Here is a 140,636-nt window from a genome sequence, read left to right as displayed (position 1 = left end):
CTGGCTTCAGTGCTTTGGCCTCCAGTGAAGAGCACATCATGGCAGAGGAAGTGCTCACTCCACAGCAACCAGGAAGCAAAAACAGGGACAACAGCCCAGACTCCCACAATCCCCTTCCAGGGCACACCCCCATGATCTAACGTCCCCCCACAAGGCCCCACCTCCGAGAGGTTCACGGCTGAGAGCAGGCCTTAACGCCTAGGCTCTGGGGGACGCTTCTCCCAGCCTCGCAGGACACGGAGTTGTGGTGGCCCTGAGGCAAGGCCGGCTTATCCCCTCGTTCAACCCCGTGAAGGTCGGCTCTTCCTGGGGCTCTTCCGCCCCTGACGGCACACACCCCAGGTGGTCGCTCTGCCACAGCCAACAGCCCTCGCCTGGGAGGCAGAGCTGTGCGCGTCCTGGCTTGGCTGGCCGAGGTCAGCTCTCCTGCCCGGGATCCTCTGCTTTCTGCAGCAGCCAGACTGGCAAACCAAGTGGAGATCCCACGGAGACCACCCGCCCTGCGGGTCCCTCAGGGCAGAGCTGACCCACCCCCAGGGAGGCAATCCCGTTGGCACTTCCCGTCTCGGCCCGGGTTGGGGGCAGCCCGAGAGGCTTCCCTCTGCTGCTCCTTGCCGGGCAGTCCTTACCTCGTAGGAGCCTGTGCCAGCCCTCACGTTTGTCTGTCCTCATCGTTACTTGGGAGGTGGACCGTGAGCCCAGGGAGGAGCAATTCGGGGGCCCGGGGGCCCACCGTGAGCTGTCGCCACCCAGGCTCTACCCTGCCCCAGCCCCTGTGCCTCTCTTCAGCAGGGCCACCCTGTGCTTTGGTCTTTGGCAGCCAGCGTCAGCTCCAACCCTGTTTAGCAGTCCTTCCAATGCCTGGAGAGTCCCCTCCCCACTGTGCACAGCCCCTGGGGAACGGCCATGGGTCTCCCTGGGGAAGGGACGGGAAGTCCTTTCTAGTTTCTCTGGCATGTGCCACGGGGTCCTTCTCCAAGGACGCGGCCTCAGATGACTCCTGGACTCTGCAGTCAGTGAGGCCGGTGGAAAACTGGCTGCAGCCCAGACAGGGCAAGGCCACGACTCCTGAATCAGGCGCCCCTTCTCGGCCTCCCGGTTGTCTGCAGCAGCTTCGTCTGTGGTCTGGGCTGAGAGGCCCTTGCTGGCCACACGTTCTCTACCTCTAGGCCTGCTGGGTTCTATGAGCCAGCGTCAGCTGGGGAAGCCACATCCCATGGGCCTTTGTCATAACCCACAGACCAGCCCCTTGGCCACCTCTCGGACCTTTCTGCCCACTCTGGTGATGGTATCCCTTCACCTTCTGAGGGCCAAGCTCTGACACCTCAGGTCTACAGTCCACCTACTCAGGAGGCTGAGGCAGGAGGATCCATTGAGCTCAGAAGTTTGAGGCTAGCTGGGCAAGGTAGCCAGACCCCATCTCAAACTGAATAAAACAGAATAAACACAGGCAGTTAAGTCTCAGTTCTGGAGGCTAGAAGTCCAAGATCAAGGCAGATTCAGTGTCTCCTGAGGGCCCACTGTCTGACTTACCGATGGTGCCTTCTCACTGGGTCCTCATGGGGTGGAAGGAACAAGAGGTGACCTTGGGGTCTCTTCTAAGGCCACTAACTGCATTCATAAGGATTCCACCTCAGGACCCAATCGTCTCTAAAGGCCCCATCCCTAAAGTCACCGCCTTGAGGGTTGGGATTTCGACATGTGGATTTAGGGGACGTGAGCCTTCCAGCCACAGCATCCGGTCTCTGGTTTCCGGGGCCCTTCATCTCCATCGCTATCAGTAATCCTGGTTCAAGGGGCATCTTTCTGCCGCGAGCCCTGGTCTACGGAGGAGACCGCCACGGACTGACGAGGCTGGAGCTCTTGCCACGTCGTTTCTCGTCTTTGGTCAATGGTGAGACTGCCAGGGCTTCCTGTGGAGTACTAGCAAGCGTCTGGTTGGCTTGGGGCTTCCCAGCACACCTAGGCCAGCAAGCCCACGTCCTGAGCACTAGAGGAAGAAGTTACTTCTGCCCTCTGCCGTGACAATCCTGTTCATGTAGGACAGGATTCTAAAAGTGCTTGATCAGGGACTGAGATGTGACATTGGACAAGGGGGAGTTTGTTGGTGGAACATTTGATTGCTAGTGCCAGACTCTCCTGTGGCCTCTGTCCCAGGGCTCTGATTGGCAGCTTATGACAACTAGGGCTTCTTGTGTATACTCCATATCCACTGCAGGAGTTCAAAGGCTCCTCCCCACCTTGGACCCAGGCTGGTGGACCAGGCACTGTCTTGAGGGTTGGAAGAGACCTTGCCACAGGGAAGAGCTCTCATTTGGACTCATAGCTCATTGCCTGCAACGGTCAAGGACTCACCCACAAGGGGTTCTGGGGGCTGCCCTTGCTTGACTGGCAGGCCATCTTCTTCAGGAGGTCGCTCAAGGGAATTCCTTAGGAAGAATCACTTCAGGGTTGGTTGGCTTCTCAGAGAAAGCCAGCAGTAGGCATGACTCCAATACAATACCACACAAAGATCTCCATGTTTAATCACGGTGTTTTCTCTAGATTTGGGGTCATTTACTTCATCAGTTTAGGAGATTCCCTTAGAGCTAGTTTTCTATGTCTTTTTTCCTTTTAATCACAGGATATGTTGAAATTTTTTCAACCTCACCCATTGAGATGATTTCGTCCTTTCTTTACTGGTTGTAAACATATTCACATCTTATTTCTTATTGTGTTCATTTTGGAAGTTATTTTTCTAGGAATATCTCTACTCCAAATTTTCTAATTCACTGGCATAAAGCTGTTGGTGGAATCCTCTTAAAACTGCCTCTGCAGTGTCTGTAGTGGTGGCTCCTTCTTTACTGACATTGGCTGTTTGCTCCTCTGGTCTTAGCACCCCCTTCCCCAGTGCAGGGGACCAAACCCAGGGCCTCATGTGCAAGCAAGCACTCTACCACCGAGCCGCATCCCAGCCCACTCTTTCTTCCCCTGGTGAGACTCACTAGAGTTTTGTCAATTCTGTTAGTATTTTCAAGGAATAACTTGTTTTGTTGATTTTCCTCTTATGTATTTGTTTTCTATTTTAATAATTTCTGATCTTGTTTCCTTCAATTCTGTGTTTATTTTTGTTCTAATTTCTTAAGCTAAATCCTTAATCATTAATTTTCAATCTCCCTTCTCTTCTAGTATACATATTTAAATTATGAATTTATCTTTAAGCATTATTTAACTAGTTCTCAACATTTTTATATGCAATATTCTTATTATCTTTCAGCTCAGAGTGTTTTTTTTAAATTTTTCATTGATGTTTCTCCCAACTTACGAGCTTCTAGAAGTAGTAAATTCCAAACATGAGAATTTTCTGTTTTTCTTTTGTTATTGTTTTCTAGCTTAATTGCAATATAGTCAGAGAACTTACACTGTGTGATTTTAGTCTTAGAAATGTGTTGAGAATTGCTTTATGGTGCATTTTGATGCATGTTTTAAATGCACTTGCAATGCACTGAGCGCCGTTCGTTGTCTGCTCTGGTGTTCCCTACGTGTTCCTTATGTCAAGTTTGTTGATTTTGTTAAAACTGTTTTGCATCCTTGTGGATATTTTTGTCTTGTGTTTCCTATGAGCTCACAAAAGCTGTGCATTTGTGCATGTCATGTATTAGATACGTACACATTTAGAATTATTTCTGGTGAATCAAAGTATTCCTTTTGTCTCTAATTAATGTATGCCTCTGGTGATCTTATGCCCCCTACTTCTCCAGTCCTTTCTTTGCCTCCGACTCTGAATCTCTGAGATTTCTCCAGGAATGCCAAGTCGGGGAATTGGTCCTAGTGGCTCCGGGTATCAGAGCAGCATCAGGGGCCGCAGGGATAGGGAGGTTGGAGGGGGAGAGGGAGGAGCCACCCTGAGGCTGCGGGGCTGTTTGCATTCTCGAGTTTATGAACCAGGCATCTATAACACGGGGATTCTCAGCAGTCATAATTTTAAGACTTGTGCCTCAAGTAAATCAGTATTTTAAATACTATGTGGTCGCTGCTTTTCTTTCCTAGTCTTTAAATCACCAATTTAAAACTAAGTTTGTCAGGTTTCCATCCCAGACAGGCTCCAGTTACCTTTATCTTGCTGTAGCAGATGGTTTCATTGCATTCACCTATCCTATTAAAACAGACAAAAACGTCTGGTAGTCGGATTTCATTACTGTAACATACCTGAGATCATCGACTTCTAAAGAGACAAGGTTCCTTGGGCTTGAGGTTTTGGAGGTTTCCGTCACAGCCAATCGGCCCTGAGTTTTGGAGGCCGTGATGGGGCGGCACAGCGTTGGGGGAGCCCCAGCAGACAAACCTGCTCACCTCATGGCCAGGAATGATGGAGAGGAAGAAACCAGGTCCCCTCTGAGGACACAGCACCAGTGACCTAAATTCTCCCCAAGGCCCCGCCTCCTGGAAGCTCCACCGCCTCCTAGGAGGACTAGGTGGGGCCCCAGCCTCCATCAGGTGGCCTCTCGGGTACATTCCAGCAGTGCCTTGCTGACCTTCCTGTCCCCACAACAGGACACACCGCCAGGAGGCAAAGGCTGACTGGAATCCCTGAGCGCTCGTCTCTCCCCTAGCGCAGCCTGGTCCTTGCGGCCACCGTGCCCAGTCGAGGTGGCTTTGCCTGCTTGACAGATGGAGGAAATGAGGCTCACAGCGGCTCACCCAGGGCTGCTGGCCCAAGCCCAGCACTGACCAAAGGGCTCTGGTGTTGTCCCGCCTCTGCATGGAGCTTCCTTCCTGCAGCTTACAGGAGTTGTCCAGTCGAGGTTGGTGAAAGCCACTCACGGGGCAATTTTTGGACACCCAAACTTTGTAGACTTTCCCTGCACCCCCCAAAACCCCAAAACTTCTCTAGGCTTTATAAGGGACACTGACATTGACATTTGTGACCCACTGTAGGTTTCAGCAGTTTTTTCCTGATTTTTTTTTTTTTTTTTTTTTTGGTGTCCAAACACAACTCTGCAAGGAGCCCAGGTGGGAGCCAGACAGAGCTGCACCTCAGCAGAGCCCATGTCGGAGGCTGGCCAGCACAAAATGCCACCAACCTCACTTGGGGGCCAGCCCAGTGGGCGTGACCCTTGGGGTCACTGGTGACTCTTGTCCAGTGGGAAGGCTCAGACCAGCCGTCCTTGGAAAAAGCCTGTCCCAATGCTGCCCCACTCCTATGGGTCCAGAACCTGAGACCTGAGGGACTTCAAATGAGGTGGACCTTAGACCTGGCCCCAGACAAATGTGTCAAATTTTTCTGTGACCTTTAGGAAGAATGTGGTTGGCCAGGCAGCTTCTGGTGGCTTCTGGGGGTGGAGTCTCCCTGGGCTGATGATGAGTCTCCACCTTCCACCGGAGCCAAGGGGAAGATACAGCATTCCCTGCTCCCTGGACACCTGGATGAGGCCTTGCAGCGCTTGGTCAGGTGACTAAAAGAGCAAGGTGACGAGAAGGCCATGCATGACTGTCACTGCACACGGCATCAGTCGGGGGAGGGGGCGCCCAAGGTAGCCATGACCTGACGAGCAGCAGCACTGGACAGACCCTGCCGTGACCCCACGACATGCTCCCAGCTCCTGGGGACCCGGGTCCACCCTCTCCTCAGCTGCTCGTGGAGTCTCCAAGCACTGGTATTCAGTAGGAGTTGGTTTCTGATGTTTTGAAACAAGAACCCAGGCCCACATCATGGGGACCCCCAAGTGCACACCTGACAGGTACTCCAGACTGACTCACAGGGCCAACACCCCAGCCATGGAGCAGGCGGGTCCCGCGTGTCCTCTGGGCCATACATGTGACTGCTCGTGAACAGAAGCCCCTGACGGCACGTGTCCCTCAGAGCCTGGTCGACCTGATGGGTGATTAGCTCTGCTTGCTCTGGTTTTCAAGGCGAGCAGTTCACACTTCAGGCAGTGACTCCCTTGGCTCACTCACTCCTATCACGATCACCCTTGAAGTTATTGCAGCTGCTCTCTCCACAGTGATCCCCCACCGAGTCACGGGGTGTGCATGAGCAAACCACCAGCAGGCTCGTGCACCCCCTGAGGCTTCCCAAACAGGAAGCTCGACTGACGCGTCCTGAGGACAAGCCCCAGCTGTCCCCAGGGCTGACAGGGCGCACATCCATTGTTCTCTTGGGGCCAAGCTCAGATGGGACCCGTTGTCACAGTGGTGCTGTGGTGGGAATGCCCATCACAAACATGACCACCAGAGCAGACACGCAGGACGGCTTCCATCTTTGCCACTGGAGTCTGCAGCTGGAGGTGAGCTGGGCCATGGCTCTTGGACTAATCCTCCATCCGAGTTGACCAAGGGCAGCTCCACACCTCCAGGGTACACGGCCAAGCCCTTTTTCTCTCTGGTACCTTCATGTCCTGCATGATGCCAATGCAAAATCTGATATTTATCCTTGCTTCAAAAAATCCATAGGCTCTGGCTCTGGCAGCGGAAAACAAGCAGAAAGAATAAATTTCAGGAATAAAGGCAAACTCCTGCTCCAAGGCACACCTGTTCTACCTGGAGGAGATGCAGCGTGAGCAGAAATCAAAGCCATCTCCCTTTGAATTAATATTCAAGTGAAAAGCAATTAAAAGCTAAAAATAGAAAACCACCCACCACTGACACACAAAGATGTCCAGGGATGCGGCAGCACCTGGCCCCATGCCCCGCACACGTGTTGGGCTTAAGCTCATCTGCCAGTGGTCAGCAATTCACCGGGCATGCCCTCCTGCTGCAGAGCAGGCCTTCCCACCCTGCACAGCGCGCCCTCCGGGGGCTGCCGGGAGCCAAGACAAGCCCACGCTCTGGGAGCCTCAGGCTGCGGGCTTGGTGGCAGCAGGGAGCTGTTTGGTCCCACCTAGCCGTAACCTGGGAGCACAGCATTCCTACCTGGCCGTCCCTTGAGTTCTGCATCTCCCACCCAGCCATTTAAGTCATGGCCACTTAGCCAGAAACCGAGCGTGGACTTCAGGGAGCAGAAGGACACTCCCATTCTTGTCCTGGTGCCTCTGGATTTTGATGCCCACCAGGTGGGCTGTGCCCTTCCCTGGCAGGGCCTGTGCATCTTGCCCTGTCCCAGTGCCGGCCGCTCAAGTCTCCATCCCTCACCCGGAGCTGGAGCTGCTAATCCTCAAGCCCGTGTCACACTAGATCGTGAGCTCCATGAGGGCCAGCCATGGCCATTCGGCCTGGATCTAAGTGCCCCGGATCTAAGCGCCCCCAGTGTCCAGCACTCATGACACTCAAGACAGTACTGCAGAGGGAAGAGGGCGTGAACAGGGGCTGTGGCCTGCCTGCCTGTCCTCATCCTTCCTGTATGGTTTAGACCTGAGGTGCCCCCAACAGCTCATGTGTGAGACCATGCAAGGAGGACATCACGAGAGCTGTGGCCTCGGTGCATTGATCCCCGATGGGGACTAACTGGGTGGTAGCTGTAGGCAGGTGGGTGGGGCTGGGGAGGTGGGTCACTAGGGGCGTGTCCTCGGGGTTTGTATTTTGTCCCTGGTGAGCAGAGCTCTCTCTGCTTGCTGAGGGCCTGTCCTGCGCTGCTTTCCTCCTCCACACCCTTCTGCCTTGATGCTCTGCCTCATCTCAGGCCAGAGCCACGGAGTTGGCCAACCATGCGTGAACCTCTGAAACCAGGAGCCAAAATAAAGTTTTCTGCTCCAATTGCTCTCAGCAGATCTCTTGGTCACAGAGACAGAAGAGCTGACTCGCAGACTCCCAAGGCACACGGCAGTCGGAGGGTGGAGAGGGTCCAGATTCAGCCGTTACCACGCGCCCGCTCTGTGGGAAGCGAAGACCTGGCCTCCTCCACTGTCTCCTTCCTGCCTGCCGACGACTGCTCTCAGTGCAGGATGGTCAGCTCCATGCTGCAAACGCCTCTGGTGTCTTCCTCCAGTCACCCTGCAGGGCAGGAGGGGTCCTTTAGCGTCCAGGGACACGTGCCTCTTGTTACAAGCCAGCGCCACCTTCAGACCCTGCTGGCTTCCTCGTCATCCCTAAAGCAAGCACATTGAATTCTCACTGTGTCCTGCATCACACTGGGTGCCCTGGAGACCACAGAGATGAGTAAGAGTGTCCCAGCCCTCCAGGAGTGGCCAGTCCCTGGGGGTCGGCGGTGTCGAGACTCTGCTGCCCCAGAGGGGATGAGCCCCTCCCTCAGCACTCTGAGTCACCCTCCCCCTCCCAGCCAAGGCCATCTGAGTCTCTTCCTGCCCAAGCCAGCTCCACATGTGGGGTCTTGCAAATGCGGCCTATTCTGTCCTGATGGAGCTTCTGACCTCAGTGGGGCAAGCCTTCCTCACTGATACGGTGGCTCTGCAACAGGGCGAGTCAGGGACGCTGGATAAAGAACTGATGTGGAAGAGGAGCCGGGAGAGCTGCCGAGGTGGGACCCACCCATTAGTGTTCTCCAGCCTTGTGACTCCCCTACCGCAACCACCATCCCTCCATGTGGGCGTCAGCAGCCCGGATGATCCTGAGGGAGTGGCAAAGAGAGCAGGGTCCCCTTGCTTGCTGAGGAGGCTGGGACCCCCATGGCAAGGAGGTGCCACTCAGCAGCAACCCCGCCTCAGCCACTAGATTCTTGGCACCCAGTTGAATTGTGGATTTGCAGCCATGAGGAGGTGCAGTGCAGCTTAAGGGCATGTACGGTCCTGGAGACGCAGCCCCTGCCCGCCCTGCAGAGCCCGCCTCCTCATCAAGGTGGGCCTGGCCTCAGCATTGGGGGGAGGGGTATACCAGGGATTGAACCCAGGGGTGCTTAACCACTGAGCCACGGCCTCAGCCCTGTTTAATACTGTATTTAGAGACAGGGTCTTGCTGAGTTGCTCAGGGCCTCGCTAAGTTGCTGGCAACAGCATTTTAAGGCTCCCTGGCAGATATCCGTGTCTGCCCAGGGTTAGAAACCATGTAAGAACCCATCTAAAAGGAGGGCATGAAGCCCTGAAAGGTGTCCTGGTCCTGATCTGGAGCACAGTCCTCAAACGATCTGTGCTCAAATTAAAATCTTGAGTTTTCTCTGAAATTCTTGAACTAATTTAGCTAAGAAAAAGCTATTTTTCCCCCAAACAATATTTAAAAAGTGACTGTTTTCTATACACTAAGTTATAAGGTGAAAGTGTGCATGACACAGTTGCCCGTGACCCCAGACCTGTGTGGAGGGAAGGTGCCCCCTCCTCTGCAGGTAGCTCCCGCGGTCGGGGAGTGGCAGGGGGCCTGCCACTCAGCCTGAGGAGCAGGTCTGGGCCTTGGCAGCACGAGGTCCACAGACCCTCTAGGAACCTGCTCCAGGGACCCATCCTCCCACGTCAACAAGCAGCACAGCCCAGGGCACAAAGCAAAGACGCTGACGTGGCTTCAGAACAGAGGCTTTCCAGGTGCAATGTCAGCTCTCCGTGGACTGAATCATGGCCCCAAGTTCACCCCCAAGTGGTGGCTGTGTATGAGAAAGGAAGTAGCTAAGGTTAAGTGAGGTCAAAAAAGTGGAGCCCCAGGCTGGTACAGTGCCGTTTATGAAGAGCTGGGGAACGCCCTCTGTCCCTCCCACCATCAGGGCGGCCACCATAGGCCAGGAAGGGCACCCTCTCCAGGAGCCGAATCGGCAGCACCTTCACCTTACAGTTCCAGACTTCAGAACAGTGAGACACGAATGCCGGCTGCTGAAGCCACCTAGGTGGCCCTGCCTGCACTGGTGGTCCCTGTCTCGGTCTCCCACTCTTCCCTGGTGAAGCCAATCCTCTGCAGGCGACTGTGGCTTTCACAGGTCTGGCCCCGACGACCTCCTGGTGTCACTGCTCCCAGCCCACTGTCCAAGCCCGTGCTCCTGCTGTGACGGCAGACCAGACCTGCGGTGAGATGTGATTACAGGCCGGGTGACAGACCACCCTGGGCAAGGGGTCCTTCCGCTCCCCTCTGCCTCTCTCCGGGGAGCTAGCTCCCCACGGGCCCTACCTTTTGGATTGTAACTGCCCTAGGAGTCTGACACTCCCTCCTGAGGTGGAACAGGTGCCCATGAACAGAGCTGTCCCCTCTCTCTGTTCTGTGAGCAGCTCTGTGTTAGACACCCTGCACAGGCCTTAGAAATTGTAACCAAAGAGTTGGGAAAAAGCAGGGGAGAGGTCCAGAATCCATTTGTGCGCCACTCAGCACCTGTAAGAGAAGGAAGAGACGTTGTGCTGTGCGGACTCCTCTGTCAAGGCAGGGGGAGGGAGGCAAGGTGCTCAGCGTCAGGGTGGGTGATGAAGCCCGGGGGCTCACTGCGCTCTCTGCTCTTGGGTGCTTTGGAAACTTCCACCGTGACAGCATCCTGAACAGCAAGGCAGGTCCACTGAGGCCTTTGTGGAATCTTGGCAGGCACAAGCCTCCTAAGAGGGTTTGCAAGGATCAGTCACAAGCAGCTTGAACTGCCAGGATGTGAAAACCAAATAGGACTTTTAAAATAGGCGTTTTGTTACGAAATCACCCTCCCGAAGGCCATCGAGCTCCATATGTGTAAATGTGCATCAGAGGAAACTCACCTGGTATCTCGTCCAGTGGTGACAGTCACCGTGAGGCTCCTGCCCCCGATGGTGGGGATGTGACATTGTTTCCTTAGCTGCTGTGTTCATCAGATTTTCACTGCTACGACCAAGGACCTGACAATAACAACCGAGAAGAGGAAACATTAATTTCATGGTTCAGTCCCTGGTCGGCCCGCTCCATTGCTTTGGGCCTGAGGTGCGATAGAACATGATGGTGGAAGGGCACAGGGGAGGAAAGCATCTCAGCTCGCGGCATCCAGGAAGAAGAGAGAGGAAGGGACCAGGGACCAGAAACAGTCCCAAGAGTACACCCCCAGTGACCTGTGTCCTCCAGCCAGCACACCCCGCCTGCCCACTGTCCACCACCTCCCATCCTCCACGCGGATCATGAAGCCATCAATGGGTCGAGGCACCAGCGAGGCCAGACTCCTCACGATGATCGCGCCACTTCCCCAGATCTCCACTCCAGACGCTGCTGTACTGGGAACCGAGGCTTCAACTCACCAACCTTTCGGGATGTTCCAGGGCCAAACGGTGACAGCTGCCCTTTGGCATCCTCTTCGTGTGAGCTTTTCATTGATATTTTGAATTTTTTACAGAAAAGTTAAGGAATCAAACCCATAGTCTTAATATTTTAGGGTTAAGGAATTAATGAATATTTGAAGTTTTTTTAGATTTTTAAATTTTTTTGTTCTAATAGTTGTACATGACAGATTGTATTTATACATTTTGATAGCTCATACACAGAGTGTAATCTCTCATTTTTCTGATTGTACCTGTTGCAGGATCACATCAGTCATGCAGTCATACATGAACCTGAGGTCACAGTGTCTGTTTCACTCTACTGCTGGTGCGGGTCACCAGGAGCCTTCCTTCACCAAGCCCCTGCAGCAGCGCGGGGCTGTGCCGCTGAGTCCCGGCCTCCCACCGCAGCCTCTTCAGTCCCACCCTTCCCTGGTGCGGCTCCGCTCTGGGCCAGGCCTGCGGCGTGTCAGGTCTGCACCCAACCTGAGCTAAGCCCCTCACCCACTGCACCTGCCCTTCCTTCAGCTGGACTGTCAACTGGGAGACACTCCCTGGCCCGACAGGCCCTGGCCGCACCCGTCCCCTGCACATCCACCTCCCCTCTGGAGCCAGGCTGGAGGCAGGCTGCAGCCACCTTCCCATGGACCTTCCCTGGGGCCTTGTCCCTACACAGCCCCCCAGCTTTTCTTCAGACCCTGGAACGGCATCGAATCTTACCACGTCATCCGTTCCACCGATTTTAGAGGCATAGAGAGTAGAATCTGGAGTCCAGAATCGGAAGGAAATCGGAGGCCCAGGAGCCACCCCAGACGGCTCTCAGGGACCCCGCACCGTCACTGCACTGACAGAGCTGCGGGCCGCCTCCAGGGTCCGCCTCCTTCCACACCTGGCTGGTGACACCGTGTGGAGGTTCCCTGGGTGGCACCCAGCTGCTCGCAGCGCGCTCCTTGGAAGCTGGCCCACCTACCTGGGGCTCCACACTGGACGCAGCTCCACGGATCCCACAACCTGGACACCTGGGTAGTGGCGCGCAGACCCAGGGAGAGAACATGACCCCAGCCCCACACCCTTGCTGCCCTGCTCTGCTCCCCGAGTGGCCCCTGTTCTGTCACGGGGCACTGTGGCATGGCTCCCACACCAGTGTTCTTGTGCCAGCCCCTTCTGGCTGCCAGTCCCCAGGGTCCCTGCTGTGTGTCCTCCTCCATGCTGGCCTGGCCACAGGGTCAGCCACTCATTGCCACGGCCCCTCCACTGCTCACTGTGCTTGGGCAGCTTCTTGTTTGTGCCCCAAAGGGGCCATGCTGCCGTGAATTTTGTGCACCCCTGATGCGTGCTTGTGCAGTTCTACGCCAGGTGTGTGGGGACAGTTGTTGCACTGTGGCAGGTCCCCCGTCCTGTGCCCACTGGGAGCAGTCTCCAAGGCAGGTGTAGCGGCCCACAGCCTGGAGCATTGGCCTGAGCCTACCTTTGCCAGCGCCCGGTGCCCCTGTTTAATTCTGTCCATTCTGGGGCTCACATTCTGGATTAAGTCTGTGTCCTGTGGTAGAAAATTCAGTGGAGTACTAAAGAATCCAATGTGGTTGTCCGGGCTGAGAAACCCGTTCAATGTCCCCACCACAGAAGGCCGCAGGCTCTGCAGGGAAGCCAAGCTGGGACTGCCAGGAAGGAGGGCCTGGAGTTCCGCGTTGGGCAGGAGGGAGGCCAGGGCGTCAGGAGCAGAGAACAAGCAAAGGTGGCGGCTCAGAAGCAGCAGCAGAGAACAGGCCAAGAGGGCTGCAGGAGTGCAGGGTCCAGGCCTGGAAGGATGCCGGGCAGTGCAGAGTGTCCAGGGAAGCTGCAGAACCAGGTTCGGGAAAGAAAGGCAGGCTTCAGCAGCAGCCCAGCCCCCACCAGCCCTGGGTCTGCTCTGCTGGGGATGCAGCCACCCATGCCACCGGCACCAGGCGTGCCACAGCCACGCAGCCCTGCGGACATGCCTGCCTGCCCCATCCCAGGCAGGTCTGACCCACCTTCTCCTCTCATCAGCACCAGGGCATTTCTTTGGCTGAGCTGAAGTTCTGTGGCCCAACGTTTCCATAAAGGAATTCTTCTGAGGCCGGCGTCCCAGGAGAAAATGGGAAGTGTTGCTACACCAACATGGACACAGGTGTCTGCGGACAGAAGACATTGCTATGCATGCAACAGGCTCCTTGGAACTCTAACACGCGCAGGCTGCACTCACGGAGATAGGAAGGAACTTGATCTGCTGACACCATGAGGAAAGAAGTGGCGGGCTGGGAAGAGGAGGTGGGCGGTCTGTGGGGACCCACGTCCCCGCAGCTGCTCCGGCGAAGCTCACCTTCTCCAGTGCACTTTATCAGGCAGGTTTCACCCGCTGGCGGTCAGAGTGCCCGAGGACGCAGGTCCCAGCCCCACCCCAGCAAAGCCCCAGCACACGCACGGGGTAGGGGCTGGCTCTGAGATCTGGTCAGTTTGTGTCTTTCCTGCCCTTTAGGACAGGACTGATCTTCAAGCCATTCAAAAAAAGCTGGATTTTTAGCAACCACGTGAGTTTCCTGTAGATGCCACAATAAATCTCCCCAAACTTGGCGGCTTAAAACAGAAACTTATCCTCTCACCGTCCTGAAGTCGAGGTAGCAGCTGGGCCAGTTTTCCTGGAAGCTCTGAGGGATAATGTCCATGCCACCCTCCAGTTCCTGCTGGTCACCTGCAGTCCTTGGCGCCCCTTGGCTTCTGGTCACATCTCTTCAACCTTGGCCTCCGTCTTCCTGTGGCTTCTCCCCTGTGTCTCTGTGTCCTCTCCTTGTCACTGGATTTAGGTCCCACCATAAGTTGCAGATCTCATCCTGAAACCTTGACTTAATACCTTTGGCAAAGTTTCCCTAGTCACTTTCCTGGTGCCAGATGGACACTTTTTGCAGGGAGAACCCACAACCCAGTCCATTGCAGACACTAAACTTGGTCCTTGGTCCCTGCTTTTCTCACAGTGTGACAATGCACCCCAGGGGAGCTGGCTCCTGGCAGGAGTTGGCAGGTGGCCCTTCCCCTGGCTAGGGCCTGCCTCACCTGCAAGGACTCACTTCCCAGAGTCTTCTCTTTCTGACACCCGGGGCCCAATTTATAAATCAGAAAAAAAGCCTTCGAAGTCCAGCAGAGAAGCAGCTCAACACTGAAAGCCATTCAAACGCCATCACTGAACCCTTCCTGTGTACCATCCCTGCCTTCCCTCCCAGGAAGGGGTGCAGGACACACGACCTGTCCCGGGCGCCCCCTCGCCTGCCTGATGTTCTGCAGATGGGTGTCACTGGGCTCCCAGAAGCCATGTCTGCTGTGTGGTGCTTGTCTCTGCTCTGTCGGAGGCTCCGTCAAAGCCTTGGCTGCGGCGGCTAAAGGGGGCACCGAGTCCCAAGGGGAATCAGCAGGGCCTGCTTTCGCCACCCCCAGGGCCTTGGCTGTGAGACCCTCACGCCGTTTCCAGCTTCTGTGTTGAGGAGACTTTACCAGATTCCCTGCTCCAGTGGAGATGGGCATGGCCGCCGAAGCCCCTGTGCTCAGAAAGCACTGGTTTCACCTTCGAGCCAAACTGCCGCTGCAAATGGCCACCATGGCAAGAGCTCTGGGGCGGTGCTTCCTCTTCCCTCATCCCTCCCGACCATCAGCCTGACCTGGCAGCCATATCTGCACGTTGACCCCCGGGGAATGCTGTGCCCACCTGACCTGCATGAGAGCCTGGGGGGGAGGGAACAGGCGCCCTCTGCCCCTCTGAAGGGCTTCGTTGGACTGCGACGCTGGGGATGCCACCCTGGGCCTCGCACGTGATGGGTGCGTATGCGCCCCTGAGCTGTGTCTCCGGCCCTGCGTGCTCTTACGTGGAACCCTTTCAGCAGAGCGTTAAAATAGCCCCAAAGGCGGCAGAAAGCTGAAAGTAGATGCATTAAAACTCACCCCACCGTCAGTTTATTTTATTTATATCAAAACCAATTAATCCTGATTTTACTTTAACATAATTAAAATTATTGAATTTTACTTTTTTAAGAGAAATGGTCAAACATGAAAATTCTCTTAGTTAAAAATATGAAAAAGTCAGGTGTGGTGGGACACACCTGTAATTCCAGTGACTCGGAAGCTGAGGCAGGAGGATCACAAGTTCAAGGCCAGACTCAGTGACTTATCAAGGCCCTAAGAACTCAGCAAAACCCTAAGCAACTTAGTAAGACCCTGTCTCAAAATAAAAATTAAAAAAGGTCTGGAGATGTTGCCCAGCGGTGAAGCATGCCTGGGTTCATGCATGGTGAAGGGCTGGCGTAGGGCAGTGGTGGAGCACTTGCCTGGTGTGCACAGGCCCTGGGTTGGAGCCCCAGGACCCCCCCAACACACACACACACACAGAAAGAACTAACAAGTAGATTCTGAAAATCGGACTGGTGAGTACTTCCGTGAAAGGCAGGCGCAGAGTGCATTGCGTGGCAGCCCCGCCCAGCCAAAGGCAAGCCACCTGCAACCCCGTTCAGAGAAAGGGTCTTTGCAGAGGTTGTGTAGGGACCTGGGCATGAGGTTGTTCAGGACTAGACTCTAAAGGGCTCTGCTAAGGAAAGGGAAGTGGTGAAACAGGGAGGGAAGGCCACGTGAATATGAGGCAGAGCCCCAGGAGCACCCAGGGCTGCCACAGCCTCCAGAAGCCCGCAGAGGCGAGGGCTTGTTGCTGCTATTGTGGACTTTTGGCGTTAATTCTGACTTTCAGAATCTTGACACTTTACACGGTCCAGTGACAAGCACCCACTGTGGTCATCCTTGACCCCAGGAACACTGAAAGTCCTCCCAGACGCCGGGTGGGCCTTTACGCTCCCAAGGCCACATGGTGACTGTCTTGGGGGCTGCAGCACTTCCCTTCCTGCAAGCCAGACCCCACTGGAGGTGACGTAGCATGAAGTCCATCGGGATGGGCGAGGTGACGGTGGTGTCAGCAGAAGCACAGAGAACAGGGCAAATCTGTGGCTGCACCTTGATGATGGAGGGGCTCCACTTAAGGGCCCTGCCACCAGGTCGTCAGCCTGATCCCCAGGGAGCCGTGTGGCTTGGCCTCTACCCAGGTGGTGCTCAGTGGTGGCAGCAACAGGTCACCTGCTTTTCTCCATAGGAACAGAAAAGGAGGTGTTGGCCAGGCACGAGCGACCCGCCAGCCAGGCTGTGTTAACTGCTTCCAGCAAAGACCAGAAGCACTGAGGAGCACAGCCAGGGGATCGAGTGGGGTGGGATCCACTCTGGTGCCCTCACATCCTCTGGCTCACCAGAGAGCAGATCCGCACCGACGGCTTGTGGTGCAGTCGCCCAGCCTTGGCCGTGGCCCTGACTTCTGTTCTTTCACCTGGATGCAGGGTAAGGCCTGGCAGCACTGTGGTGAGAAGGGCATCCAGGGCCCCATCGTGAGCTGCAGCTCTAACCCAGCATGATGGCACCTGGGTAGGGGCTCTAGGGGTCACCTGTCCACACGAGAGCACACAATGGACGGCCGTGGTGCGAAGGGTGCCCCTGCGAGGACAGTGAGACGGCGCTCTCTCCCTCTTCCTCTCCCTCCTTCTCGCCCCCTGGTCCCCCTCCAGGAAAGGCCATGTGAGAAAGCTGCAGGACGCAGCCGTCCCCCTGCCAGGAGGAGCCTGTCCAGGAGCTGCGTCTCCAGCGCCCGATCTGTTGAGACACCAGAACTGTGAGGAGCCAAGGTCTGCCCCATCCCTCCGGCTCGGGTGCTCGTTACAGCAGCTGCACTGACGGAGGCGGCCTCCTGTCCCCTCCAGCACTGTGGGCCTTCCTCTGTTGTCCAGCCTGTTTATTCCCGCCACAGCTTCCGAGCCGGACAAAGTGGAGGACAGTTCTGCAGGCCCATGGGATCCCCTGTGAGCGGGACCCAGACTCCACTGGTCATCCGGAAGCCTCTATTTTATTAGTGGTATTCGGGGTTCAGTGTAAGTTCAAAATCAATATCCAATCATTCTCCAAAGGCCAAGCTACTCTATCCCCCAGCGCAGGAGCCTGCAGGGAGATACTGGAGGGAAGACCCGTTGTACATACTGTGCTTCACTAGGCTCCTTCCTCCAAGGACCTTCAGTGAAGGGCCACCTCTAGGATCTGGCTTCAGGCCCAGGTCAGGGTAAGAAACTGTGAATCCCAAACTAGGCAACTTGAGCTGGGTTTCTGCCTGTCCGTCCAGAATTTGAACTTTGTGTAACTAGATGCGTGTGTGTGTGTGTATGTGTGTGTGTGTGTGTGTGTGTGTGTGTGTGTGTGTGTGTGTGTGTGTGTGTGAAGTGCTCTCCCTAGGCATGCGTCACTTGGTATTGGTAGTGGGTCGGTGCTGCAGATCCCTGCCCATCCGGACACCTGTGGCCAGCCCCTGCCATCTTGATGCAGAAGTGGCACCTCTCCTGTCTGATGGAGAGGACTTGACTCTACCGCCCCAGGTTCTGCTGAGAGATGCAGAGTCACAGGCCAGCCCAGCCCTTCCGCAGGCAGCTCCGTGTCCAGACTGGTGTGCTGGCCAAGCAGGTGAGCTAGGAAGCCACTCCTGGGGTCAAAGGCCAGTGTGTGGGGCTCTCAGCCCTGGTTGTCCCCTAGTCACTGGGGAGGTTCCGGACCCAGGAGTGCAAACCTGCCCCAGAGGGTCACACTGAAGCCCAGGGAGCAAGAGCTCGGACATCAGTGTGACCCACTCTGCAAGGGCTTCTGGCGAGTAGCTCAGGTCCAGCCCGAGGAGCAGGTCCTGAGTCCCAGCTGTTAGCTGGGGAGGCAAACTGCCAGAGTGACCACGGAGAGCTTTTATGCAGAGAAGGCTTGGTGTCCTCGGGCTGGGCAGGGCGGCTATCCCTGGAGGCTCAGGGGCTGGTAAGTGAGGATTCTGCTCACATGCTCAGAGGTCTCCTTCCCGTGTCTCAGTATCTTATCCCAGCACAGAGGGGCTCCCCTGTGGCTCTGTGGACTTGCTGGGTGATTCTTGTGCTGTCCTGCACACCCTGGGAAGCTGAGACGCCCCCAGTCTCTACCCCTCCCAGTATGACAACCCAAACGCGCCAGACGTCACCCCACGTCCTCTGTGGGTGACGTCACTGCCGCTGAGATGCCAACACAGCCTGAGGGCCCTGGCCCAGCGTGACCATCAGCCTCAGGCTCAGCAACGGGCTCCAGGGGACGGGTCTCTTCAGTGCGAGGGCAGTTCTGACTTTTACTTCTCCCATGTACATAAATGCCCTTCAACCATTGCCATAGCAACCGTCTCTCCAGGGCTTCCCTCCCTTGGCCTCCTTCCACACTGACCCTAGTGCTGATCTGAGTCATGGAGACGCCGCTTGACTTGGCTCACTGGCACCAGGCCCCATGTCCCTGTGAGGAAGGAAGTCCACACTCCTCCCCCGATGACCCCCCAACCCCCATCCCCACTGAGGGTCCGTCTTCAGGGCCACTCCTGGTACTAACTGCCTCACTGATCAGGCTCCACAGGGAGCAAATCGAAACTGCAATACTTTGGGGTGGTGTTTGGAAAAGGCCTTGGATGAAGGTGGGGCCCTGGGAGCCCAGGGAGGCCAGCAGCCTGCGGTCGGTCACACAGCAGCCGAGGGTCAGAGGGATGGTTACTGCACCTGGAGCCACCAGTCACAAGACTGCCTCAGGCAGAGGATGACCTCAGTCAAGGGAGACCAGCCCCCAGAGGCAGCCTCCAGGGGAGCACCTGACCTTCCCTGCCCTCTGAGTTCTGCCAGGGGTCCCCACTGGCGGAGCCCAACCCATGCCAGAGAAAAGGGACCCATTGGTCCATCAGGAGGGGTCAGTCCCAGGGTAGGTGAGGAAGAGGGCAGAGAGGGCCTGCAGGACTAGCCCCTGGGCACAGACTGTGGTCCTGTGACTTCTTGGAGCCCAGCCCAGTGACCAGGCCTCAGCGCTCTGCCCTGCCCAAGCCTGGCTCCTCACTTAGGCTCAGGCCAGTTGCCACCCCCGAAGGCTTCTGTGACCCTCTCAAGCCTCACCCAAGCAGAAACCGCATATCCCCAAAAGCTGAAATAGGACCTGTCACAAAATAACACTCAACTCACGTGCGTCCACCTGCCTGCTGGACTTCTGCAGTTGAGAGTACTGACATTTGCTGGACCCAAAGCAAACACCTCTGCGCATATTGTGTCCCTCCAGCTACAAGTGTACACCAGACCCAAACACCCCCAGGCACCTGTGACCCACCCCAGCCCTGCCTCCCCTGCCACTTGAGACTCATGCTTTCTCCTGTCCCTTCTGCACCAGCCTCATCCGCCCAGGCCTGGGCCCTCGGACAGAAGCCTCATCTCTCACTCCTCCAGCTTCTCTCAGAAGAAGAGATGGAGACAGGCGCCCTCCTGCCGGGCAGCACAGGCAGAGGTCCCAGCACGCATGCCACACCTCAGAGGCCTGATGGTGGCAGCTGAGCAGCCTGCCCCTCAGGGAAGAGAAGAATAGGAAGCCGCGGCCTTGGAGCCTATGCCCTGGATCTCATGTTTCTTATTTAAGAACAAACGAATTTATACACCATTTATGTATGATTTATCAAAACGCATAAATGCATTCTGCTGTCATGTACAACTAATTAGAACAAATAGAAAATTTTTTAAAACAAGAACAAACGGCTTTGTTCCTTCCTCTGTGAAGCAGCTCGGCTGTAACCGTGATCCAACAAGCCCCGTCTGCAGGGCCTCAGATCCGTCTGTGGAGAGGTTCACACACAGGCCAACACCTAGACACACGCTCTCGGGGGACAGCTCCTCAGTCCACCCGCAGTCATCGTTGATTCATGCTCTGTGATACTAATACCACATCAGGTGCCACTGTGTGGCACACTAATCACACCCTGCAAACCCCAGAACCCAGCCCCAGAGGGTTTCCAGAGAAGGCTTGCACGACTTTCCCAAGAGGCCTGCCTTTTCTGGTTTGATGCCATTTCTCGTGAAGCTGCTGGCTTGTTTTGTTTTGGGTTTTGTTTGTTAAAACTGGAACTGAATGGGAGGCTAGAGAGCAAGCCAGTCTGGCTGGGGAACAACTGGCATTTGTTGGGAGCATGGATTGGTATTGCTCCATACCGCACACCACGCACACCGCCACACCAAGCTCACACACCTGATTACAGAACCTCTTAGAGTAATCGTCCCGTGTGGTATAACCCAAATCGCCAGGAGGGAGAATTGTGAATGTTCTTACACAAAGAAATAAGAAACAGGAGAGGGTGGGTTAGGAATACACAATGTAGACTCCTTCCGAACCCCACACCGCGTCCCACAAACGTATGCAATCATCATCTGTCAATAAAAAATCAAGAGTTGCAAAGTAAGAGAAATGAAGATTCTCCTCGTCAAAGGACTGCTTTCTCAAGCCATCGGCGGGAGGTCGTCGCCAGGTAAGCCTCGCAGCTGTCTTGGTGCTTCAGGGTGGGATCGAGCTAATCAGCCCGCGACAAGAAATTCACCAGCTTTTCTCACCAAATGGCTGGTCGGTGGGATCACAGAACTCGGGTGTGGGCACATGCACACAGACACATGGAAAGCTGCCTCGGACGGCCCACGCCTCCTCCCCAGGACCATCACGGCACTGAGCCCGGCTCCCCCACTGAGTTCTGACAAGAAGCATGTCTCTCAGGTGGGGAAGGAGCCCCTGACCCTGAGGCCATGTGCTGCTCTAGTCACATGCAGAGAGACCTGGGCATCACAACCTGTTCCTCCTCATCCAGGCAGCATACAGAGGACCACTCCTGTGCCCACAGACACCCCAAGTCAGGGCCAGGCTACACAGGGCTTCCCATGTTTCCTGCTAGTCAGTGTTGGGCCCTTCGAAGCAAAGCACTCAGGCTGGCTCTGCTGAGCCACAGCGCAGGTGACTGGCAGCGTGGGCAGACAAAGCTAGGAGGTTGGGCAGCCTGCTCCAAACCCACAGGCCCAGCCCACCCCAGAGACAGTGAAGAGGAGGGCAGGGTGCCGCCATAGCCAGAGCTTCCTGCAGGAGCAGGGTCCACAGCAAGTACCAGGCCAACGATTTCATCAGGTGGGCTCAGGGGCTCTGTCCCAGCACCTCAGTCTGGCTTGAAGACTTTTCAGAGAAGGAGGTCACTTTGGACGAGGGGCAGGACAAGGGCTAGCTCTCCACACTTGCTCCTCCAAGCAGCCTAGTGAAGCCAGAATTGGGGACAGGCAGTTAGTGTAGAAATAGGGAATCGGGTCAGATCGAGGAAATGGAGGCCATAAAACCATCTGCCTCTGGAAGTTGGAGACTGCTGTGGGAGAATGGAATGTCAAGGACCTGCAGAACCCATTGATAACCAAATTTACCTGCCCTTGTCAGAGACTGCAGGCAGGAAGATGCTGATTAATGCCCCCTGGGCCCTTACCTGCCTGAGTCACTTTGGCCCTCCCCTGCCCCATCCGCTTTTCACTTAATGCAAAACCAGGCCTAGTCAAGTAGGCAGGAAAGAGAGATAAGGGGGAGAGAGAACTGGAGAACAAAAGAGAATTTAACCTATAAAAGATGTAGGGTGCGCTCACTTCTTGGGACTTTTGAACATCAGCCATGGCCCCCTTCTCCCTGCCGGGAGAAGTTTGTATTATTAGCTTTAAATAAAACCTGCTTAATCTGCTTTCCTTGGCTGCTTCTCTAGTGTTCAGTCTTCAACATTAGAGGGAGCAGAACTCGTCACCGGTAAACGGCGGTATCAGATTTGGAGGTCCCACCGAGATCTACGCCGAGGTAAGTAAGCCTTTCTCTTCGTGCACCTCAATCTGTCCGAGGTGCATCTTTCTGTCTCTTTCTTTCTGGAGGGCAAAATGGGCACCCGTCGGCTACTTAAATGCAGTTAGTGCAGCCGCCATTCTTAAGACTCGGGTGAAAGGTTTCCCGGCCCAGGCAAGTTTCCAATCACCTGTTCTGCAGGCATGTTGGGGCTCTGCTGAAGCCGTTTCCTACTTTTCTGTCCAGGCCCGGAGCGCAATTGCCGCCAGTACACAGTGTCCCTAGTCCTGATCTGCCCAGGATGCGTGGAGGCGGAGGAAGGGTTGGAACAACTGCGGGGTTCTCGGCCCGGGCTACTCTCGGGTGAACCCCAAAGGTTCCTTCTCCGGACTCCCCCTCCTGACAGCCCTAAGGGGTATCCAAGGCGATCGGTAGACAAATGGCACTGAGGGAAAGCGCCAATTACATTTGCCTCCGTATGGGCCGTGCATCACACCACACACATCCACTCCCTCCTGGATGTTTCCCTTTCACTTGCCGATCAGACATTAAACATTCAGATGGTAGGATTAAGAGAAAGACATAAGAAAATTATGTAGAAAATGCTTAGGTTATCTTTGTTTGCATATTTAGCCTTTGCTAGTTTGTTTAAAGTTTTCCTGTGCTTAAAGGTGCTCAGTGTGTTCTAAGCTGCAGGGAGGATGTATACTTTAATTCGACCCCTCCCTTGAATCCCTCAGGGAACAGGGTATTATCTGTCTAACAATCAATAGATGTCCCCCTCACCCTTTGGAGATTCCTTTAGTCTACAAAATAGGTAGTAAGAGGTGCAATTCTTTTGTTGTGGGTCCCTCTTAATTAGGAATTCATAGTGGCAGGGAGGAAAGCAGTAATGCCCTTAAGTCTGAATCCTCCAAGGGTCTCTAGCACAGGGCAAACTAGAACCCTAGCACTTTGCCAAAGAAGGCCAGAAATCACTTTGGCAAAGCCAAGTAGCGAGAGACGGGTTTTCTGGACCGTATTGAAGCTCAAACTTAGGGAGATGTCCCTAAATATGGTCTCCGGCGCGGGCGCCTGAGATCTATTTTTCTTTTCTTCCACTTAGATGGGAGCTTCACTCTCAACAGTATTGCCAGGTTCACCACTAGCCTGCATACTGCTAAATTGCAAATGATCAAGAAAAGTGCCTTTCATATGTTACCATGCTTGACATCAATAATCTCTACCATGAGAGGAGAAAGGCTTGAGGAATCACCTACTAAGGGAGGAAAATCGAGGGGACCCTCCCAACTTAAGACAGACAAAAATAAATTTAAGGAGGCTTTTGGAGGATCCTAATAAATATTGAGGTGTTTCAAAACCTATGCCAGGTGTTTGACCTCACCTGGAAGGATATTATCCTGTTACTTAACCAGACTTTAACCTCCAATGAGAAGGAAGCCACCCTAAAAGCAGCTGAACAATTTGGGGATGACCTACACCTTGCTCATGCCCCAGGAGCCCAAACTAGATCCAAACCCAACTATCCATCGGGAGCACAGGCAGTTCCAAGAAATGATCCCGACTGGGATCCAAACGATGAACAGGATGCTTGGAAGATCAGACACTTCCAAATGTTAGTCCTCGAGGCCCTGAGGAGAATCAAACAGAAGCCTATTAACTATTCTAAGGTTTCTGAAATTATACAAGGTCCCGAGGAAAGCCCAGCTATTTTTATGGAGAAACTCAGGGAGGCAATGAGAAAACACACCACCGTGGATCCTGAATCCACAGAGGGCCATTTACTTTTAAAGGACAAATTTATCATTCAGTCAGCCCCAGACATTCGGAGGAAATTACAGAAATTGGCATATGGCCCTGATCAATCCTTAGATGATATCCTCCGACTTGCAACTTCCGTTTTTTATAATCGAGATGTAGAGGAAAAGAAGGAAAAAGAGCGTAGAGACGAGAAAAAGACTGAAGCGCTGGTCTTAGCCCTAAGAAGAGTTAGCTTCCCGGGTGAAACAGGAGGAAAACGGAATGTACCTCAGGCCACAGAAGGGGTTTGTTTCCGTTGTGGAAAGGAGGGACATTTCAAGGAGGGAATGTCCCCAAGCCAAACGGCCACCGCCGGAGCCCTGCCCTAAATGTCAAGGCAATCATTGGAAAAGTGACTGTCCTCAGGGGCGTAGGTCCTCGAGGCCAGACTCTTCCACACAGGCCTGACGGGCCCGGGGCCGATTCTAATGGCTCCCGTAACTCCTATCACTACGCATGAGCCCCGGGTATGCTTCTCCGTAGGGAGCCAAGAGGTCAACTTCCTCTTAGATACTGGCGCCAGTTTTTCAGTGCTCACCTCTTATCCTGGACCTCTTTCCTCTAATACTATAATGGTGCAAGGGGTGTCTGGACGGCCTATTACCAGAAAGTTACTCCCCCACTGAGTTGTGAGTGGGACGGGATGATGTTTTCTCATGCATTCCTGATAGTCCCAGAATGCCCTACCCCTTTACTGGGAAGGGACTTACTTTCAAAACTTCAGACTTCCATTACAATGAATTTAGGACCACAAGGATCATATGTTTACCTCTATTAGAATGTGATATAAACCCTGAAGTATGGGCCACTGAAGGCAAGATTGGACGGGCAAAAAGCGCAATCCCAATTAAAATAGTCTTAAAGGATCCCTCTGTCTTTCCACATCAAAGACAATACCCGCTACGCCCAGAAGCAAAAAAGGGCTTATTAAAGATCATCCGAAACCTCAAACAGCAGGAACTTTTAGTACCTTGTAATAGCCCATGCAATACACCGATTTTGGGAGTTCAAAAATCAAATGGGGAATGGCGTTTAGTCCAAGACCTCAGAATAATTAATGAAGCAGTTGTTCCCCTCCACCCAGTAGTTCCTAATCCATATACTCTGCTATCTGAGATTCCAGCAACTGCTGCTTGGTTTACTGTGTTAGATTTAAAGGATGCCTTCTTTTGCATACCTCTGGACTCTCAGTCTCAGTATCTGTTTGCCTTTGAGGAACCAGATAGTGGATCTCAATTGACCTGGACAGTACTGCCCCAAGGATTTAGAGATAGCCCCCACCTATTTGGACAAACTCTGGCTAAGGACTTAGCAGAATTCAGAGATAAAACATCTGCAATTGTTCTCCAATATGTGGATGACATCCTGTTATGCGCCTCCACCCAGGAGGAATGTCAAAAGGCTACTACAGAACTCTTAAACTTCTTAGCCAATCAGGGTTATAAAGTCTCAAAAAAGAAAGCTCAATTATGTCAGCAACAGGTCCAATATTTAGGATTACAACTATCTCAAGGAATCCGCAAACTAGGACAGGAAAGAATAACTCCCATAGGACAATATCCTCTGCCTCAGACCCTAAGGCAACTCAGAGGCTTCCTAGAAATAACTGGACACTGCAGACTTTGGATTCCTGGGTATGGGGAATTAGCTAAGCCTCTTTACAGTCTTCTGAAAGAAACTTTACAACAAGGAGCAACAAACCTAATATGGGAACCAGAACATATTAAAGCCTTTAAGACATTAAAAGGGGCCCTACTCCAAGCCCCTGCCCTTAATTTACCTACCGAAAAGGAATTTAACCTGTTTGTCACTGAAAGAGGAGGAATAGCCCTAGGAGTGGTAACACAAAAGAATGGACCTATTCAACAGCCAGTAGCCTATCTCAGCAAGGAACTTGATGTGGTATCTCGGGGATGGCCCCACTGTTTGCGAGTAATTGCAGCTGTAGCTCTACTAGTCCCTGAGGCAATCAAAATCACCCTGGGAAGAGACCTTATTGTCTACACTTCCCATGATCTCTCAGGAATTTTAAACTCGAAAGGAGGACTATGGCTTTCAGATAGTCGCCTTCTAAAATACCAGGTTTGGGATAGAAATTTGTGGCTTACACCCACCATTGGGCATCTAAACCAAAAGGCCCCAATCTGTTGGGAACAACATAACCATACTTATGATATATGGCCTAATAGTACTCGAGAATTAGGATGGACCCCAGAGTCACAATGCCAACAAATTGTAATTTTACAAGCCAATGATTGGTTTGGAACTAATTGGCTCTATAGACCTGAAATTAGCTGGCCAGCACCCAATGGGACACAATGGATATGTGGAACTAACTTATGGCTCTGGCTTCCCCCAGGCTGGATAGGAAGATGTACTATCGGGTACCCCTGGATGCAAGGGCGATGGACCCCAAGTATAGAACAGCCAGCAAATCTCCCCAATCTCAAACACAGATGGGGACGATCTGTTTTTCGTTGGTATGATCATTTAGCTTCAATGTTTATCCCACAAATTGGTTTAGAGGATGTAATGTGGCATGTGGAAACTCTAAACAATTATACCCAAACCGCCCTCCATGACGTTGAAGAAAGCATTTCTCTCCTTAACACAGAAATGAGGAAAGCTGTCTTACAAAACCGGATGGCTTTAGATATTCTCACTGCAGCCCAAGGCGGTACTTGTGCCATTGTTAGAACTGAAGGCTGTGTTTACATCCCTGACAACTCCGGCAATGTGACTGACATCCTTAAAGATTTACATTCTCAGATAGAGGCCATGTCCTCCCCAGACCCATCATGGAAACAAATTCTTAGCTCCTGGTTCTCTGGTACCTCCTGGTGGAAAACATTATTAGTTTCTGTCATCATCATCATACTCATTGGCGTGTTTCTATGCTGTGGTATTTACTGTTGCATTAATCTTATCCCGGTACTCATAACTTCTTGTTTCTCTTATAGACCGCCCATCTCTCAAATGACCCTCCAGCCCATTATTCCTCAACCAGACTTTTACCATGGACCCCTCAATCGACCCGATTTCTAAAAAGGAACTCCAAGCTGTTTACCCCACGCCGTCCACTTCCAGCTCGAAGAAGTCAGAGCGGTCATCGACCCCCTTCCCCAGCAGCATGGAGTTCCTAAGATTAGAGGGGGGAATGAAGCCAGAATTGGGGACAGGCAGTTAGTGTAGAAATAGGGAATCGGGTCAGATCGAGGAAATGGAGGCCATAAAACCATCTGCCTCTGGAAGTTGGAGACTGCTGTGGGAGAATGGAATGTCAAGGACCTGCAGAACCCATTGATAACCAAAGTTACCTGCCCTTGTCAGAGACTGCAGGCAGGAAGATGCTGATTAATGCCCCCTGGGCCCTTACCTGCCTGAGTCACTTTGGCCCTTCCCTGCCCCATCCGCTTTTCACTTAATGCAAAACCAGGCCTAGTCACTAGGCAGGAAGGAAAGAGATAAGGGGAGAGAATGGGAGAATAAAACCCATAAAAAGGACAGGATTTGCTCATCCCACGGATTCCGCCTTTGGGTCCCCTTCTTCCACCCGGGAGAAGTCTGCTTTTACTTTTCTTGAATAAAGCTGCATTTCCACTCTACACTTGCCTCGGCGTGCTTCTCCGGCGTTATACTTCAACACCTGAGGACGCAGGACTCGTCACCAGTAAAGAGCGGTATCACTAGAACCAATCATGCAAGGATCTCTGCTTCACTGGAAATAGCTCCTGGTCTTCCTGCAGCACGTGGAGTCTGTGCCCTTGATACCCATTCCAGGTTTAAGAATTTCTTTCTATGGCCCGAGGGTCACTTCCCAGCATCTTCATTTCCCGGCAGCCTCCATGTGTCGTCACAGCCTGCTGACCCAGGCCACGCTCGCCTCCCACGTAGGCATGGAGCCTCCCGGAAACCTCTTTCCCCTGGTCCGCGTCTTGCAGCAGTGGATGCACTCAGCTGCAGGAAATGAGCCCCACCAGGCCCTTAGCCAACACTCTACAGGGAGAGGCTCAACTGCCCAAGAATTCTACTCCTCAAAATCCCCTGGGACTCAGCCTCCAGGTCAGAGGTCCCAGGTGACGCTCAGTGGTGGCCCTGGAGCTGGAAACTGCCAACTGGACACCCCCCTCTGGTCCTCTTTTACCTCCACGTGGTGGGGACAGGGTCTGCCTCTCTGAACATCAGTACAAATGAATACTGGACCTGAATAATTAGGTAAGGGAGGGTGAAGACTGGAATTGCCCCTGTGGCAAGGGATTAGAGTTGAGGATACTGAAGCAAAATCACACCTGACTTACTACATATGCAGAGGTGGCAACAGTTGCAGGTATGTGTAACTATCATGGCAGTGTACAAACATACTGCCTTGCTATCAGCTGAGAGGGCCTGGAAGCACCCCGGTAGCAAGAAGCAAACCCAGCTCCCGGATTCTGGTTTCTAATGCACAACCCAGCTCCTTGGAGGGATGGCTGATCTCAGGATCAGGGCAGGAAATACACAAGATTGTGTTAGTCAGTTTTCTGTAACTGACAAAATACCAGAGAAAACCAACTTAGAGAAGGAAATATTTATTGTGGCTGTGGCTCATGGTTTCAGAGGTGCCGGTCCCTGGTCATTTAGCTCCACTGATTCCAGGCCTATGGTGAGGCAGAGCACATGACGGGGAGTGCATGGCAAAGCAGAGCTGCTTTCCTCATGGCAACCAGGAAGCAGAGAGAGAAGAGTCCCGGGCAAAGTGTGTCCTTCAAAGGCCTGCCCCAGGGACCCACTTCCTCCAACGAGGCCCCACCTCCTGCCAGCGCCACAGGCTGGCAGCCAAGCTTTTAGCACATGCATGTACACACACGCACACACACGTAAAATAAAGCCCAAACACAAACCACACTGTGGGACAGGTCAAGGAGGCCCAGGAGCCGACTGAAGCTCTCAACAGCCAATAGTGGAACAATTGGAGCAATAAAATAAAGTAGTGTTGCATTATGACCCAAATTATAAAATAAATGCCCAAGAGTCCATGCTGATATAAATAAATGGTTGGATAGACAAACAGGAGGAGAAGAGACAAATTTCCCACGCAGAAGAATTCCAAAGAGTTTATGTAGGCACTCTGCCCCAAGGAGGAGGTGAGTGAGGCCCAGCCCTTCCCATGGGCTGAGCATAGACACTTCCTCCCAGAAAGGACAGACGGCTGAGAAATGAACGATGCTGGGAAACCATCCTCACACCAGCCAGAGAAAACCCGAAACCCCAAGAGGGTCTCAAAGACACCGTCCTCCCTGGAGCTCCTGTGACTAATCGGAGACCCTCCAGAGGAAACAGGATTTTCATTCAGTGGAGAAACCTGGCAAACAGACCTCCACGAGGTGACCAAGGTCAAGGTGGGCAGTGGTGAGTCCTGTGGATAGGTCTGTGTGCAACGTGACAGCCATGGCACTTTGTCCGGTGGTCTTCCTCCCTAAAACCGTCCCCGTCTACTCGTGAGAAAAAGCATCAAACTAAACAGCGTCCTGCCAAGTAGCCCCTGGGGGCTTTGCACGCTGCCAAGGTCACAAAAGACGAGGGAAGCCTGAGAAGCGGTCAGCCCAGAGGAGTCTCGGGAGACAAGAAGACTAGGAAGCCACGTGGGATCCTGGCCAGAGAAAGGACGAGGGAACCCAAGGGGGTCTGAAGGGAACCTGGACTCTAGTGGCAGCGGTGCGTCACTGTTGGCCCATTGTCTTAACCAAGTAGCACTGCCGTCAGATGTTAATAGCAGGGAAGAGGGTGCAGGGTCAGCGTGCGTGGGACTCTGTGTTCCAGCTCAGGAATTTTTCTGTAGGTCTAAAACAGTTCTAAAGCACGAGTCCTTTTTAAAAAGTATAGCTATTGGAGAAACCTGTGACTCAGGGATGTTATTGCTTAGGGTTTGACCTGTCCTGCTGCCAGGGCCCCCAGCTCTTGTTGAAGTGCCTCCTGCGGGCCTGCCTGACCCTGGGGCTCTCCAGAACCCTTCTCTTCGAGTTCTCAGGCAGTCCTCTCTTTCTACTGGGTTGCCAGGCTGGTAGGAGGTGTGTTCTGGGCAGTCAGTCCACCATGATGGTGACCATGCCAGGAAAGCCCAGGGTCGGGAGGGAGACGGCAGAAGGACATAGGCTGGGCCCCTGGCCCACTTTCCTGGAAAGCCAGATCAGCCCCCAGACCTTTTAATAATAAGCCAAACACTGCCTGTGCTTATGCTTCCTAGAGTTGAGATCCTTCACTTGACTTTGAAAGCATCCTAACACACCTGATCTCCACGCTTTGCGGGTGCAGTGTTTCAGAAAGAAACTGGGGAGCCGGGTACGGGGGAGCACGCCTGTGATCCCAGCAGCTCCCTGAGGCTGAGGCGGGAGGATCATGAGTTCAAAGCCAGCCTCAGCAAAGGCGAGGCGCTAAGCAACTCAGTGAGACCCTGTCTCTAAATAAAATACAAAATAGGGCTGGGGGTGTTGGTTAGTGACTGAGTGCTGCTGAGTTCAATCCCTGATATGTCCCTCCCCAAAAAGAAAAAAAAAAAAAAATAGAAACTGGGGAGTCATGTATTGTGCTACCAAATAACCAGGGAGGTAGCAACAAGGGCTGGGGATTAGCTCAGTGCTAAAGCACTTGCCTAGCATGCCCAGGGCCCTGGTTTTAACCCCCAGGGCTGCAAAAAAATAAGCAGGGAAACTAACAATGAATGGGTTGAAACTTGCACTGGAAACCTCCCAGGCTAGATCTCAATCTACTCCACAGCAAAGCAGCAGCCAAACACCCTGGTCCTCCACAGCTTGTTTATTTCAAGACCAAGGACCGGGGTACCCGAAAATGACCACGGAACATTTTGCTGATGAGCCACGAGATCTACTCCTGTCAGGCCTGTGCCCAGGAGGGACAGTACATTTATGAATAAACAAGTAGGGCGACCGCCCAGGTGGGCTTCACAGCCAGCTACCAAGCTACTCTGTACAAGTGTCAGGTAAGTGTGGACAGTCCGTCTCCAGGGAGACAGCCTTTGCAAAGTGGCAGCTCTCGGCACACACGGGTCCCAGCGGGTGCCTTGGCCGTGGGGCCAGCCGACCCTGCAGGACAGCAGGGAAGTCTGGCTCTAGGTCTCAGAGGGTCCTCATTAGGGATCAAAGCACCCAGGCAGCAACTCCTCCGACAGCTGGATGCATTCCTTGGGATGGTCTGGGAGAAAGGGATTGCCATCGGCTGAGGTGGGAGCAGGCGCTTCCCTGAGAGCGTCAGCCTGCTCTGGAGGGGCCTCTTCAGCAACCCCAAACCCACGCGCCCAGGGGGAAACTGCCAATGCCATGGCAACCATTGGCACACTGGAGCGCAGGAAGCAGCCCTCCCGGCCATGCGGCTCGGAATCCTGTTCCCACACTAGGCGAGGAAAGGAGGGCCGGGCAGAAGAGGGGGAAGGGCATGGATAGAAGGGCAGAGCCAATTCTCTGCTCTGGAAAAGGCCCCACGCCCATTCCACAGAGAGAAAACCTGAGGCTCAGGAGAGCCAGGCAGTTTACCCAGCGTTGCCCTGCAGGCGGGAGCTGGGCTCAGACCCCAGGGCTGCATCTAAGGCAGCCAAGTCACTTCCCCTTAGGACAGAGCCGGATCCCTGAAAGTCAGTCCACTCTGCCTCTTTCCTGCCACCTCCTGGTCAGGTGCCCTCTCCCTCCGCTGGACTGTACGGCTCCTTTCCCAATGTCCTTCACTTGATTCAAGTCCACTCAACACATAGGCACTGGCCACACGGCAGCATCAAGTGGCTGCCCCAGGGATTCTCAGTCCCCGTCTCTGCTCCGTTTCTCCCTTTATAGCTTTTATCTCTGCTAGGGCATCATACCAGACATCTATTGTCTGTTTATTATCGATCTTCCCACCAGAATATAAGTCCCAGGTGGGCGTTTGCTGTCTGTGTCTTCACCAGAACATAAATCCCGGTTGGCAGACACTGCCTGCTTGTTTAGTGGCGGAGTTCTTTGCAGTCCCCTCTGCTGGAGGTAGCGCTTGTCACTTGTTCGCTTGTGCAGGGTGACAATACATCCTTAGACCCACAGGGGGCCCACAGGGCGGATAGCACCAACCCCGCATGTGCTGTTGTTTCTTACACACACACCCCTAGGGCAAAGATTGGGCACAGGAGGAGATCAGCGTCAATAAGTAATTATAAGATAGAAAGTATCATAATGACATATCATAATAAGAGTTATCTGACACCTGTGACCTCTTTGTTTCTAGGATTTTCTATTGAAAGTTTCCAGATGGGGTAACTAAAAGCACAAAAGTGACAGGGCTGCACCGACTGCCCTGCTCTGGGCTCCTGCCTTCCTCCCCTCCGCCCTGGCCCCAGGCCCCATCGCCAGTGTCTCTGGACCTGGCTCCTGCAGGCCTCCTCCGCCTCCCCCCTGCTGAGGGGCCTGCGGAGCACCCTCAGGGCTGGGGCCGAGCGTGGACACAGGCTCTCTGAGCTTGGGCTCCCTGCTTCCGTGAATCCTCTCCACTTCCCCATCCCAGCCGCCATTTCTGAGCAGAAGCTTCCGGACAACCTCAGCCGCCTCCTCTGCTCTAAACTGTCGGTGGAAAACACGTCGCCCTTCAGTAAAGGTGGCGGTGAGAGTGAGTCTCCAGAGGCCAGGCGCTGGGGTCCAGCACTGGGTTCCAGATGCTTCCAGAGGGAAGGAAGGGGCCCACAGGTGTGCACAGGAGGGAGGACAAGAGGGAGCCAGGAGGCTGTGGGCTGGAACCACAGCCTTTCTGAGTCAGCAAAAGGGAACCTTCCGAGCAGAGTCCCCCCAGCTGGGCCTGCCAAGACCCTGCCCCCTAAAGCTGAAGGCACTTGGGGAAGGTCCCCTGCTACACAGGGATCTCACACCCAAATTCTTTAAACGAGCAAAGAGCATCAGTGACTCACTAAGAAAGAAGATGGGGCCGTGTTGAAATCTACTGTTGAAATCTAGCTTTCCCAGCATTCTGTGATTCGCAAAATAAAATCTTACACACAAAGTGGGCAGGGGCACTTATATTTGCTTGTTTTTGTGGGAAGTAATAGTAGTGGGTAGACAAGAGCCCTGCACTCTCTCTACTGGAAGGGGTCAGAAGCTCTGCCCTTTGACCCACATAAACCCTTGGGGTGTGGGACACTGGAGGGCCAGGGGCCCATCAGGATGCTTCCTTCTCATGTGGACAGGCAGAGCTTCAGAAATCAAGCACAGACTTGCAAGAGGCACAGCCAGAGTTTCTTTCACTGTAATATATACAAACCCTAGCCCCTAAAACTAGCATTTGGAATATTTTTAAAGCATTCCAAGGCACTTCAGAGTCACCCAAAATAAACAGGACACAGCCCTCCTCTTTAAGACACTTGCAATTAAGTTAGAGTGACAGGATCCACAGATCCGTGCTGTTGGAGGACAGCAGTGGACAAGCCTGCATCAGAATTAGGATCCCATGTCCTATTTATGGAAATGAGATCACCACCCTGCAGTCCACACCAATCGTGATAGCAGACTCCAGAGTTCAGCCAAGCAAAGGGCCACTTGGATTCTTGGATCAGCCTCAACACCCACTTGGAGTCTGGGAGCTGCTCATGAAGTCACCTTGCGGGGCTGGATGCAGAGGATGCTGGGAGCAGAGAAGCAAATGCCCTGTTTCCCAGGACCAGCCAGAGGCCAAACATGAGGACGCCAGCCTGGCGGGTTGTCTCTGGGGGGAGTTCATTTCCCACAAAGAACGCTCCATGATGGGAGGAAATAAAAGTGACAGGAAGGAGGGCCACTTGGGAAACAGAGGCTACCTGGCGCAGGTCTGAGAACACTCTGCAGGTTACGGCACCCAACCCTCCTGCCCACCCCACCTGGACTTGTTTGGACCTTCCGCCAGTTCCCAGCACAGTGGTTTTTTGTCGTTCTCTCCCAGCGATCGCCGTTCTTCTGCTCTTCTGCTCTTCCTCATCTGATGATAGGCTCAGCAGTCCAAAGAGAGTTGGGGTCACTTTGCAGTAAGGAATCTTGAGTGCCCTTAGTCAATCGAAGCTGTCAATCAAACTCAGATGAGCAGAAGGTGGCCTGGCTTAGGACTAGTGAAGCCACTAGAAGTCTCTGCAAGCCTGACAGGAGTCAGGGCTCCGATATTTGACCACCATGGCCAGTATGCACACAGCAGCCCAAGGGCCAGGTGAGGAGGAGTCAGGTCAAGCTCTCCACGGAAGGATGGTGGAGGGTTTGTTGTAGGCAGAGCTGAGTGAAGGGCAGGTGTGGGCACAGGCCTTGGAGAGTGTCCCAGCACACAAGGGCAGGCTGGCCCAGAGCCATGCTGCCACCACAGCCTTTGACAAGGTTAACTTTTCAACCCGCCATTTCCCAGCTTAGTGCCAACACAGTGGCACGGAGGCCGAAGAGCCACTGTGTTGGCACTAAGCTGGGAAATTCACTTCAGTGAATCTTAGAGAATGAGGTGACCAAGGGGAAGAGAGAGAAGGACATTCACTTGAATGAAATGACGTGCAGTCAGGGATGCGACCACGAGTTGGGGAGGGGCCAGAGACTTGGACCCAATGGAGGCCAGGAGAGCCACGCTGGGGAGGGAGTGTCCTGGTGGGCCTCTGTATCAGTTAGATTTTCATCACTGTGACAAATATCTGAGAAAAACAACTTGGGGGGAAATTAGGAAAAAAAGAAAAGAAAATCCTTCTTCTCTAAACGCAACCCTCTCACCTTCCCATCACGAAGCTGTCCTACTCTCCTCCAACTACTGGCAAAGCTGGCGCTGGTGTGCAGACTCCGCAGTCAGGGTCTGCTCCATCCAGGTACATTGCCAGCACCTGGCACCTGTCACGCACCCAAGCAGTGGGCCCAGCGAGAACAGGCCAGAGCGTCCACCCCTCGTGACCCTGCGGCATCACCATGCCTGCAAGGTCCCCCGGGGCCTCCGCATGCTCAGCACGACTACGGTGCTTCTCGTTCCCTCCAGCAAACGTGCCAGTTTCATTAGCCAGATGCAGTCTTTGAAAATTTAGGTCATTTCTTTCTTTCTTTAAATTTTCTATTATAAATGCATCTCCTATCCAAGTCGACAAGAAATCCAGCACACCCACAGGAGAAGTGGAACAGTTTTGATTACTTAAACGTGCAAGGCCACATCATGAATGCATCATGAATAAGGTTAAAGGATAAGCCACCAACTTGGAGAAAATATTTGTAGAATATGTAGTAGCTCTTTCTACATCAGGAGCCAAAAAAATCAATAATGAAGAGATTTTGAAGTAGAATAAAGGGCAGAGCGTATGAACTGAACAGAGAAACACATCTCACCTGTAGACACAGAAATGAAAATCAAATCAAGGGTTTCCCCTTATGCAGTTGGAAAAGATAAGCAGGATTAAGAGCATCTTGTTTCATGGAGGTGTTGCTGAGCGTGGGAGATCAATAAATTGGCTTAGCCATTTTGGAGGGCAATTAGCAAACAGAAAATTTAAACGTGCTTTCACCCAGCAAACAAAAGCATAAAATGTGCAGTTTGACCCACAAATCTCACTTGCAAGGCCAATGCTAAAGAACACACTTGTGGCAGTGGCCGTGCTGGCCATAAGCAGCAGTAACATACAGCGGAATGCTAATGTCCACTACGTGGCTGGGAGCGGGGAGCCAGCCACAGAGACAGTCCAGAGTGTCCCGGGCTACAGTCAGCCAACAGAGGCAGAGGCGGGTCCATCCTACCCAGATGGGACTTTGCCTTTTCTTCAACATTGTTTGAAATATTTACAACTGGTAATAATTTTGTAATTACCAAAGTCATAAAGAGAAACAGGTTGAGAATGTGTAAATGAAACATGACTAAGCCTGTCTCCCTCCCTGGCACCACAGTTGAGGAAGACCAGGCCAAAGAGCACACCTCCTCTAATTCCTGGTGCTGCATCCAGCATTCAGTTCCCCACCTAGGTGCAAAACCAGCTGACTCCTCCAAGAGCTGACCATCCCCTTTCAGGAGGTAATGTGCCCTTGGTGCCTGTTTAATCTGCTCGTCTTAGTCCTGTTCCTCAGTGCTGCTAGTGTCCTGGAACCGCGGTCCCCTTTCCCAAGGCTTTGCACAGTTGGCGTCCACAGCAACAGGTGCTTGGTTTGGTTTGTTTGAAAATTTGACTTTGTCTCCTCTCCAGCCCCTGGTTCAGAGGGCAGTACTGTAAGAAGCAGTTGGATTCTTTCCAGAGTAGTCACGAAAAATACTGGCTAGACCTCAGGAGAACAGGTAGAAGGTTGCCCACGGTGTCAGCAGCCCTCTGACCCTTTGCCGAAGCCCACCTGGACCATCCAGCTGCTGGGAGCAGATTCTAGGAGGCTCTGGCCAGCTGGGCCTGTCCACACTGCGTGGATGCCACGTCCTGCCTTCCCACCGCCCACTGGAACTGCAGGATGCTCGCTCTGTGAAGACTGCCCCTTCTCTCCCTCCCACGTGGCTTCGCTCTTTCCCGTCCCGGTGGGCTGGTGTGGGGTCCAGGAAGCAGCAGCCAGCGCCTCAGGAGCCTTTCCACCCTTCTTCCTGGCTCAGCTCCTCCATCTCCTCCTGCTCTCTGATGACTCAACATGAAATTCCTCTTTGATTGATCACTTTGGCAATTATGAAGTGAGCTCTACATAAAGGAACGAGTCTGTGTGCGTGCTGGGAGGTACCGGAAGAAACAGCCATCCATGCAGAGGGTGGGGGTGGAGGCTGCCCTGCCCCGCCACCATCCTCCCCTGTGACAAGCATGCAGGAGCCGGTGCTGAGGCCCCCGCTGTTGGAAACGTCCCCCTGTGACTCCCCTTATGACACATAAGTTCAGACACCATGCTCCCCAAGGCTCAGGGCCCCAGCTAAGGAAGCAGATGAGCAGAACCATGGATGCCACCCAAGCTCCCTGCCATAGCCGAGGCCGGAGGTGTGGTTTGTTTTCCCCTTGATTCCAAGGAACTTACGTGGGTTGCATTCCCAAGCGTGGAAATACAGGTTGGGACGTCAGGAGCCCCCAGACTGATGTGGGGGGACGTGAGGAAGGCCAGCTTCTGGATGTTCATCCCCAGAGGCCACCAGGAGGAAAGAGAAGGACTGAAGGATAAACAGTGGCTTAGCAGAGGGACGGGTCAGAAAGCAGAAGTAAGGTCCAACGGCAATCCTGCAGGGACAAAGACCTGAACCATCCCCAACCTGGCTGGAGTCCCACCATCGCCTGCCGAGGTGCATTCTGTGGGTCAACCTGACCTGGCTGCAAGATGCCCAGAGAGCAGGTGCAACAATAATAACACCCATCGTTCTGGGTGTGAGGGGGTTTCTAGATGAGCTGGACTTGAATGGTGGGCTGAAGAAGGCAGACGATCCTCCCTAGGGCGAGTGGGCCTCATCAGATCTGCTGAGGGCCTCCAGGAACAAAAAGGTACCAGGAGCGGACCTTCCCCACACCCCTGCCTTGCATGAGCTGGGAGCTGGTCTTCCGCCCACAGCCTGGGCTTCCCTGGTCCTCGAGGCTTCAGACTTGAACTGGAATGACACCCTCGGAGTTCCTGGGCCTCCAGCTGGCAGATGGCAAATCTCTCGACTTTGTGGCTCCAGAATCCTATGGGTCAAAGCTTCACAATGTACATACAACAGTCTGGACTTAAACATGGCTCAACTTAAGAGTTCTTCAACTTCACCATGGTGCAAAAGCCACACACGTACAATAGAAAAAGACCCTTTGGGTTTCAAACTTGGATCTTCTCAATCTTGGGAAGTATGCAGTATGATCCTCTCTCAAAGAGGTTAGCTGCAGTGACTGCAGCCCCAGAACCAAGAGGGAACAGCTGGCACTCCACAGTGTGCTGTGTCACTGAGCCGTGGTGTGTGGTAGGACAGGTGGAGTCAATGCATTTTGACTTAGAATAATTTTTGATAGATTTATCATATCATATGTATGTCTTCTTTTGTTCTGTTTCTCTGAAGAACCCTGATATTCCACCATGGTGCAAACCAGGTCCTTGCCTAATCCAGTGCACTCTGCACCCACAGCCAGGGTGGTCCTGGTGAGGCACAAGCCAGGCCCTGTTCCCTCTCTGTACACTCCTACCTGGGAAGCATCAGACACAGAGCAGACTGAAGTCACCATGTGACCCACAGGGTCTGCCTTCCTGCCACTCTCAGACATCATCGCTCACTGCTACCCCTCCACCCCAGCCCTGCAAGGGCCCTGGCAGGGGTTTGCTCCCTCAGGTCCACTTGGACTCCTCACTCCTAAGGCCCACCAGGTCCTTCTACATGTGACCTTGTGCCTGGCCAGTCCCTGAAGTTTCCACCACACCACACATCCCCACACAACTCTCTGTGCACGTCACCCAGCATACTACATCTCGTATTGATGTATTGACCCCATCTTTCCTCTCTCCTCCCCTAAAATGCCAGCCCCACTCAGCCTGGAATTTCAGTTTATCTTGCTGGCTCCCATATCCCTGGGGCCTAGAACATCACTAATCCAGAGTGATGGAGCTCTTGGTGAGTGGCACATCTCAGCTTCACAGGGAATCAGGGACAGCTGGATGCTTCTCTTTGGGGCGACTTGTTGATTATCTATCTGTAGAGCAATTGAGTCTGTCTCTTGAGAGAAGAGACACAAAACAACAAGCAACGACAGAAGCGACTGCCCTTCTGCCAATAGTGCCCAATACACCCAGGCACAGAGCTGCTGGCCAGCCACCCATGGAACCACACACCAGGTCTGCACACTCGTCTCGGGTCTAGAAGGAAACACGGGACTTGTTGCCATGACAGCGAGGTGTGGAGAACAGGGAGGGGCCCAGCAGGGGCACTCCTGCCAGGCAACCCAGGCAGTACCAACAGGGTCAGAACCCTGGCCAGAGCCCAGCCAGCGAGGGTGCCAACTTTGATTTTCTGGAGACACAAGATTGCGAGGCAGGAATACAACTACAACCACCCAGCAGGGTCAACCCCACCTCAAGGGTCTCTGGGCTGTCCCTAGGCACCCCAAGACACTCTGGGACCAAGCCCCCCTGGAGGTGCTGGCAGGGCTGCAGAGCCAGCAAGGGTCAAAACCATCACCCTTCTCTCAGAGTCCTGGCCCCCGTGGGAGCAGGGAGGGGGACATGAAGTGAAGAGGCTGGACTGTCCAGGACCGAGGTGACCACTCCTTTACCTAAGGGGAGGCAGAATCACCAGGGCTTCCCTGGCGCTCTCACACACAGCACCCCTGCCCCCGCTCCATCACTGACCAGGGCTCCAGATGGCCCTGGAACCTGGAAGACTCTGTAAAGCCAGTGACTGTCCACCAGGTGGAGACCAGGGTGGCCAGGGAAGAGAGAGGAAATGACCACAGCCAGGGCATTGCTGGCCTGGCTCCCCGCAGGCCTGAGGGCAAGGAGGGCCCTGTGTGCACCAAGCACAGCCCAGACAGTCAACAGATGGAAGCTGTGGCTGGGAATCCACTTAGAGGAAACAATAGTGCATTCCCGCTGCCATTCGCCTTCCTTCCAAAAGCAACATGCTCTGGGGGCCGCCTACCAGGCCCCCAGCCCAGTCTCCTGGGAAAGCCTGAGAACTGTGATCTGCAGGCCCACCAGCTGCCCCCAATCCCTTCTTTTCTCCTGCTTTTCCCACACTCCCTGTAGCAACTGACAAAGACTGCGGGGACCAGCACAGCACTGGATCCAGCAGGCTGCATGGCTGGGCAGTCCTCAGTCTGGCTCCTTGAAGGACAGAACAAAACTGCCATTTCAGCTCCAGGTGCAGTGGGGAAGAGGCCAGCCCTCCCCCTGGTGCCCACAACTTGGGAAAGGATGCAGATGAATGAAAAGGAACTTTTCTCACTTCCTATTCAAATTAAGTGAGGGTGGCAAGCATGCCAGAGGGGGGAGCCTGGGAAAATTTTCCCACCACTAAGTGGGCTGGATTTGGGTAAAAACCACAGCAACAGCTCTCAGTGATTACTGATGACTAACTGACCCCATGGGGAGGCAACCAGCGGACATTTACACAGAGGACAGGTAGCGACAGGATATCAACTTGGCCCTGTCTCCAAGGCATCTGGGGTCAAAAGGAAGAAGAGGGGGTGCCTTAATGTGGGGAGGGAGGTGAAGAGGAGGGGTGGGAGAGGAGAAAGGGAAAGACGGTGGGAAGAGTCGGGAGAGAGGAGAGGGGGTGAGACAAGGGAAAGGGAAGCCAGGAGGAGAGGAGACTGGGGTAAGCAGCAGAAGCAGGCAGAGGGAAAAGGAGCGAGGAGGGAGCGGTGGAGAGGGAGGGAGCAGCAAGGCTGAGAGAGGGACCTGGAGAAAGAGAGGGGGCAGAGCAGGAGGAGGAGAGGAAGAGATAAGGTGAGAGGGAGGGGGACAGGAGAGAGGCGGGGAGGGGGAGGGGAGGGAGCAGACGGAGCTGCGGCCGAGTGGAGAGGCAGGGAGGGGACGGGGTGACAAAGGAGCGGGAGACCGAGAAGGGGCCGCGGGAGAGGAAGAGGGAGAGGGAGCGAGGGCGGGGAGCTCGGGGCGGAGAGTGGGAGGAGGGCGGGGGTGGGGGCGGGGCGGGCGGGGCGGGCCGGGGGCGGAGCCGGCGGCGGCGGGCGCCCGGGTTGGCTGCTCGCCCCCGCCCCGCCCCCGCCCCGCCCCCGCCCTCCCGGCGCGGCGGCCGCGTCGGGAAAGTACAGTAAAAAGTCCAAGTGCGGCGGCCGGCGCAGGATGGGTTCCGGCTCCTCCAGCTACCGGCCCAAGGCCATCTACCTGGACATCGATGGACGCATTCAGAAGGTAGGCGCCCGCCGCGCCCCCGCGTCCCCCGCCCCGCGCAGCCCCTGCGGCCTCGGTGCGCCGCTCCGCGGGGGCGGCGGGCGCAGGTGTCCCCGCGCGCCGTCTCCGGGGAGGGGGCCACTCGCGAGGGGGCATTTTTGCGCTTCGTGTCACGGGTCTCTTTTGAAAAGCCGGATCGGGCCGAGCCCTTGCGTTCCAAGGCGGTGCGTGAAGCTCCGGCGGTACGGCCCTGGGGGCGCCCGGAGCGGCGGCGGCTGCCGGCAGCCTCGGCGCGGAGCGCGGCAGTGTCCGAGCTCGCCCGCCGCCTCGGGTTGCGCCGCGCAGGTGCGGGCCCGGCCGGCGGGGCGGGTGGGGTCCGCGGCCCCGCAGGTGGGCAGCTCTGACGGCCGAGGGGACTCCGGGCTGCTGTGGCTCCTGGGCCCCGTAGGGGGACGGGGTGGCCCGCAGTCAGATCTGCGGTTCGTCTGCCGTCCTCTTGGTGGGAAGGACTCCTCCAAATGTCCACGGTTCCTTATCCATAGGAGTCACTAGGAGTGTGGTTCGCAAAGGACCCTCTTTGTTCGTGGCCGCTCCCCTCCTAAGCCCCCTCCCTGGCTCTAGAGACCCTGGACCTCTGCTTCTGATTGGAAGACAGGGACAATGGGCGAGCTGGCTGGGGTGGGGGCGCTCTCGTGAGCTCCCCCTAAAGTCCCTGAGGAAAAGACATTATGAGGAAATTGTTCCCAGACCTCAGTCGGACATCTCAGGGTGCCAGGGCAGCTGCCCACATTTCTGTCCAAGGAAGCCCAGCAAAGGAGCCAGGAGGCACTGCCCAGCAGGGTGTGGACCTCTGGGTTCTGAGACTGCCCTCAGCTAGCTTATTCAGTAGAGTGCCGTCAACAAGCCACCTCACCCTCAGCTAACTGGGAGTGGGAGGCATCTTCAAGGACAGGTGGTCAGCCCCTTATTTCATCAGTGTGGACAGTTGGTCAAAGGCAGATACACCACGATACCCAGGTCCCTTGACTTCCAGGAATGGCACCTACATCTACACAGGGAAGTAACAGCGTCCTTCACCCCACAGGAAGGAAGGGCCCTGCCCCAAATGTTCCGTCACACAGCACGTGCGCACACACAGTGTATGTGCACACAGGTGCATGCGTGTGGACGTGCAGACACACACGTCCCCCAGATGAGAACTTGCTGAAGATCTGCCTCTTTCTGAAGAGCTGATAAGATGTGAGCAGATCAACAGTGGCATGTCCTGCCTAAGAACTCCCCAGAGGTCCTGGAGTACCAGGTGGAAAGTGGAGGGAGGGCTCGGGAGGGGCAGGGGCGAGCCCAGGGCAGGCAGGCTAGGTAGGCACTGTGGGCAGGTAGGTTGTCCAAAGTGGGCATGCCTGAGGTGGGTGACCTCTAGGAAAGCTGCCCATAGGTAAGGCAAGTAGATGGGGAGGTGGCTTCCAGGGAGGGGACAGGGCTGTGATGGACAGCAAGAGCCTTGGCTCCCCTGGGTGGGCATTCTTATCTGTGAAGGAGCCACCATGATTGCTGTTGTGTACACTGCAAGGAGAAGTAAATGGGAGAATGTAAACAGAGCCTGGCACACTGCAAAACAGGCCTGTCTGCTCCATAAACACCTGCACCCTGCAGTGGGGAGGACACTGGCCATCTCTGTGGTCCTGCCAGTCAGTCACTGGTCTTGACCTCCTCGCTGTCCTCTGCTTTTTGTCGTTAGCATCGTCAGGGACTCAGGGCTGGACCTTCGGCCTCGGCTGGGAGCCAGGCCACTCTGGGTTTCTGAGCTGGTGCTGTCAAGTGAAGCCTGCTCACCCACCTCACGCCTGCACACCCAGCAGCACCCGCGGGACCTCATGTGCTCAGCTGAGACACTTTCTGTGATGCTGTCCTTGGCTGCAATGCCTTTTCTTAAAGTCCCAGGCACTGATGCTTCTGAAAGTTCCCAGCATGCTCTCGTTTCTCTCTCCCTTTTCCTACGGTTTCCTCTCCACAGCAAGTCCTAGAACACACTGATGTTGCTTCCAAGGACAGGGCATGGGGTGGGGGCCTAGGGCAGAGATGAGGGTCTGTGTTGTTTTCTGCCACAGTGGTCACCAGCCTGGTGACAGGCAAGCACAGCATGCCTGCATTACCTCTGCTCTTTGTCCTCGCTCTCAGTGCCTGCCCATTTCAGCTTCCCCCAGACATGAGGAGATGGGAGGCAGGGACGACATTGGGAACAGTGGCTTCCGTGGGTACCGTCTGGTGAAGCGCAGAGTGGAGAGCCAGAGCTGTCAGAGGGAGACCCCTCCCTGTGGCAGTCTCGCTGGGGGTGATCCTGCTGGTGCACCCAGGACTTGGAGGGGCCAGTGCAGCTACTCGGCAGCTCCTTCAGTGGTTCTTTAACAGGTGAAGAAAATTCCAGACACACACAGGTGGCTTGGCACCTGCCCAGGGTTATCTAGCAGGGATCAGCAACCCAGCTTGAGGGACTCTGTGCTCCATCCCCAGGGACTTTCCCTTGAGAAGCATGCAGAGGAAGCTCGTTGGTCCTCTCAAGCCCCACATGAAGGCTGCAGGGCCCAGGAGAGCACGCTCCATCCCTGGGGTCTTATTGGCACCTCCATTTACCATCTCTGTGATTTAGGTTGGTGACTTCACCTCTGAGCCTGTTTTCTCAACTGTGACATGGGGATAAGAGTGAGCTGCCATCGTAAGGATTAAATGGGACAGGGCGAATCACCTGATGGATGATGTCTTTACTGAGCATCTGTGTCTGACTGCAGGATCCATGACCGTGAAGCCACAGTGCTAGTTTAGACCCGCTGGATAACCACCACCGTAGGACAGGCCCTCCTGACCTGAGCAAGGCACTGGGCCAGCTCCTTCGTGAGCACAAATGGTCAACAGCAGCAGTTGCTCTGGGCTCTCAGAGGGACACAGCAGAGCCTGGGCGGTGGGCAGAACCCACAGCAGCACGTCGTGTTGGCCTGACGGCTTGGTTTCCTTCCTCTGTGGAGGTCTGCATGGCAGGGAAGGAGCCCTTCTGAAGACCAGACAACCATTAGGACATCCTGGATTAGTCACTGCCTGGTAGCCAGGGGCAGCCTCACATGTCCAGCATCACCTGCCCACACCTATCCCTGTTGACCCCTGCTCAGTTTGCCAGGGTGCACAGACGAGGCCTCCTTCCACCCCTGCCTCCAGCCCAGGTGGGCTGTTGGAGGAGGGAGGCAGGAGCCCATGCCCAGAGTCAAGGCGACTTTGGAGTCTGCCCTCTAGAAGCCCAAGCCCTGTGCATTTGCCCAGAGGGCTTGAATTTCTTTCCTCAGCCTCCCTCGCCTGGGCCCCCAGCTTCAATACCTGCTCTTTCTCTCTCGCTTGTGGAGAAAGGATGGACTCAGCTGATATACTCGGGGATGATGGGGACACAACACTCTGCACTGGGAGTAAGGGTCTCCTGCCTGATGGCACGTCGGGGCTTGGGTTTGTTGAAAGGTCACATCTGGGCAGGGCTGAACACCTGAGCTTCCTTGGTGCCGTTGCCCTGGTCCCGTGGCTGGTCGGGGAGGTTCACACTCTGTGTGCCCCAAGCCCACCCTGCCACTCTGAGCAGTTGTGGTTTTGACCTGGCCTGGCTCTGCAGTGGGCACCAGGGTCTTGCTAGGCTGTTGGGGCTCAAAGAACAGAAGCCAGGGGCAGAGCTGTGCTGGGAACCTGGTTGAGCACCGAGGCCTGTCCTGGGGCAACTTGGGATCCAGGGTTGGCCTTTGTGATCCTGCTAGGCCCTGACCTGCCATCTTCTCCCCAAAAGTGTTCACCTTTGGTGCAGGACCGCTGCACAGGGAGCCCACAGGTGTTCAGAGATGGGCTCTTGGGAAGTGACTGAATCGAGGACTCTGGCCACACCTTGGCTTAATCCTGGAGGGATTCGTAGCTGAATGGACTCCTGGGAGGTGGTAGAAAGGGTAGAAGGGGGACCTAGTGGGAGGGAGAAGCCTCTTAGGAATGTGCCCTTGGAGACCGTATCTTGTCCATGGCCCAATCCTTGTCCCCCCACCCTCACTTCCCGCTGCCACGAGCTGAGCAGCTTTCCTCTGCCATGCTCTCCACCATGTTCTGCCTCACTTCAGTCCCACGACACTGAGCCCACCAACCATGGCCTGAGCCCTTGGAACCTTAAGCCAAAATAGATCTTTGACCTTTGAGTTGTTTTTTTGGGTATTTTGTCACAGTGATGGACAGCTGACTAACATAGAAACTCCTCCTTCATCCATGGCTGTGGTCTGAGGGCCTCTTAAGTTAGAAGCCTGGAAGGGGACCTGAGACCTGAACATACCTGATGCCAACAGGGTAACCCTCTCAGGCCATGTGCAAGTGCAGAGAGGGACTGCTCTGCTCCTGGTGGTCACAGAGGAGAAGGGTGGGTGCTGGGACAGGCTGCCTTGCTATGTCTGGTTTTGCTCCTTGTCGGCCAGAAGCGACCTCTCTGTTCACTTTCTCCTGGGGGAAGTGGTCAATGGGGACATCTCTGTAGAGTGACCACACAGATGATGATGAATCGTATCAAGTGTTTGAGGCGGTGCAGGTACCAGGGGAGGCTTGAGGCCCAGGCAGCCCAGCACCTGACGCTTCCCACGGAGGGTCCTTCCGGTCACCTGTGTAACTCTCCTGATGCCATCGTGAATCTGAACCACAGGCAGCCACACAGAAGGAGGCACTGCCCAGGGCCCAGGCCCTGGGTCCCCCTGCCCAGGACACCTCACCTCTGAGTGGGCAGTCTCCTGTGGGAAGTGGAGTTGTTCCCTGTCTGTCACCCAGGAGGCCCCGGTCTCATCAGAGCGCTCTGTGGGTGAGGGAGTCTGGCCTCAGACATGCAGGATTCCGAGGAGGGTCGTGCTGCCCATTAGCACAAACTGACGTGCAGACAGAGATGGAAAAGGGACACGGCAGCCTTGGCCAGTCTCAGTGCCAGCAAAGGCAGCACTGCCCGGTTGCCTGCAGTCCCTGGGAGGCGAGACCCTACCTCGTCCTGGGCTTGCTGCCTCAGGTGCCCAGCATGCCTGTGGTCTCTCACAGATACTCACCAATCCCTGTCCCATCTAGTCACCAGCTCATCTGCTGCAGGTGGCCCAGCTAGCCAAGCTCCAGGGGATGAGGAGGGTCTTTGACAAGGAGGGCCTTGAAGACACTGAGGGACCTCAAGCTTCCACCTGGACAGCCCCACCCAGTCCCCCGGAACACTTGCCTCTACTCCTCCAGGGAAGCCCAAGCAGGAAGCTGGGCCCACAGAGATAGCAGTCCCAACTGGTGGAGGTCAGGCCGGGGTTGGGCCGGAAGTGGCCTCTCAAGACAGCTGGCAGTGGTCCGCCTGCTTTGTGGTCCTGTGCCTGCACAGCTACGCTCCAAATCTTTCTAAGGACGGTGTTGTAAGAGCACACAGCTGGCCCTTGTCTGTGGGAGCGTGCAGGGTGTGCGTCCACGCCCCACACAGTCCCTCTGCAGGCCTCAGTGCCCTGCACTCGGCTGCTGCATTGTTGGTGCCCTGCTGTCCATCTGGAGAAGTCTTCCAAGTCCAGGGTGCAGTGTACTGTGTTGGTCCCACCCTGTCTGCTGTTCCCTGCCCTGGACACACAGTCCCAAAGCTGACCACATAGCGGGAGTCTTCGCCCTGAGCAGGAGCTCAGAGAGCCCTGGAAACTGGGTCTAGAAACAATTAAAGAAGAACCAGAGTGCTTTTGCTCTTTCAGCTTGAGCTTCTCTAATTCATTTTTTAATTATGATAAACTAGACTCGACATAAAAATTTATGACTTCGACCATTTTGAAGGGCATAGTTCAGGGACATCAAGCACATCCGTGTGGCTGTGCAGCCAGCACCACTGTCGTCTGCAGAGCTCGCTCCCCAGCCCACGTCTGCCCCAGGAAACCCGAGTCCCCGCCCCGCTGCTGGCTGCCCCGCTGCCCTGGGAGCCTGAGGCTGCTGGAGAGGAGTGGCCTGTCTAGTGCTGCTGTCTCTCTTGCACAGTCCCTCGGGGCCACCCCCATGGCAGCAGGTGCCAGGGTGCTTCCTCTACAGGGCCAAGTAGTGTTCCGTGGAGACAGCACACGTGAAGCTTCCGCTCACGACGGAGGACTCATGGGTCTGCCCAAAGCCCCCCAAACCTCAGTCGCTTCCATCCTGGTTTCCTCGGTGTGCACGGGCCAGCCTGATGCAGCCGGTCGATGTCGGGTCGCGTGAGAAGCTTCCTGGGTCCCAGGGCCCTCCCCACTCCAAGTCCCAGCTGTGTGGCTCTGCGCAGGCCACGTGGGTGAGGACGTGCGATGTGTGCTGCGGGAGGAGCCGGCCAGGGGGAGCAGCCACACGGTGCCTCCGTTGCCACTGTGACCTCACAGCAGGCAGCACAGACCCTGGCAGGGTCCTCTGCCTTCGACCTGCTAGCCGACCCGCTAGCCGTGCTGTGTTGGCCGCTCAGCTTACACCTGAGAACCTCCGTCTGCATGTAGAGGAAGGGGAGTGCCCTGGACGCAGGGTTTGGGGAGGTTAGATGCATTCGTAAGTCCAAGTGGACTGGCACTTGATTATATGTACAGCATTGTTTGTATTTACTCATTGATCCATGTCACGAATTCAGGGCAGCTGGGTCCTTGTGCCTGGTTGAGAGAGGTCCTGTCTCTCCAGGGTACTGAGTGGCCCTGGCACCCTCCATCCTGCCTGCATGGCCATCTGGAGTGTGTTCTGCAGACAGCCCCCCAGCATTCAGTCAGGACGCCTTTCCCAGGTCAGCTCCAGGTCCACCTCCTTCCCTGGTTCTCCTCACCAAACAAAAGGCCCCAGTGCGTTTCTTTGCTCCTCCCGCTGCTTTGGAGGGAGATGCTGTGGAGTGCCCAGGGCAGGGAGGGAGGCCACGCGTAGTGGACCCGACCACTGTGCTGGTGGGCAGTGCAGGCAGCCGCAGACACTTGGGGCTTCGGGCTTAGGGTTTCAGTGTTTCCTTCTGCTCTGAGGCTCAAGGGCTGCCCTGGCGCTGCAGCGGCTGTGCAGGCGAGCCCTCCCTGGCCCTCGAAGGGACTGTTTGGAAATGTCCATTCCATTCCACTCGGTCTTTGCTACTTAACTGCACCCTGCCCCCTCCTGCCCCATACCAGGTGCAGCCGCAGGAGCTGCCCAGCCCTCATGGGCCTTCTGGGAACAGTCAAGCCCACACATGGAGCGGCCGAGGTCAGTGGGTTCAGAGTGGCAGGACGGGGTCTGGGTGGGGTGGCCGTTGTCTGCAGTGTTGATCCATTTTTGCAGGCAGAACGGTTATGGAGCCTGGTGATTCAGACCGTCTCTCGCCTCTCGGCTTCTGCCTCTGCAGAATTTTTTTTTTTTTTTTTTTAACTTTTATAGCCTTACAAATAACAGGAAAAGAGGCAGCGCAGTTGACATTATCATCAAGCCATCTTCAGTAATCTCTCCACCTGGAACTCATATTCGCAGTGACGGCTCACACTGGGCTCTGCGGCTGGGCAGACTGTCTCCAGCACAGTGCCAGGGTGGCTGGCGGGCACACCAAGTCCAGAGCACTGGGGGACAGCCCTGGGGTGCCCCTCAGGGCTGTGTCATGGGGGTCCCGGGGGCAGGGGGGATTTGGGTGGCCACGTGTGGTCTGGAATCTCAAGGCAGCTCCCTTGTAGGCCTGGAAGGGCGCAGGCACTGTCAGCAGGAAAGCCAGAGCTCGTGATGTGCTCAGGTTCCGGAAGCCATGGCTGGGGGCAGCCAGGGTGCTGTTGGGGTCCTGGAGACCCACGATGTCCACCTTTGCCCACAGGATGCAGGGTCTTGGCCAGATGCCTGTTTGAATGTTGTCTCATGCCGCATGGGAGGGAGGAGCCCACAAAGCAGGGGTGGGGGGTGTGGAGTACCCTCGTGGCAGAAGCGGGCTGTGGTGTGCCAGGAGGCAGGTCCAGCACAGAGCAAGCCGTGGCTGCCCAGGCAGCGGGCACAGGAGCCCGGGCTGCCTCCGCCCTGCCAGATGGACAACAGTGTGGCCTGTGGAGCAGAGGCCATCCTGATGGGACATGCACACCACCCAGCACACACCACACACTCCACACCAGGACGCACCACCTTAACACACTAGCACACGCCACACACACCATCAGCACACACCACACACCTCAGCACGCACCTCAACACACCACACACACGACACTGCACACTCATAGCACAGGACACACCCACTGCAGATACACCACGCTCACTCACACAAACACGGATGCTGCTGGCGGGTGATGCAGAGCTGATGGCGCCCCAGTCTTGCAGGGTGGAGGTGAAGAGCGTATGCAGGACGAAGAGGCCCGGGCAGCCTTCCCTACTCGGGGCCAGGCTGGGCATCCCAGTGCCGAAGGGTCCACCCCTCCTCCTGTCCCCCCATGTGACATCCCAGGCTCCTGGGAACCAGGGACTGTGGACTGAGCCTGAGGCAGATGCAGGCTGGTGTGTGTGGCAGACGTGGTGGTGCCCTGCTCTCTGCTGCCCAGCATGGCGAGGTAGGCTAGGCTCACCCACTTGTCCCAGCATCTCCTGCCCAGCTGCCTGGCAGCTCCTAAGGCAGGGCCTCCCCAGCCTCTCCAGGCCTCTGCAGGCATCTCCACTTGCATCTGCTCTTTCGTACCCCTGGTGCCTGTGTGCCAGGTTGCCCACACCAGAGCCACGCTCCTCAGTGGCTGCCTGTCCTTGGCCTCACTGCGTGCAGCCACCCTGAGTACCCAGCCAGTTTCTGATTCAGCCTCCACCCAGCAATAAGCCCCTATGTGTCTCGGATGGAGGATCAGGGAGCCCAGGAGGACACCTGGAGCCAGAGGGTCACCCCTTCAAGGTGGCCCCGCTCCCACTTGCCCACTGAGTGCCAGGCTTGGCTTCTGGAAGAAGCAGCCAGGGGTTCAGTGGCTCCAGCCAAGTGCAGTGAGCCCCAGGCATCAGCTAAAAATAGCCAGTCCAAGAGGAGTCCTTCATGCTGAGTGCATGGGCCATGTCGCCCACGCTTGCCGTGTGACACAGGTGCCTCCTGACATGGGCACATCAGTGGTACTGCACTGTTCTCAGCATGGCATGGGGACGTGCTGCCTGCAGGTGACAGCACGTCGTGGGTGACTCCACCCCTAAAAGTGCATGGCCACCAAGCAGAAACCCTGCCTGGACAGGCCCAGGCTGGGCGTGCAGTGGCAGGGGTGACGGGGAGGCCTGCAGCCCTGCAGCCCTGGGCAGCCAGTCTTCCCTGGTCTGGCACAGACGGGTCACCTGGCAGGAAGACCTCATTTTTCTGAGCAGTTCAGGCAATAGAAAGGACAGGAAACAGGGAGGAAGAAGAGAAAGGAAGGAAAGCTCTGATTCCAGATTCCCATCGAAAGAAGCTTCCTGGGCCCTGGAGCTGCCCCACAGCTGCCCCAGAGTCTCCGCCATGGGCGCCTGCCTCTTCCTCACAGCCCCCATCTCCAGGTTGCCCATGCCAGAGCCCCTGGTTCCTCTGACTCCACTGCTCTCTTTGTCCCAACACACTGCCACTGACCACGGACCTCTGTCCATCCTGCCACTGACCTCTGTCCACCCCTTCCTCATCCCTGCCTTGGGTTGAACTGTGGCACCTGAAAAGCAGATGGTATGGCTCTTGTCCTAGCCCTACCCTCTGGGAAAGAGGACTTTGCAGACATGGTCACCTGAGGGCCAGGCCTTTTGAAGTAGGGTGGGCCTTCCTCCCTCCACGGGTGTCCCAGGAAGAGGGCAATTAGCACAGGACCCAAGACAGATCGGAAAGAGGCCATGTGAAGACAGAGGCAGGGCATGGGGGGGCGTGGACAGCCCAGGGTACCCGCAGCGCCAGCACCTGGGAAGGAGTGTGCTTCCCTGCAGCCTCAGAACCGCTGGCCTGCCCAGCCTCCATTTCAGACTCCTGGCCTCCAGAGCTGGAGGATAAATTTCGTTCACGCCACCAGTTTGTAGTGATTTGTCCCACACAGCTGTCCTGTGCCACCACAGTCTGGCCTTCCCAGGGTCTGGTCCAGCTCTTCAGGGACCCTCCCAACTGCCCTTGGTACCTCTGTATCCCCACCAGCGCCCCCTTCCCGAGTGAGCTCCCTGCAGGCCCCCTGCCCATGCTGCCCGGGACTCCCATGGGCCCAGGCAGGCTCTGACTGGCAGCTGACTCCGCCCGGCCAGCCTGGCACTGCCCGCCTGTGTCCCTGACTTCAAGCTGTCTCTCACCATCGCTGCCCTGTAGCTGCTTCCCCCAGCTGTGGCACCCACTTGAATGTTCACTCCCAGGAAGCCCTGTGTGTGGACAGATGTCACCACATGCCACCCTGGCCTTGTCCACCAGTCCTGGAGCTGGGGCCATGTCTTCCTCCACCCTGCACCTGCCATGGACAGCGGATTGGTGGATTCCTAGCCCACCTCGGGAAGGAGACTCTCAGCTCAGCCTGGGGGACTCTCCAGTCTGCATCCCCTGCTCACCTCAGGACACCTCAGTCTCAGGCCTGCCCCGAGAGCGCTTCCCGTGAGGCCAGGCTGGGGGGCCTGTGGCCCTGGGGCTGTGGACCGAGGACTCCCGCCTCCAGGGCTGCACATGGGCCCGGTGAGGAGCACGCTGGGGACTTGGGCTCTGAGGCCTAGGGAGGACTTTCCAAAGGAGGGAGTGGGTTGAGGTGGTGTCCTCCTGCTACACACGCTCTCACTGTCATTTGACTGGCCTTTCTCCTTCCCCGGAGGGTCCCAGCTGGAGCCAGAGCGTTTCCTCAACCTCTTCCCAAGGTGAGGAATAGGGGACTGGCAGCTGGTCTCTCCTGAACCCACCCTCTGAGACTGAGGAAGGGGCTGTGGGTTTCATGGCCCAGGGTGTAGAGCAGGTTCCAGAAGGTGCCAAGGATCGGCCTGGAATCAGGTGGTCTCAGCCTCCGAGGTCTGGGCTCACCCTGCTCTCGTCAGCCTGGGCTACAGAACAGGATCCACAGGCCTGGGACTACAGCCACGGGGTGATTCACTCATGTCCTGCAGCCTGCAGTCCCAGGTCAGGGTGTCCCAGGGTTAGTCTCCTCTGGGGCCTCTCCTTGGCTTGCAGAAGGCATCTCCCCTGTGTCCTCACATGGTCATCCTGAGTGTATGTGTGTCCTGATGTCCTCTTCTTGTAAGGACATGCTCATGTTGGATCAGGGCCACTCTGGTGACCCCATTTTTACCTTAGACACCCCTGTAAAGACCCCCTCTCTGAACAGTACCAATGCTGGGGTCAGGAGCACAGTGTGGATTTATAGGGGCACCCGTCAGGCCCCAACACCCCCTCTGAGAAGTGGAACACACCCTCGCCCTTCTCTGCTTCCAGCTTCTGCAACCGTGAAGTGACAGAGCAGGAGGAAAGGCTATCCATGTCACCAAGGCCTGAGAGGTTGTGTCCCCAAGGCCCCTGTCTGTGACAGCTGCCCCTGCGTGTCCCCCTTGACCTGTTGGGCATCTGCCCCCATTTGACCCCCCTTCCCCATACAGCCCGGGCCTGTCCATCCTCCCTGCCCAGCGGAGGTCAGGGGTGGGGAAGCTGCAAACATGTAGCAGGTTCTACAAGGAGACGGGCCATGTGACCACTGCCGTGCCAGCGAGGAGGTTGGACGTTGGGGTCCCTGCGTTCTGAGCAGGCCACAGCCTATCCCTTCAGACACCAAATCTAAAGAACCACGGAGACCAGCTGCTGAATTCCAAGGGGGAATGCACAGGACACCGTCCCTGCACCTACCAGCCTCCACCGGAGGCAAGCACAGGACCACCCAGCAGCACTGTCCTCATGGTTCACCGCGGACAGTGCCGCTTTTTAGGGACTTAAAATTATATTTGAGGGTGACATGAAGAAGAATATGAAAGCATGTTTCCTCCCGGCTGCCAGCCCTGCATGCTGCCCCCTCGCAACCAGCAGAGTGGCACTGTGTGTAGGTGCCACACAGTGGGAGGACCAGCTCCCAGGAGGTGACAGCCTGGAGACACGAAGGACTGAGGAAGAAGAGGCGGGAGACCCCCTGCTGCTCAGGAGGGTCGGAGGCTGTCTCTGCTCACACAAGTCTGGGTCTGGGGTCTTATGCAGGTTCAGGCCCCGGCAGGTGTCTCACGGAGGCCAGGCCCCTGCCCCGCTCCAGAGGCCTCCCTGACAACACCTCCCCAGATCCTCTGGCCTGACCAGCCCTCCGTCCGCCCGACGAGGCCAGGCCCCCACAGCTCAGCTCCCCATCGCCCTCAGGACATGCAGGACACTTGCTTTCTGCTGAACGAACAGCCCCTCCCTTCCTGCAACTCTGGAGAGCCCCTCCCCATTTCATGCTCATCTGGAAGTCTGGACGAGGAGATGATGATGTCTGCTTTCTGTGCTAATCAGCTGTGACAAAATGCCTGAGACGACCCACTTGTAAAGAGGAGGAGTCTGTATCTGGGCTGTTTTAGAGGTTTTGGTCCCTGGGCTGTTGGCCCTGTTGACTTGGACCTGTGGCGAGGCAGGGCATCGTGGCAGGAGCATGCGTCCTATGCACACCAGGAAGGCCAGGAAGCAGAAGGGGGCGGGGCTCCAAATACCCTTCTAGGGCACACCCCAGACCCGCAAGGCCCGCCTACCAAAGGTCCCCTCCCATACCCCCAGGGCCATGGGCCAGGCCTTGAGCACCTGAGTCTTGGGGGACATTTGAAACTATAGCACGGGCCAAGATGTCCTCACTCTGGGTCCTGGTTGGGAAGAGGGTCCCCAGAAGTCTCTGCTCTGGCCTGCCCCACCCACCTCCCAGGGGCCTCCTCTCTTCATTCACCCTTGCCCAGCTACATGTGCCGCCTTAAAGCCCCGCCTGCAGGGCTGCCACCCAGAGCCCCAGCACTTCTCTGTTCCACCCCCATCCAGGATGCCAGGGAGCCCAGGAGCTCTGGTTAAGTTAATCCCAAGAGCAGGGACGGGAGAGTGAAGCCCTCCTCCACGGGTGTGGCAGAGGGTCAGGTGGATTGCCACCAGAGAAGCCTCCAGAAGTGCCCAGGATTGTTCTTTGTGCCCTCCCCCTGCGTTTTCCATCCCCTGTGATCCTTTATTCATGACAGTGGAGACTGGCCTCAGTCATCAGAAGGGGAAAAACAGGAGCAGAACCCCAGAGAAGTGACAGGCGCAATGAGTGGGTTAGCCATGACGGATGGGCTCCTGCCGCAGAGGCGGCCCTGCGCAGGCGCGGGGGAAATGGGCCCTGAAGTCTCGCAGCCCTGGGAGAGCCGTGGGGGTGGACGGTCTGATAGCTGTGCCTGCCCCGGGGAAGGAAGTACCCACAGGTGCTGGAACCTTCCACCCACCACCCTGCCCTGAGCCAGGCCCCTGTAGCCCTCAGGCCGCCCTCCCTGGCCCTCCTGAGGCTGGCTCCCATTGTAGGGCACTCCGAGCCTCATCCAGCTTCAGGGACTCCGTCACCTCAGCAAAGATCCCCACCCGCTTAGAGGGCAGGTCCCAGCAGCTCTTGCAACGTGGTCATGCTGATTCTCAGTGTCCCTGGGCCCGCGTGGAGGCATCAGCAGGGCTGCACCCCCGGAGGCTCAGGGAGGACCTCCCCAGCCTCCCCAGCCTCCCCAGCTCAGGTGGCTGTGCCCCTCCAGCTTCACCGGCCAGCACTTCCAACTCATTGTCTGCTCCGACGTCACTTCCCCTTCCCTCCTGTGTCCAATCTCCCTCCGCCTCCCTCATAATGGACTTGTGATTGCATTTAGGGCTCACCTAAATAATCCAGGATTATCTCCCTCAAAGTCCTTCACTAGTTCCATCTGCAGAGACTTTGCTACCTAGGGCACTGTCCACGGGGTGTGGGCTGGGCCTGGGGGGTCTGGGGCTGGGAACATTGTTCCGCTGCCGCAGAGGTGCAGATCCCCTCCTGGCCCCAGCCTGCCCCTGGCTACCACCTGAGGCTGGCCTCACCACACAGGACCCTTGCTTTCTTCTCCATCCTGGTTCTACCTGCTCCTGTGTCCTGCCTCCCTCGGGGCCTCCCTCTTCTGCACCCCGGCTCCCTTTCTGTGTTTACGGCTGGCATGGCTGCCTTCCCTCGCTGCCTGCCGACGTTGCACTGAACTCCTCACGGCCTGCTCAGCAAACCTGTCTCTCAAGTCCTCCCCCTTAGACTTTCGTGGAAGGTCTCCCGGGTGCCGGACCCCAGAGAAGGGCCCAGGAACCAGCAGTCTGCTGCTAGAATCCAGCAGTGCCACCTGCTGGTGCGTGTTCTCAGGCCTCAGTTTCCCCTTCTGAAAGATGGAGCTCGTGGCTGCCCACCGACATTCACATAGTGCTTTCCACATGTGACGTCTCCCGAGTGTTTGGAGAGGCTTCTAGTCGCAGCCCCAGCCACACAGCTAAGGAGAGGCAGAGCCGAGAGCAGGAAGTGGCCTTCAGGCCCTGTTCAGGGGTGACTCGGCCTCTGCCCTGGGGAGGGGCAGGAGGCCCTGTACAGGGTGTCAGGGGTGCTGCACCCACACAGCCCCACCCTGGGGTGAGGAAGGGGGTTCAGAGACTTGCCCAGGGCCACGCAGCTGGTTAGAGAAAGCCTGGACCGTCTTTGAATCCCAGTTGAGGACCTCTTCCACCAGCTGGTTCGGGGTGTGCTGGGGTTTGGACAAGTGTCTCTGAAGGCCCGCACACTCAGGGCTTAGTGACCAGCCATGGCACTGCTGGGGAGTGTGGAGCCTTTAAGAAGTGGAGCCTGGGGAGGCCGTTGGCCACTAGGGACAGGCCTGGGAAACGTTGGGACCCCAGCCCCTCCTCTTTCTCCCTTTCATGTCCAGCCACAAAGTGAGCAGCCTGCTCCACCCACGATGAGCTGCCTCCCGCACTCGAAGGCACCGGGGCCACTGATCATGGACTGACACCTGGGAACTTGGAGCGGCCTTCCTGTTCCCACATCTGAGGTGTGGGCAAGCAGCTTGCTCAGCGGGCTCACTGAAGGTCTCTCCCCCTCGTGGCGACGTCGAGCTCTGCCAGGGCAGCAAGGGTGGGGTTCAGAGGTCTCCCTGCCATCTGCCTAAAACCGCAGGACGTCCTTCCAGGACGCGGGGAGGCTTTGGACGAGTGCCCTGCGTCACGTCACCGTGCATCCCCCTGGCCAGTCTTCCTCCTCTCAGGAGGTTTGTCCCAGCAGGTTGCAGCTCTTCAGCCTTTGTGCCGACTTCAGCCTCTGGACACTGGTGTCTGCCTGTCCTGCTCCTCCCCACCCCTGTGGTGAGGCCTTACTAACTCCAGAGCCTTACCACCCACAGAGTCGCAGAGTGCCCGCCTTTTTTAAGAGGTACTTTAGGGATCAAAGGTAACGTGTGCTTCAACAAATAAGCAGCAAGCAAAGGAAAGAGGACCCCCATCTGTTCAGCCAGGACCCTAACAAGGCCTGCAGGCCACCTGTGCTGGTGTCTCCTGATTCTTTCATCACCTTTTCTTGTCATTTACTTCCTAAAGAGCACGTTATCTTTGATCCTTAAAACATGCCTCAAAGGTGTGTGTGTAGATAGGTGGATGTTATGCAGTCTGAGGCGTGACGAGGGACGGGCCCCTTCCCCCTGTGTACCGATCACATTGTGGTTATCTTAGACAAGGGTGAAGAAAAATAATGTAATGCTTACATTTTAGAGACCCACACTGAAATGCAGATGCAGTTATATAATTAATGTCTAGAGTAGCTTAAAACTCTCCCCCGTGGGAGCGAGGGCAGGGGACTGGACAAGAGGGGAGGCTTGGTGCTGAGCTGTGTGCTGGTCTGACTGCCACACCGTCCTCCTGCTTCTGTGGGGCTGAGCGTTTCGGCTCTTTCTTTAGAGATGGTGTCATGGGCATATATAACAAGTGGAAAATCATGTTATTATTTTTATATTCTTTTTCAAACACAATGATCAGAAGAATATTTCCTACTTTGGAAAGGACTATGAGGCCTAATGCAGATTTTATTTTACCAAACAAAAAAGTGTGATTGCCTGTGTTAATTGTAGCCCCTTCTGAACAGGACATGATGGATCATAGATAGACTGTGGTGTTTTCTTTAATGAACATGTACTTTTGGGGGGTGTCAAAAAAAAAAAAAAAAAAAAAAACAATAGAATGTGGAATTTTGATCATGGTCTCTTTTGAGCTTTTTTTTTTATATATATATATTAAAGAGTCTCAATTCTCAGATGCTGAATAGCCAATGGAAAATTTGCCTTTAACCCCTCCAAAAATGGAAATTTTGAACCTACCGTTGGGTTGGAGTTTGGCCATCCCTGAGGGTGGGTCTGGACAGGCCTCACTCCTGGGCCAAAGTGTGAGATTGATCCAAGAGCCAGTCTGAACTGCTCTGACTGCTTTGGGAACAGATGAAGCCTCACAGAAGTCCACAGAAGCTTCTGAAAAAACTTGGTAGCTTATAAGAGCAATAGAAGATGGACAACAGTATGATAGGCAAACTCGGGATCTGAATTGGCTTAGTCTCCTTGAGGGAGGAGGAACCAAATCCGTATTCATTCCGATGCAGCCAGGAATATCCCTAACTCGAGAACATGCATATTCTCAGACGGAAGGCGCACATTCCGCTTCTGGGGAGTGACCAGAGCAGAGGCCAGGAGGCCATCACCACTCCTTCCAGATGGCAGCCGAGTCTGACCTCAGGTGCAAGGGCATCCCCGACACCTTGAGCTCAGGACCGGGGAGTCCGGGTTTGCATCAGGATCCGGGGCCCGGGCCAGGCTGGGCCCTTCGGTCTCCCCTGTGTCTTTACCTGTGGGATGACACTGAGCTGCTGAGGCCCTGTGAGGACCCAGGGCTTCCGAGGCACATGGCTTTGCTTCTGGCCTATGGTGAGTCCGTCCCCGTTGGTTGGTGGCAGAGGTGGCAAGGGCAGGGTTGGCGTGGTTCTCACAGGGCATGAACCACGAACTACAAACCCACCCTCACCAGGCGGGCACTCCAACACCAGCACTCCCTGCTCACCACTGATGGACAGAGCAGCACGTAGGGGTGCAGAGGAGCTGACCTGGTCCTGAGGCAGGACCTCGCCTCCCCAAGACCCCTGCCCTGTCTAGGGAGAAGAGATGCGCAGTAACCAGTTGAGGTCACATGACTCCTTTACCCCGTCAGGCTTTGGGCTCGGGCTAACCCTGCGTGGCTGACCCTGTGGACAGTAGGCCCTGGAGGCCAGCTGGGGCAGTCGGAGCCTCTCCTGCAGCATTCCCAGCTGAGGGTGCCTCCTGGCCCACACGGAAGGGGAACCCTGCAGAGCCGACCTGCCCAGGCTGGGCCTCCTCATGTCCTCACTGGTGAAGTGGCCTCTGCGGAGCAAGCAGGAGGAGGGTGACCCACAAGTTTGCTGCCACTTAGCTGAGCACTTCCATGTACCAGGCCTGCCACCTGAAGGGCGGTTCCTCCCTGTACTCCTGTAGGCCAAGTGGGATGACCCCCACTCCACAGCTGAAGAATCAGAGCCTCAGATGTTAAGAAATCTCCCCTGGGTCGAGCTGGTGAGAGGAGGGGCTGCAGCTGAGCTCACATCCTGATTCCTCTTTGTTGGCTCCTCTGCACTCCATGCCCCTAGAGCAGTGCACAGCTCCAGTGGCTGATCAGGGCCATCCTGGAGGTGTGCGATAGCCAGAATGTGGATCTGGTCAGCCTGGGTCTGCTCAGTTGGAGCGGCCAGCACTGTATGAGGAAGGTCCCCTGGATTGTTGTGCAGGTGCAGACAGGCATGAATGCCTGGCAGTGTGGCCCCTGACTCACTGGGCAGTAGGACACTCAGGTCTCTGGATGGAGTGAGGCAGCATCGGGGCGCCCAGTGGACCTGAACTAAGACTAAGGGGTAACACTTGGGCCATCCACCCTGTGGGCGGTGTCAGAGGAGCGTCTGGCAGCGCCATCAGGGGGCCCCTGACCACTTGGAGCAGGCCTCGTCCTCCCACTGGACTGGACAGCGTGGGGCCCCTGCCTGGGCTCTCTTCAGCCTCTCGGAGCCTCGGGCACCACTCCTTTCTAGTTCCAGGGATGTGTGGAGGTCTCAGGCTCTCAAGACGGCTGCAGCTTGAGGATGGAGGATTCTGCGCAGCCCTGACCCTTGGGCCGCGAGGCCTAGTCACAGGGCTTCAGCTCAGGACCCATGGGACTGAGGAAGGAGCAACTTCTCTCTCCCCTCCGTCTGCATATGCCCTCATGGTCACCAGGCGTGTGGGTCCCTCGAGCCCTTGGTCTTCGTGCGACTGCTCTGCCTGCACTCCCGACCAGACACAACCTCGGGACTTTCTCCTCCTCCCCTTCCCAGGAGCCCAGCTGGCCTCGTTTTCTGCTGGAACTCTGGCTCCTCCGTGGGCACCTGCGCCTTCCCGCCTCTCTGATTTTCCCGGCGCCTCCCTCCACAGGCCAGGTCCCCCACACTCCCAGCTCTGCGCTACTTAAATTCGCATTTCCGTCCTGTCGTTTAATTATCTCCTGTGCTTGGCTTAATGCTGAAGAGTATTCTTTCCCAATAAAAACCGTGAAGACCTTTCCTTTCCTGGGGGGGGGATCTTGTGCAAATGCAGCCGCGCATTTCAGAGGCTGGTTCTGTGTCCTGCCGGCCCGCGGCTTCCGGGCCAGGTCACTTTTTCCTTGGTTAGAAAAGTCCTACATATTCATCAGAGGAAATCTGAAAAATGCAGACCGACATCAGGAAGAAAATACAACAATCCGTTACCCCCCCCACCCCCCCGCGGGGCCTGGCTCACGGTTGCTTCCTGCAGGTGCGTGTGTGCGTGTGCGTGCGCGTGTGCGTGTGCAGCCTGTTCTGACAGTGCTGGGCCCTGGTTGTCACTCAGCCGCACATTGGAGCAGCTCCCAGTAGCACCGAACGGTCTTAGGTCACAACCCCGAAGCCCCTGCAGTGCTCCCTGGAGGCGTCCTAAATCCTCACGGTCGCCTGGTGCATGAAGACACAGCTCCCGCCACTTCCCTGTGGTAAACCATGGGTCGAGCGACGGGGCAGTGGCAGTGCAGGGCAGTGGCCAGGGCAGGACCCTGGGCAGGACCCGCTCGAGATGGGAACTAGGTGATGGATGCAGAGGAGCGCCAGCCAACACCTGGCACTTAGGGAGCCCTCCTCCTGCTGCTGCTGCGTGAGACTCCCGTTCCGCAGGAGGGACTCGGGGTCTCAGGGCGCCCGCGCTGCCAGCACCCTGCTGGGGCTGTGTGGAGGCCCATTCCCAGAGTCCTCTTCTCCTCCGGGCATCCGTGCCACCTCTCATCCAGACAGACTCCTGGGCACTGTGGCAGCCCTTGCTGAGCTGCCCGGGGGAGCGGCGCGCCCTGGACCTGGCCTGCAGATCCAGAGTCCTTGCAGGCCCAGAGCCCTTGCCCTTCCCTGGTTCCTCACCTGTCGCACCTGTGCAGGTTCTTCTGCTCACCTGCTTGCTCACGAGACCATCCATCCCGGCAGGGTCCCTCTCCCACCCATGCCCGCCCGACTCCTGGAGGACGTTCCTCTCCGTATTCTGGCCTTTTCAGCGTGTCATGCCCGCGGGATTTGCAGCATGGCCCTCAGGGACTGGCTCGGTTCACTCAGTGTGCTTCTCTCCAGACCCATTCACTTTCCTGTGTGTCAACAGCCCCCTTTCCTTGCTGGGTACTGTTCTGCGGCGTGGAGGTGGCAATTGGCCTAACGTTCCTCGCAGTAGAGCATCAGGCCATTTCCAGTTTGAGGCTGCCCATGACCAATCCCCAGTATTTGCCTTCAATTTCTCAGAGGCTGTGTGGCTGTTTTGGAATCAGTACCTTTATTTTGTTTGGCTGGAAAACCTGCAGTGCCAACTTGACGTTTATAATTAACCAGCACCATCAAGGTACTGAGTTAATACAAGCATGATCAAACCTGAGATTCTCAAGGGGCTGAGATCGATGGCCACTTGGAATCTAGCTGGAGGGCAGGCAGTGAAGGTGGCAGGGCCACTCCTCTCCCGCCTCGGGCAAGGCTTTGAGGAGAGAGCCTTTCTTCCCTCCACCCGGCAGGGGCTCGGCATCGGGTACCACACGCCCCGGCTCTCGTCTGCAACACTGGCCATTTAAAATCCCTTAGGGGAAAGACCGCAGAAGAATTGTAATGAGGAAATTTTGCTGGAGATTCGTTACTCCATGTTCAAAGAAGTTCCATGAAAATTGTTGCTAAGGCAGTTGAATGGACAATTGCACAGTTGGGGTCGCAGTAACAGCGGGACCATGCACGTGACTGTGCGTTCACCACAGCCTACCCCAAAGCGCGACTGGCCCGCAGCGGTGTGCTTCTAATGATCCGAGAGGCGACACGTGTTTTCAGGGACGTGGAAAGGAAACCGTCCTGGTTCACCGGCCTTGCGGAAGCATCTCCTTGGTGACGACGTGCGCCCTGCAGGGAGCCTCCCCGGCCGTCCTGCCCCCTCAGCGGCACCTCTGGTGCTGGGCTGGGTTGGATGCTCCCGTCCTCCAACCTGCCAGGCTGAACCCAGCCTTAAATGCCATGTGATGGTCACGTCTGCCCACAAACGCCTGTGTAGGAAACCCACGGTTCCCGGTCGCTATTGACTTCCTGCCAATCCAAACCAGAATCTGACAGACCCGGCGAGAAATTCCTGCGGGTGCTGGAGGGAGGTGTCTCCAGGAGAACTAGGAAAATGGACGGGGTCTAGGCTGCCAGCCGGGGCGGAAGGTGCTCAGCACAGAGCGTGGAGGGGTCAGGGCTGGGCTGCCTCCATCTGCCCTGTGATTACCAGCCCTTCTGCCCAGGCTCCTAATTGCCTCAAGAGAGAACAATCTCCTGGCAGCCATTGCCAAGCATATTTGCATTAAATAGAAGCCACAATGTCTAGGTTGACCAGGGCAGAGACAATTCAAGTCGTTTTTTATCTCACACCCACATCCAGGGGCACCGTGCCAGGCTTCCTCATGAGTCCTGCCTGCCCCCACACCCAGCCTGGATGCCCACCTGTGAGCTGCCCTTCCTGGGAAGCAGGCTGAGCATGCAGACCTCCTCCAAGGCTCCTGGGTCAGCCACCTCGAGAAAGGAAAAGCAAGAAGCAAAAGGAAAGCCAGTGATGGAAATTAAAACCAGCTCTCCATGAAACATTTTTAAAACCTTTGCAGGTGAATACTCGTGCGAATTTTACGTAGTGTGCACAAGGGGCAGGCATCCTTAAACGCATCCTTCGAGTTTCATAACCGAGCTCAGGCAAATGGAGCAGCACACCTAATGCACAGCCAACATCTCCCCAGAGCAACACCAGCCTCCATGTCTAGACACAGATGTGGCTGTCAGGACCGCTCGGCAGGGGCCACACAAGCCCAGCGGGTGCTGGGCCTGCCACAGCCCTGGGTGGATGCTGACGAGGTGTGGGGAAAGGTAGAAGGTGCTGTGCACCAGTCCCCTCTCCCGAGTGCAGGGCCAGACCCTGATGTGTGCGCCTCAAAACCAGGGCCTGTCGCTGTCCTGCTAGCCCCCCACCTGATGGTTCTGCTCCTGGGCTGAAGGACTGTGGCCCAGGAATGAACCTTGCTGGGCTGGTCCCCTCCAAGCCCCAAAACAAAGGCAGCTCAGGCTTAATACTGCACCCTAAAACCAGAGGTGAGCCAGGAGGGCCTGGTGACCTGTGACTGAGAGATGCGAATCAGGAGGTTCAGCCCTGGCAGGGGTGTGGACCCCAGGGCTGTTGGTGCAGGTGGGCTGCCCGGCAGCCCGGGCTCTCATCGGCATGAATGCGTCACATCTGTCCTGTTTGCCATTCAGGGCATGTCATCCCGCCTGGCTTGCTCTCCAGAACCACCCAGCACCTCCTGTCTCCTCTGCCCTCACGGCGCCCTTCCAAATCCTTGCTGCAGTGCGTACTGAAATCACAGCGCATTTACAGGGTGGGAGGCTGGCGAGAAGCCCTTCAGAGGAACTCGGGAACCCTTTGTTCTGTGCTCCGGTTTTACAATAAGCCAGGATCCTCCTCCCTCTGCTGAACGGAGGGATGGGGAACCTGGCTGTCCGGGCTTCTGCCTTGCAGACTGCAGATGCACCAAGTGGGCCTTGGAGTGGGACACAAGAGGCCCCTTCTGCCTCCCCTTGCTCAGTCTTCGAATGGGGTGTGCAGAGAAGAAAGGAGCCCCAAACCACTCCGTGTTCCGTCAGCAGAAGAGGCCCCAGAAGAGGCCTCTGGACTCAGAATCAAAGCCCTTTCAGAAACTCGTTCCTCCTTCCAGGCCTCCAGCTGGGAGGCGCCCTGGAGGTGTGGGGCCACGCCCACCTCTGCTCCTCCAGTCCTGGCCCTGCTCCAAGTGTTCTCCTTGAGACACTCCAAACTGCAAGAAGCATCCTTCCTCTGCCGCTTCCAGGCGGTGGGAGCTCATGTGGAGGCCAGTGGGCGCCGGGTGTGGATGATCAGGCTCCCTGGATGGCCAGCGGCCCGCCTCCCCTCCTCCGCAGCCTCCCCACCCCCACCCCCCCACCCCCCACCCCTACTCAGCTCCCGCCCTGCCCCTCCCCGGGGGCTGCTCCTCCTTCCTCTTCTCTCGGGTGGCCCCTGTGAGCGTCTTGTCGAGGAGGTCCTATGTCACCGAGCTTGCCGCCCGTTGCCACCAGCTCCCACTCTCAAGTTCTCGTGGAGAAGTGGGATTGGGCACCAGTTGGATAGTCTTAGGTCATGCGGGCAGGGCAGGGTCTCCAGGAACCATGGCGGCCTGTCCGGGGCTCTAGGGAGCAGGCTGGACAGCCACTTGGTGGAGATTCCGTGTGCCATGGTGGGTGCAGGCTGGTCACTTCAGTCCCAGGGTCTTGCCCTAAGTCTCCACTTGGAAAGAGAAACTCAGGGATGTTTGTCAAAAAGGTCCCACAGCCAACCTGATGGCCATGCCATGACAACCAGCTTGGTGAGTGGGCAGAGGTACAGTCCTGGGTCCCCCTTTGCCTTCCTGGTCCACCAGAACCCTGCACACCCAAGAAGCCCTGCGTTGGCCCAGAGCATCAGGTGCACAGCCACAGCTGCTCTTCCTGCCCTGGACTGATTGACATAGGACCCTTGCTGTGAGCATGCCCCTGGGGGCCGCCCTTGCCTTCCCAAGGTCAAGGGCAACTCTTTGGAGAAGCAGTGGGAACGGAGGAGCCGAGTTACACGCCATTCCTTCCCACCACAGGAGATCCTGCAGCTTGTAACATGGCTTCCTGCTAAAATGGTCACGTGCTGAAGAGAGTGTGGTCAAAGATCCCTGCTGGGCATTTGGTGGCTGGGGACCGTGAGAGCCTCACACCAGCATGGAGCACTTCAGAGCCACCTGGGCCATCGATGTGCAGGAAGTTGATGTGCAATCTATTGGGATTTGAGTCACTTTCCCTGTAGTGCTGGGGACTGAGCCCAGTACTTGCTCTGCCCCCACGCTGCATCTCCAGCCCTTTTAATTTTTTACTTTGAGATAGAGTCTAAGTTGCTGAGGCTGGCCTTGAACTTGCCATGCTCCTGTCTCAGCCTCCCGAGTAGCTGGGATCACCAGTGTGCGTCACCCTGCCTGGCTGAGCAATTCTCTCAAACGCCTCCTTCATTCCTGCCCTTGCTGCCCCAGAGGCAGGTGATGCTGACGCTGCAGCGTACTTACAGAATGGTTACCAGGCTCCTGTGTTGCGGTCTTGCCCACAGGGTGCAGGAGACAGCAGATGAAGGGGTGATGGTAAGGCAGAACTTCAACCCCAAATCCACCCCTCCAACACGGTTCCAAGGAAGCAGACTGAGCAAAGAGCAATTCTCGGGCAGCCCCTGGGAGTTAGCAGACACCTGCTGGCGGGGTGCCAGCTCTGCCCCGGCCTGGGAAGCCATCCTCACCCGCCTCTCGCTGGCTGGGCCTGGGGAACTCATGCATCTCTCTGTGCCTCAGTTTCCCGCGTCACCAGTTTCAGTGGCACTTGGCTGTGGGGGTGCCCAGTGAGTACCAGCGTCCTCTTGTGGGCGTCCCAAGGTTCCTGGACACAGTGGTTCCCCTGATAATTGCAGGGCTCGGCGGAACACGGAGCAGGATCAGCATCCGGCCAAGAGCAGGGCTCCGTGCTCTCATGTGTTTCTCCCATCTCGTTTTTGCCTCACAGTATGCCAGTCAGACCACGGGAGGGTCGGGTGGTGACCCGCCGTGCTCGCTTGCACCTCTCGGTCTGAGTCGCCCCACGCTGGAGCAGCACCGGATCCTGGTGCCTCCGCACCTCCTGCTTGCAGCCCAGCTCATCAGCTGTGCGTGTGTCTGCTGTTTCTGGACGAAGGACGTTTGCAGTGTTCAGCCTGTGGCCACGCAGCCCCATGCCTGGGGACAGGTCCGGTGGGTGACGGCTGGCGGAGGCTGGGTCCCTCCCTGACACAGCCCCCCCTTGGGGGTCACGGGCAGTTTCCTGCCCGGTCTCTTGTTTCCGCCCTGCTGGAGGCTAGTTCACAACAGCAGAAGAGACACCATGAGATGTCAGATCTGTTCCAAAGAGCAGAGGAGGGAGGGCCTTGCCAGCTGGCGAGGCACCTTCTCCCCTGGAGCCTCCAGCGAGATCTTTCCGGCTTATTCCAAATCTCCTTGCAACCTCCCGCCTTTTGTCAGAGTCTCTGAGAGGGCATCCTCAGTACCCAGGGGCTGGGTGGGCAAGGCCGGGGGCAGCATTGGTGCTGCAGAGGCCTCCCTGAGTCCGCTTTGCTGGGAGGCCACACACGGAAGGGTAAGGCCTCTCCCTTCAGATCTCACCACAGTCTCATGAACTTGGGTGGCTCCTCACGCCTCGGGGTCTCCAAAATATTCCCAAGCTCCTGGCCTGCCAAAAGGTAGGGCCTTTGTTCCCTCCTGGACATCAGGGACCTGAGGACCAGGTCACCCCCTGTGTCGTCCCCGCAGCACCTACACACCCTGGACAAATGAGCCTGGTCCCTGACCATGACCCTCAGGCACGATCACGGCTGCACGAGGCTCCCGGTTACTCCTGGTGGAAGGGAGGTCAATTCTTCTAGAACCTTGGCAGATAACTCTGTTGTCACGGAAAGGAAAGACTTTTAATAAGTTTCTGTACAGGGTTGAGGGGAGCCAATGGTAAACATCAGGGGTCCTTTAGAAAAGTCTCATTTCAGTTTGCAAAAAACCTACCGCCTAGTCCAGGTAGGGATGGCTGGAGAGGGAGAAAGCGCCTCCTCGTGGGGCAGAGAGTCAGCGTTAGGTGGAAACTCCCCGTCCATTCACTCCGCCCTGGGATTCACTCGCCAGGCCAGGCGTTGTGAGCATCACAGGACACCGTTTACCAGCTAAGGAGCGGTCACAGGACACCGTTTACCAGCTAAGGAGAGCCTCGAGGTGCCAGAGGCCTGAGGAGCCTGCGGCGCCCTCTTCTGCCCGAGCTTCCTCTCTGAAGACACAAACTCCGGCCTCCGGCCTCCGCTGGTAGCTGAGCCTCAGGCAAGGGTCGGAGCAGAGCTGAGCCACTGGCAGGTGACCTCTGCCCTTCTCTGGAACCCTTGTATGGAACAGCTCACCCAGGGCCAAGACAAACAGCAGGGTCAGGGTCCCGGCCCTGCTCTGGGTGCCCTGGCGGGACACTCCCTCGGGCAGTCGGGGAGAGTCCCAGGCACAGAGACCCGGGTGCCGCCAGCTATCCCCCTCGCCTTTCCAGGTGCTGCTGGCCCATGGGCCTCCCTCCAGCCTCTTGAGGCCCGCAGTTTCAGTAGGTTCTATTTATCGTGACTGGAGAGAGTGTAACTTCAGGATCAGCCCTGTGAGCTCTGAGCGTCCGGGGCAGGCCACCCGGCTGCCTCTGTGCACAAGAGGAAACGTGCAGCGGTCCTTGGAGAAAGGACCACTGACTGGCCACGGAGCTGGGCACCGTGCCCCCAGCACCTGCCCCCACCTCTTGCAGGGTCAACCCTCTGGGCTAGACCACACCCTGAGTGGGCTCCTAACCCAGAGGCCTGGAAAACCACAGTGCAGGTTCCTGGTCCCACCTAGACCCCTGTGCTCTCTGCCTCATTGCTGCTGGGCCAGTGGCACTCAGGAAGTGAAACTGGTCACAGGAAGCCTATGGAGGGAGGGAAGTCTGTTTTCTGTATCTCTCTGTCTCCAAGAAAAGGAAGAGCAAACTAATCTTAGCTTTAAAAATAATGTGACCAGCACCAAAAAATAACCATCTCCTCGGGCTTGGTCCTGGCCCCTGCCAGGGGCGCATGCTATTAGCAAATGGGCAGGTCCAGGGGAGCCAGGAAGCATGTAAAGGGGTGCCGCTGTCACGAGGAAGGGAGCCTGGGCGGACTGCCCCATGCAGCACCCTGATCCCTGGGGAGTCGCTCCAACACCCCAGGGATGCCCGAAGCTGCTGGGTCACCTGGAGGGATCACCTGTGGATACTCTTTTTCTGTACACATATATAACTATGATAAAGTTTAATTTATAAATTAGGCACAGAGATTAGCAATAAGAATAAAATAGAGCAATGACTGCATCAAGTAAAACAGGGGTCACTAGCACACAAACACTGTGATGCCTCCAGTCAACCCAATAAACAAGACAGCCAGGTGACTGACAGGCAGCGGATCCCCAGGTTGGAGGGATGACGGACGCCTGTTGCAGGCAGGATGGAGCGCAAGGATGTGAGGTTTCATCGCGCTTCTCAGAAAAGCATGCGGCCAAAAACTTGCAAATTGTTTATTTGGAATTTTCCATTTACTATTTGTAGACCCTGGTTGACCACAGGTGACCGTGGAAGGTGATAGCATGGACAAGGGAGGGCACTGCTGTACCTGAGACCCGCCCTCCCCAGGAGGGCTTCCCCAGACCAAGCCTCAGTGTGGACCCGTTGCACAGAGATGCTGATGTAGCCTGGGGTCTCTGTCCCCTCGCGGGCCCCCTGGTCACAGGGGGGTGTGCTGCAACCCTACCTGCAGTTCACATTCAACACCAACTACTCCCAGCTACTCTGCTGAGATTCTGATCCCCCCTCTTTGACTTAGTCATTCAGTCTCAGTCCCTCGGTTCCCAAAATGTGAAAAGGCAATCTTTTTAAAGTTCATGAGCTTAGATTTGCTGTTTTAATGTCATGGACCCATGAGAAAACGGAGACTGGCTGGGCGGTGGAGCGCGAAGCCTCGCGCGTTGGGATCCTGCGCCAGGCGTCGCGCGGTCCTGGCAGCAGGCAGCAGGCAGCATCCCTTATCGCTCACAGCCCTTTCCCCGAACAGGAGAATGAGGTTTCTCACAACCTGTGTAAACCAGCCGAATGAAGGTGGGTGTGTGACTCCGGAGCCCACTCTCAAGGTGCCCCTTCTTAAAATAAGCCTCGGGTCAGAACAGAGAGGAGGCACGTGGAATCTGACGTCGCCATGGGAACCGGGGCCCCTCTGCCGGCCTCACCGCCCTGGCTTCTCTGTTTTGTAGGTGGTGTTCAGCAAGTACTGCAACTCCAGCGACATCATGGACCTGTTCTGCATCGCCACTGGGCTGCCGCGGTGAGTGCCCGGGGGCGGGACGGGCGAGGCCGAGGTGCCGCTTGTGTCCACTCAGCAGCTCTGCCCAGTCGGCTGCACGCCCACACCCCAAAGAGGCCAGGCAGCACAGCAGAGGGGAAGCCAAGGGGCGGAGGAAGCAGAAGTGCCTCTGCCGAGCTGGGTCCTCCTCGCACTTGTCCGCCTGCTGTGCGAGGAAGGTCGTGCGTGGGTTTGTTGCCAGCCCTCGCGGTGCCCGCGGCCCTCCCACCGGGGGTCTCTCAACAGAGACTCCTGTTGAGGAGGAAACGTGCATCCGTGCAACAGAACCAGAGACCCTCCTCCTTCCTACTCCTGCTCGCACTGCCCGCATCCCTGCATAGAATCCAGACTTTCCTGCCGCCATCGATTAAAAAGAGAAAGCAGGTCTGTCGTTTTTAAATTGACAGTTGCAGGAAAGTCTGAATTCAGAACGCATTCAGAAGGGCAATCGGTGGCTCTGCTCACTCCTCTGACACGTCCGCATCAATGGGGGAACTTGGATCGCACAGGAGTTGCTTTCCTAAATCGAGTGCATACAAGCAAGTGAATCTTCTGATCAAGGGCTGAGCATCTCCAAGGCCTAGGCATTTTGCCTAACACACGGGTGCACGGAAATTCCACACCACCGTGCCTTCAGGCTGCATGTGAGGAGACACGAAGTCCACGTTTAGACTCAGTCCTCTCCCCGAGGTTATGCGGGCATCAGGAAACCCCCAAGCCCAAGGTCGGAAAAGCCCTGGTGTCCCACATTTCAGTGAGGGACACTCGGCCAGCGTCCCTTCCTGATGACAAAGCGCCATCAGGACTGGTGCTGGCAGAGTGACTCTGCAGTTAGGATGAGGGTCAACGAAGGCCAGCGGTCAGAAGTGCAGTGGAAGCTCTCCCCGACAGGTAGGGAGAGAAGACTCAGCAGATGAAGCAGCAGATGGCAGTTCATGGCCACAAGAACAGCACACAGTTTGGGGCATCTCTGGGCACCATGTACTAAGCCCTGCACTAAGAAATGTGTGCACATCAATACTGATAACAAATCTGATATTCATGTGTCACCTCCGTTGCATGGGTTTTAAAAATTCACAACTGGAGATCAGAGAGCCTAAGCAACTTGGTGAAGGCAACACAGCTTAGAAGAGGCCCCAAAGATGAGAGGCTGGAGGAAGAGTCACCTTAACCATTAACTTGGGTAGGAGAGGTCTGTGCAGTCTCGAAGGACCCGGAAGTAGGGAGGTGAGCCACCAGCTCTCGCAGGGCTCCATACGTCCACTTCTCTTACCAGTGTTTCTGCAGCCTCCCAGCTCAGTAAGTCAGACTGGCTCCAGTTCCCTTCTAAATGACTCAGGCCTCCCCGCCCTCGGGTTGCACTCAGCCACGTGGTTTCACCTGGGGTGGGTCAGCACGACGAGGACCGCCTGCCACCCCTGAGCCCCCCCAGCTGTGTCCTGGTTCTTCTGCACCTGACCGTGGGGGCTGCTTGCAGGCGCACTCTTGGGGAGCACTGACGCGGGTGTCTTTCAGGAACACGACCATCTCCCTCCTGACCACGGACGACGCCATGGTCTCCATCGACCCCACCATGCCGGCCAATTCAGAACGGTAAGGGCGGCAGGGCTGCGGGCAGCGCGCTCCGACATCTGCCCCAGGGCGGCGTCTGCCGTCCTCCCTCCTGCTGCAGGGAGTTCTGGATCTGTGCAGGGGCCGGAGAGCGGGGCTGGGGGGGGGGGAGGGATTCTCTTGTTCCTTTGCACGAATCAAACCCATGATCCGTCCTCACGGAGCCTGTGAGGAGGTGGTACGCAGGCGGAGAAACCGAGGCACGTGGCAGGGCACAGGGGCCGTGCCAGGCCCTGGGATCCCGGCACTAACCTCGGGAGAGGCTGGGAGAGTCCTCTGGGATGCTGAGTGCTGACCCACCTGGGGCAATGCTGGAACATTCTGTGCAGGGAAGCGGGAGACGTCTGAGGCATAAGAGGAGCAGGAACCCGGGGCCTAGAAAGTGGGAAAAGTTGGCCACCACACCAACTGTACAACGTGACCCAGGAGGGCCCGCAGCAGGGACCCTCCAGCCAGTGACAGGCCCCTTTGCAGGCAGCCTGGAAAGTCCCCCGTCATCTGCAGCTCATTTGCCACTGAACAAGGCAAAATTTAAGTCCTGCTGTCTTGAGGGGTGAGGTGATTGATGAGTCCTGGTGATTGATGAGGCTGCCCCTCAGGACCCCACTCTGGGTCCCCTACTCCTCACTGACCAGCCCCCCAAGGGGCTCGGTGGAGGTTATGGGGCCTGTTGGTCTGGTCACCAGTGTCTGCCCAGTTGTCCCGTGGATGCACACCAGGCAGGCCCTCGTGTGCAATGACAACGTGGAGATATTTGGACTCCAGCGATGGGGTGGGCCGAGTCCTACACTGGGCCCCACAGGCCTGAGGACCTGAGCGTCCAGCCTCTGACAAATTTCCTCCTTCCTCCTATCCTCAGAAGGCTGTGGTCCTGTCAGCTAGCTCCTAGGGTGATGTAGCTGGCACTGTCTGGGCCATCTAGGTCCCAGTGGACATGGCCAGCACTGTCCCTGTCACCTCGAGGCTTCAGCCAAGCCCCCTCCCTGTCCAGCCCTGCCCATCCACTCTCCTGTCGGGAGGCCAGTCTCCAGCGGCTCCTCTCACTCTCAGCTCCCAGACTCCCCTGGGGCACCCTGCTAATGGACTCCCTGAATAGCCCAGCCCGAGCACATGCCCCTTAGCTCCAGCCCCGCCTGAGCCAGGTCTCCTTCAAGGGGAGGTGCTGGGCAGTCCGGCCCCCGACACCCCAGGCCTGAAGTCACCTCAGTGGCAGGTCTCGCAGCGCAAGCTGACTGAGCAGAGCTGTGTCCTTCCTCCCACACTGAGCAAGCAGGCATCTGCAGAGGCAGGGGGACTGCACTGTGGCCTCCCTGCCACTTGGGCCCTGGGGGCTCCTGGACAAGAAAGAGCATCAGACACACCAGAAAGCAGCCCTCCAGAACCTACGTGTCTGAACATTCACTCTGCTCACGGGGTGTGGGAATGAACGCCCTCTGACGTGGAGATGGAGACAGAGAGAGGTGCTGCAGGGTGAGGACCCTGTGTCACTTGCATGTGGTCACCTCCTGGTCACTGCAGCCTCAGACGGAGGAACCACCTCCAGGTGGAGAATCTGCTGCAGGTGACTGGTGTCCACCTTCCCGGATTCTTTCCGCTGCAAGTTCACGGATGGGTTTTTCATGAACTCCTCTCAGATTCCCAGGGCTCCTGGTGGATCTCCGTCCCTGTCAGGGGGTCCCCCACTGCCCTGTCTGCTCCGGTTGAATGCTCTTTGGCTCCTTCTCTGCCCCCACTTCCACCCCTAGACCGTGACCTTCTGGTCCTACCATCAGAGCACGCCTCCCCACAAGGCTGCCCTTCCTGGACAGTACACGGCCAACTCCAAGCTCAGACCACGTGTCCCATGGAGGGTGCTTGTGCCTCCTGTTCCCCCTCAGGGACCCCCACTCCAGTCCTGCCTTCCAGAAAAATCAGCCCCGAATCAGCCCTCACCCAGTACGGGGTTCTTGCTCCCACCACAGAGTCCTCAGGGGCCTTCAGTGCATTGTCCAGACCCTGTATCGGGGACATCTGGCCCCAGTCCACTTTCATGTCCTTGTCCCCAAGTCCACTGGCCTGACCAGTGGGTCCCTCCCCTCTGCATACATCCACACACTTCCCCACCCTGTGCTCCCTCTGTGCTCCCGCCCCTCTGCCTGTCCAGAGCCCACCTCTCCTGTGGCAGGGATGTTTGGTACAACCAGGGAGCATTCGGACCAGCCTGTGGCATAACCCGGACACGCTGACCCCAGCCACAGGCCTGCTACAGGACCCAGGCTGATGGGCCCCTGCTCTCACTTGGAGAGGCTCACTCGGTTGCTGACTCCCAAGCAACCCTGGATTCCAAATGACCAACAGAAATGGAAAGACACATCCTAATTCCAGTCGTGTGACCGAGCGGCCCCCCAGGGAGGGGCCCGCCATCCAGAGGAGGAGGAACACTGAGCGGCGCTGCCCGGCTCACACGGGGGCCTCCTGCACCCTGCCCCCTCCACGTCTGTCACGCAGCTCTAGCCCCTTGGGAAGGAGAACAGACACTTACACAGCGGGCAGAAACACCGGGCGTGTGCAGAGCACATGGAGAGGGAGGGCAGAGCGGCCAGCACGCTGGCGGAACACAGCGCTCCTGCTGGCTCTGGGTCAGCCATGCTGTGAGCAGCACCCCTCTGCCAGGTGAAGCGGCCCCACGCCTGCAGAGTGACCTGGTGGCTGTCCCACTGCTGGGTCAATGCCTCCTGGCTTCCAGCTCCAGCTGTCTTAACAGAGGACCAAAGCCTGGCGGTCAGACACACACAACAGAAGCTCAGGGCAAGCTTATCCTCCACCGAGGGAGGGGCTTCCCCTGCTGCTGGGGACAGGAGGGATGAGGGTGAGATCGACCCAAAACCAAGAGCTTCTAGTCCCAGAGGCGCTGCAGCTGGCTCGAAGCACTGCTGCCGTTCGTTCAGACTTGAGAGGATTAGGGAAGCAGGGCCAAAGCTAATCCTGAGTGGCAGGAAGCCCAGCCCGGGAGCCTGGGAGGTCCACAGCTGCCCGGAGTCTCAGTGTCCATGTCCACATCCACCTTGGCCCATGACTGGCCCGTGGCTCCTGTCTCTCAGCTCACCAGAGCTGCTTGGGTGCTTAAGCAGGTCAAATGGCCATCCAGGGGCACCTGGCTCTGCTCTGGGCCAGCCCCAGGTCACTGCGGCCACAGAGGGTCTCAACAAGCCTGCCCCTCATCAGGGCCGTGGGGTGTCTTCAGCATCTGCCGCCCTGAGATGCCACTCTCCTGTTCTGTCCCCGCCCCCACTCAGGTGCCACCAAGGTGTTCTCCACCCCACCTTGGCTCCCGGACCCTCCTTTCTCCTGGTCCTGGTCGCTACCCCTGCCCCCTCCAGCATTGATTTTAGGAACCAAGGAGAAGGAGGAGAGAAAAGTTTTTGCTGCCTCTCAGAGGAGGGCAGAGGAAGCCCCCACCTGGACCACCAGGACCCGGGCTCCCTCTGACCACCGCTGCCCATCCCGAGAGCCGCTTACAGCAGGGAGCCAGAGGCACAGGAACAGGAGGAGGGAGGGCAGGGAGAAGAGGAGGCATCTCGCCTCTCACCACCCCTCCGCTCCTGTCCTCCAGCGCTGGTACAGCTTCTCTCCTGCCTGAGCACACTGACCCAGGGCTCAGAGCATGGGCCCTGGTCCAAAGGCTGACCCTGGCCCCTAGCTAGTCCCATGTGGCCGTCGGTGAGGTCCCCGACCTCCCCAGGCTTCAAGCTCCACCTGCCACTTGGGCCTCTCTTCAAACCCACGTGAATTCTATAAACCATGCCTACTGACCTGGGAGCCCAGACAGCACTTAGGACACAGTCCCCGCAGAGAAGGGAGCCCTGCCTTTGGAGAGGCCTTCTGAGGCTGGGAGACTGTGGTGTGGACTCGCCTCTCGCCCTGAGAGGGTTCAAGCTCTCCGAGGCGTGTGCCCACCCAGCGTGCCCGCACTTATACTTCCCGGTATGGAAAGCTGAGGCTCCCCACGCTGCCCCAGGCGTTGAGCCAGGTGCTGCTCACGCTGCGGTTTGGGGCCATGACCCTTGTTTTCTGTGCTCTCTTCCAGAAATAAGCTCACACTCTCCATGTGACAGTGACCGATAGACCCCTGCAGTCAATAACAAGTGCATGAGACGCAGCGTCACTGTGACACAGACCAGACAGGCAGCTCAGGCAGTAGGCAAGAGCCCAGATGGGGTCCCAGCATGACAAGGTCCAGGGAGGGCCTCTTCCTACTTCACGGACAGCAGCCTTCTTTGTCCTCACGTGACAGAGAGAGGACCTCTGGTCCCTTTGTCCACTTATGAGGACATGAATCCCACCCAGGGGGCCCCTTCCTCATGACTTCACCCACTCAATGACCTCCCAGAGGCCCCACCTCCCATTCCTGTCACCTTGGGGCAAGGGCTTCAGTGTGGTCCCGGGGCTGGGATGCAAGTGTTCAGACTCAGGGACAGTGTGTGTACCCTCCATCCTCCTGAGACGGGTGCTCGCAGCCCTGAGCCATGCCTGGTAACACCCCGTCTGTCAGCCTGTGCCTGACCTGGAGGGTCAGTGCCGGGGGGAGCATCTGGGTCACCAGCACCGACCACTGTGGGCACGGCAGAGCAGGGAACGAAGGAACCAGCAAGGGAGTGACGTGGACAGACAACCCTGCCAGTCCCGTGGTCTGACGTTTAATCTAGGTGCACTGGCTCCGCAGTTCGCTTGCCAGGCGAGGATTGCATAGTCTGCTCTGTGCTGTGGGCCGCTGTTCCCAGGGCGCAGCCATCCACCCGCCACCAGCCCTTTCAGCACTTCTGCGACCAGAGTTTAAATGTTGCTGAACCGCTGGGTAAATCTACAGCCTCTCTCGAGGCTCCTCAGTGTGCTTTTCCAGTCCCTCCTGGCTGGGTCTGTTCTTTGCCTAGTTTCCATTGACTTCGGGTCCTTTCCCAGCCTGGCCAGAGGTCCCCATGGCGGTGACACTACACCGCCATCTTTCACACATACTGCTGAAGTCATCTGCCCAGCCTCTCTGGGTCTCGTGCTCCCTGGGGTGACATCACCAAGGTGCCGGTGCATTTGTTTTTGTCCACCTGGGGGTACGGTCACCAAGAGCTCCAGCTGTGCAAGAGGGGAGCTGCCTGCCTCGGCAGCGCTGGGGGTTCAGGCACTGACGTCCCAACTCGGTACTGCATCCTTCATCAGTACCGGGCCTGCTGACCACGTGTTTCCTTGACCAAATATGAACATTATAAAGAAGCTTTCACCTGAATGTATAATTAAAGTATTTAGAATTCATCTGAAGGAGGTAGCTGAGAACAGCCAGAGAACCTGATTTCAAACAACAGCAAAGGTCTGGGGTGTAGCTCGGTGGTGGAGCGTGCACTTTGGGTGCACAAGGCCCTGGGTTCCATTTCCAGCACACACAACCCTGACCCGCTGACCCCGGTTCTCCTGCCTGCGCATCTCCGGCAGCAGACGGGCAGGGTCTTGGATGGCTCCTCAGTGGCCTCTCTTCTCTTTTGCAGAACCCCCTACAAGGTGAGGCCTGTGGCCGTCAAGCAACTCTCTGGTAAGGCCCTGCTATCATTTTTAAGTCAAAAAAAAAAACGAAGTTAGAGATAGTAGTTAAGCATTTGCAGGTGCAGCCTGAGCTGTTACGGAATCCAACACCCTCTAACTGCTGTGGACACTGCCCATCTGAGTCCCCACCCAAGCCTGAGGACTCAGCCGATGCCAGCGGACATGCCTCTCTGGCCTCCGGGGAATGGGGCCCGTCCCCCAGTCTCCGAGAACGGCGAAGGCAGGCTTCTGACCCACAGGGCTCCTCGGGTGCCTCAGCCAGTCAGGGGTGGCCTCTCCTCACAATCCCTTTTCATTTTAGGTTTTTAAGTCACTTTTATTTATGTACTATTTATGCATAATAAAATGGTCCCATTTAAGTGCATAGTTTGATGAGTTTTGAAAACTTTATATGCCATGTCTCCGGTCACCAGAATCAGGGTGCAGGGTGTGGACACCACCTGGAAAGCTTCTCTGGGCCCTCCCCGATTGTCTCAGTCGCCAGCTGACCTGTGCTCGGACGCCTTCAGCGAGGCTGGTCCTGGGAGTGTCGTGTGAGGAGGCTGCTTAGAAGTGCACTCCTTTTGGCCCCAGGTGTCTTTGAGACCCCCTTGCTATGGCGTGCGCAGACAGCTCACTCTTTGTGGCTGAGTAGTTTTCCATGCTGCAGGATGGAACACACAAAGCGTGCTTGCCCTTCGTTCACAGTTGGACCCTTGCGCTATTTCCTGAGGGGAGCTTTTATGAATAAAGCTGGCATGGGCACGCCAGGCAAGCCTTCACGGGGCACTGGGTAAATGCCCCAAAGCGGGCTTGCGGGAGTACTCGGAGCGGTGCCTGCTCAGCCAGCACCATCCGCTGGGCCTTTCCAAAGTGCCGGGCCGCGGCCATCCTTTCAGCACTGGGGTCAACAGGCTGCTCTTCTGTGCGACCACTTCAGAATTTGCTGGCACGTGAAGGTGGAGATGAGCCTTGTCCTTTTCATGTCTGTAGGGTTTTAGCGAAACGCCCCTCCATCAGGATATCAGTGCATCACTGGTCCCCTGGTTTCGGGGATGTCCTGAGAAATGCGTCCCTGGGTGATTTTGTTGTGCGCACACCAAAGCAAGCTGCTCAGGGTGCTGTGGCGTCACAGGGTCACGCCAGGCCTCAGGCCACCCTCGTACACACAGCCACCTTGACCGAAGCACCACTGTGTGACACGGATGTTGTTTGTATCTTCTTCCTTTAAAAGTCAATCTGTGTAACTAGAGTTTTGTGACCTTACTGGTTTATGTTTGCAGAGAACTGGCTTCGGGTGGCCTTGGTTGTCTCCATTTCTTGTTCCCAGTTGTATCGATTCTTCCCTTTCTTATTTATTTCCTTCCACTCTCTCCAGGTATTTCCCCCCTCCTAGCTTAAAGGTAGAAGCTCCTTCGATTTTAGAACTTAGGTAGTAAGAGCAGTTTAAAGCTGAGGACTTCCCTGAACGCATAGGCTCATAAATGTTCTCGTGTTTCCATTCTTGTTCAACTCAGAACGCTTCCAAGTTTGCTTGTGGCTTCTCCTCTGACCCATTTGTATTTAGAAGGGTATTGTTCAGACTTCAGGTGCTTGAGTCCTACCCCATTATCTTCCTGTCATTGACTTCTACGTGACTCCCACTGAGTTGAGTAAAAGGGCCTGCCATGGCTTCAGTCCCGAGTTCACGGAGCTGCAGGTTTGTCCTGGCGGCTCTTCCCTGGGTCCCTGAAGGAAGGCCTGCCCCACTGTCCTGGGCAGAAGGTTCTGCGTGTTGGCGGGCTGGTTTGTGGTGGAATCCAGCCTTGCGTCTCTGCCTCTTTGGTGCAGACCTGCCCTGTGGGCACTGAAAGCCGAGTCTGGAAATGCCCCACCCCGATTGTAGAGTTGTTTCTGTCCCCAGCACCTTCCGTTTCTGCTCGGAGAGCAGACGGGTCATCCCTGTGGCCTGCCCCTCTGCCTCGACACCTTCCTGAGAGCCTCTTGGGACACAGCCACCCACGGCCTCGGAGGGGGCGTCCTCCAGCTGTGTGCTTTGCTGCCTGTCCTGTGCCTGTGTTGAGGTTTGGGGTGACCTCCACAGGCAGTAGTTCCGTTGTGGCCTCTCAGCCTTGACCTTGACACCTTTAGAGGGTTCACATCAGTGGGACTGTGGGTGTCTGAATGTCTTGCTGCCCGTGTCCTACTGTCTGCTTGTTCTTCCCAGGTGCTTCTTCTGGCTCTGAGAGCGAGCGTGTTGAACTTCACCCCCGGGGTCTGGGAGCCCTTCTCCTTTTCTTCCTGGTGTTGCTCTTGTCCTCCACAGTGGGTGGCCGTGCGCTCGGCCGTGGGCGGGCTTCCGAGCCTGCCTGCCATCTTCGTGGGGGCAGGTTGGTATCTGGAGCCGTCCTCCTGAACTCTGCCTTCGGTGGCACTGGCCGTCCCGCGACACGCTGCCCGGCCCGTGTTGGTCTGGAAAGCCTCCATTGGAGGCCCTCCTTGCCACGCACGGCCTTGCACCACGGCTTGGTCCTTTGGCGCTCCTGGCGACAGCAACGAGTCGGAGTCTCCACTGGTGGTGCTCAGGGTGTCCCCGTCACTGCTTCTGGGCTTTCCGTGAATGGCTTGCAGGTGGCCTTCTCTGTGTGTGCCCGTGGGGGCTCGCGGGCCTGCTTCAGTCAGGGCCCATCTTGTCCATCAAGTGTGTGCTCTGCTCGCTCTCTGCCGGCTCCGCTGGGCCCTCACCACCTGGGCAGCAGGCAGCCTGAGTGTCCCCACCCCACATGGGATGGTGCCCTTTTTCCAGTCTGATTTTCCCAGACGTTTTTGTTTCGCCTTGGATTTCACTGAGCTCCCTCGGGGCGTCCAGCCTGTCGATCTCACCCAGTGAACTCTCCGCCCCGTCCTGTGCTTTTCCTCCCCAGCACTTGGCTGCTCCGTGGATTTAACTCGAGGTCTTGCCTGTCCTCACGGTGCTCGCTCGTCTTTCAGAGAGTCCCCTTGGTCACCGTTCGGTGTTGGTCTCACTGCGAGGCTCGCCCCTGTCCCGGCGAGGCCGTTTCTGAGGACTGACTCTTCTCCTGGGACTGGCTCCTGTTTTCCTGACTCTTGGAGACCTGGTGAATTCTAGATGGATGCTGGTCATGGTGAGCGCTGTGCTGCTGTTGGCCGACAGGAGTCAGGGTAGTGCAGTCTGCGCGGCGTGTGCAGACCCGTTCGTTAGCTTCGGGATGGCTCCTGGGCTGTACCCAAGGGGCAGCTGAGGTCCCTCCATGGGGCCTTCCCACTCCAGCTCTTCAGAACACAGCCCTTAGGTGAGGTGGAGAGCACCAGGGACAGCTCACGTTGCCCTCACAGGTCATGGTGGGACTTAACTCCTCGCGGGTGATACTGGGAGCTAGGGAAGGTTTTGGGCCAGGAAAGCACGTCAGCAGATCCGTGTGCACTTGGCGGACTCGACCCAGCAGTGAGCCTGGAGCGCTGGAGTTGCAGCGTGAGACAGTCCTTCCCTCTGGAGCAGCGGTACAGGCCTCTCGGTGCTTGATGCGACCAGGCCACTGTCCCCGGGTGCCACCCTGCAGCCCCACACTGTGTCTATGGGACGGCGCGTCTCCCGTTGGCCAGCTGAGTGCCAAGGTGCCAGTCGCACAGCCAGGGACTTCCTGCAGCTCTCTTCACCTCCCGCCCCAGGCCCTCCTGTCACCAAGCATGGAGGCAGGGGCCTCCCAGACCCACCTGTCTCGGCAAAAGCCCCAGCGTGGCGTTCTCTCACCATGTCTGTCCTCTGGATTGTTGTACCTTGGAGTGAACCCGGGGCACGCTCCCAGGGAGCTCCATGCCCAGCCCTTCACTTATTTCTCTAGAGGTGCTAGGGATCAAACCCTGGGCCCTTTGTTTTGAGACCGTCTCGCTCAGTTGTCCGGCTGGCCTGCATCTTGCCATCCTGCGGCCTCAGCCTCTGGGTTGCTGGGATCACAGGCATGCGCCACTGTGCCTGGCGTGTTTATGCTTTGCAGTGCTGGCTGCGAGCGCCCTGGGCTTGAAGGGAGGTGGGCAGCAGGGGAGGCAGCAGAGGACCTGAGGCCCAGGAGGCCACTGCAGTCACTCCTGTAGGAGGAGCAGGCCTGCGGTGGGGGCAGAGCAGGCTCTGGGGCTTTGAGGGGGACAGAGCTGCTCTCCTTAACGGAGCAGAGGAGCTGAGAAGCATCTGGATCCGCCCCAAGCCCCTGAAAGCCACCACCTGAGGTGGAGGAGACCACACGGCTGGAGACACACAGGGCCTGCTGGACATCAGGTGCAGGCAAGGAGGAGACGGCAGGAAGCCTGTGCTGCCTTCAGCAGGAGACATGGTGATGGCAGCTGGCAGCTTGGAGACAGGCCAAAAGAGAGCCAGAGTCGCCAGGAGGTGGTATCCTGCAAGGAGGGGCCAGACGGAGACGCCAGAGACAGGAGTCGCCTGAGAAGGACGCCAGGTCCACAATATCCAGAGCAGAGGGACAGGACAATACGGCCCTGCCGGAACAGAGACATGCGACAGGCTCAGCCCAGGCAGAGGAAGACCAGGGATATGGTAGCTGTGTTCAGATATTTACAAGAAAGAGAGAATTTTGTGTAACTTTGGGGCAACCTAGTCCAGAGACTGTGGGGCTCCTCAAGGAAAAGGACCTCATGGAAATTGGAGCCTGTTGTAAACAGGACCGGCCGTCCAAGGGCTGAGCACCGAGCGCCTCCCCGGAGGTTCTGGCAAAGGGCTGGGGGCCACATGCTTGTGGGGCACCAGTGGGCAGCAGGCCTGCAGCAGCCCCCACAAAGCCGAGACCCCAGGAGACCCCAGGAAGTCTGGGGAATCAGCTGAACTGCAGAGCACAGGCCTGTGTTGACATCTGAGCGTGGAGATGTCTGCAGAGAAGGAACAACAGGGACCTTCTTCTAAACATGCCAGGAGGAGAGGAAAAGCAGAAAGCCCCGTTGGCACTCAGGATCGCACTCTCCACAGAGCGGGGGGCTGCTCTCCGAGCTTCTGGCCTGTGGCCTCCTTGGGGGTTCCCGCGGGCCCTCACCCGCAGGCAGGTGCTGACTGCCCCATGGGGCAGTGTGTGCCACGGCCTAGGGGAGGCCAGGGGCTGCGTGCACTCCTGCAGGACGGGAGAGGACTTTGCTCTCCAGAGAGATAAGCAGTCCTGGGAAAGGCTCGTGCTGGCCCCAGGTCTGTGTGTCCCTCAGGCCCAGCTCAGAGCTGGTGACACTCACTCTGCATTAGAAGCTGCTGGGCCTCCAAAGGCGCCTCCCACAGGGTGCACTTCCTCTCCTTGGTCCCATTCCTGCTTGGACGAACACTCTCAGCCCTGGGTATCTGGGCCCCTTCTCCTCCATTGTGCCTGTACGCTGGGTTTCCTCAGGGAGACAGAGTAGACGTCCTGCAGACCCCCTGGCCTGGCTTTCCTGAGGCCAGCCAGGAAAGGGGCATGTGAGAGGTACATTTGGAAAACACTTCTCCTTTTGGATCTCGTTCTTGGCAACCGCCTTCCCTCTGGCCTTGCCTCCCAGAGCTTTGTGCCTTTGCCCAAGGTCCTGGCCACGCAGCCCCGAGCTGGGCCTGAGCAGCCCCCCTTGTCCTGAACCAACAAGCCACATTTACAGTGGCAATAAAAAGAACCCCAGGAGAGGAAGTAGGGTCCTGGTTCCAGACTGGCCCGGCTGCCATGCCGCCTGCACCAGCCCCGCCTGCAGCCCCGTCCTCAGCAGATCCCGGTGCATTGCTGCCAGAGCCTCTGGCTGGTCCTGCAGAGCTGTGCCAGCAGAAATGCCCAGCGCTTTGCTGTTTTGCTACCAGATTTTTAGGAATCAGTTAAGAGAAGAGCATTTCCAGGAGCAGGACTTTTCAGAGAAAAGGGGAGGCCAGACCTGCCCCAGGCCACCCTGAGCCACAGAGGCTTTCTCAAGCAGCCCCTGCTGGGGAGGAGCAGCGGGCAGCCTCCTGTCTCCAGCAGAGAACCAACGTGATGACCTCTGTGAACCCTGCTGTCCTGTTGGCCACGTGCCTCTTCTAGAGAGACGTCCTTTTACAGCAGCAGACACTTGCCGTCCCAGCTACTTGGGAGCTGAGGCAGGGGATCCCTGGGTCCATGAGCTAGAGGCAGCCGGCAGCAGAGTGAAACCTTGTCTAAAAAATAAAATAAAATAAAATCAGGAAAAACACCCCATTTGCCTTGTCCTGGAAGGTAATCCTGTAGCTAGACTGCTTTTCCCTTTTGTGAATGAAATAAAATTCACAATAACTACAAAACCACAGGGCAGGCTTTTATGCATCTTTTTACAGCAGGGCTGCTGATTCTTTTGAAAGCCCTTGAATCATCATTTTTATTTGATTTAAGCAGTTCAAACCCACATAGGGGCATTTTCCAAACTATGAAAGGTGGGATTGCAGCTGCAGCCATTCACCACGTGCCTGCCTCATGCCCTCGGCCTGCCCAGAGCCCACAGGACAGACCTGTCACAGAACAGTCGCCATGACCACAGCCCTGTGGGGGAAGGACCTCAGCCCCCCTGAGCACCAGGAGGTGATGCCAGCCTCGTGCCCGGTGCCGTCGCCCTGAGCCAAGGCCCACTTCTCAATTTGACCAGAGTGGACCGGCTGGACGGAGAGATGTGCTGCACTTTCCAGAGCCACAGAGCTCGCCATGGCCTCTGCGTCCCTCAGGAGAGCCAGGGCACTAAGGGCACTCTCGGGGAGCCACAGCTGTGAGCCATCAAGTCACGCACAACCTGGGGACAGAGCCTTCACGACAGAGCCAGACACAGGCCCTGGGGTGGGGCATGGGCTCTGCTTGCCCTCTTTTCCCCGCCTATCGTAGACTCAGGACAGGGACACGCCCCTGCCCCGCCACCCCACTCCAGACCCTGCATCTGGCCCAGTCCAAGGGGAGGCCCTGTGGAGTCCCCAAGGGCAGGCGACACATCACCAAGCTCCACTGAGCATGGCTCACACGTTCTGCTGTCACTGCTTCCAAAGGACAACGAAGGTGAGCCACCAAGACACGTCAGGATGTGGATGCCTATGGAGTTCCTGCCAGTGCTCCTGCAAGTCACAGGTGATGGGCAGCTGGTGGGAAGGACGGGCTGGCAGGCTCCACATTGGACACTGCTCAGAATTCCAACAGAGACAGGCAGGCTGCCCAAGGCCACACACCTGCCCCTCGTCCTCAGAAGAGCTGTTCTTTACAGATGCCCTCTGAGTTTAAGGTGGTCCTTCTGCCTCAAGACCCAGGGAGACCACGCCAGGGGACCCACCTGATCTTACTGTGTGTGCTGCCGGCCCCATCGGGCAGCAGACCCCATCCAGGCCTGCTCCCAGCAGCTCAGGAAAGGGCCCTTGCTGTGGACACTCGTGGGTGGCTCCTGGGAGTCTCCGTGGCCCAGAACGCTGTGTCTGAAAAGATTTCGGGGCAGGAATGGAAGACCAGGGCTGCCTAGTCTGGGGTACCAAAGGCATTGGTCTGCCATGGCCCACCTGCAGATCCTCTGTGAGCACAACACACTCAACTTTGAAGACTTAGGATAAAGAGTGGAGAAACCGCCACAGTTTTTACACTGATTTCTTAGTTCATAGCTATGATCCCCATAACAGAAAATCCACCATCGTACAAGTTCAGTAGGTTCAGTATATTCACGCTTCCCATCACCCCTAAAAGAAGCCCCCCATCCACAAGCAGTGACCCTGTTCCCTCCGCCCCAGCCCCCGACACCGCTAATCTACCTCGTCTCTGATTTGCCTGCTCTGCACAGTTTGTCCAGTGCAAGCTGTGGCCCTCCGTAATGGCTCCTTCCACTGCTTCATGCTCCCAAGCCTCGCTGTGTTGGGCCTGCGGCGTCTGCCCTTCCCTCTTATGGCTGACCGACACTTCGTCGTGATGAACATTTGGGCTGCTTCCATTTGGGGGCTGTTGAGGATGCTGCTATGAACCTTCATGTGCAAATCTTTGTGTGAATGACACATGTTGAAATGAAATGTTTCCAGATGTGTTGGGTTAAATAAAATATTAATATTTTTCAAGTTTTGCCACAGTGAAGGAAGGACTGGCAGCTCACAGCTGAGCATACGAGTTGCTGTTGGTCTCATACGAGGTCCCTGAGCTTGGGAAGACAGTTCCCATATCCACTAATGGCTCCCTCCACCAAGTCCCCTGATGGAGGACTTTCTCTGTGCAGGACAAACCAGAAGTCTTGGCAGTTACTACCCCCACACCAGAGTCCCCCAGGGGAGGAGCTGATAGACAAATGCTTGGTCTCCTGTCCCTCAGGGTACAGTTCTCTGATGTCATCTGTGCAGGTGCTCAAAACCCTGGAGCAACGAGCTGCAGCGGCCCGGAGCAGTCACCTGGCCATCCACTTGCCTCGTGAGCCTCTTCCCCTCTTGTCACAGTGCGTACTGGGGTTGCCTCCAGATACACTCAGGTCCCAGCACCAGGTCAGCTTCTGAGGAAGCCAAAGTAGAGCATTAGACTTGGAAAGGGGCTAGAAGAGCAGAGGGCCCCTCCAAAGGCTCATTCATGCATCTGCTGGATGAAGCAGCCTCAGGAAAGCTACTTAACTGATCTTTCCCTTGCAAAATAGGACTTATAATATATTCCCTGCATGTTCTTAAGAGGACAAATGAAGTAATTTATGCAAAATGCTTAGCAAGGGCCTGCCACTTGGTAAGTGCTAACAAATGGTAGCTATCATTTAAAGTGACCCATGGGGCATTATTGAATGGCTAAAATTATGTCTCTCTGGAATTGCAGAATTTTAATAGAGAGGAGCTTGCTAGGGTCTCAACCAACACATGTAGTGTGGACTGTTTCACTTGAAAGTCAAGTTAATGCTTGAATTTGAGCACAGCTGTGTTGTTTATGAGAAATAATAATGTTTCTTAATAATGTTTTCTATATTTAGCCCAATGTCGTTCCAAAGCTTTGAAGCCTTGAAGCTTTATAAGCATATACTTAGTCATCCGTGCTTTGCATCATTTTTAAAACAAGTGGGATGCAGTGTACAAAATGAAAACAACCGTTTCTGGAATTGTGTGTTCTCACTCCCCTTGGGGTGGTCTAGCCAGCAAAGACAGCCACGATGTGGGCAGCAGCCAACGGCCAGCGTCCCTGGAACTGGTGTACCCGACTGCAGGTCTCAGTCTGGTGATAATGATGACATCCAAACCTCGAGCCAGGCGAGGTCCAGCTGTTCTCTCTGCCCCTGGACATTCCTGAGGCCGAGGAGGAATGCCCACGCAATTATCCTGTCCAGGCCCCTGGGTGCACACACATGGCCACCACCCCAGTCAAGACAAAGCGTTCCATCCCCCCAGAAAGCTTCCCTGAACCTCCCCCATTCGGTCCACTCACCTGGAGACTCCTGTCTGTCCTCTGTCACCACGGGGGGCTGTCTGCCCTTGAGCTTACAGAACTGGAACCTGCCCACATGTGCTCCGGGCGTTGGGTCTGGAGTCTTTGGCTCACGTCGTGGTTTTAAGATTCATCCTTTGAATTGCTCATTCTCATGTGGATGGACCTGCAGGTCACTTCTGTTTGGGGTTCAGCTGCCAGACTCACAAGCCTCACGGTGGACGTCCTTGATCTTGGGTGCTACCCAGGAGTGAGGTTGCCAGTTCACATGCAAGTGTGTGTCTACTCTCATAAGAAACCACTAGACTGTCTTCCCAGGGGCTGCAGCTTCATGTCCCCCAGCCCGAGTGAGGTTGCTGTTCTGTGGCCCCAACACCAGGCTTTTCAGTTCTTTAATTTAAAACTTTCAAGTAGGTGCAAGATCAGTACCTTTTCAATTTGCATCCCCCAAATGACTTGATGATTTTGAGCCTGTTTTTATGGGATTATTGGCCATTCCAGTATCTTATTTTGTGAAGCATCTAAGTAGTTGGCTCCTTTTTTTAAAATAATTTTATTTGTTCTAGTTAGTTGTACAAGACAGTAGAATGCATTTATACATCTTGCTAGGCCATGCATCTTGATAGGCCATGCATCTTGATAGGCCATGCATCTTGCTAGGTCATGCATCTTGATAGGCCATGCATCTTGCTAGGTCATGCATCTTGCTAGGTCATGCATCTTGATAGGCCATGCATCTTGCTAGGTCATGCATAGTGTCATCTCTCGTTTTTTCTCTGATTGTAATATTCTATGTCAGTGGTTTGTTGAGACTCTGAGATGATTCATTAGTCAGACATCTATAAATAGCACCTATTTTTGCCAGTTCTGACTAGCCTTTTCCGTGTTCTTAATGAGGTCACTGGATAAGCAGAGGGTTTTAATTGGTTGATGTTCTAGCATGTTTTCTTTTATGCTTAGAAGCTGCAACTTCTCTCAGACCACTTTTTCTACCCCAAAGTACATATTTAGAAGAGTAGAGTTAAAGGCTGTTGTATTTTAATCTGTGATCGTTTCAGATCAGTTGTGTGTGTTGTGAATAGGAGTCTTTGTTCATTCTTTCCCCTGCGTGTGTCTGGGTGTTAGCACACCACTCACCGAGACTTCCCTGTCCCACTGAATACCTCTGACACCTTAACGAACTGGTTGCCTCTCCTGGGTGGGTCTTTCTGGACCCTCTGTCTGTCTCCTCCATCCACTTGTTCCACACTGGCTCCCTCCCTGGGCTCTTGTAATCTAATACATTTGTCTCTCTTTTCAGTTGCTTTTGGTTAAATGGATCCTTTTCTGCTCACCCTGAACATTAGAATGCTCTGCATGACTTCTAGGGGAGCGAGGGGTCCTCTGTGACTTGGCCTGTGGCCTCCGACATGTGCCTGGATTTGGGATGACGGCATTGGACCTGCCAGTTCACGAGCACAGGGAACCCTCCGTCGCTTGGTCTTATTTCACTTCTCCCGGTTTTGTGATTTTAGGATAGCTGTCTTGCATATCCTTTGTTAAATTTATTCCTAAGTATTTTCTGCTTTCTGGTTTTATCATAGATGGATTTTGTCAATTTTCCACTGGTTGCTGCCAGATTATGAGAGTAGAATAGACTTGCAGATTCACGTAGAGCCTGATTCGCGTTAGCTCTAGTGAGTATTCTCGAGATTCCTGGGGTTCTCCATGGAGACAGTCATCTTCAGAAAACAATAGCAGTTTTAATTCTTGCATTCCAGTCTCTGTGGCTTGTGTTTCTTGTTTGTCTGTGACTCCCGCCAAGACCCCAGTAACCAGGGAAGGTGAGAGCAGACCCCTGCCTGCTGCCTCCCTGGGGCTGCATGTGTGTCCACCCTGACGGGTGGCGGAGGGCATTGGCTTCAGGTCGCCTCGCCGACTGGGAATGTTCCCACACGTGGTCCCCTGCAGGTGCTCAGGTGTCCTGCCCTGTTGGCTCATGGTCTGTGTCATCGCAGGTGTTGGACTCTGTTGTACGTTCTCTCTGCGTCCACTGGGATGGCCACATGGTTTCCTCCTTTGTCCTGTCGATGTGGTGAACTGATGATTTCGCTTGAACTTCAGATGTTGAAACTACCTTGCACTCCCGGGGTGAACACACCTGTATGGCCAGGATCTGCTCCCCGGAAGCCCAGTGTGCTGGCCTGTTCTCTCCGTGCTTGGTCTGACTGCCAAGTCCCTCGGGGGTTTGGCTGGGTCTGTGTTGAAGATGGCATGGGTTTTTACTTTATTTTTCTGCAGTGTCTGTCCCATTTCCATTCTGGAGTTATGGGGGCTCATGAAACTTGCTGGGCTGAGGAAGAAAACTTCCTGCTGGAGTGTTTGTGTCTGGGCCCTGTTTCTTCCTGTGTGCCCTGGTGTTTGCCAGGCCTGCTGCGTCCTCGGTGGCTCTGCTCCTTCTGGGGTGATGTCTCTGCTGCTCTTCAGCTTTCTCTGTGTTACCTGAATGGTTTTCTGGACCCCATTCTTTTCCTGGGTTGACTGTTCGGCCATGCCTTTTAGCACTGTTTTTGTTGGTCATTCTAGCACTAGAACACACATCTCTAATTTTCTTTAAATTAACAGACTTTACCTTTTAGATTTCTGTGGAATTGAGTGACACTGCAGGGAGGTTCCGCTGGTTCCCTCCCACAGAGGACTCAGTGCCCACCACCCATATCTGCAGCTGAGTGACATGGGTTACAGTCACTGGGCAGCGATGACACCTCCTGGTCCCCCAGAGTCCACAGTCCACGCGGGGCTCACGCTGGCACATTCTCTGGGCTTGGGCAGGCGCCCAGGACCGTGTGTCCTCCACAGCGTCAGGCAGAAAGCCCAGCTGCCATGCCCCTGCCCGCCCCTCCTCCCGCTGTCCCTGCCGCCTCAGGGTTGGGCCTCTTGTGGAATGGGAAACCACACGGATGCAGCCTTTCAAGTGGGCTTTCCCCTTACTCTGGCATTTAAGGACTCCCTGGGCCTTTTTGCAGCTTTTCAGTGTCAGGCGACATCCCCGTCTGTGTGTGTCGCAGTTTATCTGATCACCTAGTGCGGGGCGTCTGGGGTGCCCCCAGGTTTTGGCAATTAGGAATCAAGCTGCTGTTCACATCTGTGTGCAGGTTTTCCCGTGGACCTAGGCTCTCAGCTCCTTTAACACCAGTGGCTTACCTGCTAGAGCCTGTGGCGACATGTTTAGCTGTGCCAAGAAGCTGCCAGACGGACTTCCAAGGTGGCTGCAGAGCGCTGGCTTCCCGCAGCAAGGAGCCAGAGTCCCCGGGCGGCACACCTCTTGCCCCTGACGTGTTTCAGTGGTCTGGATTTGGCCACTCCAACAGGTGTGAGGTAAAATACCCTGTTGCTTTCATCTGCGAGCCCCTGCTGGCCACTCACTTGCCGCCTCTGTGCCTTCTTCGCTGGAGGAGTCTGTTCAGACCTGCTCCCCCGCCCGCCCCGAGTCCGGGTCTGTTTGGAGCTATGTTGTGCCATCTCATGAAGTAAGGGCATGGTGGCAGCCTGGTCCCGTCAGCCCTCTCCCCTCAGTGGCTGAGCCGCAGGTCTGTCTACCCACACCTGAACCCCTGAACCCACAGGCAGCGTCACAACTCGTGCTTTAGCCTTTGGAATAAATCACGAAAAGAAAGAGACTTCTAACGACTTCCGGTGCTTGCTTTCTTCCCGAAGGTCCCAGCGCCTTTGCCCTCAGCATCTCCTGACCATCCCTGTGACCCACGCACGGCCAGGGCTTGTGTCTGCGTTGCCCTCGTCCCGCGGGGCTGGTTTTTGGGTGTCTGGTTTCCTTGGACGTCTAGTCGTCACCTTTCCTGGCCTCCTTGTCCCCGAGCAGTGGGCGTGCCCCCTGTGCTGTTCCCTGAGGGTGGCCGCTTCAGGGGCTCGCCCGTCCCGCTTACCCTGGGCTCCAGCTGCGGCTCCTCTGCCTGGACCTGGCGTCCCCTTCGCTGGCCCTGAGTGTCCCTGAGTAGCCGTGGTCTGTAAATCTGTGGCGTTCTCGGGCAGGATTTCTTTGAATGTGCTTAGCTCCGTTCCTTCTGACCTTTCCTTCCGAGGCTCTCGTTACACATTGTTAGAAGTTTCGTTGGGGTTTTTGTTTTGTTCTTATTGACCTTTTTTCTGTCCGCTCTTCAGATTTGATGATTTCTACTTCCCTGATTGTTCTGCTGACTCCAAACTGCTATAAGCACATCCATGGATTTTTTATTTCACATATTCTGTTTTAAAATTCTAAAAATTTTTACTGGATTCTTATTCACAGATTTCTCCCAATAGCATCATCTGTTTAGTTTATTAAGATCTTTTTGTTTACATCCATGGACACATTTATAGCTGCCGCATTAAAGTCTCCGCCTGCTAATTTCAGCATCTGGGTCATCTGGAGTTCCTGTTGAGTGACTGCAGGTCACGTTTTCCTTTTCTTTGCATGTCTGCTGTACCGTGTGCCGACATGGATAACACTGTGGAGACTAGATTTTGCCATCTTTCTCTGAAGGATGTTGGTTTTGCTATAGCTATCAGTTATTTTTTTGACTGCTCATTCTGAGCTTGTGGAGGCTGGTCTTATGCTCTTTGGAGGAGATCTCTAAAGTGACACTTCTGGGGTTCCATTGGGAAGCCCCTCTAACAGGACTGCACTAACTGTGATTTTTGTCTCCATTTGGTGGCAACAGCTGAAATCCTTCCGGGTTCCCCACTGTGCTGCTCAGGATTCAGCCCCCCATGGCTTCCTCCTTTGGAGATTCCCCCTCCACTTTCATCTTCTCTGACACCTCAACCAGCCAGCCTGCGACTTCCTGCCTGAGTTCCACAGCTGTCAGGCGGGCAACAGAGTGCTGGGAACGTCAGCCACACCCGAGCTGCAGGGCAGTGCTTCATCTGCACATCCGTGGTTGCTTTTGTGCTTAGTGGGTGGCCGGCTGCTTCCCATCTCATTTGTTATGACAATGATCAGTTGGTTACTTTTTAGAATTCCTCCTGCTATAATTTTTACAACTGTGTGCAACCTGTGGAAGTCCACAGGTGTAGAACAACCTCTGGTTTGCAAAGCACTCATTCTGTAGTAGACTTTGGCAAATGGCCTATCATTTATTTGCATGGCAATCCATTCGTTGATTGGGTTAGTGAATCCCAGCAAAATTCTTTCTGACAGAAGGCCAAAGCCCCAGGCACAGGAGGTGAGCTAGAGCTGATTTCCTTTGGCCTCACAGCAATTAAACTTTCCCACAGTGTGACAGCTTACAGTGAGGCATGCTGGCCCTCCTCATGGACAAAGCCCTGCCTGCATGGACAGTCAGCTGCTGGTCACCAAATTCAGACTCCTCTGGAAAAGTCCCCAGAGCATGTTAGACCCACATCTTATGCCCCAGAAATGTAGCACACTGTGGGCCACAGAGAAAGGTGTCTTTGTGTCCCCTGAAGAAGAGGAGGGTGCACAGGTACCTCCCTGGCCCATCTCTGCAGCCTGAGGAGGAGCAGGACAGGTTGTGACTTGGCCGTCTCTGAATGTCACGCGGCCACTGCAGGAGACGAGGAGGTCTAACTGAGTCCACCCACAAACCACTTAGAACAGCCCCGGGTGCGCAGAGCTCAGCAGAGAGCTCGGGGCTCTGGACTGTGAGTCAGCAGAGGGAAATGCAGACTAGCTCGGCCCAGGCCCTGACCTGCCTGCGGCTACTCCTCAGGAGGGGAGGGGGCTTGGGAGAAGCTGCACCTATGCAGCCTGACATCAGACAAAGCTGTGTGGACCTCAACAGTCCCCTCTCCGAGAACACAAGGGAGACACTGGGCCCAGTGCTGCCCCGAGGCCACAGGAATTTGAAACGTCAGGCACTTGCAGGTTACTCCAGAATCTCAGAGGGGCGTCAGAGGCCTCTGGTGCCTTGTTTGCTTCTTGTCTCTGAGTGGCTACAACATGGCTCATCTGGGGAAGTCCTTGGGCTCCTGACAAACCTGCAATTTCTGAGTAGGACAGTTGGGACAGAGGCCTGTGCCTTTAAGAAGCAAGGCGAGGTCACTGTTAATCATATAACTTCATTGTGCTCCCGGGCTGTAAAGGAAACATCCTCCTTGCTCTGAATGTCTGTTTTATGACATCCATGAACAGTGAGCTGCCGGTGACCATTCCCTGCATTAGAACGTCCTGCCTGGCTGGTTCGAGGGCAACTGCAGGGTCCGGGAGAGCGATGGTGGACGGGAGGTGAGTCCAGCTCCTCTTGGCTTCTAGGAAGAGATGACACCCCACCCCCGCGACCGAAGGAGGCCCACCAGCCCTTCCTTGATAGCACCCTGGCTCTCAGGGGCTGGACAAGAGCAGAAATAGGTGACCCCTCTGCAGGGATTCTAAAGAGCTTGTCTCCTGGGGACCAAGTAATGTGAGGTCTTTTCCCCTAATCCAAAAATAAGATACCCTTTCTAAAGGGGCCGCAGGTTTTCCTGTGTCGCGTTTGTCTTTTTGCTGCTTTGAGAAGAGTGTGGAGCTTGGATTCTGTGAAGGATGCACAGTGTCCACACTGCTGCTGCCAGTGGAGACTAGGTGGGTGAAGCCTGGTGCCTGCGCCATCTCAGCAACCCGTGGAATTGAGCCAGTGGACGAGGCCACAGTCGCCAGCCGTCAGAGGAGACCGCACGGGTGTGCACGGGCGCCAGGCAGCAGCCACAGGCCCTTGAAGTGCTCTTCTTCCACTGGTGCAGGGTCAAAGGCTCGGGTGTGAGTGCCCACGCTGGCATTCCCAGGTCACCAGCCCCCAGTGCCCAGGTTGGGGTCAGTGTATCACACGGGCTGTGTTTGCTCTCACTTGTCCAGGGCAGGAGGTAATTGCCCAAACCAGCTTGGGCATGCAGAGCACAAAATAACTGACGCTCCTGCAGCACAGGACAGAAAGGTGAGCTGCTGTCAGCTGGGGCCACCCAATGAGCACACCCAGCAACGGATCCTTAGAGGGAATGGCGGGCTTTCCTGTTGATCCATTAAACCAAGCCCGTGTGTCACTCTGTGCTGGGTAGATCCAGGATTTGTAAACAATTCCTGGAAGAAGTGGGTGAGGCAGGGGCAGGTTCCTCGAACTGTCCAGGAGGCCCAGGGCGGAGTCAGGGGACATACTGTGGGCATCGCAGGGGGCAGGGCAGGTTCCCAGGGTCATGCCACTGGGGAAAGGCTGAGGGGCAGGGTGCCCTTCCTGCTGCCCCTCAGGCTGACTCCAGTCCGGGAACTTCAGCTGGCAGCCCCGAGAGGCCCCTCGTCAGATCACCAGAGATAGTTTACTCCAGCCCCTCAGTCCTCTTCTGTGAGCAGGTGCCGGGGCTTCTCTTGCAGGTGCCTGACCTGCTGCTGGGCTGATGTGGCAGTGTCCTCAGACCAGGACCCCGATTCCATCACCCCGAGATTGCCCTGAACTAACCCAGCTCTCCTGTAGCATGGAGCCCTGTGTTCGGCCCTCCCGGTGGGCATTGACGTATGAGGGGACGGGTGGGCTAAGACGTCAGCGGAAGAGAAGCCCAGACTTCTGAGGCTGTGCACAAGCCCCGCTCAGCCTGTGCTGTGATGGCTGTTCTGGGAAGTCACATCTCGCCATTGTTAGTCACTGACGCCTAGCCGTCCACCCTGCTGAGCTCAGAGCATCACCCTTGAAGTCCACTGGACACCTAAACTCAAGGCCACTTTCAGACCATACACTACCTGGGACAGTGGGACAGTTTCCTTTGGAAGACATGAGTTACCCAGATCATCAGCTTGCTCTCCCCTGGTATCCACCTCCCTGATCAGCACCAGTTAAGGCTGACTGCCTGACCCCAGACTCTTCTCTCCCCATTTACTTAAAATCCTTAAGATTGAGAGGAACTCCAAAGACCAGTCTTGTCCAACTGTGAAATACCAACATCCCTAGCTTTTGCTGATTATTCTAAAACCTACTAATAAACTCTCAAGGCCAAGTCACTTGAATATGCTTTGATTTTTAAAAAATTCAGTGTACATCATGCAACATTTAGGAAACGGAGATAGCTATGATACATAATAGCAAATTTTGCTGATAGCGTGTGGTTTTGCCAAGAAGGTGGCAAATGACTAACAATCGCCATTGAACGCTGTTGCCCCATATCCAGGGGTTCAGGCTCCCCAGGGATTCCCACGGTGCCGGAGGGAGAGAGAGCACTTTCAGGACACCGCAGCAGGATCTGGGCCTCTCAGTCCCCTGCCCCCATCTTCCCAAGGATCAGGGTGGGCCGTGCAAGCAAGAAGGGACCTTGTGGCAGCCAGGACAGCCACGGCAGCGGCAGCGGAGGCCGCATGGCTCACCGCGGGCCAGGGCCTGTCCTGAGCATTTCACACACATTCAGTCACGCTTCATTTGTAAATGCTGAAATCCGCCGGGAGGAAACAGTGGCCGATGCAGGAATTCCAGCGACGGGGGAGGGAGTTTCCGGCCGGGCTGTTTGTGCATGTGTGCAGTGGGTCTTTGTGCACACAGCCTCCCCCCTCCCCCTGTCCCCCCCCCCCCTTCTTTCTCCTGCAAAAGAATGTAGATTTTGCAGTCTGGGAAGAGATGTCGGTCTGAGGAGCTCTTTGTGCTGCGTGCGGTGGCCTCTGGGGGTGTTCCCATTGGCTTTATTTCTGGGCCCTTTCTGAGAGCTAGCACGGAGCTGGGGAAGGCACCAGAGGAAGGGGCACAACGCTTGGCAGTGCTTCAGCTGGAAATTAAAATCAGGCCTCAAAATGAGGGACCGCTCGAGGGTCCTGCCTCCAGAGTCCTAAGGAAACCTTCTGCTCCGTGGACTTGGAGGTCATCAAAGGTTCGCGTGCCACGGTGAGAACAAACGTAGAGAGAGCCATCGTGCTTGCCCAGTCCCCCTGGGTAGCATGGGACACAGCTGTGGCACAGTGACACGGCCTGAGGGCACACACAGTTCAGCCGTGGATCACGCCCTCCCACCAGGACCCTCCTGCTGCCCCTGAGGCCACCCCGCTCCTTTCCATGCCCCTAATGTCCCCTGAGTGCAGTCCTGGCTGTGAGCCCCACGTGATCCCCGCCAGCCCTGCCGCTGCTTCTGAATTAAGAGTTCATCTTTTTATGGCTGAGCGGTGTTCTGCGGTGCGGCTGGACCTCAGTTCGCCTAGCCTTGCACCCTCCAACAGGCTCTGGCTTCTTTCCAGTTGGGGGCTATTAGGATCAAGCTGCTACCAACACTGTGTACAGGTCTTAGTGTGAACGTAAATTTTCATCTCTACAATGGCAGGAGTGGATTGCGAGGTCGCGTAGTGGTTGCACGCTTGGTCTTTAAGAAGCTACCCGCCTTTCCTGAGCAGCTGCACCTTGCTCCACCCCACCAGCAGGGCATGAGCGCCCCGGCTTGCTGCGTCCTCAGCAGCCCTGGGTGCCGTTGCTGTTGTTTGTCATGAGCGAGCCGTGACAGCGCCCTGCAGCTTCAGTCTGCACTACCTCATGGCTGAGGGCGCTCAGCAGCTTTGCGCGTTCCTGTTTCCCATCTGCACACTCTTCAGTAATACGCTTGCTCATCTCCTGCCCGTCTGCACATTGGCCTGTTTTGTTTTCTGCCACTGAGTTTTGAGAGTTTACGTATTTCTGTATTCAGGTCTTTTTGTCAGATAAGTGGTATGTTAGTCACCTTTGCACCACTCTGACAAAATACCTGAAAAAAGTTAAAGGAGGGAAGGTTAGGTGCACGGTGTCAGAGGTTTCGGTCCCTGGTGGCTGGCTCCACGGCCACAGGCCTGAGGCAGCACATCATGGCGGAAGGGCGTGGTGGAGGGCAGGGGCTCCCCTCCTGGAGCCTGGACGCAGCACTTGATCAGCCGTGGCTCCTTCCATGAGTTAACCCAGAGTGGGTCAGCGCCCTCCCACCCCTGCCTCTGCTCCCTGCTGCACAGGGGCCAGGCTTGCAACCTGCCTTTGGGGGTCACCTCACATCCACACCCTGACAGGTAGTTGCCAGTGTTCCCTTCCAGACTACGGCTTGTCTCTTCATCCTATTAACTGGACCTTTCTCAGAATGAAGGTTTCCGTCTCATGGTGTCCAGCTGGTCAGCGTGCCTTTCACAGCTGTGCTTTTGGTATTACACCCAGAGCCCCTGCCTCTCCGAATATCCCAAAGGCTCCCTCCTGTGCTTTTCCCTGAGTGTCTGGTGGTTTATGTTCTACAGCCATGCTCCATTTTGCATTGATTTTTATGCACTGCAATCGAGGGTTTCTGCCTGCGGACATCCAGTTCTTCCAGCCCCTGAGGTCTTGACAGCTGTCCCTCCTTCCCTGAAGCACTTTTCACCCTAGTAAGAAGTCAGTGTCCTGTGATGAGACTCTGGGCTCCCTGCTGTGTCCACCCCCCACCAACACTGCACGGTCTTGATTACCTTAGGTAAATAATAAGTCTTGAAGTCAAACAGATCCCTCCCTATTTTATCTTCTTGCAAAATCATTCCAGTTCCTTTGTCTTTCTGCGTAAATGTTGGAATAATCTTGTCTGTTTCTGCAAAAAAGAATCTTGCCAAGGTTTTGGTAGGAATTTTGTTAAAGCTGTCAGCATCTTTACTGTGGGGTCTCCCAGTCCGTGAATGGGCCAGACCTTGTGTGTTTGCATCTTCTTCGATCTCTTGGATTCCCACCTCGGCTGTGTCTCCCTTTTGTGTGACTGTGAATTGTTACCTCAGCATCTGCATGGTCTTTGAAGTGTGTTTAAGGACAACTGGATGTTCTACATAGACAGTCATCGACTGGCATCCAGGGGCAGTGCTTCTCCTTCCTCTCTGACCCTGGTGGCACTGGCTGGCACCTCCAGCTCAGCGTTGAGCAGCAGTGAGGAGGGCCCTGGGCCTGTCACCCTCAGAGGCAGGTCATCTCCTGCCACCGCACATCATGTCAGCTGAGTGGGGCGTGGTGATCTCCTCTTTACCAACTTAAGGAAGTCGCTCTCCACGTGAGTTCTGAGTCATAACCTCGGGTGGGACTTGGTGGAAGACGGTTTATGCATTAATGACATGACCATGCCGTCTCTCTAGCCCTTACGTGGTGGGCACGTCCCTGGTATTCTGATGCTGAGCCAGGCTTGTACACCTGAGCCTGCCGGGTGCTTTTTATGTATTGCTGAATTATGCTCTCTGAAATTTTGTTAATGATGGAGATTGGCTTGGAGTTGTCTTTTTGCTCTTGTCTTGTCTTTGCGGATTTTGAATCAGGCTAATGCTACCTTCATAAAATGAATTTGGAAGTGTTCCCCTTTTTTTTTTTTCTGGAACAGATCATTTAGAATTGTGTTAATTCTTTAAACAATTGGTAGAATTTGCCAGTGAAACCTCTGGGCCTGGAAATTTCTTTTTTAGCAGCTTTTTAACTATGAATCCAATTCCATCACTAGTCACAGGCTGCTCAGGTTACCATTCGCCTCGGATGGTCGTGGTACTCACACCCTTCAGGGAATCGGCCCCTTCTGTCTGTTGTGCAGGTATTTGTGGGGCATCCTTAGGGTCTTATGGCCCCTTCATTCCTAATCTGGGAGTCATCCTGCTCTCTGTCCGTCTTGCTAGAATTTTGCCCATTTATCGATCTTCTCAATGGACCAAAGCTTAGTTCATTGCTGGAGTTTCTTTTGCCCTTTGTTCTGTGGGTCCCTAAGGTGGGATCTCCGCATGCCGAGCCGAGGTTTTTCCTCTCTCCTAGCACAGGCTCGCCTGCGAGTCCCCCGCCGCCCAGCACTGCTGCTCCCACAGCAAAGCCTTGATTGTCGTGGTTTTGGTTTCATTGAGTTCACTGTCTTTTTTAGACTTCCCTGAGACTTCCTCTTTGACCCATGAATTATTTAGAAGTGTGTTCAGTTTCTGAGTGTTGGGACGTTGTCCTCCTGACTTGATGCTCTTAGGGCCAGAGAGCACACTCTGGATGGTGTTAGTTCTTTCAGATTTGTTAAGTTTTCCTTATGGCCTGGATTATGGGCCTATCTTGGCATGTGCTTTGCAGGCACCTGAGAAGAGTGTGTTATGCCGTTGCTAGGGGAGTGGTCTACAGATGTCCGTTGTCTGATGGACTTCTTAATTCATCTCAACCGGACATCATTGACTCCTAATGTTTGTGATACGTTACTTTTCCAAAGATTCTGTAGTGAATGATATCAATCCCTGCAGAGTTCACCAAGGGCGGATCCTTATGACGCAATCCTCTTCTTCCTGACAGCTACGGAACTTTCTGAAGCTGGAGTCCTTGGACCAGCCAGCAGTTCAACCTGTGGCTCTATGAATGTTTTCTGAATGGGGTTTTTGCTCTTATAATTTCAAGAGATTTTTCCTCTTCTCATCTAGTCATGGAGTGCTAAATCTGGAGAGACCTGGGCTATCTTGCCCACACACAGTGGCAGTGCTGTGATTTAGAGTCTTAAGATGGCTTACACCCTTAGGGATTAGGAGACACAGGTGGAAGTAAAGGTCTTATTACTCAGAGTTCTGGGAGTGAATGGGATGGCCAGAGCCACAACCATGGAGGTCAGGGAGCATGTGGAGAGAGGGGAGGCCCGTGGGCCAGCACCGTCGCTGGGCCCTGCACATTATCCAGCAGGTTTCCTGTGGGGAGTTTGCATTGGTGAGTTTAAACTCAGTTCCAGGAGGTCACACCTGACCAAGAGACAGTCACCGTGACATAGGTCTGCACAGTCCACACAGGGTGTGGGGTTGGGGGCGAGTCGGTAGACTGCATCTAGCTGTCCACAGGGAGGTGGTCACCAGGAGAAGTCACATGAGGCTGGGGTGTGGCTTGACCATGGTGAGGACCTGGGAGGAGAAGAGCCGGACTCTGGGGCAGGGGGACAGCCCTGCCCCTGGTACAAAGTCACACCGCTTTCACACGTGGCTCGGGCAGTGTGAAACTGAGAGGGCCCCCTGCAGGCAGGAGAGGCAGCAGGGTCTCAAGAGGGTAATTTAAACTGATTGGTTTTAATATTTTTCTTTTTATGAAATTAACTTATGTTCATTATAGAAAATATGTAAGATATAGGGAAGCAAAAATAAGAAAATGAACTTTATGTGTAGTCTTACAACCAAAGCATAACTACCGTTGTTACTTTGGAATGTATCCTCCCAATATATTTTGAAAAATGGGATCATTCTCTACTACTGCTGAGATTTTTTTTAACTCTAACAATAGGAACATTTTTCAAGATCTTCATTTCTTTTCCCATAATGATTACGTAGTCCCCATTTGATGGACATATAAGTTGTTCTGGTTTTCACTATGTCTAAATAATAACATTATGATGAACACCTTTTGTGTACGTTCATGATTGTTCCCTGGATATGAGATACAGTCAGAGCATACAAGCAGTGTTAGCTTTTGAACCCCATTGCCACATTGGGTTATAAGATATTGCTCATTTGGAGGGGTTCTGTTTTGTCTTGTTTTTTCACATGGAGAGCTAAGCATCAAGCCAACACAGAAGTTTACGTGAACTCAGGACTAAGTCGTGGAGGCTACCAGGGCTTAGGGGATACAGCAATGGCACACCTGGACCAGGAAGAGATGGCTCCCTGCCCGAGAACACAGAGTTGCTGAAAAGAACAGTCCTGTGGGCATTGCCCTGAGTCTCCAGCATGGGGTTGGTCAGGAAACAGGAAAAGAGGCAGGTCACAGTCAGCCTGGGACCTGAGCCTCGTAAAACCAGCCGCCCAGCCCAGTTTTACAGACCAGGCGGCCGAGGGCCAACCCACTCCGCCCTCCTGCTTCCTCTCTGCAGGCCTGCCAGGAGAACACCGGCAGGTTTTTTGCACTTGAGCTTGAATTTGAAATTGCCCCCATAAACAGGCCTGGGCACTCAGGGAAACCTCGAGCCCGTAGCTAGTGCTGTCGCCTCGAGAACACAATCCTGGACTCCGCCAAGGGCCAGCGAGAGCAGGTCAGGCCTGGCGTGGTCCAGGAGGAAGGGGATCCCCAGGCCCAGAGAGGCCTGCCTGGCTTGCTGGCAGGGAGGCCACGTGTCCCTCTGGCTTGCCCGGCCGTTCCTGGCCACAGCCCTGGGACTGGGCCCGTGGTGGCTTCCGGGCTCCCTGTGCCTGTGTTCCACCTGCCTTTCTTCTTTGGTTTTCAGAGAGAGAAGAATTAACCCAGAGCGTGCTGGCGCAGGTGGCAGAGCAGTTCTCCAGGTGCACAGTCCTCCACACGCTGTCCCGATGGGCCGTCTGCTTCCGTGGCACAGGAGGCCTTGCTCTGAGGCTGGCCCTGGCCAGCAGGACTCCCTCTGTGACTTCTGCCACTAAGCAGCTTGGCACCCTCCGGAAACGCTCACCTTGTCCCACAGACCAGGTCCCATGGTCACTTTTAGAATGTGAGCTCCAACGGCAGAGAATTTTCTCGACTGGCTCTTCTGGACTAGAGGCCAGTCTACGTTTTTTTAAGCACCACTTTAAAAATGAGCTTCCTCACTGAGGCCCTTGTAGACAGAGGCTTCCTCTTCATCCTGAGCGGCCCACTGATGCTAAGTGGGCATTTGTTGTCTCACTCTGATTTTTCTGCAGCATCTCACTGTCCAGGGTGATTAAAGTGGGGGAAGGAGAGATGGGTGGGATTTTCCAAAGCCCGCGAATCATTGAGCTGAATGGTTGGAGCTCCAGAGGTTACACCCGTCCCCTGAAGGGGGCTGCTTCCAGGGGGCGGGTGCTGGTGAGCAGAGGGCCTTGTAAGCTTGTTCACTGCCCAGATGAGAGAAGTCCATCCCCCAACCGGGGACATTTGAGTTCCTTAAATGCAGCTCTGTCTCGGCCCCGCCCCACACCAGCCGCCAGGAGGCCTCGCCCCTGGCAGGGAGCCATGAAGGTTTGCTGGGCCAAGTTTAGCTGGGAGGATTTTATGAGTGATGTTTGGTGTCTTTTTCCTTTTATTCCTAGAGCGTTTAAAATCAATGAACTGAAAGCTGAAGTCGCAAACCACCTGGCCGTGCTGGAGAAGCGAGTGGAACGTGAGTGGGTTGTTTCCTTTCTGCTTCTGTCTTTTAACCTCCGTTACAGTCAGCCACTTGGACGGACGGGGACGAGGTTAGTGCCACAGGCAAGCACAACTATTTTCTTTATGAAATGCTTGGGACGCCTGTGACGTTGGCCAGGGCTGGAACAGGGAGCCACAAGCACCTCACTCCTGCTGTACAGCAGCGCGGCACGAGGCACAAAGCCTTCTGTGCACACAAGAGCAGGGGGAGACGCGGGCACCACGCTTGGCCCTGGGAGCCCCTGCTTCGGATCTCATCTGTGCCTTTCTGCAGACATGGGGACATTCCTGCACACCCACCGTGCTGTGGTCCCACAATATTTTGGAATACGTCTACGAAGTCGTTATCTCTTGGTTTCCAATCATCACAGAAGCAAAGCAGAAAAGCAAAGTGAGCAAAGGAGAGTCAATTCCAGTCTCGATTCAGTTACCAAAAATCCACATTCCAGGAGGAAGAGAACCTCGAGTCTCCCACGCTTTGCGTCCTCAGCAGTATTGGCAGGATCTGCGCTTGAGTTCCACCTGCCTGACGTCCCACCTTCTGCCCGAAGCCCAGCATGGGAGGCGCTTTGTCAATGTCCTGGTGGAGGCTCATGATTAATGGGCACCTTATTTATTAACAGGATTAAGCAAACAGTATCCAAACAAAAGGCCATTAGGGGCCTACACGTTGTCCCCCCAAAACATCTGGCAGATCTATGTTTGTAAGATTGACTGAATGTCACTCTTCCTACGGCATTTGAATTGCTTCTAACTAAAAAAAAAAATGAAGACGTCAGTGCTGTGCTAGGACGGGCTCAGCTGACAAGTGGAAGCGTGATGCACCGGTGCTTTCAGAGCATGTTGGCTTTTTAAAACCTCACCTGCTCATTGGACCCCCGAGGCAGTGCCTTTGACCCACGGAGCATGAGGAGGCTGCAAGGGTCCATGCAGCACGGAGCATGAGGAGGCTGCAAGGGTCCATGCAGCAAACTAGTCAGATCAACAGAGCTGGCCAGGCTGCTCCCAACACCAGCCCTGCCCTGCCGGGCAAGTCACACCCCTCGTGGGCGCTGAAGAGGGGCAGCTGCAGGAGGGCTCAGGCACACGGCAGGGAAGAGACTGGAGCAGAGCATGTCTCTCTTCCTGAGGGACTTCAGGCAGCTCCCGTCTGAGCTGGAGGGCTGAGCACTGCCATTCCCGAGCCCCAGATGCTGCCCTAGCTCTCCCGGCACTCCTCGCTCTGGACCCCTGTCTCCATGGTCCCCTTGGCCTCCCCCACAGACTCAGGCTGCTTTTTCACCTCGCCATGCACAGACTCAAAGCCTGCAGCGTTGGACCCCCTGCCCAGCCCTGCCGCGAGGGAAGTCAGAAACATGAGGGTGTTCGCTTCCTGGGGCCACCTGACAAAGTTCCACAAAGTGGGGGCTTGATCAACAGAAATGCCTTCTCACCACGCTGGAGGCCCAGGGTCAAAGTCAAGGTGTCAACAGGCCCAGCTCCTCAGGGCCCCAAGGGAGACTCTGTCCCATCGTCTCTCAGGTGACTGGCATTGCTAGCAATCCTCAGCGTTCCCTGGCTGGGACCCTGCGTCCCTGACGTCTGCCTGTCTTCACCTGACATCCTCCCCGTGTCTCAAATCTCCCTCCACCTGTCTCTCTTAAAGACACTAATCTTTGACTCCAACACGGTCTCATCTCAATATCTCTAACTGTTCATTTCCATCAAGGACTTTCCCTAAACAAGGTCATGTTCGCAGGTTCTGGGGGCCGGGTGCAACCACCGGAGTGAGCCTCGGGCGTTTCCAGCGTCAGCGGGAGGCCAGCTCAGCCTCCTACCAGCCCCCTGGAGCAGGGATGCTGAGGAAGGGCTTTCAGTTGGGAACACAGGCAAGGCTTGCCACAGAGTCGCCAGGCACATTGACAGATGTGGAAGCCACAGGCTCCCTTGGCTGGTCAGTGCCCCCACAGCAGGCACCTCGCTTCCTCTGCTCCTCCAACGGCCGCCCCTTGCCTGCCTCCCCGCTCCCCAACCCCAGGGGAAGCTCCAGCTCTGCTCTCATTCTTCCTGGTGTCTGCACAGAGGTGGCTCCTCCCCCACATCCTCTGTGCAGGTGAAGCCCGAGCAGCCCTGACCCGAGCAGCGGGTTCTCCCCTGCTGGACCCCACCTGGCTCTGGGCTCATCTTCTCCTGCCTCTGGCTGGCCACATCCCAGTCTCCTTGCCTCTCCTGCAGTGTGGATGTGGCCAGGGACATCCACTTGTGCTGAGCCCTGGGCAGTGTGAGCTCCAGAGAGACAGCCCAGAGACACGGTGCCTTAACCCAAGGACATGCGTAGGGAAGGGGAAGGGAAGTCCTTCTGAGAGGGGCCTGCAGCCAGACCTCCCATAGGGCCACGAGGAAACTGCCCCACCCAGTCAGTCCTAGTCCTGAGCCTGCACAGCTGTCAGGAGCCAGCTGGCCTGAGCTGCTGGACCAGGAAAGTCACTGCACGCTGCTCCACGCAGACCCTCACCTGTGCGACCACACACACACCAAGCAAAGAGGTGCACGCGCACACATGCTGAGCACAGAGGTGCACACACATGCACACACCAAGCACAGAGGTGCACACACATGCACACACCAAGCACAGAGGTGTGCACACATGCACACACCGAGCACAAAGGTGCAGACACATGCACACACTGAGCCAGAGGTGCACACGCATGCACACACTGAGCACATAGGTACACACACACACATGCTGAGCACAGAGGTGCACACACATGCACACACTGAGAACAGAGATGCACACACACACACATGCTGAGCACAGAGGTGCACACACTGAGAACAGAGATGCACACACACACACATGCTGAGCACAGAAGTGTACACACATACACACACTGAGCACAGAGATGCACATACACACATGCTGAGCACAGAGGTGCACACGCACACACACACACACATGCTGAGCACAGAGGTGCACATACATGCACACACTGAGCACAGAGGTGCACACACATGCACACACTGAGCAGAGATGCATGCACACACACATGCACACACACACATGCTGAGCACAGAGGTGTGCGCCTTAGCACATACACACCAGCACACAGCTCTGTCAGCCTGCAGGGCCTGCCCTCTGCTGCTCAGCAAGGAGGCATCTGCTGGAGCCCACTGCCTGGGACCTGTTCTAAGTGGAATCACCTGCTTGCACACACTAAGCACAGAATGTCTTCGACCTTCTTAAACATGTCATCTTCTGAATCAAATACCAGCCTCCCTTTTCTCCTAATTGATGTTGCAAGCCTTTCTCCTTTGTGTGAGAACGTCGAGCCTCCTGCAGGGAGTCAGGGCTTCTCGGAGGTCAACGATGTATTCATAAACCAGCACTCAGAGGCTGCGGTTTGCTGGGCTCAGCGTGGTCCTGCCCTGTCCACTCTGTGTACTGGTGCTCTGAGCTTGGACCAAACCTAAACCCAGCATGTGCCACTGGCAGAGCTGGCCCCTGGGGGCAAAGGTCATGCAGACCACCCAGAAGGCTCCTGCTTTTCTCTGTCGTGCGGGAAGTTCTTCAGGCAGATCTGGGGCAGTGCTTGGAGAGAATGTGAAGTGGCTCTGCTCAGACCCCTCCAGACACAGTCCCATCAGCTCTGCAGCTGGAGGAGAGCGTCCACCAGGGCCCTACCAGGCTCCTGCCATAAGCAGGCGGAGGAAGCACCACGGGGGTGGGGGCCCTTAGCCACCTGCTCAGCCCTTGTGTCCACCAAAGCCCTTCCCCCGAGCCAATAGCTCTCCTAGAATACATCTAAAAAGAACAAATCGTAATAAAAAGAACTAAAAAATAAAAGCAAATAAAACACCCAGTGCTAATGATAAAAAATAAAAATAAAAGTAAATAAAACACCCAGTGCTAATGATAAAAAAATTAAAATAAAAACAAAAGTAAATAAAACACCCAATGCTTATGATTTAAAAAAAAAAAAAAAAAAAAATCTTCAGGAGACAGGGACTTGCAGAAGCCCCCAGAAAGAACACCCTTCTAAAATCCAAGAGGACAGCCCAAGTTTCCAAACCTGCAAGTCAGCCTGTCTGATGGTTCAGGCCAGGGACAGGCCAGTGCTGGGCTGGACTCAGGGCCCTGTGGGTGCTGGGAGGGGAGCTTCTCTTTGGGCACTTGGTCTCTGCCCTGCAGTTTGAGCATAGACACGAAATGTGATGAACAGCATTCGTGTCTGGCCTGGACTCCAGTGTCCTCCGCCACTGCCCATCAGCCCCTAAGGGCGGTTCTGCTCCTGGGACTGGAAGGAGCCACAGAGGGGAGCTGCGGACTCTCCCAAAAGGGAACCTGGTGTTCAGAACAGTGCTTTTAACCTGAGCAACCCTAGACACAGCTGCCCTGTTTGGCTGCTCCAGGCCTGTCTCTTCCCTAGATCTACTCACTTTCTGGAACTTTCTGCCTTTCGAGTATCCACATGATGGAGCTGCTGCTGTGCCACTGCCTCCTGTCAGTGTCCTCATGACAAGCCTCAGGCAGACAGGGTGGGACGCTGAGGTCCGGACAAGGCCCTGAGAGGCCACGCCTCATCTCAGCTGAAGACCGTGGCCCTCGGCAACTTCTTAAGGGTCCCACAATGTAAGAAAGCAGGAAGAACCCCCTCCGAAGGACAGCGTGGCTCTGCATGAGGAGCAGAGCTGTCAAGAATCCTCAGTGCCTCAGAGGCCACCGCCCTGACTCCATGCATGCACACCCCAGGCCTGCATTCCAGTCCCCATGTCCTCCCTCCATCTTAGCATAGAGGAAGGCAGAAGCCTCCCTGCCCAGGAGCCAGTCACCAGGACCAGAGCCGAGCTGCACCCCTGGGCAGAAGCAGGTTCCTGACTGAGTGCCACCAGGCTGCCTCTGGACTGCAGGGTGGCCAGCTGGCTCCCTCAGGTGGGAGGGATCCTCAGGAACAGCCGTCCCTTTGCTTTTCCTTCAGAGATTGTTCCTGTTTTACCTTGAGCAGTTATTCAGAGCCGAGCTTGAAGAGGAGCAGGGTAGAAGGACATGGTGGGCAGCAGCCGTTTGCATAAGAACTCAGGTGTATTACAGAGAAACAAAGCTAACGGTCACTCCTCAAGGACCACTCAGACCTGGAAGCCCTCTGCAGGCCGTGACTGGGAGCAGTATGCCAGGAGCGCCATCAAACCCAGCTCTGCCAGTCCTTGACTTGGCCTGTTTATTTCTCCTCTGGGTTAGGTCAACATTTTCTCCTGGTTAACTGCTCCGGGGGGAGCTTCAAAATAAGCCAATCCCAAAATACCAAAGGCCGAATGTTCTCCCTGATAAGTGGATGATGATACATAATGGGGGTGGCGGAGTGGGGGTGAGAGAAGAATGGAGGAACTTTAGATTATGTAGAGGGAAATGAGAGGGGGAAGGGGGCGGGGGTATGAAAGATGGTGGAACCGACAGACATCATTACCCATGTGCGTGTGTGATTGCACGAATGGTGTGAATCTACATCATGCACAACCACAGAAACGAAAAGTTGTACCCCATTTGTGTACAATGAATCAAAAAGCAGTCTGCAAAAAAAAAAAAAAAAAAAATTCTGAAAAAAAGTTTTGTTTTGCTGAGGTTTTCATGCTTGCCGGGGAAGCCTGGGATTTCACTGCGTTGTAATGCCCAGGGCCACATTTCCCTGTTCCTTCTTGGAGTAAGAATCGTCTCATATCCTCAGCTGGCACTGGGCAGTACAGAGAGAGTGCAGTACATGGGCAAGAGTGGGGATGTGGGGACAGGGCCAGGAGGCTTCCACGCTGTGACACGGCACAGACACAGTGGCTCAAGCTTGCCAGAAACATGCCGGGGACAGCAGAGTTCCTGTGGCCAAGCCCAGGCAGGTGGAGCCCATCCTAAATGTCAGCAGAGCAGGCCGGAGCAGAAGCCTCGCCATGTGCCCATGCTCCCTAGGGCCCCGAGTCACCTGGTCCTCCATGTCTCTCTGCAGTAACCTCTTGCTGTGTCTCTTTGTCACCAGTGGAAGGACTGAAAGTGGTGGAGATTGAGAAATGCAAGAGCGACATCAGAAAGATGAGGGAGGAACTGGCAGCCAGAAACAGCAGGTAAGGCCCACACTGGGGGCACCTGTGGGCAGCAGGCCTGGGCCTGGGTGGAACCTGGCTGGGGCCATGGGCTTCGTGTCCCCGGAAGAAGGGTTGGTGTGCCTCCCCAGCTCTGGCTGTGGCCACACAGCCTGAAGGCAGCCCCTGTCCCAGGTCCTACTCTCCCAGCCCGAGACCTTCTTACGTAAAGGTGTTTGCAACAAATAGAGGCAGGGAAGGTGACGTCATGGTGGGGTGGGGGTGGGGGATCCTCCTGCAGACCCAGTGTGCACAGGAGTTCATCCAGCTTGCAAGATGTTGGTGCCAATTTTTAAAGAAAAAGAACAATAAGAGCACATGGGTGTTTGGCTTACCAGGCCTGAGCATCTAGGTACCCACGTCCCTGTCCTCACACCAGGAGATGTCCCCGCAGCGCAGCCATCAGGGAACAATGTGGCAAGAGCTCCAGCTATCGCAGACATAGAGATCACATGCCCTTCAGAATAGGGGTCCCTCGGGACACTCTGGGGACCAGTGACCTGAATTCATGTAAAACATGCCTGAGGTTTCATCATGCCTCTTCAAGTCGATTGGAAGGTCCCTCCTCCAAAGCTGCGGTCACAATAAGCATGGGCGAGCCCCCTGCGGACCGAGAACAGAGCTGCACAGTAATGACATGGCACTGATGCAAGCTCACACCTGAGCCCACGTGGCACATAGTCCACCGAGGGACCTGCCCCGCCTGCCCTGCCGGCCCTGCCCAGGAGACTAAGCCGCTGCGGGGCCTCTGCGGGCATGTGAGCAGAGGAGCGATCCTGGGCAAAGGCGTCACGCTTCCTCAGCCTCCTAACGTGTGGAGGACTGTGCCTGAGCACAGGGAGCAGGGGCCATCCACTTGGGAGCAGGGGCAGGAGAGCCGTCATGGGCCAGCCCCCCTGGCCCTCTCAGGAGGTTGGCTGAGCAGCTACCCTGTGAGTCACACCCCGCTGGTTCATCACGCTGGCTTGGGGACTGATTTGGCACAGGGAATGCCGCGTGCAGTTTGATTTGGAGGTGTCAGGGCAAAGGAGTTTGTGACCACGGGAAATATGAGTTAGCAGTTCATCTTTATTGTCCCCAGGCCAGAGGCCCCTTCAGCATGAGGGACCCTCCCATGTAGCCTTGGGAAGAGACTAGAGCTGCTCAGCACAGGGCAGCCACATGGCTGGGCCGATGGAGGCCTGAGGCACCCCTGGACTTGGCATCCCCCCTCTTCCCAGGCCCAGGTGAGGGCAAGTGGCCCTGGTCAGGGATCTAGCCCAACCAGCCAGCAGCCTCGGGCAGCCGGGCTGCAGCACGCACTCAGCTCCATCAGCAGTTAAGTGCCCCTGTGCTCTGCAGGAAGCACATCCTTAGAGTGCACGCACCCTGCGCCTGGGAGGGCTCCTTCCCGGCCCTGTCAGACTTCTGGACCCAGAGTTCTCAGCACACAGTTCTGGCAGTGAGGGAGGTGGATGGGCCTCTTCAATCCAGAACCAGAGGAAGTCGAACCGAAGCACTGCCTGCACGTTAGGAAAACAAACTCTCATCCGCCCCGCCCCAGACCCTGCCGCTCCTCTGGCACCCCCGAAAAGAGCCCTTCCCTGCTCTTTGGAATACCAGCCTCGGAGGAGAGCCATGAGCCCCTGCAGAGGGAAGGGGTCTGCTTCAGTCACGAGTGGGTGCCGTGGCCACTCCAGCCCTGGAGGGTCTGCTTTAGTCTCGAGTGGGTGCACGTGGCCACTCCAGCCCTGGGGGTCTGCTTTAGTCTCGAGTGGGTGCACATGGCCACTCCAGCCCTGGGGGTCTGCTTTAGTCACGAGTGGGTGCACGTGGCCACTCCAGCCCTGGGGGTCTGCTTTAGTCTCGAGTGGGTGCACGTAGCCACTCCAGCCCTGGGGGTCTGCTTTAGTCACGAGTGGGTGCTGTGGCCACTTCAGCCCTGGGGGTCTGCTTTAGTCACGAGTGGGTGCCGTGGCCACTCCAGCCCTAGGGGTCTGCTTTAGTCACGAGTGGGTGCCGTGGCCACTTCAGCCCTGGGGGTCTGCTTTAGTCACGAGTGGGTGCACATGGCCACTCCAGCCCTGGGGGGTCTGCTTTAGTCACGAGTGGGTGCACGTGGCCACTCCAGCCCTGGGGAGTCTGCTTTAGTCCAAGTGGGTGCCCTGGCCACTCGCCCTGGATCTGGGCTCCTGAAGCGCTGCTTCGTCCTCACTGGTCTGCAGGGAGAGGCTGTGTCCTTGCTGAGCAGCCCTTTCTCGTGATGTGGGCCCAGCCCAGAGCCGAGTTCTTGCTTATGGGGAGCAGAGGGGAGAAGAAGGGCACCGGGGGCAGAGCCCAGGCCGACGCCCTCAGGGTGGTAGATGTGCCTGGAAGGCTGACCTGCATTCACCACACACGCGCATCTGGCAGGGCTCCGAGCTGGGAGCCTGGGGCCAGCAGAGCCCCTCTGGGGACAGGAGGGGTCATAGCTGGCCCGCCAGCGCCCCTGAGCAGGCCGCCCTCTCCTGAGGCTCCAGGTTTGTCACACTGTTTCAAGAGAAGGAGGGTCTAGCTGGTTCTCAGGCTGCAGCTGTGGCTCCGGCGCTGTCAGGCAGACAGCAGCGCACGTGTGCGGTCCTTCGCGCTGGGGAGGGCCCTAGGTCTGTGACCTCCGCTCTCACCCCAAAATGAAAGGCTTGGCCACTGGACTGAGCCCCAGGGGAGGGGAGGATGGGAAGGCAGAGAAAGGAAACAAATACTGCCGAGTGGGATGAAAAGAAAAGGCGCCCCGCCAGCTGCCCCGTGTGTCCCCCTGGCAACGGTGCAGAGGGCCGCTGGCCCAGGGGGTCGCTGGCACCCAGCAGGCCCTCTGCTCCCATGCTGCAGTTGCCAGGAAGGAACCAGGTTCCGGAAGTCGAGTCATCCTGCCTACTGGGGCCTGCAGGACCCCCCCGGGGACACAGGCCTTGAGGAAGCCCGGGTTGGAAGTTTACCCAAGAGGTAGAGGCAGAAAGGAGTCAGCCGTGTGCCCTAGTTTTTTAACTGCACAGGTCAAGTTCCCCGCTCAGAATGAGTTAGCAGGCTTTCTCGCGTACAGGGCGACTGGAAACGCTTTGACTGGCACATCTGGTGCTTTTGTCATTATTTTGCAAGTCCATGTTGGAACCCCTCTGTACATCCCAGTGCTGTAGAGACTCTGACGATTCGGCGAGTGCGGGCTGGAAGGCAGGGACAGCAGCATGCCAAGACAATAGCATAGACAGCTCCGCTCCGAAGTGAAGGCATTTGTCATCCTGAGCTTGAAAACAGCTGAGGCTCTTGGCAAAGCCCCAGACTGCCCGGGCGGGGCTGTGGTGGCCACCAGTGACGACAGCAGCCAGCAAATGCCCCCAGTTTGACCAGATGGGAAGCTTTCCATGTGCACTCACCCAGCTTTGAGGACAGTTAAAGAGGACTGTTCTGTGGTCTTTTGTTCACTCACATTATGCAAGATTACTGTATTAAATTTTTCCCAGCATGCAGCTCACAGATGTTTCTAGAAGGCCAGCACTTTCTTTAACCCACCAAACATGCACCGCCTTTGTGTCCCTGTTGTGTGTAGCCTTTTCTTTTCCTTCACCTGAACTCCCTTGCTTTGCATCATATTCATAATCACATTCATAATGATGTAGAATCCTCACGTTGATGAGCCAAAGAGGCTTGAATTGTTTCCTACTGGGGGCCTCCAGGTGGCCCCTAGTGTGTTCTGGATTGTCGTAGCAGCAGATAATGCTGCAGTCTCTTTGTGCACAGAGCCATTTTCTCATGTCTAATTATTTTTCTTAAGATAAATCTCCCCGAGCAGACGTAAGACTTAAAGGCTGTGCATTCCTCCACGGCTGTTACTACACAGGATAAATGGCTCTTTCAGAAGACAGAGCTCTGTTTATAAATCACAGGAGCTGACATGCTGGCCCCCTGCCTGGCTGCAGGGTGACTCCCAAGCCAGCCAGGTGGCCCTTACCCCTGCAGCCCTCCTCTGGATGAGTTCCACCCCTGGCTCCTGGCCTGCTCAGTCCCCTGGCCAGGGGAGCCAGACCCCCTGGGGCCACCGCTGCAGGCAGCCTCCTGGGACAGCCCTGCAGGCCAGCACATTCCAACACACCTAGCTCATTCTGTTCTCTGATGCAACAGCTTCATGTTGAATGGAGAAGAAAAACTTAGAAACTTGAGCTCTCAGCGTTGTGCACAATGGGGAAACTGCAGGCATCCTCACAGTCCAGCTCTGGGGACTAGACCAACAGCATGTGCTGCAGACACACCTCAGAGAACCGTGCAAGGACTTCATGTCCATTAGAAAATGAGACCAGCTCCATAAAGCCAGGCAGACTGAGTCTGTGACATTAGGTGGAAATAGCAAGTTGTTCAAACGTACAAGTGGCTCTCCATGTGTGCCCATGCCCAGGTGCATTCTGCAAGGACCAAAATGCTAGCAGAAGGGATCTCAGGGAGTGGGCACAGGGGGACAAGGTGGGTGGAGCAAAGACTTGGGGGTGTTTCCTCTTTACTCCTGTGTTGTCTGGATTTTTTAAAATAAGAAAGTTTTGCCTGTATCATGAAAAAGAAGGACTTTTAGGACTGGGGAACTCAGTGGTAGGGGACCTGCCTAGCATGTGTTAGGCCCTGGATTTGATCCCCTGGAGTTGCAAGGAAGCAGGGGAGGGAAGAATTTTTAGAAGCTTGTCTCAAACCGGAAAGAGATTCCTCACCAACTCTACGTGTTTTCCATGAGCCCCATACAATGGCCCAGGTCCCTGCAGGGTCCTCAGGTCCGGGAGCCCGTGCTCACTGCTTTCAGGACTCCATTGCAGAGGAGACCAAGCGGCATCTGTGGTTCTGGGGTTGACTGTGGGAATCTTCTGCTCTTGCTCTAATGACCTTCCGGTGCCCTGCAAGGTGAGCCCCAGGCCCGAGGACAGTGCTGCCACTAATCACCTTTTCTCCTCAGGACCAGCTGTCCCTGTAAGTATAGCTTTTTGGATAACAACAAGAAGCTGGCTCCTCGAAGAGATGTCCCCACCTACCCCAAGGTGAGATGGAAGTCCAGCCTGGGGATGGCTGCAGCTCTGTGTGCTTAGCGCCCAGGCCCAGGAGCCCCACGCGTACTGATGAGGCAGCCGAGGCCGCAGAAGGGCGGGTCACTCTCAGGCAGCAGGTTTTCTCTTTGGCATTTGTGTGGCAGAAGTGAACGCAGACTTGTGCTTTACTTTGTAAGTGGCTCCTGACCGCTGGGCCTGCTGGGCCAACTCCACAAGATATGTTTGCACTCAAGTGGAGGCTGAACTTGAATGTTCAACTACATTTTCTAAGACCCACTTGGTTGGATCTCCTGTCCCTGAACAATACACAGATTTAATGGAAAGTTTCCTCAGGTTCTGAGGCAGCCGGGCTTGGTCCAGTAGCCCTGCCCTGGGACAGTGAGCTGTTGAAATGAGCTCTCGGAGAAGTTGCCTTTGCAGCATGGCCTCAGCTGGTGAGCCAGCCAAACCCTGGCTCATACTCTGCTGGGACTGGGGAACTGAGGGACCCGGTACCCGAGTCCGAGTGGTGGCAAAGAGCCCTCTGGAGCCTCCCTGTGCCTCAGGGGCCGTGAGTGACTTTCTGGCATGGTCTGGCAGTGGGCTGCAGATCACTGGAGGCTCTCCTTTGGGAACAGTGTCTTTCAGGAAAATAGGACCCACATCCCTTGTAACCCTGTCCCAGGAGTCACCAGGCACAGCCCAGGGCAAAAGCCAAGGGCAAAAGGGACCAGTCCTCCATTCCACTTCCTTTTTAAGAAAACAAGCAAAAGCCCTGGCGAGGGCCACATCAGGTGGCACACGCCGTTACTGTCCGAGTGCGGAACCACACCCCACTCGTTGCCCGCCTTGGGCTCGGCCCGTCCGCAAGTGCGTGTGGCTCAGCGCACAGCTGAACCCGGTGGGTCCCAGCAAGAGAAACTGAAAATAGCATCTGAGCCACGTCTGCCCGTGTGCCACCGGCAGATTCCCCCGGGCTTCACTTCATTGTGTCTTCCTTGTCGGGTGTGTGACAGCTGATCGACCGTGGACACAGCTCATCTCCTCTAGGTACAGAGGGCTGTGATTTTGACAAATGTGTACACGCGTGAGCCCTCCACCATGGTCAAGCTAGGGAGTACTACCGTGGCCGGCGGCCCACGCCCTCGGCCCTCCTCTGACCACCACTGACGCGAGTCCACTCAGCAGGTCGCAGAGGAAGGCACTGTGGGTGTGTGCACAGCGTCTGTGAGAGGGGATCGAGGAGCAAATGCTCACCATGTGCGTCTGAGGCCACCGGTCTGTCTCTGCACACAGTCCGCGGGGCCGGGTTAACACTGAGCTCCTGTCCTCCCTAGTACCTGCTGTCTCCGGAGACCATCGACGCCCTGCGGAAGCCCACCTTTGACGTCTGGCTTTGGGAGCCCAACGAGGTAGGTGAGGGGCACCATGGGTACCAGAGTCCAGGGAGGCTGCTCAGGGCTGTGGACCCCGCCTGGGGCCGCCACCACTGCTCCGCCCCCTCCGTGCTTCCTCCCGTCTGCTCGTCTCTCTAAAGGAGACCCTGATTCTCCAGCTTCTAGTTCAGACTAGACTCCATGGGCTCAGGAGGGCCAGGAGACTGGGAATGGCTGTACGGTGAGGGGCCGCCACCCTGGGCTCCTGACACAGGCACTGTGGCGCCACTAGGCGCATGGACACGAGGGCTTCAGGGAAAGGGGAGTCGCGTCTGGCAGCAGCTGTCTCTTCAGAACTTCCCATTGCCTGAGAAACAAAAAGGAGATTCTTTCTCTTTCTTTTTTTTTTTTTTTGTCATTTGAGTCTAATTATCTAATAATATCAGTTATGCCCTTCTCTGTCCACACCCAAGAAAAGAAAAAGTCCCTTTATCCAGGTGGACATCAGACCCAGTTATTTTCAACCCACCAAAATCTACGGACTCTCTGGCTTTTCAGCACACAGAAGTGCAGGGACCCTGCCCGAGTGCGCTCCTCTGCAGCCCTCGGAAGACCCACAGCCACGGCGGCTCCCAGTGGGACTCTGCACCCTTAGGATTCGTGGCACAAGGTCACCAGGGCCGGGCCACCAGGATCTGCCGGGCTCATGCTCCACCTATGTGGTCTCCCAGTGCAGCTCTGGCCAGCAAAGCTAAGACCCGCCTCCACCCCTCACCCCAGTCACCCCGGAGAGCAGCCAGCAGCCCAGCCCAGCCCTCAGAGGCCAGCGCCACATCAGCGCCCCCCAAGGTGGGGGCACAGGAGGGAGAGGCAGAGCTGGAAGAAAGGGGCAGCGTGGCTCCCCCGAGCTTGGGCACAGCAAGTCCAAGGCAAGTCACGCCACAGCAGATGGCTGAGAACGCGCAGACTCCTGCCTTATCCTCTAGGAAAGTCACAGGCCTGTGAGCTCAGCCTGTTGGGATGCTGCAGAGCCGGGCTAGTGACGCAAACACCCTCACTGTCCTTTCTGCCACCTCCTCCGTGGAACCTCTGAGCGTAGCACTGCCGTGGCTGCAGCGGTGGAAGCCTCACCCCAGGAGTTGAAGGGTTCGTGCATCCGTGAGAAAGCCCACCTGTCTTTGTCCCCAAGGCTGCAAAGTGCTTGCCGCCATTCTCAGCGCTGCAGGTGGGCGAGGTGGCCCGTTCTGCTGCTTGACCAGCCCCTGTGTGGTGTCTCCCACTACCTGTGGCTTTGGCCAGGGAAACCAGCAAGGTGCCTCCAGAAGTATCCAGCAGCCTGCTGGGTTCCCAAAGACCAGGTCCTTGGCCTCTGGTGAATTGGCGATGCCAGGAATCTTAGTGTGAATAGCACGGATGACAAGCAGTGGGACACGCTGAGAGCCCCCAAAACTGCCTCTGGCCGCCCATCACCTCACTGCCTTCCCATGGGGCCGTGCCGCCACCCCAGCTGCTCAGCTCAGCGTCCTGCCCGTCCCTCACCAGGCAGAACAGGACCTCAGGCCGCCCTGCTGCCTCCTATCCATTAGGGCTTCCTCCTGGGGCTGAGGACAGCAGGCAGGGCAGCTCCGTCGTGACCCTTACCACCTCGTAAGTCCACCCCACTGGCAACCACGCGCGCACTCAGCCGGCACCACCACAGCATCCAGGGACTGCCCTCACTCGGGGATGAGGGTGCAGGCCTACAAGCAGGGAGCAGATGGGCCATTCCTGTGCCATGCTGGCACCAGATGGTCGTGTCTGCCAGCTGCCTTTGTCTCTAGACTCTGATTTCACAGCAAATGCTTCAGTTCTTCCGGGCTGATTTGAGTGGGGTCTGGCTGGTGGGGCAGGAGCCAGGAGTTTCAAGGCTGCAGGCCCTCTGGTCCCCAGGCTGACGTCCAGGGCATGGAAGGACCTGCAGCTCTGGACAATGAGGCCCCAGGTTGGGTGACCTGGGCAGCAACTGTCCAGCAGCCTGGGAGCCAACCCTCCCATCCTCAGCCAGGACCCCAGATGCCAGCCCTCTGTAAGAGGCTCCTTTGTACTGACCACACCTGTGTATCCTCTCAAGGAAGATGAGAGTGGGTTAGCTTGCTCCAGGGACATCCCAGCTGCCATGAGTGGCCCCCGGGGTGGGATAGTGTCCAGCCTCCACGTGGACTCTGAAGCCACAGAATTCGTTCCCTGCTCCTGAAGGTGTGAAGGGATCGGTGTTGCTCAACTCGGCCTTGCCTGCCGCACCCATTCTCCCGCCTCCATTGCCGAGTGGCCCCGGCCAAGTGCACAGACGGGGTGGCTTACACTGTGGGAACGTACTGTCTCACGTTCTGGAGGCTGAAGGCCAAGGTCAAGGTGCCTCCAGGCTGGTGCCTCCTGGGACCTCTCTGTCCTCACAGGGCCGTCCTTGGTCTGTGTCTGTGTCCTCATCTAAAAGGACCCTGGTGTGTTGGATCAGGGCCACCCCAGTGACCTCCTGCTGCCATCATCCACTCCGTAAAGGCTCCATCTCCGTGTGTGGTCAACCAGAGGTCAGGGCTTCAGCGTTCCATTGGACACAGTTCAGTCCCTGACATTGTCCCGTCCATGTGGTGCACGGAGGCGAAAGAGTGTGTTGGGCTCCAGTGGGGACGGCCCACTGCCACATGCAAGCATTAAGCCACTGGTGGACAGATGGGGGCAGGCGCTCTGGCTGGGGTCCTGCCACGTGTCCTTGGAGGTCCCTCCTCTTTCCCATGCTGCAGATCTCCACCCCGCTGGGCTCTGCATCTGAGACCTGCTTTCCCCAGGAAACAAAACCGGCTCTGGTCAAGCTCCCCGAATTAGCCAGGCACAATGTAATCCTAGCAGCTCTGGAGGCTGAGGCAGGAGGATGTCGAGTTCAAAGCCAGCCTCAGCAACTTAGCGAGGCCCTAAGCAACTCAGTGAGTCTCTAAATAAAATACAAAATAGGCTGGGGACGTGGCTCCGTGGTCAAGTGCTCCTGAGTTCAATCCCTGATACCCCCACTCAAAAAAAACCTCTGATTTAAAGTCATCTGTCTCTTCCTCCCTGGCTTAATGAACTCCAAAACAATAGGTCTAAATTCAAAATCTGTTTCACCTTGAACAGAGATGTCTGTAGACAACAGAATTCCCTGAAATCAGGTTTAAGAGGAGCCCTTACCTGGGCAGGGACACACTGCAGACCATACAATTAGGACATTAGAAACATCCCTGGGCCCAGCAGTGCCCCAGAGGAGCATAATTCAGCACTTTAGCACGTAAAACGTCAGACTTCAATCCCTCAGCTACAGGCAAGTGAAGGGCCTTCCCTTCCATGAGGTACTGTCCCTGAGTGTACACTGGATGAACGGCCTCCTGGGACATTGAACTCCTGATCTGTGGGGATTGCTTTTCATGTGTAGAAATTAATAAAGTGATTTTGGGCATGGTCATTTGGGAGTGGGGGCCCCTGACCATCACTGTCCCTTCCTGCATGGAATCCTCGCTGGCTTCTGAACCAGCTCCCCAATCCAGGAGGCCTGCCAGGGGGATCCCCATGGCTCAGGCCCCTCTTCAGAGGATGAGAGCTCACCTCCCTGGGACAGGCCTGGCCACACCACTGGGTCACCCTGGTGGCATTTCCCAGGACAGTGCAGGGAACTGGAGTGGGCAGGTGGCCTCCCTTCTCCTGATGCTGACCGCCTGGCCCTTTGCCCACAGATGCTAAGCTGCTTGGAGCACATGTACCATGATCTTGGCCTGGTGAGGGACTTCAGCATCCACCCCATCACACTCAGGAGGTGGCTGGTAAGTGTGCAGCCCACCCTGTCCTTGGGCAGGCCCTCCGGCCACACCACTTCCTGGTGGTGCTGGGACAGCTACAAAGGGAGTCATCATTTCTGTGCAAATTCTGCAAGGACATCGGGGCCATTTCTGACCTCCCACCAGCCCTGTGCCCCTAAGTTCCCACTTGGTGGAGCAAAGAAATAGAATCAGAGAGGCAGGTGAGGTGGCATGTGCTCAGCAGAGTGTGCGTGTGGTGCGTGTGTGCATGTGTATCTGTGTGTGTGTAAAACACCTTTTTAAAAAAATAGGCAAGCCAGGCACAGTGGCCCATGCCTGTAATCCCAGTGACTCGGGAGGCTGAGACAGGAGGATCGTGAGTTCAAAGCCAGGCTCAGCAACAGTGAGGTGCTAAGCAACTCAGGGAGACCCTGTCTCTTAATAAAATACAAACAAGGGCTGGGGATGTGGCTCAGTAGTCAAGTGCCCCTGGGTTCAATCCCTGGTACCAAAACAGCAACAAAATAGATAATTGCTTAGAACCAAGCATTATAGGCCTGTTGGATGGCGTTGGGGACCTAGCACCCATCATGTGCTGTCTTGCCTGCCCCCAGCTTTTTGTCCCCTGTGGACACCTCAGTCCATGCCCCATGTGCCAGGGCAGGGCCCATTGGATGCTCTCAGGCTCTGAGGGCCCCTCATTCATATGGCAGCAAATACGGGACCCTCTGGCCTCAGCCTGGGCAGAGCATTACTGAGGGCTTCCGGGGGGCAGTGTGGGCGGGCCAGGCACAGGTGGCTCTGACTCTCTGGCTCCACAGCTCTGCGTGCAGGACAACTACAGAGACAACCCCTTCCATAACTTCCGCCACTGCTTCTGCGTGACCCAGATGATGTACAGCATGATCTGGCTCTGTGGGCTCCAGGTGGGTCCAGCCACACGTCTGTCCTCCCAGGCAGGGGACAGCAGCACCCGCCCCACGGAGATAACCCCAGGCTTGGGGTCCCAGCTGTTCCACCCCTGTGTGAGGCCACTCCCAGGATAAGAAGCCGCTGCGTCTCACCTCCCCACTCCAGCCAGGGCCTGGGTTCTCCCTCCCCTGGCCCAGGAGCTCATGTTGGCTGGAGGGCAGGGTGTCCTGCCCTGTAACTGTCTCCGCTACCCCACCCCTCCCCAGCCATCCCCGTCCCCGGTGAAAGGGCAGAAACTAAACTCTGTCCCCCATCCAGGAGAAGTTTTCCCAAATGGATATCATGGTCCTAATGACGGCGGCCATCTGCCACGATCTGGATCACCCAGGGTACAACAACACGTGTGTACATGGTTTCTCTCTGTCTTTCTTTTAAACAAGCCCCTGGCTATCAGGGAACCTTCCAGCTTGACCCTGAAGGTTCCCAGCTGCGGCTGTGGAGGAAGGCCCGCCCAGTGCTGCCCTTGCAGGACCCAGCTCCCAGCTTTCCCACCTGGTCCAGGGCCACGGGCCTCTCCTGGGAGGAGCAGAGGAGTGTGCCCTGCCCCCGTAGGAACACAAGGCAGGCCAAGGGCAAGGTCAGAAGGCAGCCAGAGGAGAGCTGGGAAGAGGGGCGCAGAGGTGGCCCACGGTGGGGCTGTGGGGCCAGGAGGCTGGGCAATGTGCTGGGGTCACTGCACCCCTCCTGCCTGTTGGGCAGAGTGCCACGGCGCACCAGCAGGGCCCAGCATGCTGCAGGGGATTCCAGGGTGCGGCCCTGGTGCTTCTCCAAGGAGGCGGGCCTCCAGGCAGCCACCTGCTCCCTCTGCGCGGCACAGGCAGCAGGGAGAGCCGACCCTCAGCCTCTGACTCCAGAGTGCAGCCTGGTTCTCCTCCCATGTCTCCTTTGCACGTGTTGAAAAGTGGCAATTTTTGCCATAATGCTTAGTCTGAGTTCATGGGGGGGACCTTCTGGTAGGGTTTTTAAAACTAGGGAAACGTAGTTATGGGGCAGCAGGGAGTCAGGGGCGCCGCCAGAGGCAGGTCCCGCACAGGCCGAAGGCCTCCTATGCAGGCCCTCGCTTCCCCTGGCAGGCGCCACTCGCCTCTGAGCTGCAGGAGCCCCGGGCAGCGCACCTGATCTTCCTGCTCTCCCATCGCGCTCCAGGTACCAGATCAATGCCCGCACTGAGCTGGCTGTCCGCTACAATGACATCTCGCCTCTGGAGAACCACCACTGTGCCGTGGCCTTCCAGATCCTGGCCCAGCCGGAGTGCAACATTTTCTCGAATGTGCCTGTGGACGGGTTCAAGCAGATCAGACAGGTGGGTCGGGGTGCACAGCAGAACCCCACTCTCCATGGCCGGAGGCTCCCAGAGAGTCCTGGTCTCCTCAATACCACCAGGGACTCTGGGAACCTGCCCCCCTTCCCTGCCTTCTCCAGGACCCAGAAAGGAGCCCCAAGAAGAGGGGACCCCAGCCGTGGCACCTGATGTCCACTGGCCTGCATATCACAGCCCTCAATTCAACCACCACCAGCTCACTTTGAGATGAACCGGGTCCATCTTGTAGTCCGGGACACCGAGGCTTAGAGAGCTTGGGTCACTTGCCCAAGGGGGTAAATGCCATGGGCAGGCACCTCTGCTGCATCCAACCTGGTGGAGCTGACCACCACCCCAACGGCCCCAGCTGGGTCACCTGACCCCATGGCATGGCCAGCCCCCCCCGCCCTGAGGCACATACTTCCAGTGCACCAAGGACGGCGTCCTCCTCCACACAGGCCCTCGAGGAACCATGACTCAGTGCTCCACCTGCCGACACAGGGGAGGGAAGGTCTCAACGTGAACCCAGGGACAGCCAGGGTGGGGCAAAGGATAACTGACCCCAGAACGAGAGGCGGTGACCTTATTTGGGAAAAGGGTCTTTGCAGAGGTATTTAAGTTAGTTTCCAGATGTCAGTGTGGATTGTCCAGGTGGACCCTAAACCAACAAGTGTCCTTATTGGGACAGAAGAGAAGGCACACGCAGGAGGCCATGTGACAATGGGGGCAGAGACAAGAAAGACCTGGACACAAGCCAGGGAAGGCCTAGGGCCCCCAGAAGCTGGAAGAGGTGGGTGGGACCCTTCCCTGGAGCCTTGGCGGAAGCGGGATCTGCTGCTCCACTCTTGGACACCCAGCCTGCAGAACAGGCCGGGCAGGCGTTTCAGGAGTTGTGTGCTGCCCGGGTGGGGGCTTGGGACGCAGGCCGTACACGTCACCGCCAGTCGCTGAGGAGCAGTGTTGTCCTCCCAGGGTTCCTTGCCCTCTCTGTGTCTCAGCCTCCTCGCCTCTGCAGCCCCCAGAGCGCTGGGAAACGGCTCCCCCTCCTGAGGGACTGATGGGCTCGCTCCACCGGAGCCACGCTCTGCAGCCTCTGTGCCCCACTGGCTACACCCCAAGCACACAGCCAGCTGGGGCTTAATCATGGCCCCTGCCGGGTCATGACTCCTGGTGCCCTTGTGCCTACCTCACAGGCTTTCTGCCCTTTCCTCCACGTTTACTGACCACTGTGAGTTTGTGCCACGGGTGGCTGAGGTAAGCTCTACCCGCCCTCCCCTGAAGGGGGCAAGCCTCCTGGGGACGGCAGTGGGGGCTCCTCCACTAGGAGGACCCGGAGTCTGGCTAGTGGGGCCTGCCAGACAGCACACGAAGGAGGTGCTCGCCCGATGGGAGCAGTGGCCGCCCTGAACACAGGCTCTTCCTCACAGCAGCCACCAGGGGACTTATAAGGACTGTCCTGCTTCAAAACCTTACTGGAGTTAAGACTTTTTCTGGGACTAAAAATCAGTTGTTCTAATCTTTTTAAAAATCTTGTCATTGAAGATTTTGAGGATAACTGGGCAAATCCTTTAAAACTTTTACATAAAAATTACATGATTCCAAATGCAGGTGATATCCTCCCCAAACCTGTACATTTGTGGTTCCCTGTATTGCTTTTATTTGATGCTGGTGGTTTTATTTCCTTGGAAAAGGAGAGCATGATAGCCGGCAGAGGCTCTGTAAAGTCCCTGGGAGAGCGGGAGGAGGGATGGAGAGTGGGAGGAGGGATGGAGAGCGGGAGGAGGGATGGAGAGTGGGAGGGGGGATGGAGAGCAGGAGGGGGGTGAATGACAGTGATTCTGAATTGTGCGATTTTCCTACCAATATTTGGTTACCAAAGTGATTGTTTTAGTCCATTTTCTGTTGCTATAACAAAACGCCACAGGCAGGTGATTTATCAAGAGAAGCCATTTCTTTGGGCTTACGGTTGTGGAGGCTGAGAGTCCAGAGCACCTGCTTCTGCTCAGCTTCTGGTGGGGGCCACTCAGCATGGTGCCCATCAAGACTTGGCAGGAGCTTAATGGGCAAGTGGGCTGGACAACTAGCCAGTCCTACACGAGCAACAGCAATCCCCTCGAGGGTGGAATTCCATGACCAGACTCCTCAAAGGTCCTACCAGCTCTCACACAGTTACCCTGGGACATTGTCAACATGAGTTTCAGAGGGGGACAACTGCATTCAAACCGTAGCAATTATGAAACATTTATGTTAAAAACCCATTGCATTCTCATTTACAAATTTGTTAATAAGGTTACTAAATCATTCTTTGATAATTTTCAAATACTACGTATACATATAGATGAGATGATAGAAAAAAATACCCTTAGAAAATCACTTCTTAGGAAATACCCTTAAAAAACATTTTTTAGTTGTCAGTGGACCATTATTTTATGTATTCATTTTTATTTTTATATGGTGCTGAGGATTGAACCCAGTGCCTCACACTGAGCCACAAACCCAGCCCAAAAATAGTTCCTGACATCCAACAAGATCTGAAAGGAACAGACAAATCTAGATGGTCAAATGTCGGGGAAAGGTCCTCGGCAGAAATCGCTAGATTTCACAAGTAAGCACAAGTCCGTCTGCGAGCCTGCCTCAGGCCATTGTCCCCCGGGGCCTGCCAATGGTGTGGGGACCAGCACTCACGACACTAGCCGTGCCACCTGGGCCTCACCTGCGGTGGCCTGGACAAGGCCCTCTGCTTGCCACGACTCCGTCTCTGTCTGTGGAAGTGACAACAGCAATTCTTGGACCACAGGGAACCGCATTTGGGGCTCCGTGACCCTCGGCACCTGAGCAGTGACCGTCCAGGTTGGGCCCCTAGTAATGCTTTCTTCTCTCACAACTCAGGGGATGATCACGCTGATCCTGGCCACTGACATGGCAAGGCACGAAGAAATCATGGACTTGTTCAAAGAAAAAATGGAGAACTTTGACTACAGCAACGAGGAGCACATGACCCTGGTGGGTGGTCTCGTTTTGCCTTTCTGGGGTGCTGCATGGGGTCACACCAGCCAGCTTGGACTGGAGACCTGGAAACCCAGCCTGTGGCCTGGCCTTGGGGCGAGGCCATACACCTGGCCCTCAGGGTCCTGATTTCCGAGGCCAGCTGTGCAGGGCTGCCCTCCCCAGAGAGCCCTCCTATGTGGCTAAGGGACAGCACTTTCCCGTGGGTCAGCAGGGCTGGGCTAGGTTCCCCAGAGTTCCAGGGCATGGCGCGCCTAGGCCAGTGCCCTCCGTGCTTTAGATGGGGTTTCCGGCCTCACCCTTGTGTCTAAAGACACCTCCTCATCCTACACCCACAGCCCCTCATCGCCTCCTGAGAGACGGGGCCTCCGACAACCAGGAAGTGCTGTCTGAACCTGACCTTGCTGTTACAAGTGTCAGTCTGATGCCGTGGGCGGTGCTGCTGCTCCCAGTCTCCCACGCAGCCGGCCTCAGAGGCCGCTCCTGCCAGGGAGCACCGTGGTGCACATTCTGTCCTGCGTCGCCTGAATCACAAACTCCCTTCTTTCAGCTGAAGATGATCTTGATCAAGTGCTGCGATATCTCTAACGAGGTGCGGCCCACAGAGGTGGCGGAGCCTTGGGTGGACTGTTTGTTAGAAGAGTATTTTATGCAGGTAAGAGACTCGCAGGACTGACTGCTCTTGCAGCCTGCTGCACGGGGTCCATGTTCAAAGGAGCGAGTCGGGATGTGCCAGCGCGTCCAGCCCTGGCCCACCAGCCTGCAGAACACCTTCCCAGCAGACAGCAGGAGGGAATAGGGAACCCAGACCCGAGAGACCCACCACGGAGAAGCTAGTGTGGCGAGGCCCACCTGCCAGCACCCAGAGCCGCTTGTAGAGGCAGGCTCCTCAAGCGAACCGCAGAAAGGTCGCGAAGCAAGCCCCAGGGAGCAGAAGTGAGCCAGGAAGGCGAGCCTGGCAAGCCACCCTCCAGGCAGGCACAGGGGCTGGAGACAGAGCTTCAAGCCCCGAGGACAGACGGCTGCACAGCCCTGCGATGCCCTGGGCGGGGGCGGCCTCCAGTGCCAGGTTCCACGTGCCCAGCAAGGCTGCATGCGCTGCCACTACAGCACCTCCATACCACGTGTCACGGTGGTTGGCCCGCCCGGCTTCTGTTCCTCCTGAGTACAGTAGCGCTCAGGGATCCCGGGTCCCCAGGTGCCCCGTCCTCACTCTCTGTCCACCATACCCCACAGAGCGACCGCGAGAAGGCAGAAGGCCTCCCCGTGGCCCCGTTCATGGACCGAGACACGGTGACCAAAGCTACAGCCCAGACCGGGTTCATCAAGTTCGTCCTGATCCCCATGTTTGAAACCGTGACCAAGGTGAGTGCCGTGACCATGGACTGATGGAGCGGCGGCGAGAAATGCACGTGTGTGTGCACACAGGCACACCCGCACACCCACACCTGCATACACAGGCATACCTGCACACCCACACGTGCACACAGGCACACCCACACACCCACACCTGCATACACAGGCATACCCGCACACCCACACGTGCACACAGGGACACCCGCATACCCACACAGGCACGCCCACACACCCATACCTGCATACACAGGCACATCTGCACACCCACACGTGCACACAGGCACACCCGCACACCCACACGTGCACACAGGCACACCCACACACTCATATCTGCATACACAGGCACACCCGCACACCCACACGTGCACACAGGCACACCCACACACCACACAGGTGCACAGAGACACACCCACATGTACGTACACAGACACACCCACACACCACACAGGTGCACAGAGACACACCCACATGTACGTACACAGACACACCCGCACACCACACAGGTGCACAGACACACCTGCACGCCCACACATGCATACACAGGCACACCCACACACGTGCACACAGGCACCCTGCACACTTGCACACACAAATGCACATGTGCACGTGCCATGGCCACAGAACCCACAGACGCCTCATCATCCTGCTGTCATGGAGACGGTTGCTGGGGAGCCACTTCACCCCTGCTGGGTCTAGGCTGCCTCCCAGCTCTCTGGGCGCTGGGCTCCCCTGCACAGTTGGGTTCCCACTCTGGGGCCCACTCTGCCTGCCCATCACCACTGGCCCAAGACCCAGCCTGCAGCTCTGGCTCCTGGCTCTCTGCCCCGGGCCTCAGCCCTACGGAACCGAGTGGACTTGGTGCCTCGAGGCCCCTGCCCAAGCCTCCACCTCACGTTCCGCCATGTCCAGAACAGACTCATCTCTTGCCACCCTCCCCATCCTACCCCCTGCTCTGCCAGTCCTTCTAGGGGGTGTCTCAGGGCTGCCCCTGCCCCTTCCCATCCGCAGGACCGCCAGCCAGGAGGCTTTTGGCAGCCGTCACCTGTGTGGGTCAGCACAGGAACGTCCTAACCCATTCCACACGTGTCTCACGGGGGCGGGGGAAGGGAGTGGGCTTGGGGAGTCCTACGAGGACCACTGAGAGCGGGACCGAGCTGGAGCCTGGGAGCAGCCCCAGGTGCCAGGCTAACCACGCGGCTTCACACTTCTGTCACCTAGATTTCCCTGAAGGCCCCAGCCCGGGAGGGCCCGAGAGTGCCACCTGAGTGGCAGTGACCCCCTGGGTCTGCGAGCCACAGGGCCCGACATCTGACAGCCCTGGTCTTGAGGTGCTCTGTCACCCAAGCGCAAAGGACTGAGCAGGCCGTCTCTCCCCAGCTGTTCCCCGTGGTTAAGGAGGCCATGCTGCAGCCCCTCTGGGAGTCCAGAGACCGCTACGAGGAGCTGAAGCAGCTGGATGACGCCGTGACGGAGGTAGCGGCCCACAGAGGCATCGGGCAGGCTCCGCCCTCACCCCAGCTAGAGCCCCGGCCCCGCCGGGCGGCGCACCACGGTGGGAACGCCTCATTCCACCCGGGCACGGGGAGGCTCTGACACTAGCCTACACACTCGGGCCGCGGGAGCACGGGTGACCTGGCTCCTCTGAGGGGGTCTGCCCGCCGGGCCTGGTCAAGGCTCTCGGGAGGCGGTTGCCCAGCCTCAGAGCTTCGTAGTCCCTGGCAGGAGCACTGGCCTGGGGAGGTTCCCCCCAGCTGCCTTGCTCATGAGGGGTGGCAGAGAGACCAGGACAGAGTGACCACCACACTGGGCTGCCTGGTGTGGAGCACACACCAGGCAGCCCAGCTCCTCTATGGTCTTTCCACGGACCCAGGAGCTGGTGTGGCTGCCTCAGAACTCCTGCACGTCTCCCCTCCAGGGCTCTGCTGCTCGGGACCCCTCAGGGTCTCCAGCCTGACTGGCCGCCCATGAGTCCACCCTCCTGCTCAGGGACCAGGGCATCTAGAGCAGCCTGGGGCACCTCATGCTCCCTCGCAGACGTGGCCTTGGCCGCCATGACCCCACCTCCCAGCCCCTGCTCTGACTCGGTGCCTATGTCAGCCAGGGCTTCCCCGTGACAGTGCCCCACACCCCACCTGCTGTTGCCACAGCACCTGCTGAGTGCTAAGCGGCCCTCCAGGGTGTCCTGTGGTCTTTCCCTCGGCCACATACCACCTGCATGCAGTGCCAGGCACAGGAGCTCAGCAGATGCTGACAGGTCAGCGGAGAATCCAGACCTGCCATCCTGGTCCTGCGAGCTGGGTTCTTCACCACAAAGTCGGGAGGGCTCTGAAATCCTGAAGGGCCAAGAGCAGACAGAGCAGCAATGTCCACAGAGGTCCTCCAAGGCCCAGACCCCAGCTCTTGCCTCTTTCCTGGGCCATCCCATAAGCTGTTGCTGTGAAGGACTTGAGTCTCAAGTCCTTGGCCCTGCTGCCCAGTGGGGACACCAGGACTCCTCACAGTGCCACCATGTCCCCAAAAAGGACAGATAAACAAGAGCAGTGAAAGGGCCATGACTGAGCCACAGACCCTACACCCACCTCCAGTCCCCACGCTGTGTGGGATGCCGCCGGCCCAGCTCCTGTCCAGGCGCTGGTCACCCTCTCCCGAGGTGAGGCATTAGGGCAGAAGGTGATGCCAGGGCTGTGTGTGAAGCCCAGGCGCCTTCTGGCCGAGGAAGCTGTAGACAGCAGTCTTGTATTTCAGCATCTTCAGGCAGCAGAAACCTAAAGAGACGAGCATCGCTTCCCTCTGCCTCCCTGGTCCTGACTCTGGCCTGCTCTGCTCTGTCCTAGTTACAGAAGAAGACTGACAGCCTGACCCCCGGGAGCACGGAACAGCGCAGACAGAAGAGCAGAGATGTGCAAGAAAGTGGAGGTAGCGCTCCCCCGCTCACAGCTCCCTGCACAGGCCACTCAGACTGGAGTGGGGAGGGCGTTGGGACCCGTGCGTGGACGCGTGAGAGTGCGTGTGCGTGTGTAAGGCGCAGCCGTGGGGCTCACCTGACAGCTGTCTAATCCTGTGACCTCCAACAGCTCCCCCCAGACACCTCATGCCTCACAAAGGGGAATAAACATCAACTCACGGACTCTTGAGGGTCACCCAAACCAAACCCAACTGCAGCGTAGAGAGTATTTTTAAATAAGTGAGACTTTAATTCCTTGAATGTAGTAGTTAGAATTGGGCTCTGAAAAAGGGGAACATGCTTTAGTTTTTTGAAAAAATATCAATGATTAGGATATACATACTTACAAAAATATTTTTAAAGTGAAATTGAAGTACTTTAAACTTTTCAAAAATAAAGCATTTGCTTATTTTACTGTGGGCATTTTCCCCCACATCTACTGACACTGGTCATTCGCTTAACCCATGTGGCGGGCAGAAGTGGTCCGGGCAGCCACCTGGTAATAAGGTCACGCCTGACACGTGTCTGTCAGACGACTGAGAGCTTCTCAGCTTATGAAGCGTTTGGAGCCCAGGCCCTGAGGACTAGATTGGGGCCTGTCAAAGGAGCAGCGTGTGGGCCGAGAGTCTCCACCCCAGAGCCCGATCCCAGCCAGGGTAGTGACCGCGTTACTGTCGCCTCAGCAATCAGATGAGCAGAGCCCTGGTCCATGGAGGCCCAGTCAACAGCAGCACTCAATCTTTAAGTCAGATCCAGTACTTGAATGGCTCAGAAGAGGGATCCACGTTTTTCCTTTGCTCACGTGTGTCTAACAGGATGTCCCATGACCTCGTCTTTTAAGAGTCCGTGTGGTCCTGTGACATTTGTGACCTCCTGCCCCTGTCCATCCCCACAGACTCACTAGGACTCCTTTCCTTTTCCAAGCAGACTGTAGCTGAAGGAAGCGGAAGAGCTGCGGTACTGTGCAGTGGGCAGAGCTCCACAGGACGCCTGTGCCGGGGCCGCGCCCTGCGCCCGACACCTCCGGGCCACTTTTTCTAAGAACCATTTTGCATTTTGTTCACTGATCAAAAAAAAAAAGAAAAGAAAAGAAAAAGAAAAAGAAACAGGAATTCATGATGCTGTACAGAATTTTTATTTTTAAACTGCCTTTTAAATAATATATTCTTATACAGAAATGGGTACTGTACTTTTTCTCTGGTAGATTTGTGTATCCCAGGGCTGCTTCACAAGTGTTCACACAGAGACAAAGGATGCTGCTTTTTCAACAGATGTATCAGACCAACTGATCAGTGTGATGCAAACGTCCGTGTAAATCCTGCATTAAATGTCAGAATGGCGCCCGAGCGTGGGGATGTGCGCATGTCCTGTGTTCCCGAGCAGAGGGGCGTGGACGCCATGTGGGCGCAGCAGGGCCTGGCACAGGCTGTGTGGGAGTGACCAAGTGGGAGGCGGCTACACACCTGCCCTCGGGACAGCGAAGCCTGGTCTCACTCACAGGGGACTGGGGATGAGTATCTCATGGCAGGATTCCTTTCCATTCTGCCGTTTTGAGGACAGGCACCGGGGGCATTCTGGGTAGCCCTGTGCCCGACCAAGGAGGCCCAACCCCTGGGACGGTGCCATGCCTGGCGACCTTGCTCAGGCTCTCTGCCCTCCATGTTTGCCTGACTCCTGGACCCTATGAAAGCAAAGAGAGAGATTAGTAGCCATCCCCTGGGGCCCTGTGCCCAGCTCTGCTCCCCTGGAGGGACAAAATCACCTGAAGCACCTCCATTCTCAGGAACTGATCCTCAAAGGCCATTTGCATAATCTGGCTTTGGACTCCTTCCACCCCGCTGTGCGCTTCCCAGAGCATGTGTTCCCTCTTGGCGACCTCCAGAACGGTGCTGCCCATCTCTGAATGGTCGTTTTTGGCCTGTGGAATTTCCCATCTCTTCCTGAACCCAGCTCCACACAGCCAGGGGTTCTGCACCTCTTCTTGGCTTTGCTTTTGTTTTTCATTGCCATCCTGCTAAAGCCAATCCACACACAGCTTTGACAAAAATACAACTCAGAGAGTGCACGGGTACTGGCTGGTCAGCCCTCATGTCACCTCGCAGGAAAGTCCTGTCCCCTGCTCTCCTGCTGGGAGATCTTCCAGTGCCACGACCACCTGCTCAGTAACCTGGATCGCCTGCCCCAGCTCCTCTGCCCCTTACCAAAGTGCACTCGATGCTTCATCGACTTACGGGAATGCACACACTTAACACACACCTACCGTTGTCCCTGGTGTCCTGGAGGAGAGGATCCAGGACCCCTATGGATTTCAAAATCCACTGGTGCCCAAGTCCCTCCTATAAGATGTCGTAGTGCTGGCGCGGAATCCAGGCACATCCTACAGGCTTCAGGTCATCCCTGGATGGCTAGTGACACCTAATACACCAACAATGCCGCATCCGCGGTGGCTTTACTGTATCACTAAGAACGAGGACAGGGGACACGTACGTGCTCAGTGCAGATGTGACTGTCTTCTAAATATTTTTGGTACTAGGTAGGGATGCTGTGGATTCGGAGGGCAGAATACACATGATCACGTGTGCACATGTCCACGTATGCTGTACGTGTCTACTTACACAGACAAAAGCCACCTGTGTGCTGTGAGGAGCTGCTGCTTCCCTGCACTTTTCCAAGACACAGAAGCAAACTATGTGTTCAGGAGGAAGCCACTTCTTCCTAGCACAGAATTCAAGAGTCTGTCTTTTGTCTTTTGAGGAGAGATGAATAGTTGAGGACGTAAAGAGTGATAAGCCAGGGTCCTCGGGTCCTGCTCCTTGTTTCTGTCTGACTCGGGTGGCTCAGCCTTGTCCCGGGCTTGGGTGGCCTCAGACCGTGCACTCTGAAGGCAGCTGCCTCCCCTGGCAGCCCAGCTTGGCTCAGCAGGACCCCTGCAGGCCCTCTGTGTTGGGGGCGGGTCAGGAACTCCCCCTTCTCAAGGCTGAGGTCCTCCTTCCTTGAGTCCTCTGTGGACAGCCACATGGTGTTGACCCGTCCCCCTGGCTTCCTTGTAACTCCGTGAATTTCAGCCTGTGGTGGGTCCTTCTGGTTGCACCCCCCAGAGGCTATTCCCCCCCATTAGCTGGACCAGGACTAACTCTCCTCCCTTCCCCTGCAACTGGCTGTGCCCAGGAGCCTGAGTGCAGACAGATGGCAGGTACTGGGAACCTCGCACGGCAGCTCAGGAGGCAGGATGTGCTTTGCCCCGTCTTCCTTCCTAACACCAAATTATGGACAAGATGGCAGAGCTGAAGCAGTCACATCGCACCATAAGGTGGCCTTAGGAAAGGAGGTCACCGGCACTGCAAGGTGATGGAAGGAGCCAGGGTCCCTGCTTCCCTGGCAGTCCCCAGCCCACTGACCTCACAGCTCCAGAGAAGCCCTGGTCATGCTGGGGTCCATTATCCACAGCCAGCCCTCCTTTCATTATCACATTTTTAAAAAATACACTTCACACAGAAAAAATAATAGTTTAAAATGCTTACCGTGTATCCTTGCAGATGTTTAAACACATGCAAAATTCTACCATTCCAGAACTTGGTTCTGACCCCACTTTCTAGGACATAAGTGGGCCTTCAGGTAGGAATTGCAATTATTTTGTAATAGAGAAAATTGTATTTATATAATTTGATTTTCTGGTAAGAAACCAAGTATCTAAGGCTAGGAATCCAAAGGAGAGATGGAAAGGGGAACCAGAGTATGCCTACTTCTTTCCGATACATCTTCCTAGCAGATACTTCAAATCTGGTGGTTGTGTGGAAGGAAAATTCAGACTGCAAGACCAGAAGTGCTCCGTAAGCTCTGGAAAGGAGCTCGTGGACTCTCCGTGTCCGAGACCCGCAACAGCAAGCTGTCGACTTCCACGTTTTACAACAGGGAGACAAGGGTTCCCTGATTCACCAATGTGGCTTGGTGCTCTCTGGGCCCACGGGCACCTGAGCTCACAGCCTGCTCTGCGGAGACCTGAGAAGCCACAGCTTCACAAACTGCCCAGTTGATGGCCTTGTCTGTCCCATGAGCAGCTGCACTGGGCCACTGGTTTCAAACCTGCCTTCTCCTCAGTCCCCCTGCGGACACTGAGGCACCTCCTTGGGGATTCTGATTTCTGCCCTGCTGTCTGTGTTTCCTGAGATTTCCCAGGGTTTCTGGTGCAGGGCTGTGGGGACTTCTGTGTTAGGACCACCCCAGGCCTCGCTCTGGTCACTGGCAGTGACACCTGGTGTCTGTAGTGCAGAGTGAATAGAGGACAGAGGACACCCTCCCCACACCCGGGAGGACAGGGGACCCCTCTCCCCAAACACAACAGGGAGACGGGGGACCCCTCTCCTCACACACACCAGGAGGACAGGGACCCCCTCCCCACACACATCAGGGGGACAGGGGACCCCCTCCCCCACACACACCTGGGTGACAGGGGACCTCCCTCCCCACACACACCAGGGAGACAGGGGACCCCCCTCCCCACACACATCAGGGGGACAGGGGACCCCTCTCCCACACACACCAGGAAGACTGGGGACCCCCCTCCCCACACACATCAGGGGGACAAGGGACCCCCCTCCCCACACACACCAGGGGGACAGGGGACCCCCTCCCCACACACATCAGGGGGACAGGGGACCCCTCTCCCACACACACCAGGAAGACTGGGGACCCCCCTCCCCACACACATCAGGGGGACAGGGGACCCCCCTCCCCACACACACCAGGGGGACAGGGGACCCCCTCCCCACACACATCAGGGGGACAGGGGACCCCCTCCCCACACACACCAGGGGGACAGGGGACCCCTCTCCCACACACACCAGGAAGACTGGGGACCCCCCTCCCCACACACATCAGGGGGACAGGGGACCCCTCTCCCACACACACCAGGAAGACTGGGGACCCCCCTCCCCACACACACCAGGGGGACAGGGGACCCCCCTCCTCCCCACACACACCAGGGGGACAGGGGACCCCCTTTCCCACACACATCAGGGGGACAGGGGACCCCCTCCCCACACACACCAGGGGGACAGGGGACCCCCTCCCCACACACATCAGGGGGACAGGGGACCCCTCTCCCACACACACCAGGAAGACTGGGGACCCCCCTCCCCACACACATCAGGGGGACAGGGGACCCCTCTCCCACACACACCAGGAAGACTGGGGACCCCCCTCCCCACACACATCAGGGGGACAGGGGACCCCCCTCCCCACACACATCAGGGGGACAGGGGACCCCCCTCCCCACACACATCAGGGGGACAGGGGACCCCCCACCCCACACACATCAGGGGGACAGGGGACCCCCCTTCCCACACACATCAGGGAGACAGGGGACCCCTCTCCCACACACACCAGGGAGACAGGGGACCCCCCTCCCCACACACATCAGGAGGACAGGGGACCCCCCTTCCCACACACACCAGGTAGACTGGGGATCCCTCTCCCCACACACACAAGGGGGACTGGGGACCCCTCTCCCACACACATCAGGGGGACAGGTGACCCCCCTTCCCACACACACCAGGTAGACTGGGGAACCCTCTCCCCACACACACAAGGGGGACTGGGGACCCCTCTTCCACACACATCAGGGAGACAGGGGACCCCCCTCCCCACACACATCAGGGAGACAGGGGACCCCCCTCCCCACACACATCAGGAGGACTGGGGACCCCCCTCCCCACACAGCGGAACAGGGGATAGGGAGGCGAGGCTTAGTGGTCAGTAAAGAGCCTGCGATGCCACCCTTTTGCTCTGGCAATGCCCTTTTGGAATCAGGATGCTTTAAATGATCCAATGAACAAGGCACAGTGGTGACAAGGGTCCCGCCGTGACCCGGCTAACCCCAGTGACTTCACAGTTACTCCCTGCTCTCCCCACCATGGCTCAGCTCTCAGGGTGGACACTGCTCCTCACCAGGCGGAAGACTTCCGCTTTCCCGCCGTGAGGACTGGCACCACGGCTGCCCTTCTGCCAGCCCCTGCTGTCGGCCGGCCCCTGCTCAGCGCCCAGGAGCCTCTGGAGTGGTTCACGTGCTCGGCGCTGCTGCTCAAGACGCCTCCTGCTCCGCTGCTCCACTCGGCTCTCTCCTGGGAAACTCGTGTTGCCCTTGACCCGGGAGCGCCGCCCATGCGGGACGCCTGCGCTGGGGTTGCTCTCCCAGCTGGCGCCTGGGAGGCTGCTGCCATGGAATGTTCTGTCTCCCCCAAGGTGAGGCCCTGGGAGGCGGCCTCTGCCTCGCGGTGGGACCGGTGCCGGGGGGCTTCCTGGCCTCGTCTAGCTGGAGGACACAGCAGGAAGAACGCAGCTGGACAGAACCGCAGGAAGTGCCCGCTGTGGTCCACAGGCCCCAGTGCTGTGCTGTGACGGCCCCGCCACGCTCCCATCTGCTGCCACGGCACCCATGCTGGCCGCCGCACACACAGACTCTCCTACAGTCGTGGCTCAGAAGTCCAGTCCCAGTGAAGTCCAGGTGTCCTTTCTGGAGTTCCAGAGGCAACCAGGCCTCACCCCAGAGCTGAGGGTGAACAGTGGCTTTGTGAATTCTGGACTTTCTGTTGTTTTTATTAAAACTAATTTTATACCCCTCCCCAAATCCAAGTGCAAAGGCTCTGCCAACCGCCAGGTAAGGCAGGGACAGATCAAGCAACCGGACCACTGACCTGCTCTGGCTGCTGTCGCAGGCGGGCACCCCGGACACCTCGCCTCACATGTGTCCCACCTGTGCTGAAGACCAGGCCCACAGCCCCCGATGCGTACCCTGTCCGCTGACTCCACAGGCTCCCTCTCTGCAGGCCGAGGCCCAAGAGGGTGATGGAGCAGTGTGCTGAGCGCTTGGCGAAACCACCCCTTCTGTTTATACCTCTCTGCTGCCCCCGGACAGGTCCGCCTGTCCTCAGCGGAAGCAGCGGTAAGCTTCCAGGCCCACGCCAGCCTCCCCAGCCTCCCAGGCGCCCCTCCGACTGCTAAGCCACGTTCCTCCTCATTGTGTGCTGGGTCAGCTCTGCCACCAGCACAGAGGTCACTCGGAAGCCACCTGCCCTGTAAAGAACTTGGCAGGCCGAGCCTGAGTCCTCACAGATCTCTCCACTCGCAGCTGTGTAGACTGCCACCATCGGGGCTGGCCTCCAGGGCTTCCAGAACCAACGCCACAGGCTTGGAGGCTGCGCACAGTGTCTCATCCCACAGTTCTGAGGCAGGACTCCAGATCAAGGGACCCGCAGGTCCACACTCCCTCTGCAGGCTCCAGAGGAGGTCCTCCCTCCCTCTTCCACCTCCCACAAACTTCCTGGCAATCTCGGGGGGGTCCCTCAACGAAGGCAGCATCCCTCCTGTCTGTCTGTCACTACATGTCCTTCCCACTGTGTGTCTACCCTATTTCCCTCTGGCAAGGACGCCAGTCCTGATCCAGGCTGACTCACCTTAACTTGGCCGCATCACAGACCTTCGTCCTAGAGAAGGCCCCTTGCAGGTCTGATGGTCGGAACCTCAGGTCCTCTCCACATGCTCTCATGGCCTTCGCCTCCCACACACCAACTCCCAGCTCGTCGAGTTTTGTGAAATAACATCTGCCAGGAGCTCCATACGAGGTCTGGAGCAAGCTGCTCCTCCTGCAGTTCAGGCACCGAGCAAGGCCACTCGGACGTTTAAGTGCAGCTCTGGGCAGGACCACTGGGCTAGTTTGGGATGCTGGTTCTTGGTCAGGCTTCCCCAAACAAGCAGGCAGGCACCAGTGATGAAACGGGAGTGGCAGGCCCAGGGGACATCTGCAGGTGCAGCGAGCAGCCACAAGCTCCATCTGATGGGACAAGGGTAGTTGCAAGGCTCTGGACACTGTGACTGGTGGAAATGGGCAAGAAGGAAAAGGTCCATCTGGAGGTGGGAATCCAGGAAGACCAACCATGGCCATCACATGATCTGCTTCGCCAAATTCAGACCTGAAATTCTGCCATGGATGACCTGGATATCGATGAAGCAGGTATCTGTTAGCCATTGCTGTGTAAGGAGCATCCCCAAACTCAGCAGCTTCGCAGTGGTACTTACACTTCTCACAGTCTGGGTTGATGGTGGACTCTTTTGCTCTGGCCCAGCTCGGCTGCAGTGGGTTGGTCTGGATAGTCTCACCCCAGGCCTGGCACTGGCTTGATGTTAGCCAAGCATATGTCCCTCACTGTGGCAGCCATGTGGGCCACTCATGCAGTAATGGGCTCCAAGCAGCCAGAAGGCATAAGGCCCAGGGCTCAAGGTCTTGTCAAGTCTCAGCACATGCCACATTTCTTACATCTGGTTGGACAAAGCGAGTCAGATCGAGAGATGTGAAAACAGACTCGTGATGGAAGGAGCTATGGCCTAGATCTATGACCCTGTTTGCCACTTACTACAGTGAGGAAGACCGTGGCTGGCACCATGGTCAGCCATCTGTCACAGAGCCAGTGCTGACCTCCTCCACCACCAAGCCCGGCTGCGTCTCCTACTACCTCCAGAGTGAACTGACCCCACGTGTCAGGGACACCACAAACCACAAAGAGCAACTGGGAGTTGGTGTGACATTGCAGGGCTGCTCTCCAGAGTTTCTCAGGAGGATTCCAGTTCCTAGGACTGGGAGGTGACCAGAGACCTGATTTGTCACCAGCACTGCCAGGTCTAATGTTCCCAGCCAAGTCAGGGAGAGTCTGGACATGTCACCTGCAAGACCCAAGAGCAGGCAAACAGGGGGCGCCTTCCAGCTGGTGCTGCTTTTTCTCAGGAGCTTCCCTGCAGAGCTACTTGCGGTCACAAGCCACCAGGGGTACCTAACAAAAATGGCAAGCATTTCGATGCTGACCTCGCAGCAAGAGCAGGAGACCAAGGGATTTGTAAAAATGAGTGCGAGGTCTTCTCCGAGCCCTCGGTGCTAACCGAAGGTCCTGTTTGCCTTCCACGAGGTGGGAGCCGGCTCGCCAGGTCCGAGTTCCAAGGTTTAGAGCTGCCCAAAGGAAGACTGGAGAAGAGTGTCTCAAAAGTGAGACATTTCGACCAAAACGGCACAGTCACAGGAAGCTCTGAGGCTGTCAGAGAGCCAAGTGTGTCAAGCACATTCCACTTTATTCATTTAGACTAAACAACATGACTGCAGATGGTTTGCAGCCTGACCCTGACTTCGTTGAAGGAAAACGTTGGCCACAGGATGTGCTGTGGGCCATTTCCAGGGACAATCAGAAGAGGTATTTCCTAACCGCTACGTGGGAAGTGTCCCTTATTTACATATCCACGTATTCACTCACCTGTTCATGTTCAGATGCGGGGCCAGTTCGGGGCCTCTCGCAGGCTAGGCGAGCATCCTCCACCAAGCTGCACCTGCCCCTTCTCTCAGGAGGCAGCTGTGGACGCTCCTGCATGCTGCTGGGTTACCTGGCCACAAATGCACACTAACCACTGGAGACTCGCAGGTTAGACCAGGTCCCAGATGAGAAGCTGCCAATGTCCAGCCACAGGCTGTCCAAGGGCCTGGGCTGGTGGAGAAAGGCACATTCCCGAGTCTTCTCTTACTGTCATTTATATTTATTGTCAGAGAAACCCCACCTCCCTCATGGCAAGGAGGGCCACACTAGGGTCATTTAGCAGCCAGCCTCGCATTGAGGACCCCGGATGCTCTGAGGTCCTCTGAGTGAGACCAGACCCAGGGATCGGGGAACAGAAGTGACTCCATTTGCAGCTGGGGTGCATAGCGAAGTGTCCAGTGATGCAGTTAACCACAGCTTGAACTGAGGCAGGTGTGGCGCTCTGGGGACAGCATGCTGACTGGCCTGCTTCTAAGCAACCAGCTGCCTTGTCTTCTCCTTCTTCTTCCTCTTTTTTACTTTTTCAAGTCAGGGATTGAACCCAGAGGCACTCAACCACTGAGCCACATCCCCAGCCCTGTTTTGTATTTTATTTAGAGACAGGGCCTCCTTGAGTTGCTTAGCCCCTCGCTCTTGCTAAGGCTGGCTTTGAACTTGCAATTCTCCTGCCTCAGCCTCCTGAGCTACTGGGATGGCAGGTGTTAGGCACCTTTAGTCCTGTCATGCCACAGGCTCGGGAGCCTCTCCACACCTCCCTGGTGAAGGCCAACGCATGGACCACACACTCCCAAGCCCCTCTGCCCCCAGTCATTGCCATGGACGGGAGTGAACACATGAATACACCAAGAAAAGGCCCTGCTGTAAATCTCATCGCAAAAAGAATCCAATAAGGATGTGAAGCTAAAAAAAAAAGCCGAAAGCCCATTCTTTGACCAGTGAGCCCATCTTCCTGGGTCTCACAAAGAAGACTATGGCTCGAGGACACTTGAGCAAGGGAGGAAGAACAGGTCACCACACGCTCGGAAGGCTACTTAGTAGCCGTCCTGGTAAAAAGGCTGCACTGTCTGCCCTCGTGTCCAGACAAGGGGTCAGCAGCACGGCTTAAGGTTGACGGGAGGGAGCGGCAGCGGGTGGGAAAGGCTGCCTGCAGCGGCCCCGCGCCCGTGGGCTCTTGTGTCTGCTGGGACCGCGCGGGAGCCCCGGGGGCAGTGCTGAACTGCTGTGACGGCCGTTGCCCTCCATTTCAACTGGATGGACTGTCTCTGCCTCCAGGAAAAATACATCTGCCTCTGTTCAGGATCGAAAGGCCACAGAGGAGGGGGAGGACGCTGGTGTGATTGCAGAATGGGGGAGGGGTGTGCGTTCCTCGTTGGCAAAAATGACCAGGTCAGCAGCAAAGCCAGCTCTCCCGCAGCCGTAGGCCGTGTGATCCAAACTAGGTGGGACAACCAAGAGGACTTACCTAGAGGACCTGAGGGAACCTTGGTATCTTGAACTCCAGCCACCTGTGTCCTCCTGCCTCCCTGGGGAGAGCAGCAGCCCCCACAGGACACAAGGGCCTCAGTGCAAAGTTTGCCTGTTCTGCACTTAATGAGGGCTTGGGCCAAACGGCCCTGGGGGGATGTCTGGACTGTGCCTCTCATCTGTCACTCTGAGACTTCTGCTGAACACAGCCCAGGGCAATGGCCACCCACAGGGGACAGAAAGGGCTCTTCACTCTCTGCTGCATGAGTCCCTCCCTGGGGAGGTAGAAAGACCCTGGATGCAGAGCAGGGAGACAGGGTCAGGCCCTGCCTGTGTCGTGGGGGACTCTGAGCAACCCGCCACAGCCTCTAGGGCATCCACGAGCCCCAGCCAGATCTTCCAAGGACCCCAACTCTGTGGGAGAAGACGTCACAGCTGAAGTCACTGTGACAACCCGCACTCAGGCTGTGTCCAGCACCCAGGACACCTCCAGCCCACACTGTCCCCACCAACCCATGGTGACATGTTGTACAATGTATGTAGCATGTCACAACCACAGGCAGTGCTGTCCCTGCAGGGTCCTCCCCGCCCCTGCACGGTCTCACCTCGTCACTCCTCCCGCCCTCTGCCACCCCAGCAACTGGACCTGTGTTCCCTCTCTATGATTTGGTCGTTCTGTCACAGAACTGCTACGTAAACGCAGCCAGTTCAGAACATCTGGCCTGGCCTTCCCTCAGAATGACTCCCTGCAGCGTCACCAAGGCCATTCTGAACATCAGGCATTTGTTCCTTCCCACTGCCGGGCACGAGTCCCCGTGTGGCTTGTGTGATCATTCACTAGCTCAAGGACATCTGGGCTGATTCCAGCTTGGGGCTATGATGAGCAAGCTGCTTTAAACACTCACGCACTGTGTTTGTATGAATAGGAGTCATTGTTTCTCTGGAATGAATACCCAGGAAAGTGAAAATCGTCAGCTTCAAAATGGAGTGACTGGTGTCCAAACTTGACAAGAGTCAGAGGAGGCCATGAGGGACAGGTTCCCATGAGGGACAGGCTCCCACGAGTCCAGAACCCTACCCTGCACAAAGGCCTCCCCGCAGGATGCAGAAAACACTTGCCCAAGGACGTCTGCCCACCCTTGCTTGAGCCAGGCTTGCTCTGGCCCTGTAGCCCGGGAGCACTGACTGCAGACGAGGCAGGCAGCCCTCCGCCCTCTGCCCTACAGACTCCTGCCTGCCTCCACCCTGCTGCATGCGCCCATGGCTATGGTGGTGCGTGCCCCACATTGCACTGACAAACTCACTGTCTTCAGTGTCTTGCCGCCTGTTTTAACATCGGCAGACCTTAGATCACACAGTATGATGTTGCACATTCTAAGCCTCCGCCCAGCTGTTGTTCAGAGTGGCTGTCCCTCTGACGTTCCTGCCAGCAATGCGTGAGGGATCTGGCTCCTGGGTCGGCATCAGTGTTTGGTTTTGCCACTGCTGAGTCTCAGCTGACCTGCGGGGTGGGCAGCACTGTGGCTATGGTCTGTGTGTCATGATGGCCACGGCTGAGTGGGCCAGACCCTGGACAGTGCTTCTCCACACCCTCTCTGGATTCACGCTCGTGCTCAATTTATAATATGATTGGTTATTTTTTAATTCATTGTCATTACCGTTGAGTTTCGGAAGTTCTGGGCACACTCTGTGCCCTGGCCCTCTGCTGGATGTGGGGTCTGCAAACCCTCCCTCCCAGGCTGAGCTCGTCTTTCCTCCTCTTGTGTGCATGTTGCCAGGACAGGCCCAGGGCCCCAGGGGTGCTGTCCATCACCTGCGCTCTGCCGCTGAGTGGCACCTCTTCTTAACCCTTGAACAAAATCATCCACGTGGCAGCATCTTCATTTTTGATGAAGTTCAATTTTGCCAATTTTCTCTTACCAATCTCGCTTTTGTTGTCAAGTCTCACAATGCTCTACCTAACCCTAGATCCTGAAGATTTTTTCCCTCAAAGTTTTATAGTTCTGCATTTTACCCGTGACCCCTTCAGGATCAATTTGTGTGAATGCAGTCTGAGGTTAAGGTTCAAGTTCAGTTTTTGTCTCCAGATCTACAATAACTCTAGCAGCTTTTTTTGAAAACCTATTTTTCCTCTACTGTATTGCTTTTATGTCTTTCCCAGAATCAGTTGGGCATATTTGTTGGGGTCTACTTTTGAATTTTCTTTTTTATTCCATTGATCTCTGTATCTCCTTCAATATCACAGTATTAATGATTATTAGTCTTAAATTGGGTAGTCTAATTCCTCCCACGTTCTCTTTTAGCTATTCTAACTCCTTTACTTTTCCATATAAGTTTACAATTATCTTGCCTGTATTTATAAAAATTTGCTGATTTTCACATGTCAAACCAAACACAAACTTCATTTGGGGAGAACTGATATCTTTACTATATTGAGTCTTCCAACCCACGAACATGGTATGTCTCTTCATTTATTTAGATCTTTTTCAATTTCTTTTTTTTTTAATTTATATTGTAAACAAATGGGGTACATGTTGTTTCTGTTTGTACATGGAGTAACAGCATACCATTTGCATATTCATAAATTTACATAGAGTAATGATGTTTGATTCATTCCGTTATTTTTTCCTTCCCCCCCACCCCTCCCACCTCTCTTTTCCCTCTATACAGTCCCTCCTTCCTCCATTCTTGTCCCACTCCCACCCCCCATTAAGTGTCATCATCCGCTTATCAGTGAGATCATTCCTCTTTTGGATTTTTGAGATTGGCTTATCTCACTTAACATGATATTCTCCAATTTCATCCATTTGCCTGCAAATGCCATAATTTTATTATTCTTTATAGCTGAGTAATATTCCATTGTATATATATACCACAGTTTCTTTATCCATTCATCAATTGAAGGGCATCTAGGTTGGTTCCATAGTCTGGCTATTGTGAATTGAGCCGCTATGAACATTGATGTGGCTGTATCTCTGTAGTGTGCTGATTTTAAGTCCTTTGGGTATAGGCCGAGGAGTGGGATAGCTGGGTCAAATGGTAGGTCCATTCCAAGTTTTCTAGGGAATCTCCACACTGCTTTCCAGAGTGGCTGCACTAATTTGCAGCCCCACCAGCAATGTATGAGTGTACCTTTTTCCCCACATCCTCGCCAACACCTATTGTTGCTTGTATTCTTGATAATCGCCATTCTAATTGGGGTGAGATGGAATCTTAGTGTAGTTTTGATTTGCATTTCTCTTATTACTAAAGACGTTGAACATTTTTTCATATATCTGTTGACTGCTTGTACATCTTCTCCTGTGAAGTGTCTGTTCATTTCCTTAGCCCATTTGTTGATTGGGTTATTTGTATTCTTGGTGTAGAGTTTTTTGAGTTCTTTATAGATTCTGGAAATTAGTGTGCTATCTGAAGTATGAGTGGCAAAGATATTCTCCCACTCTGTAGGCTCTCTCTTCACATTGCTGATAGTTTCCTTTGCTGAGAGAAAGCTATTTAGTTTGAATCTATACCAGTTATTGATTCTTGCTTTTATTTCTTGTGCTATGGGAGTCCTGTTAAGGAAGTCTGAACCTAAGCCAACAAGGTGAAGATTTGGACCTACTTTTTCTTCTAGAAGATGCAGGATCTCTGGTCTGATTTCAAGGTCCTTGATCCATTGTGAGTTGAGTTTTGTGCAGGGTGAGAGATAGGGGTTTAGTTTCATTCTGTTGCATATGGATTTCCAGTATTCCCAGCACCATTTGTTGAAGAGGCTATCTTTTCTCCATTGCATATTTTTGGCACCTTTGTCTAGTACTAGAAAATTGTATTTATTTGGGTTTGTGTCTGTGTCCTCTATTCTGTACCATTGATCAACCTGTCTATTTTGGTGCCAATACCATGCTGTTTTTGTTACTATTGCTTTGTAGTATAGTTGAAGTTCTGGTATTGCGATACCCCCTGTTTCATTCTTCCTGCTAAGGATTGCTTTAGCTATTCTGGGTTTCTTATTCTTCCAGATGAATTACATGATTGCTTGCTCTATTTCTGTGAGGTACGTCATTGGGATTTTAACTGGAATTGCATTGAATCTGTATAGCACTTTTGGTAGTATGGCCATTTTGACAATATTAATTCTGCCTATCCAAGAACATGGGAGATCTTTCCATCTTCTAAGGTCTTCCTTAATTTCTTTCTTCAGTGTTTTGTAGTTTTCATTGTAGAGATCTTTTACCTCTTTGGTTAGATTGATGCCCAAGTATTTTATTTTTTTTGAGGCTATTGCAAATGGAGTTGTTTTCCTCATTTCCCTTTCAGCTGTTTCATCGCTTACATATAAAAATGCTGTAGATTTATGCGTGTTGATTTTATAGCCTGCTATTTTGCTGAATTCATTGATGAGGTCTAGAAGTTTTCTGGAGGAGGTTTTTGGATCCTCTAAATATAGAATCATGTCATCCGCAAATAGTGACAGCTTAAGTTCCTCTTTTCCTATTCGTATCCCTTTAATTTCTTTGGTCTGCCTAATTGCTCTGGCTAGAGTTTCGAGGACAATGTTAAATAGAAGTGGTGAAAGAGGACATCCCTGTCTTGTTCCCGTTTTTAAAGGGAATAGTTTCAGTTTTTCTCCATTAAGAATGATGTTGGCCATGGGCTTA

The 140,636-nt window shown here is 55.9% G+C and overlaps 1 protein-coding gene and 2 long non-coding RNA genes across 15 annotated transcripts; 1 reads left to right on the top strand and 2 right to left on the bottom strand.

The window, feature by feature from the left end:
* Positions 1 to 40,176: 40,176 nt before the first annotated feature.
* On the top strand, positions 40,177 to 126,267 carry PDE9A (phosphodiesterase 9A). Of its 13 annotated transcripts, none has more exons than XM_079100466.1 (19): positions 40,177 to 40,333; positions 67,701 to 67,771; positions 69,305 to 69,382; positions 74,914 to 74,957; positions 98,413 to 98,467; positions 99,209 to 99,279; positions 105,305 to 105,389; positions 110,356 to 110,437; positions 111,763 to 111,837; positions 115,542 to 115,628; positions 116,426 to 116,530; positions 116,835 to 116,905; positions 117,723 to 117,879; positions 120,766 to 120,879; positions 121,433 to 121,537; positions 122,119 to 122,247; positions 123,616 to 123,711; positions 125,073 to 125,154; positions 126,078 to 126,267. In XM_079100466.1, the coding sequence occupies exons 1-19, from the start codon at positions 40,265 to 40,267 to the stop codon at positions 126,221 to 126,223; spliced, it is 1,722 nt and encodes a 573-aa protein (XP_078956592.1). In that variant the 5' UTR covers positions 40,177 to 40,264; the 3' UTR covers positions 126,224 to 126,267. The 13 variants fall into 13 exon arrangements, with proteins under 13 accessions (XP_078956592.1, XP_078956590.1, XP_078956585.1 ...); XM_079100464.1 differs by having other exon boundaries at positions 105,275 to 105,389; XM_079100459.1 differs by having other exon boundaries at positions 105,275 to 105,389; positions 116,835 to 116,917.
* Positions 122,120 to 122,448, bottom strand: LOC306637713. The gene is made up of 2 exons (XR_013757240.1): positions 122,363 to 122,448; positions 122,120 to 122,330 (listed from the first exon to the last, which is right to left on the bottom strand). It is a non-coding gene; the product is annotated as an uncharacterized lncRNA (long non-coding RNA).
* LOC306637711 lies at positions 126,124 to 127,911 on the bottom strand. Its single transcript, XR_013757238.1, has 3 exons — positions 126,945 to 127,911; positions 126,373 to 126,863; positions 126,124 to 126,245 (listed from the first exon to the last, which is right to left on the bottom strand). It is a non-coding gene; the product is annotated as an uncharacterized lncRNA (long non-coding RNA).
* Between the last annotated feature and the right edge of the window lie 12,725 nt (positions 127,912 to 140,636).

The sequence above is a fragment of the Sciurus vulgaris genome (genome assembly GCF_902686455.1).
Source record: "Sciurus vulgaris genome assembly, chromosome: 10".
In the NCBI taxonomy this organism is placed as follows: Eukaryota; Metazoa; Chordata; class Mammalia; order Rodentia; family Sciuridae; genus Sciurus; species Sciurus vulgaris.
This window is presented reverse-complemented; position numbering and strand designations above follow the sequence as displayed.

Bases quoted from the DNA above. Each gene is read 5' to 3' on its own strand.
- PDE9A (XM_079100459.1), top strand. From the start codon at position 40,265: ATGGGTTCCGGCTCCTCCAGCTACCGGCCCAAGGCCATCTACCTGGAC. The intron at 116,918-117,722 runs GTGTGTACATGG...ATCGCGCTCCAG, and splicing joins CACCCAGGGTACAACAACAC to GTACCAGATCAATGCCCGCA. The intron at 121,538-122,118 runs GTAAGAGACTCG...CATACCCCACAG, and splicing joins TAGAAGAGTATTTTATGCAG to AGCGACCGCGAGAAGGCAGA.